Source organism: Gouania willdenowi, chromosome 16 (genome assembly GCF_900634775.1).
Source record: "Gouania willdenowi chromosome 16, fGouWil2.1, whole genome shotgun sequence".
NCBI classification, from domain to species: domain Eukaryota; kingdom Metazoa; phylum Chordata; class Actinopteri; order Blenniiformes; family Gobiesocidae; genus Gouania; species Gouania willdenowi.
Window position 1 is genome coordinate 4,580,864 of NC_041059.1, and position 144,179 is coordinate 4,725,042.

The 144,179-nt window shown below is 37.8% G+C and overlaps 2 protein-coding genes across 5 annotated transcripts; one reads left to right on the forward strand and one right to left on the reverse strand.

Moving 5' to 3' along the window:
- Nucleotides 1–8,141: 8,141 nt before the first annotated feature.
- LOC114478223 (polycomb protein SCMH1) lies at nucleotides 8,142–97,429 on the forward strand. 3 transcript variants are annotated; one of them, XM_028471117.1, is made up of 18 exons: nucleotides 8,142–8,185; nucleotides 10,937–11,147; nucleotides 75,833–75,969; nucleotides 77,688–77,738; nucleotides 77,881–77,967; nucleotides 78,810–78,880; nucleotides 79,267–79,501; nucleotides 81,515–81,603; nucleotides 81,721–81,967; nucleotides 89,082–89,323; nucleotides 90,325–90,513; nucleotides 90,816–90,942; nucleotides 91,757–91,957; nucleotides 92,039–92,215; nucleotides 93,412–93,522; nucleotides 94,057–94,176; nucleotides 95,717–95,844; nucleotides 96,691–97,429. In XM_028471117.1, the coding sequence occupies exons 4-18, from the start codon at nucleotides 77,714–77,716 to the stop codon at nucleotides 96,808–96,810; spliced, it is 2,169 nt and encodes a 722-aa protein (XP_028326918.1). In that variant the 5' UTR covers nucleotides 8,142–8,185; nucleotides 10,937–11,147; nucleotides 75,833–75,969; nucleotides 77,688–77,713; the 3' UTR covers nucleotides 96,811–97,429. The 3 variants fall into 3 exon arrangements, with proteins under 3 accessions (XP_028326918.1, XP_028326917.1, XP_028326920.1); XM_028471116.1 differs by lacking the exons at nucleotides 8,142–8,185; nucleotides 10,937–11,147 and adding an exon at nucleotides 74,983–75,353; XM_028471119.1 differs by lacking the exons at nucleotides 8,142–8,185; nucleotides 10,937–11,147 and adding an exon at nucleotides 74,983–75,353 and having other exon boundaries at nucleotides 81,724–81,967.
- Nucleotides 97,430–118,203: 20,774 nt separating this feature from the next.
- On the reverse strand, nucleotides 118,204–123,758 carry cited4b (Cbp/p300-interacting transactivator, with Glu/Asp-rich carboxy-terminal domain, 4b). 2 transcript variants are annotated; one of them, XM_028471763.1, is made up of 2 exons: nucleotides 123,552–123,758; nucleotides 118,204–119,402 (listed from the first exon to the last, which is right to left on the reverse strand). In XM_028471763.1, exon 2 carries the CDS (start codon nucleotides 119,389–119,391, stop codon nucleotides 118,609–118,611), a length of 783 nt encoding a protein of 260 aa, XP_028327564.1. In that variant the 5' UTR covers nucleotides 119,392–119,402; nucleotides 123,552–123,758; the 3' UTR covers nucleotides 118,204–118,608. The 2 variants fall into 2 exon arrangements, with proteins under 2 accessions (XP_028327564.1, XP_028327565.1); XM_028471764.1 differs by having other exon boundaries at nucleotides 118,204–119,406.
- Between the last annotated feature and the right edge of the window lie 20,421 nt (nucleotides 123,759–144,179).

The following is a 144,179-nucleotide window of genomic DNA, read 5'->3' on the forward strand; positions in this document are numbered from 1 at the left end:
AGTAAAAATACTGATTTAATAATATACTCAAAAAACTACAAGTACTGTAATTGAGTTGCTTTCATGGGTACTTGTACTTTTTGAGTATACTAGTGCAGTGCCTGTAGGAAGTGTGTATTCTGTAGAAAAGTGGGAGGGTAAGTAGCTTTTTCATGTGTAGAGGTAGGACTGATGACATCATCACTGTAGAGGTAGGACCATTGTTCCAATACTCTAATGTTCTAACTGATGACATCATCACTGACTCCGTCAACTCAGGAAGTGGGGCGTGGGGATGGGGCGCCCAAACAAATCTGACGTTGCACACCCTTGAACCAAGCAGCAGCAGCCATGTTGAAACTCTCAGGTCAGTCTGATCCTGATCCACAGAGATATTTGAGGAACACACAGACACACAGACACACAGACACACAGACAGACATAGATTACTTCCTTTTATAGAGAGATTTCTAAATCAGTAATTTTACTTGTGCTTACTGTAAGTACATTTTAAAAGAAGTAAAGTAATTCATTTCATTTCTACACTAAACCGTTACTGAGTAAATTATTATTTTTTGCTTTAAAATGATCAACGGACATTGTAAAACTACAAATAAAATGAAATAACCAGACAACAATCAAATGCGTCACATCATAGCCGACCAATCAGATTAAACATAATGAATGGAGGTTATTTTAATGTTAATACATTTAGCTATAGCTGGAGCCTGAGAATGTTTTAGTTTGAATGGAATTAATTGATGTCATTTTGTTTAAAAAAAAAAAACAATAATTGTATTTTAAACAGATGCCTTTGTGGAAAATAAATTAAGTTCCAATTGTGCAAGGTTTGGTCTCTTCCTTTTGAAGTTTATTATATGATATGTTTACTGTATGTAAGGGAAACGTAGCAAGATTTATTACCAAAAATAAATGTGGGAGATAAAGTAACTAGTAACTTTTACTGTAAGTACTATTCAATTGAGCTAATTTTTACTTGTACTTGAGTATTTTATGTGTGACTTACTTGTACTTGAGTACATTTTAAATCAAGTAACAGTACTTCTACTTGAGTAAGTAAAGTACTTTTTACACCTCTGTAGAAGACACGATGCAGAGCGTAGCAGGGAGGGAGAGGAAGACGAGGGGAGGCCACCACCAGAGATCATCTATATTTTATAGACTTCTCAATTAGTGTCAATGTTCACGGGTGGGAGGCTGGGGGGTGGCTGGGGGAGGCGTATCTATTCGGCCCGTTCATGCTCGGCCTCCACCATCGACCTTTTCCCTCCTCCTCCTCCTCTCAACACAATGGGATGTCTGTTAGGAGTTCACCTCGGGGCTTTTCACGTCCTAATGAACGAGGTGCCATTAAGGACTGCTGACAGCGCTTTGATCTGATATAATTTCCTCAATGTGGTAATGGTGTTATTTTAAATGTGGGAACAAGGGGAATAAATAAAGATCCCACGAGATCAGTAGTTTACATTAATTGTGTTATTCATGCGGCACAGATGGCTACGTGGGCTCGTCACAAAACACAACGGCAACAAAAAAAGATATCAAAGAAAATAATAAAAAAAAACCCTGGCCAAATCTGGTGTTTCTACAGTTGCTAAATATACATTTTATTGTCATTAACACACAAGGGATGTCTGTATAGTTCTGTGTAATGATTCACCTAATTATAAGCCTACAGTGTGTCAGCGATGACAACTGTTATGTAATAATATTTTAGTCTTGATCAACGTAATATTTGTTTATTTTTCATCTTAAAGTACAGACAGAATGGTTTAAAGAAAGGCAGGACATGTTTTGTGACTCCATTAAAAACCTGAATTAAGTTTATTTGCCGTCACATCTGATTTCAAAGTCCCTGTAAATCCTTTCAGGCTTTTAAGCACAAAAAATGCCAATACCAAAGCATTATCCATCATCACCAATGACATGACATTTATGGAAGATAAGGAAACCTTTGAAACATTTCCCCAAATGTACAGAAATTGTAATTACTAATGTAACTTTTGTGCGGCCCTCAAAGTAAATGCACAAAAAGACTCCAAACACACACAAAATAGGAAATAAAACATGCATAATGACAACAAAAACACACAAAAAGACTTTGAAAACACAATCTCCACCTAAAGAAGTTTTTTCTCTGTTTGTTGATCTTTATTCTAACCCAGCTGTAGGCTCCAGCTGATGGGTTAAGAGATGTCTGAGGTTCCCCTGTGGCTCATTTAACCAGGAAAGGAAAGAAGAGGAGATGGTGGTGACAACCTGTAAATAAACAAGTAACTAGAATATTTGCATTTCCTCAAGAAAATGCAAGTGACGATGCAGGTGCTGGCCCACGTCACACTGCATTAGCTTAGCATTATCTAGCATTAGCATCATCATTAGCTTTAGCATTAGCTTAAGGCTGGGATACACTGCGATTTTTTTCAATTGTTGTACTCAGCTCCAGCTCAAACTGTGCGACTCAAGTGCAGAATCTGAAAGTACGCAGCTCACGGTGCATGTTCTCACACTATACGGACCGACACCATCTGACTGCTCACACTGTACGTTCATACACGACACGTCGGAGATTTGTTTCCGGAAATGCAACGTACACAAATTAGAAGAAGAAGAAGAAGAAGAAGAAGAAGAAGAAGAAGAAGAAGAAGAAGAAGAAGAAGAAGAAGAAGAAGAAGAAGAAGAAGAAGAAGAAGAAGAAGAAGAAGAAGAATTAGCACTAACCTAGCATTAGCATTAGCCTCACAATAGTATTTAACCTAGAAATAGCTGAATATTAGCAATAAAGTTGAAAAAAGTGTGTTGAAGGTAGTAGTTGAAGGTTGAATGGGAATGAAGGTCTTAAAAGTTGGAAAAGCAGAAATATCTAATAGAAATGAATGGGAAAGAAATCATGTAATAACAAATTATGAACGCGATAGCTTAAATCTTGGGAACATTCTGAATTTTTTGTCAAAATGGGACAAATGGTGCAGGAGGAGTTAACGCAGACTAATAATAACTCACTAATAATAATTGGTCTTATAAATGAAAACTACAATGATAAAAACTACAACTGTAAAACATGAGAAAGTAAACCCAAGCATGATTTGGTCAAAACAAAGGAGTTATTACATTAATATGCACAGCTGTATCTCAATTACAACCGGAAAAATCCACCTATAGTGCACGGAACTGTAAATTCTACGACTGTCGAAGAAAATACGATTTATGTTTGAGACTTCCGTTATGAGTTATAAAAAATGCTTGTTTTCTTTTTGAATCATTACTGTCACACACCTGCTTAAACAAATTACAAATTAAATAATGAACCGCTGTTCACAGGACAAATAGATCATCTGAAGACAAAGAAAAAAACAGTATTTATGTCTGTCCGTTCTGTCGATGCAGTGAGTTGTTTTTTTACAATTACCAAGTTGTTTATACAAAGTTTCTGGTCACAAATTTTATGAATTGCAATAAAAGTGAGAAAGAGAAGCATAAAGAAAAGTGTCTCTAAAGGAAAAGATAAAAACTGCAATTGTTGAGTGGTTCTTAACCTTATGTTCAGGACCCCATTTGGGGTCGTGATACACTGGGAGGGGGTTGCCAGATGCCACTTTTTTTTTTTTTTAACAATTTGAGCCCATTTTTGCTTATTTTAACCCTTTTTCTGCAACTACACCAAATTTGCCATATTTTAACCTATTGTCATCACTTTTTTTTGCTATATTTTTGCTCCTTTTAATGCATTTTTGTTACATTACCACAATTCCTGCCATTTCTCAGTCAAATTTCATTGTATTTTCTGCACATTTCTTTCACTTTTAAGACATTTTTGACACCTATAAGCCCTTTCCACCACTTTTCCACCTAATGTTGCATATGCTACGACAAAAACCTGAATCACACTGAGGCTAAATATCAAGTAGAATATCAACATGTGCTCATTTCATCCATAAAACTATAGACACATTTAATTCCCACATTTCGTAGATTCCATTTTGTTAATCATTTTCTACTGACGAAACTTCCGATTAACTTAAAAAGAAGAGACCTATTATAAGACAATAAGAGATACTTTTGTTTTGAAAAGATGATGTTTGATTTTTATCTTGAAGCCGTTCTCAGGACGTTTTTATGTTCAGCTCGCAATGCATTATGGGGCGGTTGAGTATGTTGTGCCTACCGTGCACACTTAAAAAATGTCCCCATATAGTATACATCCGGGTATTTCTTGCATACTCAATCTTTTCATACTATCTAACGTGAACGCACTACATACTCATTTTGACGCCAGACTTAGTATGAGTAGTACGTTAGTGTGACATTTCCAACATGAGCAATGACATTGTTTTCTGTATTATCCTAGAAATCTGTTGCTACTTAGCTCCAGGCTAGCATTATTACAGCTTTTGGTATTATTAGCCTGCACATCAAATTGAGCTGTTGGAGCAATGTGTCCCATGTGTCATTCATCTTCTCTGAGGGCCGCAAGGTCTGCTGGTAATAATCTCCACCTCACATCCATTCAAACACAGACAATTTCAACTCAGATTGACCTACTGTACATGTGTTTTTTTAAGATTATGGGGGGATGCCGGAGAATCCGGGGAGAACATGGGAAACGTGCAAACCGAGGCATTTCTTGTGAAGCAAGAAGTGTAACTATCACCAACGTGCAATTGTTTCATCCTATTTACTCTTTTTTTTAGTCTGTTTTGCATGCTCTGCTGCTGGGCAAACAATAAAATATCATTATTGCCGGTTGGAGGAAAAATGATATCATGGAACATGCAAACTACACTAAGAAATATCTTATGGAATAAACGGAATACACGTTCTGAAATGGAAACATCTCTCTGATCCTCTGTTCATTTATTTTCTCTACTTTTTTCTTTGTTTGAAATTGAGTCGAAAAACTAAACAGAAAAGTGTACCGTGACACAGAAAATAGAAGCAGACGTAGTATGAGGCCCCCAAAGTGAACGCTGAAAATGATAATAAAATACACGAAACAACAACAAGGATACAATAAAATATACAAAAAAATAAATTAAAAGACATAAAAAAAATCAATAAAAGACAAGAAAAACACAGAAAATACTCCAGTAACGCACAAAGCTACTACAAAAATGAACAAAATGAAAACAAAAATACACGAAATGACTCAAAATACAGAAAATGACAACAGAAATACACAATATGACTCCAAAAGAGATATATTTTACAGGAAAAATACACTAAAGGACAACAGAAAAGCACATAATAAACAACCATACCAGAGTTTCAATAAAACACACCAAACTAATACAAAAATTTACAAAACAACAACAAAATACCCAAAATGACAGAAAATGACAACAAAGGTACACAAAAAATTTAGAAAAACCCCAAAGAAATGGCAAACCACAGTACTACAAAAAGTAAAACGACAACAGAAATACACAAAAAAGACTTTAAAAAAAAATGCAAGCACACAAACATACACAAAATGTCAGAAAAACACACAAAAAACTCTAGAAACACAAAAAAATATTACAAAAATTAACAGAACAACAACAGAAATACAGAAAATGAATAAAAAAAACATACAAAATTACAGAGAATGACAACAAAAGTACACACAAAGGCAAGAAAAACACCACAAACAATGACTCCGCAAACCCACAGTATACGACAAACAAAAAAATGACAACGGATATACACAAAAAGGCCCCAAATAATACAAAACGACAACAAAAATGACGAAAAACACACCAAAGGAATGACTCTGCAAACCACAAAACTACAAACAAACAAAACAACAACAGAAATACACAAAAAAAAACAAAAAAAAAATGCAAATGACAACACAAATAAACAATATGAATCCAAAAGAGATACATTTTACAAGGAAAAATACACAAAAGGACAACAAAAAAGCATATAATAAACAAACATACACAGAATGACAGAAAAACACACAAAAGTTACTCTTTGTTCTTTCCTGTGTTAATGCTCAGATTGATCAAAATTCTGAATGCTGACATGAAAGTACATAATATGGCCCTTCAATCAAACAAACAGTGATAAAAGTGGTTCACCTCTGCCCTATAGTGTTATTATTTGGACTCATTCAGTCTTACGTTGAGGATTTCCCACAGAAACCAGCTCCATGCCTCATGGCTTCTGTGAATTCCAGTGGAATGTTGCTTAGCGTCAGCACTTTTCCTTGGCTGTCAGTCGTCTTTATGTTCCTTTACAATGGCTGGCTCACACACCAGTGGGAAAATGTGCATGTGTGTGTGTGTGTGTGTGTGTGTGTTCTGTGCTCTCGTGTATTCTTCTGTCAGTTGTTTTTTGCCTGATCAGCATCGCTGTGGAACATGCTGGAGGAGCTTTGTCTGTCTCTAAAATAGAGATCTTATTTTTGGACGAAGTGGCCTGTGCTGTTCTTTTTTATACTTTTTTTTTTATACAGATGAAAAGTGACAAAATGTGACACCGGGGTCAGCCATGCGGTCAATAATAGCAGGCCTGTGGAAGGTCTTTCGGTCGCACTCCAGCCCTTTAAAATCTCATTATCTCCCTCGTCGGCATCTGCAGTCCATTTTCCTCCAAATGTCACGTTATAAATTGAGAAAGTGAAAATCAGCCGTATTTATTTTATAGGTGAGTTTGAGGAAAGTGACCCACAGACGATGGGAAAGAGAAAGAAACAGAAGAATGGCCAACAATCATGAAAAACTACTAAAGAAAGTTCAATTCTATCCTTTTGCTCCATCTTAGATTCTGTAGTCTGTCCTTGAGGTCTTCAGTCCTGCATGTCTTGTATAGTTACAGTATTTACTCTAACACACCTGATCAAAAAGATATTTATTGTTGTCTTTTTTTTTTTTTTTTTTTTTTTTTAACAGAACGTGATTCTGGTTTATTAAGTCTTGGTTTGAAACAGGAGTCAGACTTTTAAAACAGGCAGGACTGTGGCCATCGCTTGTTTTAAATTTTAAATTTCAATTATTATTCTCCTACTTGTACACTTCTCAAATTTCTCTAAATGTGAGTGAAAAAAAAGTCATTTATAAATTAAAATCTGAACAATATTTACTACAAATTAGTGCCCTTAACTTAAATAAATGAGTAGACATTAGTTTTATTTGACTTACTATCAGCCCTTATAAACCAGCAATGAACCAACTTGAGGAAAATATGTAACATTTTAAACATGGAAAGGTTTGTGCCTATAATAATAATTCAAAATAAACTCATTTGTTTCAGCAAATGTCCTACAGAATGTTTTATTTTAATTATTTATCTTTTCTTTTTAAAATCAAAAACCAAACTGAATTTTTTTTTTTTTTATCATGATACATTTTGCAAAATTACACTTGTTGAATATTTACGACATAAATATTTACCACATATGTGTTTTTGTTTTTATGATAAAACTTAATAATTACTTTGCTAAGAAAAAAACAAGTTTATTCTTATAACACTTGACAAATCATGACTCTTTGTGTTCCGTTAAGAACAAAATCCCAAGTGCAATTTTTTTATTTTCATTATTGTGGAGTAAAATTATGGAATCATTTTTAATAACACATTTTTAAAATTTTAATTAATAATTTTAAATAAATATTTAGCTATATATATATATATATATGTGTGTTTTGCTGTATTTATATACATTTACTGCTAAATTCTGTTAATACCTTGGGGGAAAAAAGAAACTTGAATGTTTTTGCAGATGGGCCAATCGGAAACAGCTTAGGAAACTATGGTGAGATTTTCATTTATTCTCAAATTAAAAAACCCACTAGAATGTGAAAATGCAACCCAATAATTGCCAAACTGAGGTCAACTACAAACTCAACTCATTCTAATTGACACAGGTTCAATGTTTATATCTGCACCGACCGGCCTACAAATAACTAAAGGGGGGAATAACAAACCAAATACTTTCTTAAACTCACAACTAAACTAATGCAACAAACTCTTCAGATGAAACTATATAAATAATTAAATGCTTAAATATGAGCTTAACTACAATTTCTGAAATATTTCTCAGAAAATAATAAACTATATAGAACATGCTGCAGCTTCCTCTCCCCCAGTGGCTCCATCAGGTGGTTGATTCCACTTTAGCTCCGCCCTCTATAAAGTGGCCATCTTGGGCGGTGCCCTTACCTTTAGGAGCTGCTGGAGAGCTGTGTGCATGAGCAACATGGTGAGTTTCAACCTAAACAGAGCAAACATTATCAAATCTTACTCAATTTAACTCACTGTCAAGTAATGTTTGCAAAGGAAAAATGTGTGTATTTGTCATGAAAATTAATAAACTCAATATAAAGTGTAAGTCCACCCTAAAACCACTTTTTTCCCCTGCTGAGTACATGGTTGGCTATGAAGTAATGTAGTTTATTGATCCTAGGCCCACTCTTCACATTTTTAGGTCGGTGAATTATAGAATGAACCTACCGTGAAAGTTTCCCACGGTAGACAGCGGGCATGCGCGCCTGGCGAACTGTGCATGCCCGCGCAGGTGCGCGCAGAATTAGGGTTTATCATAGTAGGAAAAATTAAGGTAGCAAAATATTGTACGTACTCGTGTAAATATTTACTATGCTGTTAGTGCGCATTGCGCCTGTAGGAGGCTTTCACGCGTAGAATTATTTTTCACTACACCGGGTTACCCGACTCAAAACACCACTCACTTTGTTCTTCTTGTTCTTCTTGTTGTTGTGTACACTAGTTAAAATCACTACTCCTCTGTTATTCATGAACGGATCGGGCTGAAATTTGGTAGCTATAATCTATGGATGTGTACGCATTGACGCTCGGAGCTCGATTTTTGATTTGGGCCCCAAATGAAGAAAAGAAAACAAAGTCGATTCCTCTTTTATTTGCAAATCAAATATAACGATGGTTGGTGGTACCAAATCATTGACACATTCCAATTTACAAATGGGGCCTATTACCCCATACGTGTTATGGGGTCCCCATTTTTCCAATTATTACTCCTCCGTTAGTTCCGATTAGATTAGAATGCAGTTTGGTATAAATACTCGCTTGGAACCCTTGTTTTGAAATGGGACCCAGGGGTCCACCCCCCATTTCCGATAGTTTCCAAATTTATGGGAACATAGTCGTGTGATATATCGTTTCAAAGGTAATTCAACGTAGATTATGATTATGCCTCACACAATTCTATTAGGGGCTCGGATAAAAGAGTGGCCCACACCTCTTTTATTATAGTTGTCTTCTTATTTATTTGTGAGTCAAATATTGCGACAGTTGGTGGTACTGAATCATTGACACATACTAATATATGAATGGGGCCCATTATTTCGTATGTGCCACCGGGGGGCCCCATTTTTCTAATGACTACTCCTCCGTTAATGCTCGTTGAATCGGGCTGTAATTTAACATGGATGTTTTATGAGCGGGTGTCAAGAGCCTCTCTGAGACCTTTTTACTTGGTGGAACCAAGTCATTTGACTGAATTCTCGGGAATGTGGTATGTGCTATTCGGCGCGGAGAAGTTCCGCGGGCCAGACCATAGTTCATCTGAACTTGTTGTCTAACTATTTACATTTAGCGTTTTTAGTTGTACAATGTCAGTGACTGCCTTCTATAGGTTGCACACTGCTATTACAATTTAATTTTTCTATTGGCTGAGATTAGATCAGTGATGTCACTAACATCACTGTTGGCCCCACCCCTCATACAAAAGATGGGAGGAGGCACTATGTTTCCTCAGTGAGCATTGAATGACCGCTCCATGTGGAACTATCCAGCACTGTGGGGGTGGGGCTGCAGTGACTGGGCGTGTCCTAACTAATCTAGTAGCCACGCCCATACTCAAGAATTTTTTTTAATTTCCCCCTAGTGGCAGGCCAACAAACCTTGGGGTGTACTTAAACGTTCAGTGGAGTAATTAGTGACGGTGAGATGAAGCCTCATGAGGCATCGTACTACTTGAGTCAATTGGTTTGAGAATAAATAAAAAATATTATTGACGGAACAAACCAGATTTCTGAGTTTAAAAAAAAAGGACAGTATGAGTTCTTACTTTGAAAAGGTAAGTTTTCAACGTACACCATTCAATATCCAGGTCCATGATTAGTTTTATTAAGCTAATATTTAAATTCAATTCACAAATTTGAAGGAATTGCACAAGATGGACACTAAATAGGACAATGAAAGAACAGTTTGAAAAGCCAAATACCATGTTTTCACAAAAAAATAATCTAAATCTCTGTCAGACTCGCTGTCAGCCATCAGAATCAGAATTCCTTTATTAATCCCAGGGGGAAATTGCTTAAAGGTTCAAAGATCGAGTTTATCCCTCTCGACCTTTGAACTTGTGTGCGAGAACTGAACGAGAGCAAGATTTCCTAGAGTGTGAAAAGGCTTAATGTGATGCATTGAATTTTAGTGTTCGTGGAGAACTTTTGTGGCTTTCAGGAATGTCTAAGAATCTAAAGAATGTATGAATAATATAGTTCCCTATATAATAAATATAGGAAAAATATTTTTCTGTGTGTACATTTTCCTAAAAGTGGTTCCAATGGGATTTGAACCCAGCTCCTTCAGGTCTCTAACAAATCGTTCAGTACTGTTCTCCTACCACGAGACCACCAGTCTTTTGACATGTTAAGATGCTGTATAATGGTTCTTCTACTGAACTAGGAATAAAACACTGAATGAGATTATGTAACTTGGACATTGATGTACAGAATGGAACATTTTTCAAAAAAATAACTGCTGAATTGTGAGACATACAGTTGGATGAAACATACAGTTTCATCCATACTGATACTCCCTCAATACTGTCCTAAATCTTCCAACTCTCTCTCCCTTTAAACTTCATCAACTATATCTAAACTAGCAAAAAACTATCCAGAGTCTGTTATCAAATTTAAATAAACTCTAACAAAACTCTGAACTAATCCCAACTTTCCTTATAATCCCACAGGTGAAACAGAGTTTGACGGGTTTATGTTGCTATCAAACCACCCGACAAACTCTGCAGTCTGAACCGTTTCCTGAAGCAGTCACACGCTTGTCATCATTTCGGCTCCTCCCACAAACAAAGCAAGCCTCGATGCACAGTTTGCGGAAACACTACCCTCCATTACTCGACACAAGCTTCGTGGCCTTGGCACATCATCACAACATCATTAATGGTGAGTTTCAACTTAAACAAAGCAATTATTATCAAACTGCTGATCAAATGAACTCATTCAGCCATTTTAGATTTTAAAGACCCACAGAATATTTTTTACTATGACAATCTGAAATCTGACACCAGATTATAAAATATTTCCTTTAAATCCTGAACACAGAAATTTGAAACAGTTTGTGAAGCCTAGCTCCACAATTAAATTATAAAGGATTGAATGGCTTTCTACGTTTTAAGGAATATATTTATGACCTATTTAATGTATTTAGAAGAAAATGGCAGAATTTGCTTTACACAGAAGCAATGAAGTGGGTCCACAAGATTAAAATAGGTCTCTGATTCTGAATCCCACTTCTGGCACCTGAGCCATGAGTTGAGAACCTCTTTCCTTATAGCAGGAGAGCCTTTTTTTCTTTTTTTTTTTTAAGCACTTACAGAAAATGAACGGGCAAATTCACATGAATCGATTGCATCAGCGTGAAATGCCTAAGAATATTAATTTTCGCTTCCATCTCACAATACAAGAAAGTATCTGGCTCAGCCCCCCTGTTGCTTTTTGTGTTCAAAGGTTTATTCTTATTCACAGCATATACATTATGGTATGTACTTTTGTGTGATTTCAATACACTAGTTCAGTGCCCATAGGTTGTGTTTGAAAGTAGGACATCATCACTGTAGAGGTAGGACTGATGACATCATAACTGTAGAGGTAGGACTGATGACATCATCACTGTAGAGGTAGGACTGATGACATAATCACTGTAGAGGTAGGACTGATGACATAACTGTAGAGGTAGGACTGATGACATCATCACTGTAGAGGTAGGACTGATGACATCATCACTGTAGAGGTAGGACTGATGACATCATCACTGTAGAGGTAGGACTGATAACATCATAACTGTAGAGGTAGGACTGATGACATCACTGTAGAAAATCATACCGTGAAATAATTTTTTTCATAAATGCTTTACAAATTACTTTATTAACGGTATCATTTTAGTCCAAACAAATCCAATGTCGCACACCCTTGAACCAAGCAGCGGCCATGTTGAAACTCTCAGGTCCCACCCCCCATGTGCCACTCCACGCACTTTTAGTATACAGTACACACATTGTATCTCCCAATGGATGCTTCTTATCCCTCACTCCCATCCACTACTATGCATTTTTTTGGTATAGCTACTGCATGATTTATCTATTTTAAATTATATTTAGTAATTATTAATCATCATAAATTATGTGTAAGTTATATACTGTATTACTTAGACCAGTGGTTCCCACATTGAGGGACGTGTGACGGGGAGACGCAAGACTGCTGAATATTGAGCATTAAAAATAGAAAATTATTTTGCACATTTTACCAATTTTGTTAACTTTTTTCAAGAAATTTACGTTGAAATGTCCTTTGATCTCCTGCAAGCTGTCAGTCTTCCTCAGAGGCGTCTGCTGATCGCTTTATTGTGTCTTTATGGGGTTCTTTCTGGACGTGGCCAAATTGACAGTTCTGTCGCACAGAAAAAACACGCCCAGAAAGGACACATCCAAAGCGATCAGCAGACGCCTCTGAGGAAGACTGACAATTCACAGTTGTAACATATCAGGGGATCAAAGTACATTTCCTGAAAAAAGTTGTCTGAATAAATGAAATCTTAACATACCATTTAAAAACAGTGCAGCCAATGATTACGTTCATACATACTCGTGTGTTTACAGACAATCTAAAAGATAAAAACAGTGTTGCTTTTTTTTCTTTTTTTTGGCGCTGCTGCCCAAATTAATGTGTATATCCAGCGTTTGTATGATTTGTGATGGCATCTGTGTCCTTTCCTCAGCGCCTTCCAATTCCTCTGCTGTCTACCCTCCGTGAGTGCTGGAGCCGTTAGGGCCTCGCCTGCTGATTTATTCATGATATGACTTTTAATATCATTTACTGGGACATGGAAGTCTGCATCTCAAATAGGCCTACAGGCACCTTTGTGTGCCTCTGTGTGTGTGTGTGTGTGTGAGTGTGTGAGTGAGAATTCACTGCATCATGCACATGTATGTGCGCGTGTGTGTGTTTGTGTGCACACGCAGGAAGTCGACTGCGGCGTTCTCGCGCAATTACGCCTGGATTTCATTTATTGTAACAAATTGTGTTTGTATAGCAGCGCGGTAAGTTTAGACTAGTGAGGAAGAGGAGGAGGAGGAAGAGGACCTGATGATGACATATAATAGGGTTGGGGTCAATTACATTTTTCATTTACATTTACGTTTTTTAATTACCCATGTTACCCATGTTCAATTACGATTACAGTGACCAGCAATTTTTTTCAGTTACAGTTAAATTACAATATTTTTTTTATCCTCAGAAAGTCAATTACAATAGCATTTTCAATTACTACAGTTTAATTACAATTAATCTCAATTACTGAGCCTGAAATAAATAACCTAGCTTTCTGTTAGCATCTCTAATGATAAATCAGCTGTAAAATACACTAAAAACAAATATCTATCATCTAATTTCTTTCCTATCTATTGATTACTTTGTTTGGCTTCCTAATCAATGAAAATGTAGGTTTTGAAATTTGTGTTGTGAGCATGTGAGCCTTTTTTGTGTCAGTATACCCCTAGATTTATATATTTTAAAATGGTAAAATGTGGGGAAGCTTGATAAGAAGCACATTTTAATATTTTTAACTACATATGTATAGCACTGCACATAGAACATGGTTCCACAGTTTTGCGTTAAATTATAATTGACAATTTTTATAGAATTTTCATGGCAATTAATTACAAAGTCAAACTGAAGGTCACGTTGCTAAACAGCATTTATTTTTTCTTTTCAATGTTGTCTTTTTTTTTTATTGCTGATATGTTTACCTTCACCACAGAGGGAATATTTTCACCAGCAGTTATTTATTTATTTGTTTGACTGTTAGCAGGATTACGTCAAGAGTACTTCATGGATTTTGACATGTGGCCCTTGGACTAATTTTGTGAACGCACAAAATCACTCCCAAAAAACTCAAAAGGCAACTAAAATAAAATTATGAAAATTTCACACAAAAAACACAATTTTTTTTTTTTACAAAACTACAAAAAAATACACAATGAGAACAGAAGTACACGACATACGCGTAGAACTATAAATAGAAGTATAACATGTTTCCCGAGTTCAGCGTTAAATAATAATAATAAACACATTTTTTTTTTGAATTTTCATGGCAATTGCAATTACAAAGTCGATTATCTGAACTCAATGATTTAATTACAATTACAATTAAAATTACACCATTATTGTAATTATCAATCACGCGATTACAATTATAATTGACCCCAACTCAGCATGTATGTGAGTGAGTTTAAAACATGAAGCTCTCGTTCATTCTTTTCCCGTAAATATCCAATTATCTCACAAACAGAAGATTTAATTTTAAAACGGAAAAATGCTGCTTGTCTGGTTTTTGATTTTTCTGTATTTCTGTTTTGGTTTTAAGTCAGTAAAACAAAACAACCACACTGTTTATTTGTTATTTTGATTTGGTTTTAAAACAGAACAACCAAAGAACGAAGGGTACACGGATTGCGTTTGTGTGCACATACAGGAATTTGACTGCGGTGTTCGAGTGCAATTATGTATGCACATGTGAGTATTTCATTTATTGTAACAAATTGTGTTTGTATGGCAGCACGGAAAGTTTAGGCCTGTGAGGGGGAGGAGGACCTGATGATAACTGCATATAATAGGGTTGTGAATGTGATTGAGTTATCATCAGACAACAGTAGGAAGACATTGTGCAACGGCCAATTGCTATAGCGATGGGGGCCGATACCAATCTGTTTAGCAGCATAGGGTGTGGAGAGGAATGTGGGAGGAGGTGTCTAGTTTCTGTGGTGGTGGTGGTGGGAGACCATTTTGGGAGCCAAAGTGTGTACTCGACTCGTCGTTGTGTGCATGTTTGTGTTTAATTTATTGCTTTGTGTGTTTGTTGGAACACGTTCGACGAAGAAAGGAGCAAATCTGAGGCAAGATGCAAACCGTCCACATTGCGTTAAACAAATGAAATGCATATTTGTGCATCGTGTGTGGAAATCTACTTATTACTCTCCGTATGTGTGTCTGCGTTTGTGTGTGTGCAGAGGTTTTTGTCTTGGCATAACCGTACCTATTAGCGACGATAATTAAATGATAGGGAATAGGTGGGTGGATGGAACAGGAGGCAGACAGAGAAAGGGGGGGTGGTGGTGGGGGTTGGAAAGCGTGATTTAATTTGGTTATGATCTAATTTGCTTTGATTAAAAATGTATGCAAATCCCTCTTAGCATAAGGGCTCAGTGAGGAGAGGCGACACCTTCTCTCTCTCTCTCTTTCTTTCTCCCCATTCCTCCACCTTCTCCACCCACTGCTTCCAGTCCTCCTCCTCCTTCTGTCTGCGACCACTAAAGTGAGATGTGTGAATTGGAGAGAGCAACATGTATATATATATGTGTGTGTCTGTGTGTGTGTGTTGTTGAAGCTGTGGCGGTGTGAGGAGCCCACTCACATTGGGTGTTATTGCACTTCATATCTTTTTACCCGAGTGATACAAGCTGGATCTAGGCAAGAGATGGCTTTGTGATACATGTGTGTGGCCCTGCTTATTTACGCGTGTGTGTGTGTGTTTGTTTCTGTGAGGTTGATCAACCTAGAGCCTCAAACTGAAGGTCACGTTGCTAAACAGCATCTATTTTTTTCTTCCATCGTCTTCCTTTTTCTTTTCCTAACTCTTGATTTATCGCTGATCGTTTTACCTTCACCAAGGAGGGAATATTTTCACCAGCATGTATTTATTTGTTGGTTTGTTTTGTACTTTTTGACACCATTTGGTTACACTTTACTTGAAATTTTACATTATGCTGTCATTGTTATGACATGACACCTGTCATTAACATGAATAAGGTGTCATGAAGGCTGTCATTGAGTGTTGTTTGTTACCCTAACCCTACCTAACCCCACTAGATCCCTCCACCTAACCCAAAAAATGCCAACATAGCTCCAAAGGTGCCATAATTTAGTGAACAACAGTTAATGACAGCCTTCATGACACCTTATTCATGCTATTGACAGTGTAATGTCAGCCTTATATATAGAACTTCAAGTAATTTTTAACCTAAGCTAGACCTTAAGCCACATGTAGGCAACTGGTGGTTTGGGGGCCACATGTGGCCCTCGGACTAATTTTGTGAGGTCCCCAAAATAAACGCACAAAATCCATTCAAGAACACCCAATAGACAACTAAGATAAATAAAAATTACTCCCAAAACACATAGGATGAAAATTCTGAAAAATAACAAAAACATTCTACAAAACGACTGAGAACAGAAGTACATGAAATTACAATAAATGACGCAAAATGGCAACAAAAAGACTGCACAAAACAACAACAAACTTACACAAACTAAGAAATAATTTGTGAACCTTGGTTCAGACAATCATGTTTCTGTGGCCCCCGCTGTGATAAAAGTTGCCCATCTTTGACTTACGCCATGGAAGATTCATTAAATTCAATTTTGGATCAGATCCAGATCAATATACTGATTTTGGATCAGTTAAAAAAAATTTATTATCTCAAATTAACCTTGGACTGAATCCAGATTATGCATTTCATCGCAGTTTTCTTCTAAAAATCTTGGTGCCCCGACATTTGGTACCTACTGCTTTCGCCTTTAATTGGCCATGTAATGTTATTGCATTACATGGCAGTGGGCAGCCATTTTGCGGCGGCTGGGGAGCAGTTCGGGGTTAAGGGACTTGCTCAACATCCCACAGTGATGGCCCAGGTGAGGCTTGAACCGGCAACCCTCCGATTACAAGCCCAGCGTCCTTAACCACTAGGCCACCTTCCTTCCAAACCTATAGCTCTGGTTAGAAGTTGGCGTTTGAAAAAAAAAAAGACAGAAGCTGTGTTTCAAGTATAGTTTTTTGCAAAATTAAAGCGATATTTTGAATGTTTCAACAAAGTATAATTACGCTTTAGCGCATTTCCATTGAAAGTTGTTTTGGAGCTTTGTAACTCCCGTAAAATCTCATCCCACGAGACTTCTCTGCAGGAAGATGGACGCTCCAAACCTCCTTATAACACTCTGTATTCCTTTGTTGTTTCACGTCTAATGCGGTGGTAAAAATTTTTAAGTATATTGCTAATAAATGTCTGTCTCCTCTTCTGTCTACAGGTAATTGCGGAAAAAGTGTTTTCATTGCGCTTTTGTGATACATTTCAATATCAAAACGCCTGAACAGACTTCCTCATGGAAGTGTAAAAACTTTTCGCGATATTTGAGTGTTTTTTTTTTTCCTAAATTCAGGTTTTTCCATAAACAGTTTTCATTGCACTATTTAGATTTTGTGCATTTCCAATTCTAATGGAAATACAGCTAGAGATATTGTACACTTTTCTTATGAGAGGTTGGGATTTTCCTCCACAATCAACCACCTACAACCTGAGAAACAAACCTCCTCCATCTCGATCAATGTGCACCTTCCTTGTTTTTTCCCGAGCTTCTCATTCTGCTTTTGAGCAGTTTTCAGGTCGTCCATGTGCTGTACCTGTTTCTATTTGCTCAGAGGCTGTCTTCTCCACCTCTTCAAACGTACTGTAATAAACCCAGGTTTGCTTCTCCTTCCTTTTAGTCTTTTGCTCATTGTCTGACTGCAGTCATTCAGGCAGCTCGCCAATCAGACGATTAGTCATATACTCAAGAAACTAAGCAATTACATTTAGCTTCAATAAGCCAGTGAGTCAGTTGGCCACCTGTCATGCTTTAATGACGAATGCGTTTGACACATACCTCAAGCTGGTTAGTTAACCCGAGTGATGAGCTGTCTGTGCTATCTGCTAACAGCTGAGCTCAGTATAGGTTAAAAAAGGTGGAGCATCCAGTGTTTCCAGATTGGGTTGTTTGCAGTTTTGTGGTTGTGTTGTTTTAAATCAAGGTTTTTCTGACTGTTATCAATGCAGCAGTGACGGAGCTGGTGCAGCTTCGGATGATGTGGGAAGGCTTTTGTTGGTTTACGGTCACTTTGTTCAGGGGTTCTACACCCCATTAGGAGTTGCAAGACACTGGGAGGGGGTCGCCAGATGCCTTCAAGGAACTAAGAATATTTTTTTAACAATTTGAGCCCATTTTTGCTTATTTACACTTTTTCTGCAACTACACCAAACTTGCCATAGTTTAACCATATTTTTGCTCCTTTTACTGCATTTTTGCTACATTTCTCCCATTTCTGCCAATTCTCCATCAAATTTCAATGCCTTTTCTGCACATTTCTTCCATTTTCAAGACATTTTCGGAATTGTTAAACCCTTTCCACCACTTTTCCACCTATTGTCACATATGTTGACCCATTATTGTCAGTTTTAACTTCTTTCCACCATATCTCATGGTTATTTTAACCCAATTTGTGATTTGTCATGCCCATTATTTGCCAGTTTAAACTAATTGTTCCAACTTTTTAAATGACATGACCCTCCCTTCCCCCAATTTCTGCAACTTTTAAGCCAATATTGACACTTTGAACCCCTTTTGCCACTTTTTCTCTCCTTTTTTGGCCACTCTAATTTTCAATTTTAACCAATTTCTGTGGTTTTTAAAATCCCATTTTATCAGTGGATATTATTCAGATGAATAAATAAATGTTATCACAGATTCATACAACAATGGACCATCATTTTGCTGACTTTATGGATGGGCCTTGAAAAGCTCTCCCATTTATTCCCCCTTATAGATGACCCTGTCTCCACATGACCTTCAGGTAAAGTGGGGGTCCCCGGTCTCTGGAATCTTTATTTTGGGGTCGCGGGCTGAAAAGGTTGAGAACCACTGACTTTGTTCAAAAATTATGTTTTATTGTTGGGTTTTTCTGTGATATTTCATTACATTCATTCTCACATTGTTGCGGATAATCAACGTAACGAGCAAAGCTGCACTTGGACAAAGCCTGAGGGTTTTACATTTAATTGCGTATGCATTACGACACTGCCACTGAAAGTCCTATTTGCATTCAAAAACACAAAGTATTTTCTTTATTGTTTGATGTTTTCTAGTTTTTTTTCAGTGTTTCTGCTAAAACAGTCAAACTTTAGCTTTAGATACGTTTCAAACAGAGCTTTATATATGAGTTGTTTTTTTTTTTTTAAACTTGTTGGCTCGTTTACTCAGTCAGTTGGTCAGTCAGTCAGTCAGTCATCATCAACACAGATATTAATGCAGTGTGTCAGTTAACTCAGACATCCAGGGCCGTGTCTACGCTCTTACATAAGCAGGGCGACAGATGCTGAATCATCAGCTGGAAAAGCTCCTTACCCAGAGGGTGCCACGAGTTAAAGAAACATATACCACACACACACACGCACACGCACACACACACGGCCGCATGTCATACACTAATTCACATGAGACCTGGTTCTCATGATTGAACTCTGGACAGATTTAAGGGTAAATCAGAGTGTTGCTGGGAGAAGAATGTAGAGTGGGAGCTACCTTTACCTTTCCCTTACCAAAAAGAAGTATACCTAAAGTGCAACATACTAAGTATACGTACTTAAGTATAGATTAAGTATATTTTGCTCAGTACACTTTTTGGTACCAAGTACACTTACCCAATATACTAGCAGTATACTTCAAAATGTAATATTTCAATACTTGTTGGGACTAAATTGGCCCAATTTTAGTTTACCAAAAGCTTTATTTCATACTGCAAGTAAACTTATACTAATACTATACTAGAATTTGTATACTACTAGAGTCTCTAACCCACTTTCATTTAAATGAGCACTTTTTGTTATAATATACACTGCGATATACTTTTAACTTTATTTCGTGTAGACTTGTTAACTAACTATGCAACCAATGAACCTGTGTTCTGTTTTTTTTTAATAAAAAGGTAAGAATTTACAAGAAAAAGTGTTGCATTTTATCACTATAAAACCATTATGGATGTGGGGAAAAAGGTATTTATTATGGCTGGTGCTTTGATACTGTTTTAAAGGTTTCTCATTTAACACAACTTTGAAGAAGAAGAAGAAGAAGCATTTGATGTGTAGTTTGCCATGAGTTTGTTAGCTGCTTGATTAACCTCTCCATCTTTTACCTCTGTGAGGTGGACTGGGACAAAAATTCAGTCCTGGCATTTTCTATCCAGACCAGTCCACTAGGTTAACAGGACACCGTGTAGAAGCCGTAAGTCAGTGATGCTCAACATGTGGCTTTCTATTTCTTAATTTTAGTTATTATTCCTCCAGAAAACCTTGAAAGGGAAAACTTTTTAACCCCTTTTTAGAGAGAGCCCTGCAGCGCATCACATCCTGCTTCGCAGAGACTGCCCAGTTCTTTGGACTAGAAGTCAGCCTGAAAAAGATGGAGGTCCTCCACCAGTCTGCACCTCGGGAAGAGTACCGCCCTTCTCACATCAACATTGGCGAGACTGTGCTGAAAACTGTCTAGCAGTTTACCTACCTGGGATGCATAATTTCCTCAGATGCCAAAATAGACAAGGAGATCGACAACAGAATGGCAAAGGCAAACGGCGCTTTCGGCCACTGTACAAAAGAGTCTGGAACAACAAGCGTCTGAATAAAAGCACAAAGATCAGTGTGTACAGAGCTGCTGTACTGACCACCCTCTTGTTCGGCTCTGAGACATGGGTTACCTACCGTCACCACCTGAGGCTCCTTGAGCGCTTCCCTCAACGCTGCCTTCGCACCATCCTCAACATCCACTGGAGTGACTTCATCACAAACGTCGAAGTCCTTGAACAGGCGGAGGTGACCAGCATTGAGGCCATGCTGTTGAAGTCCCAGTTATGCTGGTCAGGGCAGGGCACGTCTCCAGGATGGAAGATCACCGCCTGCCCAAGATTGCGCTGTCTGTGGGCACCAAAGAAACGGTACAAAGACTCTCTCAAGAAGTCACCTGGTGCCTGCCGCATAGTCCACCGCCAGTGGTCAGCCCGTCTCCTCCTTCAAGAATACCCGTAGGGACAGTCTTCCGGACAAAAGACGCAGGAGGATGGAGCGCGACGCTGCCCCAGCAGCCACCCCAACAGCTGCTGTGGCTGGTCCTGCCTTTCAAGAATCTGCCTCGTCAGCCACCAGCGAGCGTGCAACCGACGTGGACAGCCCCCTTCATAAACCTTTGTTCGCGTAACCAAGCCAAGATGACGATTTGGCCCCTGAACTAAAATTAATTTGACATCTTCGAACTTGTTTAAAAGTCACAAATTTTATTTTGAACAAAGCTGCACTTGGACCATACCTGAAGGGTTTTGCATTTAATTGCTTATGGGTCATTCCATGTCATTTCAACAAATGGTACTTTGGTCTAAAAAATCTGACATTTTTAATAATTTTTGTGTGTTTTGTTTTAGTTTCATCTGATGAGCACTTTTTGGAGATATAAGCCAATTTAGTGAGGAGGGTATGTGTCGATTTGCACTTTTAAAGGTTTCTCATGTTACGCAACTTTGATGAAGAAGAAGATGAAGCATTTGATGTGTAGTTTGCCATAAGTTTGTTAGCTGCTCGATTAATCTCTCCATCTTTTACCTCTGCCTGCACAATTTATCTGATTAGCGCTGCCTCGGAGCTTGCATCACCCAGTGCTTTTTTGTCTATAACTGCACTCAGGGAGGAGTTTTGTTTTCTTTTTCCTTTTCAATGTGTCTTTAGACACTTGGCACCTATCATCTATTTATGGGAGAAGCAATTGAAACTAACGCTCCTATCTGCCCGCCTGTCTCGCCTTTCAAAAGCACCAGTGAAATGCTGATGGAACAATGACAACCATTGCTGCCTTTTTAGTCCTTCTCATCTCCCCCCATTTTTTTCTCTTCTTCTCTACCTCTTCCAATCTCAGCTCTCAACGTCCCCCCCCCCCCCCCCCCCCCCCCCCCCCCCCCCCCCCCCCCCCCCCCCCCCCCCACCCTCAGCATGGGTGATTCATTTGTCTCCAGCACAATATATAGCACAACACGGGGCTTGCCACTGTCCATATTGCCTCGATACTTATTTGTTGAACACTTGGGGGTTTTCATAAATGTATTTCCAAACTCTCTCCTTCCAGCATTTTCCTTCTTCACCCTTCATTTCTCTGCAGCTGCAAGACTCTCATTCCCAATTTCTCCCACCTTCCTTTCCCATCCTTTCCCTTCCCCATTCTTCTCTCGCTCTCTCCTTCTCATCAGACGAAAGTAAGAATAGAACAGGGGAAGCCCTCTCACCTCTCCCTGCACGTCGGATAATTAGCATATTCATGAGAGGTACCATAAATTATACATGAGATCCAGAGGGGGAACAGGCAGTGGAATGAGACACACACATTTTTATACATACACACACACACACACACACACAAACACCGTGTGTGTGGCACACGTTCACACTTTCTCCCAAACCCAGCTCTGAATCACACGACACAGACAGAGGTACAGACAGGTAATTGGTGAGATAGAGTGTGTGCTACAGAGCGCTAGTTGGCATTGTGCACAAGACACAGCATGCACACATATTGGAAGGCACAAGTGTACGGAATGGGAAAATGCAACACACAGATACACAAATACACACACAGGCACAATAGCTGCAGATTCCCCCACACTCAAAGGTAAGAGGGTTTAGGCACTAAGTAATGCCATTTCAGAGAAAGTCAAAGCTTAATGGAAACTAAAGAGTGGAGAGTGTGAGATTAGGACTGATTTTCAGGTTTTTTGTTTTTTCCCCATGGCTGTAACCAGTAAAAGAGAGAAGAAGAAAACAGTAAATTGCCTGAGGGTCCTTGTGATCATTTCAAGATGGGGTGCCCATGAAAAAATATTGGTTCAACAGCATGAACTCAATTGTTGCTCAGATGAATGTCGTCCTTTTGCTCAAATCTGCAATTTTGCTACTGAAACATTTTTTTTTTATCATCATGGCCAGACATTAAACCGTCTAAATAAATGGACATGACGGGAAAATCTCAGCCACTTAATAAATTAATCATATTATTTGATTCAACTAACCACGCTGTGAATCAATTCGCCTGCTTGCTTTCCCATGACTTGTAAAATGTAAAGTGTCGTGGATTTTAGGACCTTCGTGGGCCAGATCCTGCAACCTTTACCTTTAGAGGGAGCATTGGACTAATATTAAGAAAAAGTGTTATCAAAGTCTATATATACTGTATATATAGGGTCATTCCATGTCATTTCTATGCACTTCGGTCTAAAAAAATTCTGAAATTTTGATTCATACTTTTTTAGATATGGTGATTTTAGTGGGGGGGTATGTGCCGTATTTTGCACGCTCTTATTTTTCTTCCATTTTCAGCTTCCAATATCTCAGGAACTACATCACATAAGAAACTGAAATTTGTTATAGTAATACAGCTCCACCTACTTCCTCAGAATATACAAAAAGATCTGCTATACATCCTAACTGGTGGACATACCAGCTGGGACTGGAACATGTTTGGGTCTTCAGTAAATAACTTAGCATATGCCTCAACTCCCTGTAATTTGATTTAAGCTATGTACATAGACTGTTCACATCACTAATGATTAGTTACATATGCATTGGTTCTTGGGTGACACGCCTTAGAAATCCGAAAAAACCCCCCACTTTTATACTATTTTTATTGGCCCATAACTGCATGTGGGAATGTAAGAAAATCAGATTTTTGTTTTCATTTATAGTATGAAGAATTCTCTTTCTTGGGATATAAAACAATTATTCTTTAGGCGATGACTTCATTTGTATTTTGGAGCCCAACTTGACTTATTTCACCACTCGCCGATATTAAAACTCCTTTACATGAGGTCATTGTAGCTTGCTTCTGTGTCTTATAATTATTTATTGTTTATTAGTTTTAGTTAAATTGATTTAGGGTATGTACAGTTTCTGTTGTAAATATTCAACTTGTTCAATATTTACGACAAAAACTCGACCTGTTTGGGAGCCGATTATCGGGACAAATTCACTCTTAACCCACCGTAAACACAGGATAATCTTATCAAACACAGGATAATCTTATCAAACACAGGATAATCTGGAGTTGGTCAAGAAGGAGAAAAATCAGGACCAAAACTGCCCGATTATTGTAATGTCTGTACTCTGCTTTAATGGAGGAATGTTTCTTGCTAATGCCGCATTAAAAACCGTTTACCACACAACTTAGAGGTTTACTGTGTGTCTGTGTCTCTTTGTTGTCCTGCCATCATTGTGTAATTAAATACACTAAACAGCCTGTTTACACACGTTTAGCTAAAACTATACACATATCAGCCCAATTCAAGTGATGGCGCCAACACTCATACTCGCACACAATTACACAATAAAGAATAAAACATAAGCATACAAAGTAGTTCACTATGAACTTCACATTTGATGTTCAGATACACATAAAAAAGACACATGCCAATCTTAAAAGGCACACTACTGTTACAGTCACTGCATGAATTGATCTTAACTTTGAAGCTGTGGCCTTGCCTCAATAGCTTTCTTTATTAAAAGCGTGATCATATCAATACTGAACTGCACAAGTCTCTTCAGCTGCACTTTTTTTGAATAGCTGAGGTAAAAGTTTGAACAACACACCTGCAGAATCCTCCATTCGTTGGCTTCATTTACATTAAGATAATCTTAATGCTTTTTTCCAGGGAGGGCAATTGAGTAAATCAGATTGGAGCTATAGATGTGCACAATGCTTCCTCTGGATGCGTTGCGTACGGCACTTAAATCAGCCTGTCAGACATGGCAACGTGATGGAATCTATTGAAAGGATGAGGCTATAGTGCAGTGCAGCCGCACCACAGCCTTGACTGAAAGGAAGTGCTGCTATATATACAGTACATATACAAATATGAAGTGTGGAACATTGCAGTCTCTAGCTTGCATACAGTATTATTCTGATTCCCACGGTTTAGCCTGTGGAAAAAACATGGAGCATCCTGACACGTGCTGACATGTTGAGGACAATTAGCAGATCTTGTGTGGTTTGGATTAAACAGAAACACGAGGAACTGAGAGTGATTGAACGTGATTGGTTTACAGCCCTCACTTTGGAGGGAATAGTCATTACCATGTTCAACTAAATCAGGGGTTTACAACCTGCGGCTCTGGAGCCTCATGTGGCTCTTTGCCTCTTTCGCACTGTTTTACCCTACTGATGATGTGTTGTTGCAATAGCAATCCTATCCTAGTCACAGCTTTTTTTATACAATGATTCATATTTTTTCTTTAATTTCTACTCTAAAGCCCATGTATCAAACTCAAGGCTCAGGGGCCAAATGTGGGCATCCAATTTGGCCTGCCTGGAGAAATAAAAATATATAAAATAAATATAAAAATATAAAATAAAATAAAAACCAAAAGATTTCCATTAAAAAAATAAAATAGAAAAGGCTAATCTGTTGCCTGCAAGCTTTCAAAAAAAACAAAACAAAAAACAAGCACATCTCCATGCTGATGAAAACGTGTTAGCTAGCTTGATTTATGAATGTTTTTTTTGGTTGTTTTTTTGCCACAATGCCGCATGTTGTGGCTGAAGTACTTTCTAAATGTGGAGCACATTGCATTTGTCCTTTAAGGGCAAAGCATTCTCCACACAGAAAGTAATTCTGCTCTTTCTCCTGAATATGAATAACTATTTTCAAACGAGTGTGTGCATGTGTGTGTGTGCATGTGGCAGTGGCTAATATCAGATTACAGATGTAAATTGCCAGAGTGGCTCTTTCTCATTATCACTAATAAGACTTTGGCCTTTCTCTCTGCAGCCCCTCGCTACGTCTTTACATACGGTTCCATGATGTGAGACGAGGTGTGTGTGTGTGTGTGTGTGTGTGTGTGTGTGTGTGTGTGTGTGTGTGTGTGTGTGTGTGTGTGTGTGTGCGTGTGCGTGTGCTGAATGTCTAAGACGGTTGTGTGTGCAAAGACACAGTAATAAAGCACACATAATAAAGCCATTGTGCATAAAAGTTTCTCATGATGAGACAAATGATTTCCATTCACTACCTGTCTCATTCTGTGCTTTCCAATTAGTTTATTTCTAAAGATGCTCCACTTGTTGAATACCTCCTTGTCACTTTGTTCCTGTGGGGCTGGTTAGCTGGTTGAGTCTATGGTTTCATTATGGGAAAGAAACTACACTAATTGTTGGTGAAACTAATTTCACAGGATTTTACCTCCAGAAGTTTAATCCGGGGTGGTTGAAAAAAAGTTGCTGATTAATCTTCATTCTCTTTGAGTTTGAATCATTTTAGAAAATGAAATTAAAGCCTCAGGAAATGTGACTCAGCGTGTAGGACGGAAAGCTAACATCACTGCTGTAGAGGACGAGCTGGTACAGAAGATTAATGAGTAAATGAAATGAATGGATCCATAAACTGTTATGCTCTAGAAATGACCCGTCCTTACCTCAGTGTTCTGGTGTCTTTGTGTCTGATGTCAGTCTGTGTTCCGTCAATAATTAAAGGGTACCTGTTAAAGGTGTGCATTGCCATGCATCTGGCAATACAATATATCCAATACTAAACAATTCAATATATTTTGCAATATCAATAATTACCTTTACGTACAAATAGGTGTGAAATACAATTTATTTCTTTTTCTTTTTTTTTTTTTAAACTTGCGAGAACAAGTAAATGGTAACTAACTGTAATTCAATATAAAAAACAAGTGGTATTTTTTTTTTTTTTATCAAACTGTCAAATTACATTTTTCAAAAAAAAGTGAAAATTGAATAGTTCTCCATGTACCGGTAAACATGAAGCAGAATACTTGAATTCCGAATTATTTAATTCTAAACAATTAATTCTGTTTTTTTAAAAAAACATGATGTAACCGTGGCCATCTTCTGAAAAGTTTCACACATTAGCGTGTTAATGATTTGCGTCAATATTTTCATATTAACACGTTAAAATCGATTAATTTGATCATCGCTCCTTCCCGAGCAGAGGAAGTAACGCGCCGTTGTCTCACAGAAGAAGACACAATTCCGTTTCCTGAGCTAATGCAGCTATAGCCTGAGCTAGCAATGGAACACTGAAAACACACGCTTCTAGATGGACAGTTTAGCTTTAAATTATTGCCAGAAGGGGATGTGGACAAGACAAAAGTGACTACGGCGTACTACAGCAAACAACTCTGGAGTAGAAGTTTGGTGCGAGAGTGGGACCGCTTTCCAAACAGGTTAATGACAAGTTAACCAATGCAATTGCTTGTTGGATAACTACAAATTGCCATCCTACAAATGTTGTTGAAGATGTGGGATTGCGTCAGATACTTCAAATTGCAATGGGGGACACCACGTATAAACTGCGTGCCAGGAAAACTAAAATCGACACGCTGTACAACTGACCCCAGAAGACAGATGGTTATTTTGTTTGCAGAGGGTTTTGTTCTGCCAAAAAATGCCAGTGTTTGCATGAATTCACTGATAGGAACCAATGATGTTCTACTGCTGCTGCTATGAAAAAGGACTGTACATTGTTCGCATTACATAATTACATTGTAAACAAAGGTTTAAATAAGCTTATTGTGCCCGTTTTACAGCTGAGGTTCTAATTTTCTGTCCATCGTTTACATAATAGAAAAGTACAATGTTGCACAAACGATGTTTTGAATCACAAGAAATGTTATTTTCTACATTTTTGCATGTTTATTAGAAGCTGACAATGCATTAAACTGTGATTAAAAGCTAGCATTTTTTGATTGAAAATGAATCGCGAATAGTCACGATTAATCGCAATTAATTTTTTTTAGATTTGCGATTAATTAGTTAATTTTTTTTAGTTGATTCCCGGCCCTAGTTTTTACTTCAATTTACTGTGGACAGTAATCAAGTTACCACCATTTTAGTTATAGTTTGTTTTTGATATTCCCAGTGTACATTTTTCACCACTTCTCAGAGTATCTAGTAGCTGGTCCGCCACTGACTTTAGAAAACATACTTTATTTTATTTGTATTCATTATAATTTGTATTATTTTTTATATTTTTAACTTACACATAAGCATTCGGCACTCTCATGGCCATTGTCGCACCTTACCATTCATTTACACCTTGTCATTTCAGTTTACCTTCCAACCTCTTTGTGTAGTCTTTTTTTTCTGATTCTGATTTAGTCCGGATTCATCCATCCACCATTATCTTGCCACAACTTTCAGTCCGTGAAAACACTAGAAATATGTTGGGAGTTTTTGGGGCAAACACAAGAAATCACAGTAAGAATTAAGTAAAAATAAGTTAATGCATCAGCCTACGGGACTCCACATCCCACGGTGCAATGTGAGAAAACTTCTCCGACATTGTCAATGAGGAATGTGGAAAAATAAGCTTTCATATGGCAATTTTAACCTTTTGCATCTTTTCATTTTTCGAGCTAACAATCTTCGATTTATTGATTTATTAACATTTGTGTTTTTGTCTCTAGTCACTTTAATATTTGTGATTTGATGTAAGTGCCATTAGATTAGTTCTTTATCCCAGTCTGTGATTATATTTTTGTTGAATATTGGGCATCATTGTGGTTTAGTATTTACCACTTCTGTTCTTTATTTGCTATTATTGATAGAGTGCTGAAAACCACCGCCAAATACCACTGAAACCCTTTTAACTTTGAGCTGTCTGAACTGTAGCACACTTAGAGCAGATGTGGATGAAAGGAAATACAGCAAAGCTCACATTATTTAGCTTTAGCTACGTATTCAGAGCAAAGGAACGTTCAGACTTTGTCAGAGAAATAATTCATATTTATTTTGCTTTTAATATGTGAGAATCAGAGGTGAAAGTATTCACGATACTGTAATGAAGTTGCTTTCATGGGTACTTTTTTGAGTATATTTCTAAATCAGTAATTTTACTTGTACTTAAGTACATTTTAAAAGAAGTTATTTGTTACCTTTCTACACCCAACCATTACTCAGTAAATTGTAATTTTTTTTGTATTAAAATGATCAACGGACATTGTGAAACTACAAAAAATTAAATAACCAGACAACAATCAAATGCATCACATCATAGCCGACCAATCAGATTAAACAACGTTTAACGTACCGCATCAAAACAGCATTGAATGCTGGTTATTTTCTCAGTTTTAAATTTCATAAATGTAGCTAAACTTCGAGCCTGAGATTTTTTTTTTTTACTTTGAATTAAATTCATTGGTGTTATTTTATTTAAAAAATAATAAATGTACGTTTTGACAAACATTTTATGTCATACAGATGCCTTTGTGGAAAATAAATTAAGTTCAAATTGTGCAAGATTTGGTCTCTTCTTTTTTAAGTTTATACATGAGATGTTTACTGTATGTAAGGGAACCGTGGCAACGATTTATTACCACAAATAAACATGGGGGGGTGAAAGTAACTAGTAACTTTTACTTTGAGTACTATTTAATTAACCTACTTTTTACTTGTACTTGAGTATTTTGTGTAGGACAGACTTGTACTTTAGTACAATTTCAATCAAGTAACAGTACTTCTACCTGAGTAAGAAATATCAGTACTTTATACACCACTGCACACACACACACAAACACACACAAATTACATTTGACTAACTAAAGAACATTTATAGTCACAACCTCACATTGAAATATTTTTAATAGCTTCATCAACGAAGGGATATATCTCCCCATTACGCGTGCATTTCACTGAAATTGTGCGCAATGAACAAACAATTCGAGGAATTAACTCAGGCACTTTTAAGGCCACCTCAGAGTTGTGATAAATCATGCGTTCGCTTGGATATATGAGCGAGCTCAGATGTGTTTCCTGCTTAATTTGAACGTATGAGCTTGTTTGGACAGACACGAGACAAATGTATGCGCGTGAAAATTTATTTTTATTTTTATTCCAGAATGTGAACGTTATTCTTTGGCTGAGGCTATGATGTTTAGAATTGTTTTTAACAATGTACTGGTAACACACGCACACACAATTGTGTCTCTCTCCTTTTCAGCGTGTGTCTCTCCTCTCCGTGGACCACACTCAACGCTCAGTAATTACATTTAAGCCATTATTCTTGGCTGACATTTCTCTACAGTTAATCATGGCCATTTTGCCATCACACACAGGTCAAAGTGTGAGTGAATGAGAGGAGGGTAAGTGTGAGTGAGAGTTGGAGAGAAGCTAATAAGATGAATTTATGTGTGAGTCATGTGCTAATGCTAACATGCCGACAGGTCACTGTACTACGGAGGAGGATTAGGGCCAATTTTGATGGAGAAAATAATTTTGGGCAAATCAAGATTAAAGTCGAAATGTCGAGATTAAAGTCAACATTTGGAGAATAAAATTGAAATGTAATGTCAAGACTAAAGCTGAAATTTTGAGAATAAAGTTTAAATTTTGAGAATAAAATTTAAATTTTGAGAATAAAGTTTAAATTTTGAGACTAAAATTGAAATTTTCAGAATAAAATTGAAATTTTGAGAATAAAATTGAAATTTTGAGAATAAAATTGAAATATAATGTTGAGAATATTCTAAATGTCGAGATTAAAGTTGAAATGTCGAGATTAAACGAAATGTTGAGAATAAAGTTGAAATGTCAAGAATAAAGTCAAAATATCGAGATTAAAATAGATATATAATGTAGATAATAGAGTCAAAATGTCGGGATTGAAGTTGAAATTTCGAGAATAAAATTGAAATATCGAGATTAAAGTTGAAATGTTGAGAATAAAGTCGCAATATAATGTTAAGATTAAAGTTGAAATGTCGAGATCAAAATTGAAATTACAAGAAAAAGTCAAAATGTCGAGATTAAAATTGAAATGTCGAGATTATGATTGAAATGTCAAGATTAAAGTTGAAATTTTGACATAAAGTCGAAGTATAATGTTGAGATTAAAGTTGAAATGTCTTGATTAAAGTTGAAATGTCTTGATTAAAGTTGAAATTTCTAGATTAAAGTTGAAATGTCTTGATTAAAGTTGAAATGTCTTGATTAAAGTTGAAATGTCGAGAATAAAGTTAAAATATAATGGTTAGATTAAAGTTGAAATGTTGAGATTAAAATAGAAATTTTGAGAATAAAATTGAAACACAATGTTGCAAATAAAGTTGAAATGTCGAGATTAAAATTGGCAAATTGGCCCTCGTCAGATTCCGTAGATTTGAATTTCTTCCCGATATTGTTTAAAGTTCATTCTCAAAATTTCTACTTTAATCTCATCTTTTTCTTTGATTTGCCCAAACACTTTTTCTCCATCAAAATTTGCCCTAATCCTCTTCCGTACTATACAGTGTTTTTGTGGCTGTTTTTCTCTTTTTTTTAAAATCTAAACTACAAGTTTTAAAGTTGTATTCTTTATTTTGACTCTGTCCTATAGGTCTGTGTGTTTAATGCATTCATAATTAACTGCAGTTATTACACATAAAGTGACGGTGCATAGCCGATAAGCCTTTTTCAGAAAAGTCACGACCACTGGCCTTAGATGCACCCTCATCACGTCCACTTGTTGTGTGTATGTGTGTACGTGTGTGTGTGTACGTGTGTGTGTGCCTGAGTGCGTTTCAAGTCAATCTGGCTGGCGTCTGCTCACTCCTCTATCCGTCTGCTGTCTTTTATTTCTGCTTTAATGACCTATAAAGGGACTGTTACTTTTTAAATAAACCATAAAGCAAGGGTCATAAAAGGGGAGTGCAATGCTGGGCACGGGCCAAGCGCTGAAAGAGCCGTACGCCTCAGTGTATATCTATGCCTGTGTATGTGTGTGTGTGTGTGTGAGTGTGTGTGTGTGTTGGCATATGTTACCAACGTGTCACAGCACATTGAGCCGAACTTTCAGCCAAGCAGATACGACAGCCTAAAAGAGCTTTGGATCAACTGAATGTTAAATGTGAGTCTGTAAAATCATAACCCTGCATAAGTGGGAACTTTTGCTTTACATAGAGATGAGTGGGTGGGTCGAGGATCAAGTCCAAGGCTGGAGCATTTTTTTTTTCTTCTAAGTCTCAGAGTTTCGATGGTGGGTGTTGGAAAGAAGCATGCCCGCGGTGGCTTCAGTAGCGTATCGTATTCAGAATAAAAGCCCTGAATTTTCCTTTATTTTCAATAACACAGAAAGATGAAGCAGTGCTTCTTCAAAATGCAGGAAGAGAAGTGTTCAGAAAGGTTATAGTATGTGTCCTAATAGGTGAACGCTAGTGTTTCCCACAGGAGGTCTAGTTTCAGGTAATGTTTGTGACTAAAAAGCTCAAGAAGTTTTAGGAAAACACTAAAGCGACTGTTGACGTAGAAAGCTCTTTGCTCTCTTAGTTTGAATAATGTGTGGGTGTAAGCCATAACTCCATGTCTTTCCTTTACTTCCTCCGTCTGAGCGCTATTCCAGAGCTTAGCACAAAAAAATAAAAAGAAGAAAGTTGAAATGTCAAGAATAAAGTAGAAATTTCAAGAATAAAATTAAAATATAATGTTAAGATTGAAGTTGAAATGTCGAGATTAAAGTTGAAATTTTGAAAATAAAATTGAAATATAATATCAAGAATAAAATTAAAATGTCAAGATTGAAGTTGAAATTTCCAGAATAAAGTCAAGATGTCAAGATTAATAGAAATTTTGAGAATAAAGTTAAAATGTGAAGGACAAAGTCAAAATGTCGAGAATTAAGTCGAAATGTCGAGAATTAAGTTGAAATTTTGAGAATTAAGTTGAAATTTTGAGAATTAAGTTGAAATTTTATCTAAGAAAACGGATTTTATTTTACAGCAACTACGGTACAAAAACTTTGACTACAATAATAAATCAGGCAAATATTTAGCAAATCAGCTTAAACACAACAAAGAAAACTATTTCATAGCGGCAATTTCTGATAATTCAGGTCAAACTTTAAACTTACCTAAGGACATTAATAAGGTTTTTCATGATTACTATCAAAACCTATACTCATCAAACTTAAACCCTGACCCTGATGATATGAAAACCTTCCTCAATAACTTAAACCTACCACAGCTCACCATAGAGCAGAAAACCACCTTAGACTCACCATTAACCTTACAAGAACTACAAAATGCTTTGGATAGCATGTCAACAGGCAAAGCACCAGGTCCAGATGGGTTCCCTGCTGAATTCCTAAAACACTTCTGGTCAATACTGGCTCCGCTCTTTTTCAGAGTAGTAACAGAGATCAAAAATAAAGGTTATGTAGGAGGTCACATGAATACAGCAAACATTAAATTACTACTTAAACCAGACAAAAACCCCATGTTACCCTCAAGTTACCGTCCCATCTCACTTATTAACACAGACATAAAAATTATTTCCAAAGCACTCACTTCCAGGTTAGAGAAAGTCGTACAGTCAATTATATACCAAGACCAGACAGGATTTATTAAAAATAGACACTCCACAGACAATGTTAGAAGGCTGTTTAATTTGATCAACATGGCACAGAACTCTAAAAAGAAAACAATAATCTTGTCACTAGACGCAGAAAAAGCATTCGATAGAGTCAACTGGTCATTCCTCCTTGCTGTCCTTGACAGATTTGGCTTTGGAGATTCATTCATACAATGGATCTCCACCCTATACTCTAAACCTAAGGCCTCAGTAACCACAAACAAAATAACATCCCAAAGCTTCACACTGCAGAGGGGAACGAGACAAGGTTGCCCACTCTCACCTTTGCTTTTTGCAATATTTATTGAACCTCTCGCATCAGCTGTTCGTCAGAACTCTGTTATTAGAGGAATCCACTCATCCATTTCAGAACACAAAATTAATCTTTATGCGGATGACATTTTACTCTATTTAGAAGAACCCCAATCTTCATTAGAAGAATTATTTAAACTAATAAACAGCTTCTCTAAACTATCAGACTATTCCATTAACTGGTCAAAATCATCAATCCTTCCTTTAACGAAAAATTCATGGAACCCAGCAACCCAAAACCCACAATACCCCTCCCCCACAAATATAATTAAATATCTAGGCTTAAATATATCACCAAACCTAAATGAATTAATTAAACTGAATCTAGACCCTCTGTTGGATAAAGTCACAGAAGACCTGCGGAGATGGAACAATCTCCCCATCTCACTCCTTGGCAGAATAGCCTCAGTTAAAATGAAAATCTTACCTAAAATAAACTATCTGTTCTCTATGATCCCACTGAAACCACCAACGCAATGGTTCAAAAGATTAGATTCTGCAATTACAAAATTCTATGCTAAGAATAAAAAACCCAAAATAAGCCTTTCAACTCTTCAAAAAAATAAAAGCGAGGGAGGGTTGGAAGCCCCTAATTTCACGCATTATTACCTAGCAAACCAAATTCTATATTTAACAGAATGGTTAAAACCAAAAGAATACCACAACACCTGGCTAGAAATAGAACAGCTAGACTGCAAACATATTAAACTCTCTGATCTCCCTTTTATCACTGTGACCCTGAAACGTCATAACTGCTTTAAAAACCCACTGATTGCCTCCACCCTGACTGCGTGGTGGAAAGCCCTGGACATAACAAATGTTCAATTAAAAACTAACATGCTGTCTCCAATCTGGCACAACCCTGACTTTAGAAACAGAAAAACACCACTCTATCTAAAAACATGGGAAGATAGCGGAATTATTCATCTCCAAGACCTCTTCGAAAATGATAAGCTCAGGACATATAACAATCTAACCCAAGCATTCAATATAAATAAAAGTAACTTTCTACAGTACTTACAAGTAACAGAGACAATAAAGAAAACTACTCCACTAGACTTAACTACTTTACAACCTCCAGAACTGGCTATATATATGAAAAAAATCTCAACAAAATCAAAAAAACTCTCAAAAATATACAGAGCGCTCTCGAACACTAACTGTAATTACTTACCAATCGCGAAGTGGGAGGCTGAACTCTCAATCACCCCGAGCACTGATTTCTGGACAGAAATTTGTTGTAATACTTTTAAGATGACAAAAAACACAAACCTTCAGCTAATTCAATACAAGGTCCTCCACAGATCCCACATTACCCAACAGAAAATGCATAAAATGGGCTTCTCAGCAACAGACATCTGCTCTCAGTGCACCCAGAATACAGCGGATTCCTATCTACATGCCTTATGGCTTTGCTCCCCAGTTCAACACTTTTGGATTCTAATCACTGAAAAACTGTCCTCCATTTTGGACTGCAGGATTCCTTTATCTCCAAATCTTTGTTTGATTGGAGACCTGACAATAATTCAACTTCCAGCAAACCAATCACAATCAATCCTTGCGGCACTAGCCATAGCAAAAAAAACAATATTACTAAATTGGAAAGACAAAAAATCCTTAAACATAAACCAATGGCAAAATCTCCTCACAGAATTTATTTCCATGGAAAAGATGTCTGCTCTCAGAAAACAAAAAAAAATAATGTGCTTTGAGGAGCGTTGGACTCCTTTTTTAATTGCATTAAATCTAAATTTTTAAAAGCCTGATGATCTAGCCTGCAAGCGACTGCCAGCACCACTAAAAAAAAAAAAAAAAAAAAAAAAAAAAAAAAAAGTTGAAATTTTGAGAATTAAGTTGAAATTTCGACAATAAAGTCAGTCAAAATGTCGAGATTAAAGTTGAAATTTTGAGAATAAAGTGGAAATTTTGAGATCAAAGTTGAAATTTTGAGAATAAAGTCAAAATGTTGAGATAAAAGTCGAAATTTAGAAAATAAATTCAAAATACAATATTGTGATAAAAGTTGAAGGTTTGCTAATTAAGTCAGCTCTACGGAAGCTGACTAGGGCCAATTCACCATATGACAACATTCTCCATCAGAACTGGCCGTATTCTGCTTCAGTAATGTATCGTATTTGGAGTAAAAGCCCTGCATTTTCCTTTATTTTCATTACCACAAGAATATGAAGCAGCGCTTCTTCAAAATGCAGGAAGAGAAAGGTTCAGCCAAGCTAAACCGACATCATTGTATGTGTCCTAATAGGTGAATGCTAGTGTTTCCCACAGGAGGTCTAGTTTCAGGTAATGTTTGTGACTAAAAAGCTGAAGAAGTTTTAGGAAACACTAAAGCGTTTCGACATAGAAAGGTCTTTACTCTCTTAGTTTGAATAATGTGTGGGTGCAAGCCGTAACTCCATGTCTTTCCTTAGTTCCTCCATCTGAGCACGATTCCAAAGCTGTGCATAAAAAATAAAAAGGGGAAAAAATAATTGCCCGTTTTAGCAGAGTGTAACGTCGAAAATGTGTGTCGCTCACGCACAGCTTCAAACAGGCTCGGCAAGGAACAGAGAGCAAATCTTAGCACGGTGCGTTTAGGACATCAAACGGGCCGCAATCAACCGCTTCGCAGAGAAGAAGAAGAGGAGGAGGAAGGTGGATGGGGGGGAGGGGGTGTGCAAAAGGAGCTCGGAGGTGGCGGCAGCACAGGAGTGCTCATTTCTTTTGACGTTCACGCTGTTCTTCTTCTTCTACCGTTTGGAGGAGTTCAAGTTTGAGTGAACGAGAGCTGGTGACTGTGGGATCAACTATTGGAGGATGAAGGCGGGCCAAAATAGAAAATCTACAAGGATGTGTCGCTTACTGAAGGAAACAGGAGGACTAACATTTCTGAGTGGTTATGTGAAGTCATTCACGCTAAAAGTTTAATGAGAAAAAAATACCTCCCATGTCATCGTCTGTTTCAAGTCTCTTCATAATTAAGACAGTAATCTTTGTGTCTCCGCAGAACGACTAAGAAGAACCATACCGTTTGTTCATGCATGCTTTCAGGGAGCTCGAGTTCTACTAGTCAGGTTCTGGGCACGAGAGGAGATGTTCACGGGCAGCAAATTTGAAAATGTGGAAAGCTCATCAAGGATATCAAATATGTGCACTTGATATATTTTAAAGTCCTGTCAAATTATGGACACTGATAGAATGTTAGCTTATATGTAAATTGCTTTAGTAGTTAAACAAGGGGTCCTCAACCTTCTCAGCCCGCGGCCCCCAAAATATAGGTGTCAAAGACCGGGGACCCCCACTGTACGTGAAGGTGGTTGAACACAGACATGATCATTTAAGAACAGGCATAGTATATAGTCATCCTAAAGATGTAAATCCTTGTTTTAATCAGAAACAAAATGGGTGGCAAAATGGACAAAAAAGGTGGTGAAATGGGATTTTTCAAAACCTCAGAAATTGGTTAAAAGTTGCAAATTAGAGTGGCCAAAAATTCAGAGGAAAAAGTGGTTAAAAAGTGTCAATATTGGCTTAAAAGGGGCAGAAAAAAGTAGGAACAATTAGTTTAAACTGGCAAATTGAAAAAATGTGGCAGAAATGGGATTAATGTAGCAAAAATGAAAATAGGTTCAAAAAAAGTTTGGTGTAGTTGCAGAAAAAGGGTAAAAATAAACAAAAATGGGCTCAAATTGTTCAATGATAATGATTCTTGGAGCAGGATTCAGATGAAGAAACAAATGCCCCTGGAAGTCACCCCTGTCATGTTGTTGGTTATCACTAGACCAGCAAATAGTGAAGAGTGGGTGGGTGGGGTCATACCCCCACCCATGGACTCTGAACTGTGGATGGAAACACTATAAAAGAAGACAGTCAGATGTCTTTGGCATCCAGAGCAGTCTGCTGTGAAGGAAGTAGAGAACCTCAATCGAGCTTGTAGTTTTACGTGTATCAGGGTTATTAATTACGTTAATACATCTAATCATGTGTTTGAGGGGATGAAAGAAAGAAATTGACTGATGTCTAGGTCATTGGAAACAAGCATTAAAAGCTCTACGCTGACAGTACTTTGAATGTTTTATTCTGTAAACTTCTTAAAAAGTGTCAAAACTACACCTCGTCTTCTTTAGCAAAACAAAAAATTAACACCACTTTAAACCAATGCCACCAACAAAGTAACACAAGGAAATGTACAGTTACCTAAACCCTGAGGTTTAGATTGGAAATACAAAAAATGCCTTGATTATGGGCAGGGCTTCTGGAGCAGTTAAGACATGCCCAGTCTATATAGAACAATCTATGGTATGCTAACTACCTGATCGTTACTCACTATACCTCTCTATTCAAAATTATCTCAATCCAACCTAAACGCCACAGATTTCAATAGTGCTGGGTTTTATAGGAGGGGCGGAGCCAACAGACGTGGTTAGTGATGTAAGAGGCCACCAAAAACATCACAAACCATCCTCAACCAATAGCAAAATTTTACTGTAATAATCAGGTTTTAACCTGTAAAGGGCAGTAACTCTTACATTCATGCAACAAAATACGCCATATTAAAATACTTTGTCCAAAATGCGAAGAGTTGGACAACAATTGATCAACAACACTACTTCATACCCAAATACATATGTTTTGGGACTTAGTTACTCTTTAATCAAACTGTAAAACATTATTCTGGCTAATCTTATTTAGTGTTATCTGGTAATTATAGGAAAATAAAGATAGAGAAAAACACTACAATTACCTTAACTGTTTCTATACCAACGCTATCAAATTCAAGTATTCGATTTTTCTAACAATACAGTACATGATTTGAAACAATATATGATGTGAAAACCTTTGTTTTCAAAGCGCCGATCACTCAATGTATTCAAGTGACTGCTTTGGCAATCCCTCAAAGCTTTGGATCCGAGTCCATATTTCATCTGAAGCATTAGTGATGTCATTTGTTGCAGACTTCCATTTGACATACTTCAAGTGATGAATTTGTTCTTTAACAGGATGCATGGACATTATTTGACATAGTCCTTTTCGATGGCCACTTTCATCAACACTCTCGACGTGAATAAATGTTGGAGCATTTGTCCTTGACGGCGTCCAGCGGTGTTGTAGTGGGACAGGAATGTTAACAGTGTGGTTGGATCTCACCGAATTGGCAAAACTCTTCTTTTTCCCATCAGTATGATGCAGTTTTGTGAACAAGAAATTGGCCGATATGTTCAAAATGTCAAGGTATGCTTTTAATATTTGAAATACTGCTTTTAAAAAAAATCACAAATTCTTTCTGTCATTTGCACTGACAAACTATGGCCGTGTTCGAAATTGCATACTAACGTACTACTCATACTGAGTCTGATGTCAAAATAAGTAGTGTTAATATTAGATAGTATGGAAAGATTGAGTACGTGAGAAATACCCGGATGTATATCGGGACATTTTTTTAGGCACACTAGTCATACTCAACGTAGAACATAAAATCATCCTGGGACCAGCTTCAAGCTAAAAGTCAAACATCCTCTTTTAAAAACAAAAGCATCTCTTCTTATGTTCCATTAGTTTAATTCTTTTGTAAAAAGGACTCTTGTTTTGAAGTTAACCAGAAGTTTGGGTCGTCCAGCAACCGAAGAGTTGGGGGTTTGAACCCCGCTCTATCCAAGTCATTGTAATTGTGTCGTTGGGCAAGGCACTTTACCCACATTGCCTAGTATGAATGGGTATTCATGCATTGCGCCCCCCCCCCCCCCCCCCCATTGCAGTTTTCCCAAATTCAGTCGAAAAAATACAATTCTTAATATATATAAATAAATGATAGTTTTCTGCTGCTTTGATTCTAACGTAATTGTCCTTCATGATGTAAATGGTGAAGCGACACTGCACCCAGCAGTTCATGTATGGTACTGCAGCAAAAATGAAACAAAAAGCGGCCGCAGGCCTGATTTTATCATTGATTTACATACGATGTACCGATGCAAATTTTTGTAGTCAACGTTATCAATTGTTACTAATCATTTCTGTATCATTGTATATGTTCTATTTTTCTTTTGCCCCCCTCGGCAAGAATCTCAAACTCCGCCTATGGTGTATAGTACTGAATATGCCATTTCGAACACAGTCTATTTGTTTCAAACTGTTGGTGCAGACACACCATGCAGGGAGAGAGGATGGTTCTCTCTGGATTCTCACTTCGGGGTAACAATCCTTCAACTGCTGTAGATTGACAGCTTGACAAGCTGCAATGAAGCAGTCTTTGATCCCTCTCCCGCTAAGCTACACTCATTCTAGTCTTCGACCCGACTTGTAACTTTTACATCACAGAGATTCTTGCCTCCAATCACTTCTTCAAACACGCCATCTTTTCTCTTGCAATGGTGCAGTATTTCCTTGCCTCACCTCTTCTCTATGTCTCCCATTGCTCTCACCATCCACCATTCTGATGCCTTTCTCTCACACAGTTAATTCACCTGTGATCTTTCAACTGCTCTCTCCCTGTTAGTCTTTTTTCTCTTTCTGCCCTTCCTTTTCTTGCTTTTTCCTCCTCCACTTCTTCTTTTGTCCTTGATTACCAAGTAGTGAGCGTCTGGCTGTGTCTCTCTGCCACTGGGTAATGGACTATTTGCATGCAAATGGCAGTGCCTGGAAAGATTAGACAGGGTGGAGTGGATGGAGGAAGAAGAAGGAGCAAAGGAGGAGTATAGGAGAAGGAAGACAACAGAGATAGACTGATAGAAAACTCAGAGAAAGGCCAGATGAGTGGATTCTTCTTTTTTACTGGAGTTGTGGATAATTGTCTTCGTTAAGATGTGATTATTGACAGCTTCCTCTACATTCGTGTGTGCGTTTGTCTCCCGGCAGATGTGTTTTTGTGCGTAAAAGTGTGCTCAAAGAGGGGGGAAAAAAAAGGGAGAAAAGTTTCAGCGTCTAAGCCTCTGAATTTGCATGTTTATGTGCGCCTAACTAGCTTAGCTCCGAAACTTGGGGAAGATAGGGCACTGCAGCATCTCTGTTTCTGAAAAATTAAAGCTGGAGACCAAAGGTTTTTTGTCTGGAGAGAGAAGCCAGAGCCGCACTGCCTCCTCCCTCCCTCCCCCCATCTCCTCCAAATAAATAAGAATTTTTGATTACAGTAATCAGGGCCATTAATAATGCAGACGCTGTGATGATGCAGAGGAGATGAAAGATGGCTTTTCTCAACCTTTCTGTGTTAGGAGCGAGGAGAGATAGCTGCAAGCTAGCCACACACTCACACATTTACACACACACACACACACACACTCACACTCACCCCACAACTATTCACAGAATTTGTGGACAATTTAGACCCAAAACATGAACTATAAAACTTTAGGGTTATTTTCATCTGACTCCAACATTTCTGACTTGCTTTACTTGCTTACAACAAGGGCTTATGTTTAGGCTGCTGCTTTGAGGGGTGTTGGATTTATTCTAGATAAGACTCCAGCAGGCAGATTTTTATTTTACAGTAAGGACTGGAGATATAAGAAGAGTTGTGAATTGGATTTGAAGCATTTGATTGCTGTCTTTAGCATGTTTTTAAATAGTCCCTCCTGCACCTGATTCTCTCCTGCATTGTGAGCATAAATCCATCCTGGAACCTGCTTCAAGCTAAAAGTCATACATCCCCTTTTCAAAACAAAAGCATCTCTTCTTGTCTTTCATTAGTCTTTTCTAAATAGGGCTCTTGTTTTGAAGTTAACCGGAAGTTTTTGTCAGTAGAGCAATGTCGGGTCTCCGAAGGTCTCCGAAATGTTGGCATGAAATGTGTACGCGAGTTTTATGGATGAAATGACCACACGTTGATAATCCACTTGGTCACTTTCTGAACTTTCAAAGGTGGAGAATTAACAGATATTTAGCCTCAGTGTGCTTCAGATTTTTGTCGTTGTAGGTTCCAAATGTATCTTCGGAAACTTGGAAGTATACTTCAGTGGGAACGCTCATTATCCGAACCATACTTAGACCCAAGACATGAGCTATAAGACTTTAGGGTTATTTTCTCAAACTCCAACAATTCTGACTTGCTTTACAACAAGGGCTTATGTTTAGGCTGTTACTTTAAGGGGTGTTGAAATGTATTCTAGATAAGACACCCCAGCAGGCAGAGTTTTTATTTTACAGAGAGGACTGGAGATATAAGAAGAGTTGTGAATTGGATTTGAAGCATTTGATTGTTCTCTTTAGCACGTTTTCGAATAGTCCCTCCTGCACCTGATTCTGTCCTACACACACAATCAGAGCATATCACATAGCTCACCTTCTTCACTTCGTCTGCGCCGCACACACACACACTCCCTCACAATGTGTGAATACCTCTCCTTCCCTGAGGGTGAGTTGGCAGCAGGCCAGCGGTGGGGAGAGAATGCATAAAGAGCTATTGTGGCTGTTGTCGTTAATCAGGGCCGTATGCTTTCTGACAGCAGCATGCGAGGAAGCAAGACTGTCTCTGCAATAGTCTCTGCATACACTCGCTCTTCCCCATTAGCCTACACCAGCCAGACAGTCAGTCTCCAGTTGCAAAATGCTGGAGCGTAATGGCACACAATATCGAAAGCAAAGTGCACACAGGCCAAGATGTGCAAGGAGAGAGAGAGAGTATAGCACCAGGGTGGCATGGACAGGATGGGACCCCCACTGTAGCTGATGGTGGTTGAACACAGACATGAAGATTAAAGAACAGTCATATGGAGACAGGGCCATCTATAAGGGAGAATAAAGGGGAGAACTTTTTGGGGTCCATTCATAAAGTCAGCAACATGATGGTCCATTGTTCTATGAATCTGTGATAACCACATTTATTTAATCATCTGAATAATATCCACTGTTATCAAGGCAGTGTAGTATTATTTGGGCCATAGTATATAGTCATCCTTGTTTTAATCAGAAGTGAAATGGGTTTAAAAGTGAGCAAAAATGGTGGAAAAGGTGGTGAAATGGGAGTTTAAAAACCACAGAAATTGGAGTAGCCAAAAACCGACAGAAAAAGTGTCAAAAAGGGTTCAAAGTGTCAATATTGTGCGTTGACAAATCATGAATGTGGTTAAATTGGCAAAAATAAACATGAAGGATAGTGAAAAGAACAATAAGTGCCGAAAATGTCTTAAAAGTGGAAAAAATGTGCATAAAAGGCATTGGAATTTGATAGAGAAGTGGCAGAGATGGGAGTGATGTAGCAAAAATACATTAAAGGAGCAAAAATATGAAAGTTTATAAAAAAGGGTTCAAAGTTTCAATATTTGAGCAATTAGTTTTAACTGGCAAATAATGTGCATGACAAATCGTGAATGTGGTTAAATTGGCAAAAAAAAAAACCATGCAGTATGGAGAAAAGAAGTTACAAGTATAATAATGGGTTAACATATGCAACACTACGTGGTAGAAGTGGCAGAAACTGGAGTAATAAAGCAAAAATGCATCAAAAGGAACAAAAATATGTCAAGAAAAAGTGTTTAATTTGTTAAAATATGGCAAGTTTGGTGTAGTAGAAGAAAAAGGGTAAAAAAAAGGAAAAATGGGCTCAAATTGTTCAAAAAATAGTAGTTTCTTGAAGGCATGTGGTGACCCCCTCCCATTGTCTCGCGACCCCAAGGTTGAGAACCCCTGCTCTACCCCATGCAGCAGTGCCTTTAGATCATAGGAGCCGTGCTGTGGTGAGTGAGAGATGATAAATGAGAGGTTAAAGATGCAGCAGGCAGCGTGTGATTGACTCTGTCCACACCTTGCCTTGTGTCTGGGGATCTATCTGAGTGTGAGTGTGCACTTAATGTGTGCACTGCACATAGACACATTTACAGCTGTAATCAAGATTATGGCTGTCCATGCTGTGTGTGTCTTCAGAGATCCAAAGAGACTTAGAAAAGCCGTCGCCTACAGGAGCAAACCTCCAACATCTGGCAACAACATTTTAAACCGTCAGAAAGGCGGGAGAAGTGATGCAAAGCCACAGTGTAGTCAACACACCGCCGTCATTGAAACGCAGAGAAAGCAGGAGGAGGGGTGGGGACCAAGACGGCAAACTACAGCGTACACCTGCTCCGAGCATGACTGTCGACCCAAAACCACAATTATTTCACTATCTGCTCATGCAGCGTGGAGGCCACCCATGGAACAGGACAACAGGGCAGGAATCTGGAGCCAATCACGACAACAACAGTTCATCAGCAGCAAGAGGCTGAACTGATTTTCAAATAAGCCTTTTCACACTCTCGGAAATCTTGTTCTCGTTCAGATCTCGCACATGAGGTCAAATGTTAAGAGGTGTAAACTCCAAATACATTAGGAAACACTAAAAAAAAAAAGAAACACTAAACACTGGTCCTTGTCACTCAGAGAATGAAATCTTTGAATAACAACACACAAATGCCTCGTATGCATTAACCCAAGTCTTGTGAGTTTTCTGAGAGGCTGGGATTCATACAATGGATGGAGTGAAATCTAGCCTGGTGATACTTCCTCTTTAGTTTTTTTTGTATGAAAGTGGGTATGGTAATGCAGCCATTTCTGCTCACTTCCTCGGTTCGATAGAAACCGATCCAATCAGAGCCGTACAGAAAGAAAGTCACGTCTCCTGCACCAAGCAGTGTCTAAACAAACATGGCGGCGCCACGGAGAAGACGCTCAGAGCTGCTGCTCTGCTCTGTTTTAAAAGACCTGGATATATCATTGAAACCACAACAAGAAGAGAACTACATGCCATGGCCGTCATGTCCACTCTTCCTTTGATTGGTTACTTTGCGTGTGTTTGTCCCGCCCCCAGAACTCAATCACCTGGTGAGCGTTTCCAGACTAATCGCCTGTATTTAACATTGAATAATACAAGGAGATTAGGATGGATTCCAGGCTAAGTAAAATCAGTAAAACTCCAGTAAGGAGGAAATGGAGGAATTGACAGAGCCATGATGGTGACGACTACGTGGCTTATAAACCTTTTCACACCCTCGGAAATCTAACTTGTCCCATCAATAGGAGAAGGAGTGTGGAAGCAAGGGAGGTCTCTACTTTGATACTCCTTCTCCTATCAGTTTTCAAAAGGGCTCGGATTGAGCCGAAAGTGGTATCAGCAGAAAGCCCTGGTCATGGTCTGACTTTAATGTCAGAATTCTCATTTTTTTTCCTCAGAATTCGGAGCGTTGCTCTTGTTGTGAAAAGGGGATGTAGGATTTTTAGCTTGAAGCAGGACCCACTCCGTTTTTTTTCTCCAAATATCAAAGAAAAGTGGATTTCAGTTGATAACAAACCCTGTAACTAACAGGATTTAAATATTGTTTCAATGCATTTTTGTGTCTTATTGTGTGTTTGTGGTGTGTGTGCTTATGTCCACGTCTAGCTTTGGCACAGATACACAGTAACGTAAGCCTGAGGCGTTTGTTATGATGATCTTCTGAGCAGTGACGAGTCTGACGTGCTGATGTAACTAATATGTGTGTGTATCACACTACTCAGTCCAGCAGTTACCCATGGACAATACTTGACCCATTTCAAATTGTAGTTACATCATCTCCAGGAGGGATTAACGCGCTGCACAGATACACAGTACAGAGTTAACACATGGATTATAGAATCCCAGTGTTGGATCTGACATTCACACTATGGGCACCCACATGTCAGCCCACATCAGCTGGAGCCCACTGCGCCCGTGTTCAATGTGATTCACACGACAGAGAGTGGAGAATCAGGCTCAGAGCGAGATCTCAGTGGGTACACAACGCTGTCATTCACGTCAGATTCAATCCAATCCATGGGTTAGTAAGTCAGGTTCATGCATGTTTGGACTCAGTGGCTTGTTCTGTTCGATCTCTACATAAGAGGATTAGGGCCACTCAGAATTCTAACTTAAATTATAGAATTCTGAGAAAAAAGTCACAATAATGAGATTAAAGTCAGAATTCTGGGAATAAAGTCAAAATTCTCACTTTAATTTCATTATTGTGACTTTTTTTTCTCAAAATTCTGACTTTAATCACATAATTCTGACTTTGAACTCAGAATTTTGACTTTTTACCTCAAAATTCTTTAAACTCAGAATTTCGACTTTAAACTCAGAATTTCGACTTTAAACTCAGAATTTTGACTTTAAACTCAGAATTCTGACTTTTTTCCTCAAAATTCTCACTTTTAACTCAGAATTTTGACTTAAATAACATAATTCCTACTTTTTTCTCAGAATTTTTTCTTCAAACTGTTTCAATTCTGACTTTAAACACAGAAGTCTGACTCAGAATTTAGACATCAAACTTCAATCTCAGAATTCTGTATTTCATCTCAGAATTCTGACTTCAATCACAGAATTCTTACTTTTTCTTAAAATTCTGCCTTTAAACTCAGAATTCAGACTTTTTTCTCAGAATTCTGACTTTAGTATCAGAATGCATCATAGGGCAGTTGAGTATGACTAGTGTGTCCACCGTGCATACTTAAAAAATGTCCCCATATAGTATACATCTGGTTATTTCTTGCATACCCAATCTTTTCATACTCATACTTATGTGAGTGCACTCATTTTGACGTCAAACTTAGTATGCGTAGTACGCTAGTATCCCGTTTAGAACGTGGCTCATCACTAACGTCGGGTGATTTTCACCCAATAAAAAAGTAGTGGTCATGAAGAGATAACACTTTTTATTGGGTATATAATAGCGGGTACTACTCTAATTTTGTCATGTATGGTAATTTTTTGATGAAAAGTACTCGTTCTAATTTGATGGAGATTCACTGCATGTGTCACCATGACTCAGCATGAATGAATCACAGCTGTGGCTGCAGATGTTAGGGTCCTCCACCTCTGTTGTAGGATGCGACACAGGTCACCTCCACCTCCGTCTCCTCTCCTCCCTTTTTTCACCTTCTTTTCCTCAGTACATCCCTGCTCTGTCACCTCCACACACACACACACACTCCCTCCTTTCTCTCTCCTCCTCTGCACCAACACGTTAGTCAGATCTGGCCATTATTCGCGTCGTTGGTCATGCATGGCTTTTTATATCTGGTTTAAAGTATAGTCAATGACACTGAAAAGAGACAGCGCATGAAGAGAAGTCGCATGGTTGGGCAGCATTTAAATGTGAGCCTCTCAAAGAAGGCTTTGTGAATGTTTTTTAATCATTGGTGGATACACAGGGCTTGTTATGATAATTATAGTCTCCACAGTCAGGGCTATCATTTGGCACCAAGGACAGGAGCTTGTGTCTCAACAAAAGCATGGACACAAATATGAAACTCTTTGAAAAACTTGTCCAAGTGGATGATTTTTATATTTTAAAAAAAAGTTTTTATGACACGTAATTTGCCTGCATTTTTTTTCTTTTTAGCTTCATATTTTGTTGTTTTTCCATTTTGATCAATCTGATCTGAAAAATGCATTACATTACCTTACAACTAACAGAAGTTTGCATGTTCTCAACCTTGGGGTCAGGACCGCATCTGTGGTCAAGGGGCATTGGGAGGGGGTCGTCAGATGCCTTCAAGAAACTAATATTTTCGGAACAATTTGAGCACATTTGTGCTATTTTTTTTAATCTATTTTCTGCAACTCTACCAAACTTGCCATATGTTAACCTTTTTTCATTGCTTTTTCTTCTCATATTTTTGTTCCTTTTAATCAATTTTTGCTACATTACTCCCGTTTTTGCCACTTCTCCATTACATTTCAATGACTTTTTTGCCCATTTTCAGCACTTATGAACCCTTTCCACCACTTTTCCACCTGATGTTGCATATGTTGACCCATTATTGTATCTTTTGACCATATGTCATGCTTATTTTTGCCAATTTAACCACATTCTCCATTTGTCATGCCCATCCATTATTTGCCATTCTAAACTAATCAATTCTTCCAATATTGACACTTTAAACCTTTTTTACCACTTTTTCTGTCCGTTTTTGGCCACTCTAGTTTGCAACACAATTTTTTGTCACTTTAACCCAACTGAAGTTAACGAGTAAATCATGGACTGTTGAAGGACTTCCACCCTGAGTAGAGCTCTTCTTCTCTGCTTCATTGTGTACTACAAAACCACAGACTTGGAACTGCCGCCCCCTGTGGTCACAGATGTTTTTCGGTTCACAACTGCCGTTAAACAAGTTTTACATCAGCATTTTAACTTTTCCTGATTATTCAGAGCAACCAAAAGCAGCATAAATTGACATTTTGACCTAAAAAGCTGCTAAATGATCTTTAAAACAGGCTGAATTTTTCACTCCAATAGAAAACAATGGGATGTTTACAGGCAAATGGGGCCTTGTGACATCATCAATCACCTGATTTCAAGATGGTGGAACACAGGCTCTAAAACTGTAAAGTAGTCTCATTTTTAACTGGTATTAAAACAAATATGGTGCAAAATAATGTGTTTTTTAAGACATAGATCTTCTAATAAGTACATTTCAAAGATTTTTGGCCACATTTGTAAAAACAGAGGAAGATACCTTTAAATTCATTGTGTTTAGGCCTCAATGTGTCACTTAGTTCATATAGGTCATATTAAGTGTATGAATGCTCGCAATGGCCTTTAAATATACTTTCCCAGAAGTCCATAGTTGAGCTTCTGGATGCATACAGTATCAGCGATTGGAAAATCCTGCAGGGAGTGAGTAGCATCTTTGTGAAATATAGGCTTTGGCCATAGCTATAGTTGCTGCTGATGGGAGTGAGCTGTGAAAACTGTAATCAGTGTCAGCTCACACTGCTAGACCTGACACCGCAGACTGCCAGGCGCAATTGCCTCCCTCTCTCTGTCACACACACACACACACACACACACACACACACACACACACACACACACACACACACACACGCACGCGCGCGCATCATGTACCCTCTTTCTCAATATGTCTCTCATTCTCTCTGTCAGTCTCACGCTCCACACTTTTTTTCTCCCTCCTATTTTATTTTTGCAATCGAAACACAAACCATGATGAATGTTGGGAACCATTACAGTGAGTGGCTGAGCATAGGCTCCACGGTATGGGGAGAGATTTGTCTAAAGAATATTCACAAATATATTCAGCTTAATTAAATTCTACTTTTTTTATGTAGTGCAAAATACAACAGTCATCTCAAAGCGCTTCACAATAAAAAATTCATAGTAAGAAATTAAGAACCCTACAAGAACCACATGAACAAGCATTTAGCAACAGTGGGAAGAAAAAACGCCTCTATTGTGTTTTTATAACAGGAAGAAATCACCGGCCGAACCAGGTTCAGAGGTGGCATATATCTACAATTTTCATAGGTATTTTTCCGATTTTTTTTTTACATGCAAAATTTGGGTGTCTGACATTTTGAAAAAACACGTGAAATGTGAAAATCTGACAAAACACGTGCGAAAATCTGAAAAACACGTGCGAAAATCTGAAAAACACGTGTGAAAATAAAAAAAAAAACATGCAAAAATCTAAAAAAAACCACTTGAAAACCAATAAAAAAACGTGAAAATCTGAAAATCATGTGTTAAACACAAAATAAATGAATACATTATGATAATAGAATTAAGATTAATATTTCAGTTTTTACGTGTTTTTCAGAAACGTCATCGACACAAATTGCACATATGAAAAATCCGAAAAAATACCTGTGAAAATTGTGGATATATTTGTGAATATTTTTGAGACCATGGGGAACTGGACAAAGATTTTCCAGTATATTGTGTATATGTTTGTCACACCACCCTATAGGAATGATTGTGTGCGTGTGTGTGTGTGTGTGTGTGTGTGTGTGTGTGTGTGTGTGTGTGTGTGTGTGTGTGTGTGTGTGTGTGTGTGTGTGTGTGTGTGTGTGTGTGTGTGTGTGTGTGTGTGTGTGTGTGTGTGTGGGGTGTGTGTGTGTGTGTGTGTGTGTGTGTGCGTGAGACGATAGATGTGATTCCCAGTGAAGTGTGTATATGTGTGTATCCTTGTGTGCATTCCTAGTCTTTTTTATGTGGGCATAGCCTCAGAACATTTCACAACCTGTCACTCACTCTGTAAGACTGAGAGGGAATGAAAGACAGTGATGGAGGGAGGATGTAGGAGAGAAGAGGACAGCGAGGGGCTCAGAGATGGTGATGTGGAGGAGAGGATAGATGGAGCTGTTTGCTCCCCTGGGGGCTGAGGTGAGGGCAGCCCGCAGGCACAGTTGGCATGCAGCTGGGCACACTGTCGCTGAGTCTCTACGGTGGGCTGTGAGCTCCCCCCCTTAGATAGTCGAGGTCAAACAGTCTCTGTGCATGTGCTGCCTGATCAAAAATAATGCCAATTACATTGCTACACATGTCTGTTTATTATGGGCTTATTGCTCAGTCCCATTTGCATCATGATAATAATAGGTGGGGTTCTCAACCTTGGGGTCGTGAGACACTGGGCAGGGGTCATCAGATCCCTTCAAGAAACTAAGAATGTTTTCTGAACAATTTTTACTTATTTTTACCCTTTTTCTGCAACTACACCAAACTTGTTATATTTCAACCTATTTTCATCACTTTTTCTTGCCATATTTTTGCACTTTTTACTCCATTTTTTGCTACATTTCTCTCATTTCTGCCATTTCGCCATGAAATTTCAATGCCTTTTTTGCACACAAACATATGATTGTATCTGATCCCAGAGCCACATAATCACTATTCATGTCGGCATTAGAATAATGATTGATGTGAGCATTAATACAGGGGGATAAAAGGGTGTTGTCTTTTTTTCGTCTTTGTGGTTTTGATGCTTGGTCAGTTTTTAGTCATTTTGTGTGTTTTTGGAGTCTTGGTTTTGTTATTTTTTCTGTTCTTGGTGTATTTTTTTGTCATTTTCTGCATTTTTGTTCCTGATTTGTGGGTTTTTGGGGTCACTTTGTTTATTTTTGTTGTTGTTTTCTGTATTTTCCTGTCATTTTGTGAAAAGTTTGTGTGTCTTTGGAGTTATTCTATAACGTGTTTTGTGTGTTTCTGGAGTCATTGTGTGTTTTTGTTCATTTTTGTGTTCTTGGTGTAATATTGTGTATTTTTCTGTCATTTTCTGTGTTTTTGTTGCCGATTTGTGCATTTTTGGGGTGACTGTGTATTTTTGTTGTTTTTTGTATTTTCCTGTCATTTTCTGCAATTTTGTGAACAGTTTGTGTGTCTTTGGATGTTGTTTTGTGTGTTTTTGGAGTAATTTTGTTTGTTTAATTGGTTGTTGAGTCTGTCTTTATTGTCATTTTATGTTTCATTAGCCATTTTGTGTATTTTTGGAATTCATTTTTTGTGTTTTTTTGGTACTTTTTTGCATTATGTTGGGCTTCATATTACTTCTTGAATTACAGCTTTTGGGGATTTGCTTTGGGGGTCGCAAATAAACAGACTGAGGGCCACCAGTTGCCCATGTCTGATCTACATCTATATATTCACCCTTACAAGTCATCTACCTCACACTTAATATATTACCATAGAACACTATGTGAATTATGTGTGTGTTGAAATGTGATTCATATATAGTTGAAGCGCTGTGTGTCAAACAGACAGAAATCTATGTGTGCCATGCTACATTCCTGCCATAGCCCAGCAATTAAAAGCCATTACCCCGCCACAAAGCCCAGGCCAGCAGTGAGCTGAGAGCGCAGAATGGCCATTAAAATGGGAACTGCATGCCAACTTCTTAATCGAAACACATGTAAGCTATTAAGAGTAGCCTTTGAATTCCTCTCTATGAGCTAAGAAGAGAAACACAGAAAGAGAGAGAGAGAAAGTGGCGGAAACAGACGTAAACTCAGAAGGAGAATTCCGTATTCTCATCTCTCTTCAAATAGCTTCAAAGTCTTGGAGAGAAGTAACGAAGCTGAGATAATAGAAAACGAGACAAAGTCGGAAAAAATGAGAAACTGCAGGCTTTGATTAGCAGGTTTGATGATAGCACTTTATTGGCTTCTTTTTTTTTTTCTTTTTTTAGCAGTGATTCCGGGTCTTCACATCTCGTAATCCTTCGTCCATGTCTTTCAAATGCTTTGGCCTGGGGGGGTTGTTCAGGGTGTTGGGGGTGTTTTGGGTCTCTCTGGAGACAGCCTGGCTGGCGACCAGGACACAGCTCTCCTTCCTGATGCTGTTTGAAAGTGGCAGAGATCACAAAAGGCCATTTCTGGCTCAGACTGCTGCCAAAAAGAGAAGTAGGACTCTGTGTCTATGCAGCTATGTACAGCAGAGGTTCTCAACTCATGGGTCGGGACACCAAACAGGGTGACAAAAAACACATTTTTATTGCATTGAAAGCATTTGCAGTGGATGTTTGAGGACGTTTAAAGAGTGCAATAATTTGACAAACTTTCAAAATAAAAGAATGCGTACAGAAGTCTTGAGTTGATGAGCCAAGTCCTGCTGTAAGAGTTCCTAGTGTTCCGAGTGCTGCTAAAGGTACTTTATTCCTGTCATCAGCTGCTAATGAGCTCCAATCAAACCCTGCAGGCGTCTAACCAGGGATTTGCAGCCCAGAATCTGGACTATGTAGACTTTTTCTAAAGGCCTACGAAAAACACCATGAAAATGTGAGAAAACAGGACAAGGAGGAACGGTTTCACGCGATGCCTTGCTGCAGTACAAACCTATCTATAATGTTCCAACAACAAAGGAGTGAGGTTCAGTTTTTGACATTGATGACAAGTGGTCATAGTTTACTGTATTTTTCTTCATTTTCACTTAAATTTGAATTCTTATAAATAAAAAAAACATTTTTACGGAAAAGGATTATGGCCACGTGAATTTTTTTTGGGAGTTCTCACTTTATTCTCTGCATTTTGAGAATCTCATAATTCTGACTTTAAAGTCATAATTCTGACTTTAAAGTCATAATTCTGACTTTAAAGTCAGAACTCCAAAAAATAATTGCATGTGGCCCTAATCCTCTTTCACACTTTTTATAGTATTGTATAAACAATAGGTTTGTTGTGACTTAAACTTTGGGAAAGTTCTACACATTGCATAGTGGGATAAGGAGTGTCATGGAAGTATGCAAAAATGGCACAGAAGTGGGAAATTGTCTCTAAGAAGAAGTGTTTTTACTTCATTCTTATTGTGATTTTGTTGATTCACTTTATGCCATTTTTATTCTGGTTTCTTTGATGATAGGGCAGTGGTGTCCTAGTGGTTAAGGAAGCAAGCTTGTAACCATAGAGTCACCAGTTCCAATTCATTGTAGGCTTCATTGTGGGACCATGAGCAAGTTCCTTATCCCTAACTGCTTCCAGGACTCTTAAAAACATGAGACTTTCCTGATTAAATAAAGGAAAAAAAAAAGACATCACTCTGATTTTTGATAAAATTCGGGTGTTTTTGTGGAAAACCACAAAATCAACATCTGCCATTGTTTTTTTCAACATCTTTCAATCCATGAAAACACCCGAAACATCACTTTGGCTGTGTTTTTGGGGGTCACATTGGCATCAGTAGTGGAAGTGGACAACTTTTGATTGAAGTGCAGGTACAGTTTAAAAAATCTTAGTTATCTTCTCAAGCAACTTTAACCACAATGAGGTAATCCATTCATCTTTATGAGGTCATAATGGCTGTGTTAGACCCCCTCCAACCTCCTGCAGTCCATCAACGGGGGTCCTTCATGAAAGTTTCCATCTGTCCTACTCCTACATGTCCAGGGCCAACCTTAGGCTCGTGTCCCTGTTAGCTGTGCAATCCTCCAAAGGAACAGGCCCAGCGTGCATCCTGATCAGATGCAAGAATCCTTTCATCTGGCTTCTGTCAATACAGTTGAAGAATGTCCTTACTTTTAGCTCTTTCTGGATGGTTCAATACTTTGTGAATGTGAAACTAGATTGAGCTCATACTTCTTTACAAAAGCTGAAGGCAAAGCTGCACACAGGCTTGCAAAGACCTATCCTTCCTTTGTAAGATAAAGCGTACTTGGAACAAACCATCTTGCTCTGGTCGGACCAGGCAATTTTCACAGAAAAACAGATGATTGTCTGTTGTGAAGTAGGGACTCTTTTGAAAGGAAGCAGTTGCAGAAAAAAAGGCTGTTTAATGTTTAAATTAGTTTTGTTTTTAGATCTGCCATGTAATGCTGAGCTTCTTTAAAGAATGTAAGGAATTACTCTCAACTACCGGGTGTTTCAACCGGTTTGCACAACTTGTTGCTTTTAATTTGCGATCCCTTGTGGGGCTGTTTTTAATTATTATTGACTAACTTTCCTGTGAATATATGCTAACAGTTGCTGTTGCCCTCCAAGGCCTTTTTATTTTGAAGATTTAGGTTGACGTTTTCCCACTGATATATGCTCTAACCTGATGTTTTTTTGGCATTTCTCTCCACACAAGTCTATGCAGTTAATGCCAGCTCTACAGATAAGTGAATAGTTATGGGATGATGGGGATAAATTGCAATGTCTGAGCAGTAGATGCAAATAAGTAGACATCATTGGATGTATTGACATCGTAAAAGGGTCATTGTAGGTAGTCACTAGCTGTGTTCGAAATGGCACAATCCGTACTATACACTACAAACTCTGAGTATATACTGTTTACTATATACTATGATGAAGTATGATTAGGATGGTGACTAAACCCACTATAAAGTATACTTTCAAGTTCCCCAAGATGCAGTTTGGAACCTACAAAGACCTGAAGCACACGTATACACATTTAATTCCAAAAAAACAAATGGAAGACAAGAAGAGATGCTTTTGTTTTGAAAAGGGGATGTTTGATTTTTAGCTTTAAACTCAGAATTCTGACACAAAACTCACATATATACATTTCATTTTAAGATTTCCGGAGACCTTCCATGGTGCTACTGATGAAGTTTCTGGTTAACTTCAAAACAAGAGCCCTATTTACAAACCTGTTAAAAAGCTAATGGAAGACAAGAAGAGATGCTTTTGTTTTGAAAGGGGATGTTTGATTTTTAGCTGAGTGACAAGCTTCTTAAGACTGGTAAAGAAATAAAATATCCGGACCATGTCATAACTGATGACAGAGATCTGTACAGACAGTGCTGTAAATTATACAGTATGCTCAAGCCAACATGTTGCTGCGAAAGTTTAGCATGTGCTCACCTTTTATTTAGATCCTACTGTACTCCTATGTACACAGCACATCTGTGGTGGCATTATAAGAACAGTAGCCTGCAGAGACTCACTGTAGCCTACAATGATGCCATGATGCTCCTCCTTTGTGTCCCAAGATGGCACAATGCAAGTCAGCTTTTTGTAATCTCTGGTGTTCCCACCTGTGGAGCCTTGTTAAGGCAATTGATGTTTAAATTCATGTCTCGTTTGGACAAATCTCCAAATGGGATCATACTGGCATTAACCAGTAATAAGAGAAGCTGTTATAGATATATATCTGTCCTCTGGAAACACTGGCATTTTAGTCTTACATGAATTTTTATGTATTGTACTTCCTTCATACTTTTTCGTGTGTCTGAAATAAAGTTTTATATATATATATATAGCTTGAAACCGGTCCCTGGACAATTTTACGCTCCCCTGGCAATGCATCATGGGGAGGTTTTGTATGACTAGTGTGCCCACTGTGTACACTTAAAAAAATGTCCCCATACAGTATAAATCCTGGTATTTCTTGCATACTCTTTTAATTAATGTTGTGCCGATACCGATACTAGTATTGGGAGGGGCCCCAATACAGCACTAAAAGGCTGGCATTGGTATCAGCAAGTACTAACTATTACCACGCTGATGCCATTTACAGCATCAAACTCTTCTTCAAACACAGCGCCTTGTATTTTTTCTCTCTCCCGACTCTCCCTGCTGCCCTGACTCCTGATCGCAGAAACACGTATGGTTACACAATCAGTGCGTGCCGAGGTAATCTATCGCTACTGGCCCGAAGCTGCAGCTCTAAACCAATTGCAGGGTCGTGTTTTCATGTTACCGAAAAACAAATAACTTTTTTTAAACACCACAGTATCTGCATGTATCGGTATCGGCATCGGCAAAAAACGGGTATCGGAATGTCAATGCACTACATACTAATTTTGAAATCAGACTTAGTATGAGCAGCCTCTGACTAATCTGAGTCGTCTCAAAGCACCAGAAAACTGCAGAACAATATACATCTTTGTCAAGTGAGGTTGTAAACGGCCCAAACCAGCAGACACATGGGAGCCTGAGGAGTGGTGAACGTTAAAGGAGTGGACCACAGAGGGTCCAGGCTTGTAGCCAACAGCCAGCCAGGCCTTTCCCGTAAATCCACTCCACACACGTCTTCAGTCACTATCTTTGTCACGCCGACTCTTTCTGTCTTTGCCTTGTCCTACATCCTTCACCTTCCTGTTGTCTTTCAACTCTCTTCCTTTTTCTTGGAGGTAAACCCTGGAGTTTTGATAGAAGAATATTCTCGAAGCACAAGTCTGTCACACAAAGATACACATAAGGATATTTGAGTGTCATCTAAACTAAAAGACATGTATTTTGCCTAACTAATAGCTACTCTGCAACATTTCTAAAGACATTTCTAAAGACTTAAATTGCAGGTAATCATTTGGAGCTGGGTCATTCAAATGATAACCCATGTGTCACACATTTTTCACAGCTCTGAAACTAAATGACAAGGAAAGCAATGGTTTTGTAAAGAAGGAAAAGTGAAGAGTTTGAAAAAGAAGTGCAGAGAACAAGCAGACTGCTGAGAGTTAACGATGCGTTTCTGTTTGATAAAGTTCAACAAAAGTCAAGAGTGCTGACAAAAGGCAGATTTAGGTTTTTTCTTTTCTTTTCTTTTTACAAAAATCCAGATCTAACTCGGTTAAAACAAAGAGCCACCATCTGACTCATGTTAAAACAGAACAGAGATGGATCGCACTGGGAAGGATCTATAGTCCATAAATCCAAATGGTCCCCAGTCCCAAAACAGGCTGGTGAGGTGATTTGTGACGCTGAATTAATAGTAGTTACTAATGTAATGTAATTAAATTTACCTGATTGTGGAATGATTCGGGGAAAATTTGCCATATTTTCCAAAAAAATTGAGAGTTCTTTCAACAATTTGAGAGTAAAAATGACTGCCATCATGTGAGCTCTGCAAATATAGTGAATTTAAATAGAATTTTTATATTTGGAGGGACTGAGATATCTATCTGGGAGATGGCCATACATTATAAATGTTAAGAAAATACATCTCTTCAGGAGGCACTAAATACTGTTTCCTCTTATCTACAAAATTAGATTATTTTAAATGTGTGTTATCACATCTCATTAACTCCATCATTATAATCTATAGTTGTTTTTTCAGTATTCTGAGCAAAATGTTGTAGTCGGACAAGGGACTTGGATTTAGAAAAAGGAGAGAGGGGGAACCACTGCTCTAAAGGGCTGGATTTGGCCCCCGGGCCATACTGCATGATCCAAATATACTATTATTTGATACACTTTTAAAGTTTCATTACATTTTGGGCCTCAAATTCACGCTTAATCCACCCTTCTGATGGAATCAGTTTAATCCAGATTTTTTTGGATCAAAGTGATCCCAATCCTACTAAAAACTTCTGAAAAACCCAAACTAAAGGTTTGATCTAACCTACTATTCAGAATCTGAGCTGATTGATGTTGAAAAACCAGGTCCAGGTGATTATTCTGGACTGTCAGAGGTAGAATAAGAGGTCAATTCTGCTCAGGACACTAGTTCATCACAGAGCTGAGGACATCATCCCAAAATGCAATTCAACAGATGAATTACAGTGGCATTCAATGTACCTCGATGTACTCCTTTTACACTTATGAGTCATAGACCTTTTCAGCTGTCAAAAGGAGTGGTGAATGGCAGAAATGAGATTGATTTTAATCAGAGACTATAATTACATTGCTGCTGCTGCTGCTGTTGTTACTGATGCTGACAGCATCCAGCCCTCCTATCAATCCGTCCTTCACTACGGCTACATCTCTTTGTCTCTTCTCTACGCCTGTCTGTCTTTCAGCTGGACCGTGTCTCATTCTGCCTTTCAGTGTGACGATACCTGTCTGTCTGTGTGAAATAGTTCTTTAATACCACATTCATTTAGAGGAATAATTATGTGTTTATCCTTGGACATACCTTTTAGTTAAAAGCAAAAGGGGTCCATCCCCACAAAGTAGCAACTCCCAACCAATGACCTTGTAGCATACCACAATGTCTGCTCGTATCTGCATCCTACTGCCTACCTCTCTTGCTTGTCTTTGTGTGTGCGCGCGCATCTTATATGACAGTCTGTTGTAATCGGTGACCTTGTGAATATTCTTCTCCACGACTGAAACTCCATATGGTTCATGGATTTGCGTCTCATTCTGTGGGTGGCAATTAAAAGCTCTATTGGTCATTAATGAAGGCCCGAAGTCTTTTAAAAATATAACAAATGCAAGGGTGAGAGGAGGCATTTAATATTAATGTCTCCTTGGTTACCACAGCCACATTAATAAACCAATAACAACAGTCTAGGTAGTTGATAAAGAGATGTCCTCACACAGAGCTCTTCAACTTTAAAACTTTTGTCTATTCTCAAACTATAGCATATTATCGTGAGGTTAATCAGTGGCGTTTTTAGCCTTATGCATAATGCTGTTTGGAGGGGATTCCGGTTTGCTAAACTACATCCATTACATCTTTCTAATCCAATAAGTTGTTCACAAACTGCTGAAAGATAGGTATACCTGTCAATCTTTTCCATAAAATCAATCGGATGACGTCACACACAGCAACATTGGGGTCCGACGGTTTTCACTTATTTATGCCTCAATACCAGCCACAGCCAATGATGGCAGCTTCTTTTATTGTTATGTATAACATTTATTTCTTAGTATCAAGGGGGTGAAGACAAGTTAATCTGATTCTCCTCTGATGAGATGGTTGACTAAGGGTGCATTCACACCGATGGATCCGAGAGCAGTTAAAAAGCTCTAGTATTTCTTTACTCGGATATTTCGCCTTGTTTTGTCGGTGCAAACATGCAAGCGAAGTCTAGACCGGCTCAAACGGCTAATTCTAGAGCGATTGTTGTTGCAGGTCTTGAAACGTTTCTAATTGAAGCCTAGAGCGATTAGGAGCGCTGTGAACACGACCGCTTTTGGAGCAGATCAAGCACAAGAAGTTTCGCGATGACGTGGAGTGCACGGTGTTTTAGGTGGTCAGAAGAGCATGTGTCGGCGCAAAACAGTAGCCTGCGATAAGCGACACACACGTCCTTGTTTTTTGTAAGAAAGTGAGTGTGGTAATGTTGCTGTTTCTGCTCACTTCCTCATTTCGAAAGAAGCCGAGCCAGTTAGAACAGTACGGAAAGAACGTCATATCTCTTGAGCCAAGCACTGTCAAAACAAACATGGTGGCCTCCACGGAGAAGATCTTCTGTTTTAAAAGACCTGGACATATCATTGAAACCACAACAAGAAGAGGCTTTAAAACCGTAAGTCTGTACCATACTACATGGTACATACTACTAAAAAAGGTCTGCATTTGTCGCGCTATTGTCGTCATGTCCACTCTTCGTTAGATTGGTTATTCTGTACATTTGTCTCGCGCCGCTCAGCCCCCCGGAATTCAAGTGCCTTATGAGCGCTTCCAGACTAATCGCCTCTATTAAACATTGAATAATACAAGGAGATTAGGATGGATTCCAGGCTAGCAAAACAGAGCTTTAAAATTATCAAAAGCACGGGAACTTGTTGCTGCTCCATTTGTTGAATGTTGTGAAAGAACAAACGGAGAAAGCAGAAGTTTCTGAGCACTGTTAAGCGCTCGCTTTGACCCATTGTCGAGAGCCTCTTCTTCAGGTTTCTGTTTCTCTGCCTAGAGAAGTCTCTACTCCAGCCCTCCAGCCGTTAGCTCATGTAACAGCAACAGATGCTGTTTGGAGTGGATCAGAAGTTGCGCTCTGAACGCAAACAGAGCCAAACCAAAATTATCACCTGTCCTCCGCCCATTCGGATTGAGTCCAGGACTAAACCGGTGTGAAAGCACCCTCAGCGTTAGTCTCCTAATGGGGCTGCGTAGCCTGAAATTCATTCTCAGACTAAAGCAACTTTAGTTACGATTTAATCAGTTTAAAGCTGCTTGACTTGATAAATAACATTTTTAACGTTCACCTAAAAACACTGCCAAAGTACATTTCTGGTAATACTTCCAGCAAGTCTTTTTTTAAATACTGTATATGTTATCCTTATGAGAGAACTCGTCAGGATACATCAAAGCAATCACACCTGAGGAAGATTGGCAGTTGACAGTCAAAACATGACAAGAGATAAACATTTCGTAAAAAAAGAAATGAAACCCTAACATATGACATTTCTGGTGTTTTCACGGATTGAAAGTTGTCGGTAAAACAGTGGCGGATGTTGTCACACAAAAAGGTATCAAAGTCTGAATAATGCCATTCCACGGGAAATACCCTAAAAAAATGTTGTCAGGAAAATTACCGTCTTCCTCTTCTAGCAAATAAACACAAGGAATCCTGGTAAAAACACCTCTTTAAAAAAGTTTGTCTTTTTATTTTCTTCTACGGGATTACAAATCCCACAATGCATCGCGCAAAACATTTCCAAAGTTCAAGTTCAAATAAGACCATTTGTCAAGCCACCTAAAAGTAAGACTTGTAAGCGGCAATTTCTATCTTTGACATTTGTGTTTGAGTAAATCCTGATCAGAATATATATGAGAACAACTTTTTAATGACATACACTTGAAGGAAACCATGGTCTGCTCACATCAGCTCTTTGGAAAACTTTACTTTTAATGACTCATGAGATTCCACAAGACACATAACCCACTAACATTATAAGAATCTTATTTTGGAAAAAAATCAATACATTCAAACTGTATTGTAAAACTATGTATACTGTTAAAAAAAAAAAAAAAAACCCTATTTCACACAGGGAATAGATTTGAAAGGAAGACTGTTGGACAAAAATAAAACTCTGCGGCAGTGTTGCAAAGTTAAAGTGTGAAAATGAAGTGACAGATCATAAAAATGATGAGGTGTGAAAGTGGAAAGGGATTGTAGATTTTACACATTTTCTTCTGCCTATTTTCAGTATCTACCAATCTGGTTACTCATTTCAAATCATTTTCTTTCTTTCCCACTGACAGTGGACCCAATCCCTCAAACATGCAATCTTGTAAGTAAAGAAAATTGAATTAGAATTTTTACAAGCAAGAATTCAAACGGGAATCGCTTAATTCTTATCAATTCCCATCCCGAGTTACACCCTTAATAACAATGTCACTTAAATGAAAAACATATTCCCTTAATTTTTTATTTTAAGTATAGTCCTTTTTTCAATCTGAGTTCCAAGGTCATGCAATGCAATGCCATACAAGTGCGTTAGATTTGTGTTTCACACAGAAACCGTAACCATTGATACTGCAGACGAGGCGACCGTGGCTCAGGTGGTAGTGGGTCGTCTTCTGATCGAGAGGTTGGGGGTTCGATCCCAGTACCTGACTATGTGTCGAAGTGTCCTTGGGCAAGACACTGAACCCTAAGTTGCTCCCAGTGGTCGACTAGCACCTTGCATGGCAGTCCTGTCCCACTGGTGTGTGAATGTGAGAGTGATTGGGTGAATGAGCTGATGTGTAAAGCACTTTGAGACTGCTTCAGTGTGGTGATAAAGCGCTATATAAAATCAAGTCCATTTACGAGACACAGATACAATGCCATGTTGGACGACCCTCTTCAACCATTTGTCGAGCCCAGCGCGAGTTCTATTCAAAGCAGACCTCCAATTAAACCTCAGTGATTCCCTGCTAATCAAGGTCAAAGTGACGGACATTCTGAGAGTTTGCAGGAGTTTTAGCGAATGAGCGCGGACGGGATAAAGCAAAAGCAATGAGAGGATGTGCTGCTGGGAGGTGTAGGAGGAGAGATGGAGCAGGTTGTAGCTCAGGCAGTAAAAGAAGGGAAAACGAGAAGAAGGAAGAAAAAAAAAGAGGAAAAGAGGGAATTTTGAGAGACAGAAGGAAAAGGCAGTATTAATATTCACAGACTCCAGCACTTCCTAAATATTTTATTACTTCCAGCTGTTTGATGTTAAGGAGACTCACCAGAGAGCCCACTACTCAACACACACACACACACACACACACACACACACACACACACACACACACACACACACACACACACACACACACACACACACACACACACACACACATCGACATGCAAGTAAATACCAACACCCATACAAACAAAAACACAGAACTACAACTTTACACAAAAAAAATCTTTGGTGCCAAACAACAACAACACACATGAACATACACACAAGCACACAAATGACATGTATATGCAAAGCAGGAAGCCAACAAACAAAAACATGCATATTTATTTACATCTCCAAACTATATTACAGCACATATCACTCTTTAGCATCCCATACTTATGTACAGTACATACTCCACAGCAGTAGAAAGTTAGTGATGCAGCTGAACATACATCACTCAGTCTTTTCATTTAGTTATTCATGCATTCGTTGGCTCCTCAGTATACGTACTCGTGTATTCATTACTAGTTGGACTGAGTTTCTTTTTATATTTGTAAGTTATGTTCCGAAGGGAAAACATTGATCTTCTAATGAGAACGTTCATTAATTCATTCTTTCTCTCCGTCCGTCACTCCGACCCAATGCCAACGTTTCTCTGTATTGGCGTGGATTTCTTTCACAGTGCATGAGAATAAGTAATTATTACAATTACAATGTAATTGATGGTAAACAATGGTAAACAGAAGCATTAGTCAAGCCATCGTCACTACTTTTTTTGCTACTTAAATGATGTTTAGTCTTCTTAAAGGTATCTTATAGCTCTAATTTCTTTTTAAATATTAAAGTGCTGTGTTAAAGGGATTTTAAACAGTTTTTTTTTATTTTACAAATGTGGCCTAAATGTACAATTTAGAAGATCCATGCATAACAAAATGCATTATTTTGCACCATATTCGTTGATGTTAACTTTTAAAAATGGGACTACTTTATAGTTCCACCATCTGTGTTCCACCATCTTGAAATCACATGATTGATGATGTCACACGGCCCCATTGCCTGTAAACATCCCATTGTTTCCTATTGGAGTGGAACATTCAGCCTGTTTTTTAGATCATTTAGCAGCTTTTTCGGTCAAAATGACAACTCGTGCTGGTTGCTCTAAATAATCGGGTAAATGTTAAAAATGTTGACGTAAACCTCTTACAGTATTTCTTAGTAATGGTCCCTTAGGAGAGCTTTTCTTCTCTGCTTCAATGGAACTGTCGCCCCCTGTTTTTATTCTCTCTGAAAAAAAAGAGGGTTACATCGGCATCCTTAACTTTTTCTGATTATTTAGACCATTAAACGGATAAGAAAAAATCATTTACTCAGTAACGGTTGGGTGTAGAAATGTAACAAATTATTTTTACTTGTTTCAAAATGTAATTAAGTACAAGTAAAAACACTGATTTAAAAATATACTCAAAGTACCCATAAAAGCAACTAAATGACAGTAACATGAGTACTTGTAATCCATTACTTTCACCTCTGATAGTGTCATATGGTAAACTTAAGTATAATGCATGCTTTGTATATGAAGTTTGATCAATTTTTAATTGTAAATCTTAAATCTTAAATGTAAAACCATGTGCAAAGTTTTACATTACAGCCTCACGTTGAACTTGGACATTAAGCTTAATTACTTGTGTTTTTTTCTTCTTAAGACCGAAATAGTTTTGTTTTTTAACTTGACTAAAGAAACATATTTAATAGGAACCAGGTTCATTTTTATGGCGGCACAGAGAAATATATTTGACCACTGACTGACCGTACGCTGGCTAATTACTAATGCAGCGCTTTCAGAAATGCCGTTGTTTCTGTTTCTGCTCCAGCCATGCAGTTGCCTTTGCACTCTCTGTAGTAGCACAATTATCTCAATAAATTGACAGGCTGCCAATTTGTGCACATTTGCCATGTCGGTCAGAACATAGGGTGGACATATACGGGCTCGCAGCATCCCACCCGCTGTCTCTGGCCTGTTCTTTCTCTGTGTTTCTCACATCCCCCTTTGCGTTCTCTTTACTTCTGATCCATCTCCTCGCCTGTGTTCCCAGGCCTGTTAATCAGCAGATTGTTAATGAAGGCCCGAGTTCAAAGGCATACACAGTGGGGGGCGGGCATGGAGCAGGCACAGAGCGGCAAACTGAAGGGAGGAGTTTTTGGACCAACTGTCTGTCTGTCAGAAACATGTTGGCCCGTCTGTCTCATTGCCTGTTTTCTCCTCTGATGCGAGTCCCTCAATGAGCTCTCCACCAGGACCACAACACATCGGGTTCCCTTTCATGTTCCATTTAATGTGAGCAAGACGGAGACGGCTAACGATGTGTGAGAGAGAGGGATTAATTACATGTTTCCATAATGGAGAATAATTAGTATTATTTAAACATTGAAAGCATCATCTAGAGCAGCGGTTCTTAACTTTTTCCTCCAAAATAAAGGTGCCAGAGACCTTGAACGTAGACATGTACATTGAAGAACAGTCATGTGGAGACAGGGTCATCTATAAGGGGGAATAAAGGGGAGAGATTTTTGGGATCCAAGTCAGTAAAATGATGGTCCATTGTCCTTGAATCTTATGTTAACCACATTTATTTTTTCATCTGAATAATATCCACTGTTATCCAGGAAATTTTGTATTATTTGCATCGTATTTAGTCATCTTAAAGATGTAAATCCTTGTTGTAATCAGAAATAAAATGGATTGAAAGTGAAAAGTTGAATATACGGACAGAAAAAGTGGTCAAAAAGGTTCAAAGTGTCAATATTGGAACATTTAGTTTAAAATGGCAATTAATGGGCATGACAAATCATGAATGTGGTTAAACTGTAAGAAAAATAGGCATGAAATATGGTGAAAAGAGGTTAAAAGTGACAATGGGTCAACATATGCAACATTAGGGTGGGAAAAGGAGTATAAAGGGTTTATAAGTGCCAAAAAATTAGCAGAAATGCATTGAAATTTGATAGAGAAGTAGCAGAAATGGGAGTAATGTAGCAAAAATGCATTAAAAGGAGCAAAATTATGGCAAGAAAAAGTGATAAAAATAGGTTCAAATATGGCAAGTTTGGTGTAGTTGCAGAAAAAGGGTCAAAATAAGCAAAAATGGGCTCAAATTGTATTTATGGCGACCCCCTACAAGTGTCTCGCTACCCAACATGGGGTCCTGACCCTATGGTTGAGAACCCTTGATCTAGAAGACAAGCTTTTTTTTTTTGCAAAGCACACACTCGAGTTCCCGCTTTCAGGCGAAAATTTATGTACCAGTCTTCACATTTCCTCCAGCTCTGTGTATACATCAACTCCCGTGGCATTTTAAATTGTTGTTTTCGCATGTATCATTTTGTGTTTTAGTCCTTTTCCTATATTAAGACACACAAGCTGAGCGTAATCTTCCTGACATTTATCTTCTGCTGCTTTTTCAGCGCGCAGACAAACGCTGCTTTGATGAGAGACAGCGGCAGAGAGGAAACGATGGAAAAGTTTGAAACGCTCACCAAACAAAACACAAAAAAAAAAAGGGGAAAATATGAAGAGAAAATTAGACATAGCGGGTCTGAAGATTGTCACACAGTCTTTGATAAAAAAGCAAAGTTAAAGAGCTCTTTTTCAGCCCGAGCCCCTGGTTTTTGAGCGGGTGACAGGAAACGGAGAGAGGGGAGAGTGAGAGCGTGAGCTTCCAAACCGCATCCCGACACCACAGCCCGACTTCACCCATTTTAACAGCACCATATTCCCCCCCCCCCACCGAAACAAATCAGATGTAACATGTGATTGCCAAATGGCTGCGAGAGCGCTGATAAATCAAGAGACAAGTTTAACTCCAGAGGGAAGTGCTGTCTGCTAGAATCATTTATGAGGGAGCAACGGCACAATCTGTAAATGTTCAAAATGTCATAACAAGTAAAAATAAGTCAGATATGTTGGCATGGCTTCATACGAGCTTCACCATAAGTACACGCAGTACAAATATGTGCTCCAATGTTCACAAACACACACACGCACACACACGTATCAACAAAAAAAAAATCATTAAATACATCTGTAGCTGTGGTCTACGACTTGGCCATTAGGGAGCCAAAAATGTGCAATAAAATATATTTTTAGAGGCCAAAAGATGAGCGTTTATGCAGAAAATTACCCACAACATTTCCAAAAACTTTAAAGAAAAGCAGTTGCTTAAAACAAACTGAATAAAAGGCCTCAGAGTGAGACTTTATTTGAAGGAATTATTAGATAATCACACTTTTAACACAGACACATAGAAGTCCACCACCTCCTGATCTCTTCACAGATTACACGTTCATTAGATCTATATTAGTCACTGTCCCCAACAGCTTTAACTGACATTAAAGACATAGTGTAGGCCTCATAGAATAATAAATCAAAGGTATTTCTTCCAAAAACCATGAGAATTAATACACAAAAAAACTCCAAATAAAACAGAACGACATCAGAAATACACAAAAGGACAAGAAACACAAAAAATCACTCTATAAACGCACAGTACTACAAACAAATTTATGAAAAGCTCATCTCAAGTGGAGTATTTCATTTAATTGGACCGAAGCTGTACCACCTACCAATAAAAGATTGGTAGGGGTCAAAGTTCATGACGTCACAAAAAACAACAAAAACTTGTTTTCTCTATAACTTGGCCACAAATTGAGATCCAGGGCTCAGACTGGTACCATTGAACAACATTTCCTTTCAATGTGTGACCTTGACCTTCACTCAAGGTCATATTTAAGGTCAAGGTCAGTCTTCTGTTTTTCCTGCATTATATAACTTGTCAACAAATCCAGATACAGGTTGTGATTTCTGCCAGTTTTCATTTGCCAAATACGTATGTACTTTATGGTGTAATCAACTGGTGGCCCGGGGACCACATGTGGCCCTCGGTCTAATTGTATGTGGCCCCCAAAATAAACGAACAAAATTATATTAAAATGCACAAAACAACAGCAAGAATACACTGAAAAAAATTACACTGAAAAAAATTACACTACAAAAAAATACAGTAAAATACAAAAAAATACAGACAAATACAGTAAAATACAAAAAAACAGAAAATACTTCAGGAACACACACACAACTACTACAGAAATTAACAAAACGACAACAAAAATACACAAACAAAACCTCAGAATAACACAAAACCACAAAAAATATACAAAATGACTAAAAAACCATACAAAATTACAGAAAATGACAAGAAAACAACACAAAAGAGAAGAAAAACACAAAAACTGACAAACACAGTACTACAAAACTGACAGCTGCTTTGAACTGCAAATGAAAAACCAAATTATGACACTGTATGGTGCTGTAAGGGTTCTTATCTTGTATAATGTCATTCATTAAATGCTAGTATCATGTTTGCTGTGAGCATCACACATTGGTTCATGTTCATCCTATTATAGAAACAGTATATGTAAAATATCAATAACCTGGGCTTTAATTTTAATCGTAGAAGTTAAATATGAACGTATCTTGTTCATAACATGAGTTAAACCCAGAGTTGGTCAGGTGATGATAACTCACGCTCTTTTTCTTTGTTGAAAAGCATCAGGAGGAGGATGCTGAACTCCATAAGACACACACACACACACACACACACACATACACTGACTTTTGCAGTGTATCTTAAGTAACAAGATCTTTGCTTGAACTCTCACTAGACCGAGATGAGGGAAGTGAAGAAAGAAAAATAAATAAAAATCAAACAGCGGGCGTCTGCCTCACACTCGGCTATTCGTGTGTGTGTGTCCTTGCATGTGTGTGTGCATGTTGTTGATGTTTTTTGTGTATCTTTTTTTTTTTTTCCAGCAGGACCCTCAGATCTAAACCACAACCCACTCTCCCTCCCCGTGCCGCTCTCTTTCTCCTTCTCTCCACCCCCTCTCTCATTAAAAACTGCAGGCCCTGGCTTCTAATTAAATCCCACTTGAAAAGTCTTAAAGTCAACCTCAGATTGATTCAATTTGCATTTCTGAATAGAGAACATTGCCTAAAAGGATTAATAAATTGGACGTGAAAAAAGAAAAAGCCTTCTTTCTGTGCTGTGCTGTCAGAGCTTGTAGGACAACATACAAAGAGAAATATCCCAATATTCCCCCCAACAAACGTCTATCCAACATATGCTCTTGCACGTCCCTCCCCGGATGATAAGTGTGTGTCAAGGCTCCGTGTGTGTGTGGGTACAGGCAACGTTCTCATATATGAGAAGGGGAAAAAGTGCAGAGTCCTCCGAGGAACAGTAGGTTAAAGAATACAATTATATATATATTTGTGTGTGCGTGTGTACGTGTGAGAGGGCCGACTTAGTTGGAGCACGAAGGAGAGCCGAAAGTGACAAGGAGTCACAGTGGGAACGACTCTTTGCACTGAGAAACAGACGCCATGGTGGAGCCATGCCATTGGCTCTCAAACACCTACAGCAACATGTTTGGGAATCCAAAAACACATTGGCAGTGAGAGCCAGATTTAATTAGTGTGATTTAAAAGAGAGAAAGAGTACATAAAGGACAAATTATAATAAAAAAAAATATGCCACTAAATAGACCACACGTGTCAAACTCAATGCCCGGGAGCCGAATCCGACCCCATTTGGGGTCGCAAGACACTGGGAGGGGGTCGTCAGATGCCTTCAAGAAACAGAATATTTTTTGAACAATTTCAGCCCTTTTTTCTACAACTACACAAAACTTGTCATATTTTAACCTATTTTCATGACTTTTTCTTTCCATATTTCTGCTCCTTTTATTGCATTTTTGCTACATTACTCCCATTTCTGCCACTTCATCAAATTTCAATGCCTTTTCTGTAAATTTTTCCCCACTTTCAAGAGATTTTCAGCACTTATATTAAACCCTTTCCACCACTTTTCAACCTAATGTTGCATTTCTACCACTTTTAAGCCAATCTTGACACTTTAAACCCTTTTTACCACTTTTTCTGTTCTTTGTAACCAATTTCTGTGGTTTATAAAATCCCATTTCACCACCTTTTCCACCATTTTTGGCAACTTTTAACCCATTTTATTTTTATTCAATGGGGGTCCCTTTTCCACCTAATGTTGCATATGCTGACCCATTATTGTCACTTTTAACCTCTTTTCACCATATTTCATGCTCATTTTTGCCAATTTAACCACATTCATCATTTGTCATGCCCGTTATTTGCCAGTTTAAACTCATTATTTTTAAGCCAATATTGACACCTTGAACCCTTTTTAGCACTTTTTCTGTCTGCTTTTGGCCACTCTAATTGGCAACTTTTAACCAATTTCTGTGGTTTTTAAAACCCCATTTCACCACTTTTAGGTATTTCAGACATTTCGATACTGAAACGTATCGCAATTGTGTTTTCATTGTGGTTTTGCAAATCTCACGGGATGTGATTTCACGGGAGTTACGAGGTCCCCCCCCAAAAAAAAAAACACGTATTTTGCAAAAAACTGTAATGGAAACATAGCTACAGACAAGATTTCAAACCTTCCCGTTTGCATTGAAAGGAAAAGCCTGTCGGGGTGAATTTTGTTGACTAAAGATTTTCATCAGTCGTTTGAAACAAACGTCTGTCACTGAGGAATTATTAGATGTTGATGCACATATAACTCCAGATCTCTTTACAGATTACACGTTCATTAGGTCTATATTAGTTAAAGCTATTCGGGACATAATAACTTACATTAAAGACATAGTGTAGGCCTCATCAATAAATCAAAGGTATTTCTTCCAAAAACCCCGAGAATTTACGAACAAGGGTTGAAATTATTGTTGTAAAGATTCGATTCGATCACGATTCATTGTTGCCGTTTCGATTAATGGATAAGAGTTAATTAATCATCTATATAATAATCATGGACATAACAAACAAGTGAGCAACATTTAATGTCAAATACTGTATATTCAACAATAAATCAAAGGTATTTCTTCCAAAAACTGTGAGAATTTGCTAACAAGGGTTGAAATTTTCACTTGCAAGTTTGTTTTTGACTTTACCAATAACATTTTTTGGCAAATGGTCATGTGACTTGAACTTTGGAAAGGTTTCGTGCATTGCATTGTGGGTAAGGGAGTCCCATAGAACAGCGGTTCCTTCCCACCCATAGTTTTTGTCGACTACATTTTTGTGTTGATAGCGTTAGTGACTTTAAAGAGACTATATGACTAATTAAAGAAAATACATGCAAACAAAAACCATATCAAAATATTTTGATATTTTTGTTGACTAATAAAAAGGAAACTGTGCGTTCACATTGGATGAAATCCAATCAGAACTAAGTTTCTGTTTTTGGAAGGTATCCAATCAAAAACTACTTTTGTTGCATGGAAGGCGGGACAAGTCGGTTAGTGATCCAATAGGACGTAAGCAGATATGTTCTTACGTATTGATCAGATCAAATCTGTCTGTGTGTATTTATCAACCACTGTAGAAAAAAACATTTCAAACTAAATTCATTAGCTTCATCAGTTGCTCTGTTTATTTCATGCACTGTTCAGTTTCCACTTCTCTGGAATGTTCTGGACTAAGTGATGTTTTTTATTTTAAAACAAAAACACATTTGTTTTAAAAAGTTTACTAAAAATCTGGTAAAGTGTGAATAAAGCTTATATTAAAGTTTGTGCTTTGTGAACAATGCAATCCTAATATTCTTTATTCATATTACACATTATATGTTAGCACTCAGTGATGACAATAATAAACACTATTTTGTTGTTTAAGCTCATTTATTGTTTTCATTGATTCAGTCATTTACCAAAATCTATATAAATTGGAAAATGTTGGTTCTTGTTCTAAATTAATTGCGTAACAATAATTGACACGAGATTAATTAATTACAAAGCCTCTATTTAATTAGATTATTATTTTTTAATCAAGTCCCACCACTAGTTTTATGTTTTAGTCAACTAAAATCCTACATTTTGACTGAATCTAAGTCGCATTTTAGTCAAAAGACTGACTAAAACTAAATGAAAATGTGCTGTCAACACTGTTACACATTATATTGTAAACTTGTATGAAACTGTCAAACTGTGTTTACATGATCAAAGAAAATGACCTGAGAAATGTCTTCTGAACAGTCATCAAAGCAATTTGCATCTGCATCACAAATGTTAGCACGTTTTAGACAAGTTTGAACGTTCAAGAGAAGAGAATTGGATTTTGACAAAACAGATTCATTGTTTTTCATTAAAGAAATTTCATTTTTTTTTTATATATATATAAAAAAGCATAGGTATTATAGGAGAAATGCATTTTGTTGGGTGACTTTGCATTAAAACATAAAGAATATAGATTGATAGTGAGCATGCTGCAGAGACACTGTCGCTGCTGCTTCTTCTTTTTTTTTTTTTTTTTTTTTGCCAATCCAAAGAGCTTGTAAAACGGCTGATGGACTTTCATGGAGTGCTGGTGGCTCAGCGGTTTCAGTCTTTAAAAAAACTAAAAAAAACCAGCACGGATCCTCTAATGAACAGACAGGAACATAAAGCAGCCATGTTGGCCTAACTCTGTTGGTTCTGCCTGAAATTACAACAGAAGAAGAAATATTTCAACATTAATCTAAACCAGGGGTTCTCAACCTTGGGGTCAGGACCCCATTTGGGGTTGCGAGACACTGGGAGTGGGTCGCCAAATGCCTTCAAAGACGAAGAATATTTTTTTTAAACAATTTGACCACATTTTTGCTTATTTTTTACCCTTTTTCTACATCTACACCAAACTAACCTTATTTTAACCTGTTTTCATCACTTTTTCCTGCCATATTTTTGCTCTTTTTAATGCATTTTTGCTACATTACTCCCATTTCTGCCACTTCTCCATCACATTTCAATGCTTTTTCTGCACATTTCTTCCACTTTCAAGACATTTTCAGCACTTATAAACCCTTTCCACCACTTTTCCACCTAATGTCACATATGTTGACCCAATTATTGTCACTTTTAACCCTATTTCATGCTTATTTTTGCCAATTTAACCACATTCATTTCTCATGCCCATTATTTGCCAGTTTAAACTAATTATTGTAATATAATACAAACTATATGTATTTGGTAAAGATGACTTCTCACCTTGCTGACAGTTTGGCCTGTCACTTCAAATACATATAGTTTGTCCGAACAAAATCAATCTTTAACTCGGGAAATGTAAGTTCATGCTTGACTTCGTGATGTTATCAGTTGTGGCCAAAGAAAAGCTCTCATACTTCCTGATGTGGTGATTATTGGAGGGATAAGGAGTAGAAATATCTGAAGTTTGGTTTAAACCAACACTGACCCCTAGTGGAAGCAGTCAGCATTGTACAATAATTTCTATAACTGCTGATTAGCAGCACATTTGACCTCTACAATGTTAATCCATCCATCTTCATACCCGCTTATTCCCGTTTATCAGGGTCACGGGGGTCTGCCGGTGCCAATCTCCGGCTCTCATAGGGCGCTGGGCGGGGGTACACCCTGGACAGGGCGCCAGTTACAATGTTAATGATGTCATATATTCATAGTTCTCTAATAGGTCTGCCTGTTGATATTGAATGAAATTGAAGTGTTTGGCTCTTGTGTGCAATTGCATGCATTCATCCTGATATTAACGTTATAGTGATAATACCAGAGGTGTAAAGAATACTGATATATCTTACTCAAGTACAGTAATGTTACTTGATTGAAAATGTACTCAAGTACAAGTAAGTCATAAATAAAATACTCAAGTACAAGTAAAAAGTAGCTCAATTAAATAGTACTCAAAGAAAAAGTTACTAGTTACTTTCACCCCCCATGTTTATTTTTGGTAATAAATCGTTGCCACGGTTCCCTTACATACATCTTATGTATAAACTTAAAAAGGAAGAAGAGACCAAATCTACAATAATTGGAGCTTAAATTATTTTCCACAAAAGTATCCGAAGAAAATAAAAGGTTTGTCAAAATGTAGGAAATAACCAGAATTCAATGCTGTTTTGGTGTGGTCCATTACGTTTAATCTGATTGGTTGGCTATGATGTGATGCATTTGATTGTTGTCTAGTCATTTTTTGTAGTTTCACAATGTCCGTTGCTAATTTTAAAACAAAAAATCACAATTTACTCAGTAGAAATGTAACAATTTACTTATTTTAAAATGCCCCATTCACCTGTAATCATCCCATTGTTTCCTATTGGAGTGAAGCATCCATTCTGATTTTTAGATTATTGAGCAGCTTTTCAGATTATTTAGCAGATTTTTCAGTCAAAATGACAACTTATGCTGCTTTTGGTTGCTCTAAATAATCAGGAAAAGTTAAAGAAGTTGATGTAAACCTCTTAGTAAAGGCTCCTTTGGAGAGCTCTTCTTCTCTGCTTCATTGTCTACTATGAAATCGCAGAATTGGAACTGTCACCCCCTACGATCACCGATTTGTTTGTTTTTATTCTCCGATGTAAAGAAGTTTACATTGGCATTTTTAACTTATTCTGGTTATTAAGACCATGTAACGCAAATTAAAAAAAATAAAACTTTACTCAGTAACGGTTGGGTGTAGAAATGTAACTAATTTTGTTACTTCCTTTAAAATGCACTTAATTAGAAGTAAAATTTCTGATTTAGAAATATATGCAAGAAAATGTACAAGTACCCATAAAAGCAACTCAATTACAGTAATGTGAGTACTTGTAATACATTACTTTCACTAATACAAGCACGGCTTCCTGTGCATTTCCATGGGGTTTGTGTGTATTGTGATACAGAGACTTTCTTTGATGCGATGAAGGCTGACAGGCATGAAACAGGTCCAGTCAGGCACGTGGGCGCTGCCAATTAGCCCCATTCCCTGTGTGAAACCAAAGATAATTGCCTGGGGGGGCAGGGGGGGCACCAGGCCGTAGCCTGCACAGCGTAGGCTGAAATGGGCATTAGTGGCGCTGCCAGGTGACCATTGTGTTTTTCCAAATCACATTTCTACACTTGCTCCTCAGTCCTAATTGGCACGGCGGCGCTAAATAGCCTCCATTTCTAATTTTCACAGCAATGCATTTTATCTGTTATATCTTTATACAGTAGCGACTGTGTGCTGTTTATCACAGCACTGCAGGGGCACTTTTTTTACCCTCTCCATGTGGACCATTACGATTTGCTTCTTCTCTAAGCTTTGATGTTATGACTTCAATCCAGATTGTTCAAACTATTTCTAACTGTGACAAATAGTGGATAATAATAACAGTTATTCCAGCAAGTTAATCATTTTGTGTTATTTTTGAATAATATGTTATGTTTTAATTTATTCAGACAACTTTCTTTCAGGAAGTTTACTTTAATCTCCTGACTTGTTTCGACTGTCAACTGCCAGGCTTCCTCAGAGGCATCTGCTGATTTCAAATATTTGTGTTTTTTAAGTCATTTTGTGTGTTTTTGGAGTAATGTTGTATCTTTGTGCATTTTTATTGTCATATTGTATGATTTTCTATCATTTTACGTGTTTTTTGAGTATTTTTTTTTTGTGTTTATTTGGTGGCCTCACAAAATTAGCCCACCAGTGGTGCATGTCTGCCCCATACAATTACTTAATAATGTCTTGGATTATCTATCAGATATTATAATACTGTGCCAATAAGAGGGTGTCAAAAATTAATTGGTTAATTAATTTATCATCCACTATAAATCACAGTACCATTTTCCCCCATAGCACATACTATAGTATGATGTATGATATTCTTGCTCATAGTATCCATTATGCTCAGCAGTTTGAGCTAATTTAACTCATATTCTTTAAACAGATCATACTTAATGGTCTTGTGGATAAAAAAAAAAACTGCTTCTCTTTAAATGAACTATTGATGGGCCACAAAAATGTGATTGTCTAATTATTAACACTTGTCATTTAGTGTTATTTTAGTCTGTGTGTATTTTTTTCAAATCATTTATTGAATTTTGTCTCATTTCATATGTTTTTTTTTTTTTTTTTGTTGATTTTTTGTAATGTGTCAAATTAACTTGTTGAAATACATTTTTGGGGGGGAAATCTGTGGAAGCTTATTGCATTCACTGAAGAAAAAAGTTTAGGTTTTTCTGAATTGATGAGGTAAAGAAAGGAAATTAAATGAAATGTTGTTCTGTTTTTAAAGAAAATTAATTTATATGTTTTTATAGGATGTATTTTTTGGTTTTTCTGAATTAAGTTTTTATAGGAAATATTTTTCGTTTTTTTTTCTAAATTTCCTATATGAACTGAAGCCCAATATCAGGACTAAACTGGCAAAATTTTAATTTTCTGCAAAAGGAATTGATCCATTGATTAGTTTTACACATTTCCTAATTTTGAGTGCTGTCGGAAGGTTGAAATGTCATATTTTTTTTCATTATTATTGTTTGTGTTTATGTTTTGAATTATTGTTTTTATATCCTACTTATTATCCTACCTATAAATGTAATAAAATAATCTGATATTAAAATTTTATTCATAAGTGTTGAAGTACCACTTTTGGCCGCTAGTGGCCAGTGTGTCGCTTGCTTGTTTTTTCCATACATAAACGTTAGCCCCCTCCTCAACGTGAAGAAGAAAAATGGCGGACCACCATTAAACCCCACACCAGAAACAAAAAACAGCGTCACATATCGAGGTAAACATCATAAAAATGTAACATTTTTGATTTCCGTTAGCTAAAGCTCCGTCTCTGCTTTTACAATGCGGTTAAATAGACAACAGCTAGCATGCTAAGCTAGCATCCTGGGTAGTGTGAGGTAGACACCTCTCTCCCTCTCTGTAGCCGAGTGTAGCATAGCATGTTTGTTTTTCCACCAAGTGATGTTTAAAACAGACTACCACCTCTAGCTGACATGTTATCATCACTGCTGTCACGTAAACAGCTGATTGACGCTGGGGAGGAGAAGGAAGGCGTGGATTCGGGTTGCCATGTGCGGGCTTTGTTATTTTTCTAACGGAGCAAAGCGGTTTTTTTTCCTGAGAATTCAAACCAAATTTTCTCAGTGTTGATGTCAAACAAACCCGAATGAGCCAAAAAAGAAAAGAAAAAAGAAGACTTGAATCAAGAGGAATGGGCTGTGTAACTAACGCCAGTCCTCCTGTCACTGTTGCCAGGTCTGTAAACAGGGAGCGGGTCGCTTTAATTCAGAGGCCAGCCCACCCCGGAGAACGGAGGCAAAAAGGCGCACAAAGTTCTATTCAAAGGCTCAGCAGCAGAGCACAGGCGCCTAAAGGAGGGATGAAGTTATAAGGTGAGTGTGTTAACATTTATGGAAACATCACAATGTGTACTACATGTACCAGCAGTCATCACGCGCGAGGAATGTAACGGTATTGGGATTTAATCTATCAATAAATTCAAGGAAGGTTTGTGTGTGTGCGTGATCAAGCAATTTTACAACAACACATGCAACAAAACAGGGCTGGGCAATATATATAGATTCAAAATATATCAAGTTTTCTATTTTGTCGATATAGAAAATTACAATATTGTTAGTATCGATATGTTTATAGCTCATTTTGTATTAAAGTGCTCGTTTTAGGAGTCGCTGCTTTGGCTTCTACTTAAAGGGGACATATGCTAAATCCACTTTTTTAGCCCTTAAATGCATTTTGTTGTATATTTAGAGTGTTTAGCAGTACAGAAAAGTTCAAATTAGTCTCTTCAGGTGCTCCGTTGATATCTTTATATTCTGTTTTGGTCATATTTTTCAATCTGTTTCGATTTTTCGATTCTCTATTACATTTTTTGAACAATAACGTCAAAGTATTTGCCGCGGAACTGCCAAATTAGGACATCGACTCCAGGCCCAACACTTTGAGCAATCCGCCATTTTCATTTCTCGCTTTTATTTTGTAGTCCAAGCTCAAGGATGCCGAAGTTACGAGAGGATAAGTCAAAATGTTCGGTTGTTGGATGTAGTAACCCACACGCTTCATTACACCGTCTCCCAGCATCAGAACCTTTTCGAAGTGCCTGGTTGAGTTTTATTTTTAACGGAAATGTACCCACATCTGTGGGTGAGGTCATTTTTGTGTGCGCGAAGCACTTCAAGGATGACTGCTTCTGCAACCTCCGCCAGTATAAAGAAGGATTTTCCGAAAGACTTTGTCTGATTGAGGGGTCAATTTTGCATTTAAAGAGACCGCACTAAAGCGAGTATTTCTCAGAAGCACATCAGAAAAGGGGCCTGTGGAGCTATAATAATGAGGAATTCAGACCCAAGCATTGCAGTTCCGCTTTATATAGAGCACAACTGTATGATTTATATGTAAAAAGGAAGGATTTAAAAGCATGATATGTCTCCTTTAAAACATATATTTTTAGGGATTTCCCAATACAATTTTTTCACTTCCGATACGATTTACTTGTAACATTAAAAAAAAAAAATAAACATTTGCATAAGAAAGACATTTATTTTTGAAAAAAATCGTATCCATTATGAACACATTTCTCATATTTTACAGTTTTTGGGGCTATTTTTCTTAGAAAATACCATACCATATACCAATTACTATATACTTCCATCATGAGAAGCTATACCTCACAAAGTGTGAATTAGAAAGAAAAAGTAAATCCCTTTATTACCTCATTATTATTGAATAATAACGAAACAATTGGTAAAAAGAAAAATCTGAATTTTTCATTTTTTGTTTATAGCTGTGTTGACCTCTTTTTAAATGTTAAAGATGATATTTAAAATAAAGATATTTAAATTCTACAATTTTTTTGGTCCTTATTTTGAAAAGGTTACAAAATTAATGAATTATCGATATCGACTGATATGAAACACTTGTATCATGATACATTTTCCAGAACATACCCAAACTTACCATAAAAGTGTATGTTTGCTGTAAAAAGTTGCTCATTGGCTTTTGTACAACAATGTTAGCGATGTGATAGTAAATTAATGACAAAGTCAGTATAATTAAGTAGTAATTTATTTTTGGGTATTTTCTTGTTTTTCAGTGTTGTTGACGTGAGTTGGTCTGAGCATGAGGAAACCAGTGCCACAAAAAGGTAACAACTTATTTTATTCTTGGTTTGGGGTCGTTATTGATTGCAACTATTGTGTGTAAAGTAATAAACATTAAGTTCTTAATGGGAATGTTGGTAAATATTTATTAATGAGAAAATGTTCCACTTTTTTTCCCCTCTTCAGCTCCTCCTGCTATAGCGTGGAACGCTCCCCAGAGGATCAAACATGCACGGAGTGGACGACCTTCACGTGTTCCTTCACAGTACCAAGGTCAGCATACATCAGGGTTTTTTTTTTAATAAAGAAGAAAAGTCATCCAGCAACTCTGCAACATATAAATCATGTCCCTACTAACTAATAAATCATGTGGCTAACAAAGAAATGCAGTAAAATGCTCACGTATAACTTGTAGTAATACCCAAAGTAGGGCCTTATATATTTTTTTTTTTTTTTTTTAGAAAATATTGATTTTCAACTCCTGTGAGGAAACAAAATAAATCATAGGAAAAAAGAAAATCATAATTAAATAAGAATGTAATTAAAAATCATGCGTAATATACAATTTAAAGGTAGTTATAGGTTGAAATGACATGGTTAGGGGATAGTTAAAAAAAAATACAATAATAATCAAAAAACTTTAATAATAAAGAAAACCATAATTAAACAAAAAAGTTTGTCTACATAAAAATGTAATTAAAATCCATGTTTAAGCTACAATTAAAAGGTACGGTAGTTATAAGTTGTACTGACATGGATTGTTCTGACCGCTCATTTTTAATTATTTATAATATGTTGGATATAGTGGATTCTGTTTTCATTGGTCGATTCTGTTAACGTGGAAATTATTATATTGTGCCTTACAAAAGTGTTATGGTTTGATCCTTGAGTTAATTGCCACTCCAGATTATATCATCATCATCATCACATCACTGTGGGATATGCCTGAAACTTTGCAAAGGGCGATTTAAACAAAAAAGAAAGAAAGAAAAAAGAATGACACATTATGATGTAAAATGTTCATTTTTTTAGAGCTTTTGTTAAAAGTGCAGATTTTTATGTGCAGAAAATGTAACTGAAGCCATGTGTAAAGTGGTTTCCTGTATCCTTCACAGGACACTTCAGCTGGGAGAAATACCTTAAAGAGACGGGTGCTGCTGCAGCACCCATTTCATGTTTCAAACAGGTGAGTGGCGTTCACGTCCCGCTGAAGTACGGCTGCACGATTAATCATTGGATTATTTATTGAGGGGGATTTTTGAAAAGTCAAAATCAGAAAGTTGATTTTTGTTGAAAAGGATTTGCAGTTGCACTTTATTCCCAATACGGAAATTTTCTTTTAACTTTTTCAATTAAAATAAAATATTTGCAATAGTTAAATCCAGTGCATGTCTTTTATTTTAAAGGGGAAAAAAACATCTAAATCAAGATTTTTGTTTTGCGTTAAAATCATGCAGCCTTACTCTGAAGTGTCATTTTTGATTTGTATATTTAAAACCATAAACTTCCCATCTTATGATTCTTACTCTGCCCCTCATCATCATCATCATCATCATCATCATCCTCACACAGAGCGTCACTCCTCCAGTGAATGAATTCAAGGTGGGCATGAAGCTGGAGGCTCAGGACCCACGTAACACCACGTCCACCTGCATCGCCACCGTGGTGGGTCTGACGGGTTCGCGGCTCCGCCTTCGTCTGGACGGGTCGGACAATAAGAACGACTTCTGGCGCCTGGTGGATTCCGCTGAGATCCAGCCAATTGGCAGCTGTGAAAAGAGTGGCGGCATGCTGCAGCCCCCTCTGGGTGAGACACACAGATGGAAGGGGTCACCTGATTGAAATGAAATAAATACATTTATTTTATTGGTTAGTTGTGACCATCAGCATCCTTCCCTAAGGAAGGGTTAGGGCTGGGCAATACGGACGAAAATTTAAATCTCGCTATTCTTTTCTCAAAATGACGACATACAATATAAATTTCGCTGTTTTTTAACTGAAGTTTTACCAGAAAGGGGGGGGGGGGGGGTGATCTATTAAGCAAGTCTGGTGACAAATTTGGAGTTGGAGAGGTTGTTTTTAAGTTAAACACTAGATGGCAGTGATTGACAGCACATGGCCACTCCAGTTAACTGGTCCATACAATTTTAGTTTACTGTTTCACTAGTGAAGGCTTCATTGCTCATGCTCACTTGTGAACATATTAATGAGTTCAAGCCTTTTTTGGCCTCACTAGTAAACTAGGTGGGCCCAACATGTTTACTAGCGAACTAGTAAAAGTAACATTTCTACTAGTTAACTAGGGCTCACAGTTTTCCCATGCATGGGCGACCGTGGATCAGTGGTAGAGTGGGTCATTTAATAACCGAAGGATTGGGGATTCAGATCCCGCTCTAGCCAAGTCGTTGTTCTTGTGTCCTTGGGCAAGCCACTTTACCTGCCTTTATTGCCTAGTATGTATGTGGTGTGTGTGAATGTTGGTGGTGGTCGGAGGGACCAACGTCCCACTATGGCAGCCTTGCTTCTGTCAGTCTGCTCCAGGGTAGCTGTGGCTACAATAGTAGCTTACCACCATTGTGTGTCGAGTGAAAGAATAATACACATCAATGTAAAGCGCTTTGAGTGTCTATGATAAAGCAATATATAAAATCCAATGCAAAATTGTAGGAGTTATTGTTTTTTTTCCTGCAACTTGCTTTGTCATGGAACTCCTCCTGAGCTATTAATGCAGCACTAATGACATTATTAATGCAGCACTGATGACAAATATGTCATCTCATAGGGACAATGTCAAGGATGTGCAGTCGACCTATTTTGAAGCCAAAATGTCAAGGTCACGTCAAGTGTGAAAAAGCAAAGATTTCCTTATCTCTACGAATATTTATCGTACAATTTTGATGCTTACATTTATGAAAAGCTCATTTCAAGTGGAGTATTTTATTTAATTGGACCAAAGATGTACGACCTACCAGTGAAAAGATTGGTAGGGGTCAAAGTTCATGACGTCTCAAAAAAAACCAAACTTTTTTACCATAACTTGGCCTCAAATTGAGATCCAGTGTTCAGACTGGTACCATTGAACAACATTCCTTTCAATGTGTGACCTTGACCTTCACTCAAGGTCATATTTGAGGTCAAGGTCAGTCTTCTGCTTTTAGTAAAAAGAACAAACTTGTCAACAAATCCAGATACAGGTAGTAATTTTTGCCAATTTTTTCAATTTTCAAATGCCAAATACATATTCGCCTTGTGAATACAGGTGTTTTCTAGTTATTATTATTATCATATGATGGCAGTTATTTTTAATCTCAAAACGTTGAATAAATTCTTAAATTTTGCTAACTTCTGTGATTTTCTTTAAATTATTTCCCAAATTAAATTAATAAAAGTTACAAAATTAAGGAATTCCAAGTAAAGATCCTGCAGGAACTGATATTTGTCACTTATTGCTCATATATTGTCTGTTTCTTACTTACTTTACATATCATTAATGCATGGAAGTGGAAACTGTGGCATATTAATCATAAAATGTTGTTTTCCTGCCTTAGATTTGTGGTCTACTTAAAATCAAACTGGTCCATATTTGGCCCCTGAACTTGATTATTTTGTATGTGAGGGTATTTTTTGTCTTATGGCGGTAATTTTTGTTCAACATTTACACTTTCTAAAGGAATCTTATTCCTACAAAGTATCATGTGTTGATGCTCGTATTGCCTGTAGTTTGATGATGTATTTATTGATTTTTCTCTAGCTGTGTTTAAAGACAATAATTACGTAATTGCTGACATGATCCATGGTGTGCTCCTCTCCTCTTCTCTAGGTTTCCGTCTCAACGCGTCATCCTGGCCAATGTTTCTTCTGAAAACACTAAATGGAGCCGAGATGGCTCCTTTTCGCATCTTTCACAAGGTACCTGCACGAGTCTCACACGCTCAACAGGAACATGACTCAATGAAGTAACAAGTCAATGAATATGCAAATTCAGTTTTCAAAGTTCAGCATCTATCTACTTTCCGTACTCCCCAGCAGGAGCCTCTCGCCCCAGAGCAGAACTCCTTCCAGGTGGGCATGAAGCTGGAGGCGGTGGACCGTAAAAACCCCCACTTTATCTGCCCGGCCACAGTAGGTGCCCTGCGTGGCGTGGAGGTGCTGGTCACCTTTGATGGCTGGCGCGGGGCATTTGATTACTACTGCCGCTATGACTCACGAGACATCTTCCCCGTCGGCTGGTGCTCTCTCACTGGGGACAACCTTCAGCCGCCCGGAACCAAAGGTCTGAACCTCTTCTGTGGGCAAAGGGGTTGAGACGGGTGGGAAAATGTCAGACTAATGAAGGTAGATTAGCTTAAATATGCAGGGTCGATCATCCAAAGATACAGGTGGATAAGAGGGAACCAGCAGGGTGGGGTAGACAGAAATTGAAAGAGTAAATTAAACTAAGTTAATTGGTGTTTTAATTGATAAAACATTTGCTCTCCAGAGTTCCCAAAAGTGTTGGAATACTTGGTAAAAATAAACATGTTTTCTACCAGGAGACCCCATTTGGGGTCGCGAGACACTGGAAGGGGGTCGACAGATGCCAGATAAGAATATTTTCTAAACAATTTGAGCCAATTTTTGCTTATTTTTACTGTTTTTCTGCAACTACACCAAACTTGCCATGTTTTAACCTATTTCCGTCACTTTTTCTTGCCATATTTTTGCTCCTTTTAATGCATTTTTGCTACATTACTCTTATTTCTGACACTTCTCCATCAAAGTTGATTGCCTTTTCTGCACATTTTGTGCACTTTCAAGACCACCACTTTCCCAATCCCATCTTATGTTTCAATTTATTGGTTTGTTTCAGTCTAACAAAAATATTAAAAACTAAATAACAATTAAAAATTATATAACAAGACTGAAACAAGCAAAAATGCTTACATACCCAACATTCAAGTTACCTTTTTTAATAATACACCTAATGTTGCATATGTTGACCCATTATTGTCGTTAAACCAAAGTCATGATTTGTCATGCCCATTATTTAACAGTTTAAAGTAATTGTTCCTACTTAAGCCAATATTGACACTTTGAACCCTTTTTACTACTTTTTCTGTCCATTTTTGTCCACTCGTATTTCCAAATTTGAACCAATTTCTATGGTTTTTAAAATCCCATTTCGCCACCTTTTCCACCATTTTTTTGGCAATTTAAACCATTTGATTTCTGTTTAAAACAAGGATTTACGTCTTTAAGGTGACTATATACTCTGGTGCAAATAATACTAAACTTCCTGGATAACAGTGGATATTATGCAGATGAATAAATAAATGTGGTTATCACAGATTCATAGAACAATGGACCATCAATGACAATGGCTTTTTCAGACTTTTTTTGCGCCACCTGTTGCCACTTCCATGTTGAGTCGTTAGCATTGTCGCTGTCAGGCTGTGTAAGCGGTACACAGCATATTATGGTCTGTTTGTATGATTGTGTTTATGCTGGCTGTGTGTGCACTTCCATCTTTACAAACTTGTGCTTCCCTTTTCTGATGCTGCACAAGTGTTTTGTTCTATATTTAAATGCAGCATTGCTTTTCCAAGACTGCTTGCTGTGGGCTGTGGCTACAGATGTAGATTCCTACAATTCCTAATATTTTAGGCTTTAAAGCTGCTGGACACAAACTTTTTTTTATCGGATCAATTCATAGTGTAGTCTTCATTGATCAATAAATTGATAATTTGCTCAAAAAAAAAAGAAAAAAGATTTAACAAAATGCACTGAAAACAATCCAGATGCAGTCAACTAGAAGCCCCAGGTCTAATTGTATGCAGCCCCCAAAGTAAACACACAAAATCATATTAAAATAAGCAACATCACAGTAATATAACATGCTCTGTTAAAAGCATATTACTGAAGCGCTTCTCTCTCTCTCTCTATGTGCGCACACCTCAGCAGCAGCAGCAACAACTCAGTGTCACTTACAGCAGCCACATGGAGGCTGCTACACGCACATGAACAACACATGCACTATAGAGTTCTAGTGTAACAATTACAAATCAAACATAATGTAAATCAAGCAGCAGTAATTACCTTTCAAGCAGAAAAGTCACCAATTAAATTTTTTGTGGCCCCCACTAGACCGTTGGGAGACTGGTTAGTTTTACCCTACAGATGATGTGGTGTTGCAATAGTAATCCTGCTAAAAGTTGTCCACCTCTGGCTTATAGCGTAACCAAGTTACAATATTTGACATTTCAAAGATGATCTAAAACCTGAGCTGCAAACTAAAGCTTTGTGAATGAAAGGAAGGGCTCATCTGTAGAAGTCACTGTTTGAGTAAAAGCAGATTTAAAGGTGGGAAATGTAGTGGCTGGACCTGTCTGTGTAGTAGATGCTGGTGTTTTTCTGAAGCTCTGGCCCTGGCCCAGCTGGCAGAGCGGAGCTGTGACGCCTGAGTTCTTCCCTCCTCAGGCCTCTCACTGGCACCCAGGGACAGCAGCAGCAGAGGATAGACAGACATACGCTGTGAAAGGTGGGTTGTTTATGTTGTCAGCAGATGGTGGGAGGAGAGAAAACGAGACGAGAAGGTTTGGGGGGAAATAAATCAGGAAGGAGGAGTCACGCGGTGCTAAAGAGAGTAGGATCGGAGAGTAGAGGGTGAATCTGAGGACAGCTCTGCAGACAGGAGGACGTTTCACTGCGCTGTGAGTAACAGGGTGAGTAGAATTCAATAAGAACTGAGAAATGCTTTCATCACAAAAGAGACGGGGGAAAAAAGCCCCGGAGGAGTTTGGTGTGCTGCTGGAACCCAAAGGTGGCAGAGGTAGCTTAGTGAACTCTATGAACTCAGGGAGGAGGGCCTCCTTTGCCCACATACAAAGCTTTAGTTGTTTACTGTGTTTTTTTCTGCCACTGCAATGGATTGTGAGCTCAGGTTTTTCAGCTTTTCACCATTTGTCTTATGGTTGTTTTTTTTTTTCTGGTGTTTTCTTTTACTTTTTTTGGAGAGTAGCCTGTGCTTGGCATTGATCGTTGTGTTTATAGTAAATAAATACACACTTGTAAACTGGGACCTATAGTTATATATAAATATATATATATATATATATATATATATATATATGTGTGTGTATATAGTATAACGAACGTGGTTGATTTATGATAGATTCCAGGCTGTTGCACTTTGTAATTTATCCAGTACATTCTTTTTGTCTTCTTTTTGAATGTTAGGTTTCATTTATTCAATTTACTTTTATCTCTTGACACGTTTCGACTGTCAACTGCCAGTCTCCTTCAGAGGTGTCTGCTGATCGCTTTGCTGCGACCTTAACTTCCACGTAATAATTCCAGCAAGTTATTATTGTCTTCTTTTTGAATATGTTATGTTGTATTTATTCAGACAACTGTTTTTCGGGAAATTTACTTTGATCTCCTGACATGTTTTGACTGTCAACTGCCGGTCTTCTTCAGAGGCGTCTGTTAATTGCTTTGATGTTTCCTTTACTTCCGCACACTAATCCTAGCAGGTTCTTTTTTAATATTATGTTAAGGTTTCATTGATTCAGACAACTGTTTTTGAGGAAATTTACTTTGATAACATGTCATGTTTCGACTGTCAACTGCTAGTCTTCTTCAGAGGCATCTGCTGATTGCGTTAATGTTTCCTTTACTCCCGTGTAATAATTCCAGCAACTTATTTTTGTCTTCTTTTTGAATATGTCATGGTTATATTTATTCAGATAACTGTTTTTCAGGAAATTGACTTTGAATTCCTGACGTTTCGACTGTCAAATGCTTCGTCAAAGGCCTCTGCTAATTGCTTTGATGTTTTTTTTACTTCCACATAATAAGTCCAGCAAGTTATTTTTGTCTTCTTTTTGAATATGTTATGGTTATGTTTATTCAGTCAACTGTTTTTTTGCATCTTCGATTACATTGACATAATGACAAAAATGCGTCGTCGCAAAATATGCTCGCCGATGCGTCGACCGACCAAAACAAAGATGGCGGCGCCGGAGAATAACTAATCCGAGTGGCTCCTCCGAGTTTCAAAAGTGCAAGGTAGTGAAGACACGCACTTGTTCGTCAAAGGTAGCTGTTTCCCGTAACCCTCGTCCTTTATCCATGGTGTGACCGGACGGCAGAGCGTCAACGGGACAAGGAGGAAACACCCGCCGTGACATCAGCAGCAGCAACACGCAACACAATAACTGATGAGAAAGCCGACGTTTGTAAATGTACATAACTCAAGCCTCTTGCTTTGTTAATGTCACAAATCATAAATTGAATCAATAAAAAAACACAATTCTTTAGGTAAAAGGATTATTTTTTGTTGCAAAAGTACTTTTTGTATGAGCATTTAGAATTTTGAGTTGAAGAAAAACGTGAGTGGCAGAGTGTATTACTTTAAGTTGTTTTTATTTTCACGTGAATGAAGAACTAAAAGATGCACTTTTTCAATGAGCTAGGCCTGTGTGTTTCCATCATAAATCTTAAATTCTGTTGGTTCAGGAACTACACTATGACAGGCTCCCACTGCCTTTTTATTTTTTATTGAATGCTACCTCTGACTCTGAATGATTTATTTTGTACTTTTATATTCTGAGTAGAACTTTATTTTGGAATTTTAAGTCGAAGAGCAATAAACATATATTGCAATGTTAAGGAATTGATGGTTGTTTTTTTTTTCCATTTTAGATATGAAATCAACATGTAGAAATTACTTTTAGTCAATTAATGGGGAAATAAACGAATCGAGTCGAATCAAAATTGAAAAATGAATCATTAGATTAATCGATGCATCGAAAGAATAATCACTAGATTAATCGTTTATCCCAGCCCTGATCTCGACACGTTTTGACTGTCAACTACCAGTCTTCTTCAGTGGCATCTGCTGATGTTTCCTTGATTTTCCCGTAATAATTCCAGAAAGTTATTTTTGTCTTTTTGAATAATATGCCATGATTTCATTTATTCAGACAACTGTGTCAACCGGAATTCAAGGAAACGTTAACGTGATCAGCAGCCGCCTCTGACGAAGACTGGCTGTTGACAGTCGAAACATGTCAAGATATCAAAGTAAATTTCCTGGAAAACAGTTGTCTGAATGAATGAAACCATGGACTCATTTTTCATTGTTGTGAGTTTGGCTTTGTGTGCACACGCTTTTGAGCCACAGTCAGTTGTAACGGCTTGTAAGAAGCAAGTGGTTTGGTGTGTCTGCTTAAAATAGGTTTGCTCTTAATGTTTTCAGCATGTGGCTCCTTTAGTGGTTGATTTGGAGTCCGTGTGCATGTGTGTTCCTGTGTAGCAGTTTTGATGATAAACTAGAAGACTGTTGCTTAGTTCCACCATCTTACTTCTTAATCTGCAGCTTTCAGGGCATTAATTTTGTTTCCAACCAGCAGGGACTCTAGTAAAAAAAAAAAAAAGATCAGCCTTGATTATTTTTCTAATTATTTTAATTGCTGCTATTTTTTTAAACAATTTTTGGAGAGCTGTAACTCGTTAAAAAATAGTTCTTCATCTTTGCTGTATGATACCAGTCATAAGGTACAGTCGTTTCTCTGGGATAGCTAAAAATAAAAAGCTTTGACATAATGCAGCACTTTTCTTTTTCTGGTATTTTGACCTTTTTCTTAGTCTTTACAACGCATGTGATTGAGATTATAGACATTGATAAGACTAGAAAAAATTCAGTGCAGTTTTATATTTGAAGTTTTTCCCCAATGAGAAAAAAAAATGTATGGTCTCAGTCCCTCGAACTTATTGTATTTGCATTTAAAAAGTTATGTGTATTAAAAAGTAACCATATAAAATGATAATTGAGGATTAGCATAATAATATGTTGATTAATCTTGGAATTTAAAACATATGACGTATTTTACTGCAAAACATTTTGATTTTGAATTGGATGCTCTCCGTTGTTGTCATGTTACACTTATAAAAATGAAATACTATAAGATGAAGTTTTGGGCTTTTAAATGTTTTCACACTCTAGTCTAAAGTATACAATGGAGAAAAAGGTCTTTAAAGTTTGTGTAAAGCAGAAATAAATTTATGTTATGAGTTTGTCACACCACAAAACGTGTCATTGACCACTGAGCCAAATTTGAAAGATGAAAAAAATCGCCAAGTATATAAAATTAGGTCTCAAAATCATCTCTGCTCTGAAATGCTGGGGGGCGTGTCTGTTAGAGGTGGTGGAACCATGTAAGCGAAGGGCGCTGCCTCCATGTATTAACCCTAAAACTATGTGAAAGAGCAGAGTGAAAGACTAAAAACTTGGGAAAAATCAGGAAATGCTTGGATCAGGACGCGTGTTATTCCCGAGTCCGAATATGTGATTTGTTTTCAGTTAGGGGCCGAATTGCGCCCGCTGGAGGCCGCTGAAGTTTAGTGTGCTTCAGCAGCAGGGTTGGGTTTATGCTAATGATGGCTCCGTTATATAACGTACCTATGATTTCTGACCCGCCCATTAAATCCTGAACACAGAAATTTGAAACAGTTTGTGAAGCTTAGCTCCACATCTACATTATAAATGGTTGAATGGCTTTTTACATGTGTTAAGGAAGACATTTATGACCTATTTATTATATTTAGAAGAAATCGGCGGAATTTGCTTTACACAGTCTTTAAAGATTGTGAAGTATTTGTCACCTCTGGAGCAGCTGAGAGGAGTAACAAAATGGTGAATTCATTTGATTTATGTAGTGCTTTCTAACCACCAAGGTAGTCCCAAACCACCTCACAATATCAGCTCATTCACCCATATAACAAAGGCTGCACATTTGCATTACTTTGCATTAGCTCAACTAGCCTGAGCTAACTAGCATATTTTGCAAAAAAAAAAAAAAAAAACACGAATAATCACAATTTTCTCAGAAAAAGAAGGTTTTTGTCCGTGTTCTTCATTTCTCTCATGCCGTCTTGTTCCTGGTTTTTTCATGGCGCGTCACACATCTAGAAAAAAATATATTTCAGAGATCACAGAGTTATGCACCGAGTGTCCGCAACTGGATCGCACGCCCCAAGTGCGTGTTTGTCCTTGTGAGATGCTGAATAAGCTTTTTCTGTGAATACCGCTGGCTCCCTTTCCTTCTCTTCACTCCGGCAGGTTAATCTTAGTGAAGCAAGGCTCTGAATAACGAGGGACTTGAATCTAGCTGAATGAGATGTTCAAAGGTAGCTCCGCCTCTTTTTGTGTACACATCTCAGCCTCTGGGTGCTCCGTACAGGCTGCACTGCTTTAAATAGAGGCCACTGTGATTGAAAGGACAATTGGACTCGCAGCTAGGGTTAGATTGATTTTGACATTTTCATTCACAAAAAATCGTTGGTAATTGAGTTGACTGTGTTTTCTTTTTATTTCCTCACCTTTTATTTTATTTATTACTAAACAGTGTTGCCCAAAAGCCTGGGGGCTCTGGCAGACGGAGGTGTAGAGAACCCAGTGATGCATCCCACCCCAGCAGTGGGCAGACCACCAGGTCAGAGAGGACGGAAACCAGGCCGCCGGAAAACCAAAGTGACTGAACCCTGGAGTCAGAGGAACTCTGTACTGGAGTCGCACAACATCCAGGAAGAAAAAGTCTCGGAAGCAATTAAAATACCTAAGAAAAGAGGACCCAAGCCTGGCAGCAAGGTAGGAAATAGTGGCCTTTAATCTCAGCAAATTGTGCTGCAAATCATAATTTTCTATGGATGTCTAAGATTTCTGCTCTGCACTCACAAAAAACTGTTCAACTGTTTATTACTTTTGTGTACTTTTAATAATTTAGCTTAGCTTCCAAAAGTTAATGCACAGAGTGACTCCATAAAATCTGTATTTGACAGAAAAATACACAGGACGACTACAAAATTGCACTAATGACAACAAGAACACACAAAATGACTCGCCAAACAATAAAAATACACAAAATGACTGAAAAACTATACTTCATGTTATTAAAATATACAAAAACAGCAATAATAATGCTAATGTTTAACTCTTGTACTTTATCCAAGAGTTATTGCACAGTGACTCCATAAAAAACAGACAGAATGGGTGCCCAAGGTTTTTTCTCTAGTGTTTGAAAAGACAATTTCTGCTCTGCACTCACAAAATAACTGTTCAACTGCTTTTTAACTTTCGTGTATTTTAAATAATTTTGCGTCGCCTCCAAAAGTTAATGCACAAAGTGACTCCATAAAAACTGAAAATACACAAAATAAAAAACACCATTGACAACAAGAACACGAACACACAAAATGACTCACCAAACAATGAAAATGCACAAAATGAATGGAAAAAATACTGTTATTAAATTAGACAAACAGTAAAAAATACACAAATAAAACACACAAATATACTAAAACAACAATATTTGTGATGATGTTTAACTTTTGTGCTCTACCCAAAAGTTAATGCACTAAGTGACTCCATAAAAACTGAAATTGACAGAAAAATAAACAAGACAAACACTAAAAATGCACAAATGACAAAAAAAATGGCAACGATAATGTTCAGATTTAGATTTTAAATGCAGGTGTGTGTAAATAATAGATGAGTGCATGATGTGTTTGGGTTGTGTTACATATCCCTGATCCCACTCCTACTCCTAGCTCGAGGACATTGTCTCTAACTTTATGGTCTCTGCTCCAAAGCTGGGCTGGGCTAAAAGAGACGGCTGGCTGGAGAACGCCATCGCCGGCCCAGGACGGGCAGCGACCGGACCAGGCCGACCCAGAGGCAGACTTCCTGCCAACTGGGCCCAGAGGATTGGTCTGCAGGTCCACACCCAGGAGGAGCCGGTCAAGATCCCAAAGAAACGAGGGCCCAAACCTGGCAGCAAGGTAGCGACGCAACACAACATGGAGAACATGCAAACTCCTCTATATTTTTCAACAAGCTTTAACCACTGCTTCACATCATAATCATGACCTCAAATGGAAACATTTATGTTGTTCAGGCTTTGTTTTAGTCTTTTATTAGTAGATAAACTAATATCATTCATCCAACAGCTGCTGTTTTTAAAGATACAGTTATAGTGCTTAAATAGTTTGGTTCATTCCATTCATTTTTTAATGTAAACATAGCATTGTGAGCACTGGCTAAATGCTATATTCAAAATGTGGTTGTGTGTGTTTATACATAGAGGAAACCTCGAGTGGTCCCTAACCAAGCCCCCACGTCTCCAACCAGGAGCACCCCAGAGCCCGACACCAGCACTGTTCCTTCGGACAACGCCACCATCCCCAAGTCTGCACTACAGGCCCCTACAGGTACACAACACCCCCTACACACAAAACACACACACTTAAGTGAAAGGCAGAAAATGACAGAAAAACACACAAAAGAACAACGAATGTACACAAAATGACTCCCAAAAGCACACAATTGGACAGACAAATACACAAAAAGACCACAGAAATACACAAAATGATGACAAATGTGCATAAAAACAACTGAAAGATACAAAATACACAAAGGTTTCTCAAAATTCTCCAAAAACAACAAAAAACAACACACAAAATGACTCAACACAAGCACAAATCAACAGCAAAAAACATGTAAAATATACAAAATGAATGGAAAAAAGCACACAAATACCACAAATCACCAACAAAAATGACCATAAACGTACACAAAATGACTCCCAAAAGCACACAATCGGACAGAAAAATACACCAAAAGACAACAAGAATGCCCAAAATGATTAAAAAAAAAATGTGCACAAAATTAACTGAATGATTCAAAATACACAAACTCCCAAAACAACAAAAAATGACTGAAAACAAGCACACATCAACAATAAAAAACATGCAAAATAAGAGAATGTACCACACAAAAATACCACAAGAACACAAAGCACCAACAGGAGTAATCAAAAAAGAAAAGAAAAATATGCACAAAATACACAAAATTGACTCCAGTAGCACACAAACCTAAAAAAAACCACACAAATCCTTTGTTGTTGTGTATTAATGCTCAGATTGCTCATTATTCTAAATGCCGAAATGATATTAATAATATTGTTTAAAAGTATTCTGGTGAATGTTCTAAGTTCCCTTTCGCGTATGTTTTTTTTTTTTGTAGTTTGTGTTTACTTGAACAAATATGGCAAGGTGGGGCCACATTTGGACCCGCGACGCGTTCAGCAGCTGCCAGACCACTTTGGACCGGGCCGTGCCTCCTCTGTGCTGCAGCAGTGCGTCCAGGCCTGTGTTGACTCCGCCCACACCCAGAGCACCGTCTTCTCCTGCCTCAAAGCTGGACAAGGTGGTGAAGTCATCTCAGGTGGGTTTGTTTTTATTTCCTCCCCTTGTCTTGTTGTCTAACGGTTTGATTAACTCGTGTCCCGTGTGTCGTCCTACCCAGCGTTCTTTGAGCAGCAGCAGCACACCCTGACCTTACCCACCGTCAGCAGCGTCACCTACGTCCTCCGCTTCCTGGAGAAGCTCTGCCACAACCTCCAGTGTGAGCCTCTGTTCGGCAGCCAGCCGGTCGCTCAGGGAGCCGCACAACGACCGTACGATGGTCACACGCTCACGAAAGGTCAGTGCGATTATTCATGTGGACGTGTTGCATCCATCCCTTTATCCCTCTTCTATAGCTCCGGGAAATTGGAGCCTACCCTGCTTTGATATATTTATATATTTAAGTTTGATGCTTTCCCTCTGTCTTTTCTAGTATTTGCTCATTTAGGTTAGTTTGTAATATTTAAAACAGCTCGTGTGTGTGTGTGAGAGTGTTTTCCAACACATTTGTGGTGTTTTAATGAACTGAAAGTTGGAGCAAAACAACTTTCTAATGGAAAGATTTTAATTCAACAGAAATTGAATATCAGGTGAAGTGATGGGATGTAACTGGGTATAAACTACGACAAAAATAACATCAAGCGAGTCACTTTGGGGTCCGTCCATAAAGTCAGCAAAATGATGGTCCATTGTTCCATGAATCGGGAATGTGGTAAAATTGGCAAAAATAAGCATAAAATATGGTGAAAAGAGAGACAAAAGTGACAATCATGGGTCAACATATGCAACATTGGGTGGGAGAAGTGGTGGAAAGGGTTTTTAAGTGTCTTGAAAGTGTTAAAAGTGGAAAAAATGTGCAGAAAAGGCATTGACATTTGATGAAGTGTCAGAAATGGGAGAAATGTAGCAAAAATGCATTAAAAATGAGAAAAAATTTGCTCTAATTGTTCTTAGACATCTCGCAACCCCCTCCCAGTGTCTCGCAACCCCAAATTGGGTCCTGACCCCAAGGTTGCAAACATTTGGTCTACGGGACTCCATATCCCACAATGCAATGCATGAAATCTTTCTGACAATGTCAATAAACCGAGTGTTTACAGCAAAGATCATAACAAACTTTTGACCTTTTACGTATTTTTTCATTTATTTATTTTGTTGAGAAAATGATCTTTGATGTATTGATCTATGAGGCCTTTTTAAAGAAATTATCTCCTGCAGCTTTAACGTGTACAGCAATGTGGCCGTTTTTTCCCACAAGTTTTAAACTCCAATCCCAAAAGCAAACCATATTTATTTAGATTTTCCATGTAGGGCTGAGTTAGTGCGAGGGCTAGCTTGATGAAGATGAGCTGTGCGTGTGTTCCTGCTGTCATGGACCATAAATAAAATAAAGGCGACAGAGTGAAAGCATCAGGAATGGAAACATCAAAGATGCTCATGGGGAAATGAAGATCAAAGTTAAACTTTTGTGCTTTTATTATTTGCTGCTTTAAGAGAGGAGATATTTTGGAGCCCCTGAACGAGGACCGAAGCGTTTCCTCCAGGACTTGAACGCCTCCTTGTCTCAAAAACTGGTGAAAATCTCCAGACACTCCAACGCTGATGGTACGCCTCTGTTTGTTATTATTTAAGATGTTTGTGTGTTGTTTTTTTATTGTTTGTCAGGAGGTTTTACATTGTTGCTTTTGCTTTCTTTTTGATTTTCTGCTGTAAGATCAGTACATCTTCAGTTTTTACTGTCAATGACCTACTATTATATCTTCTTACCCTGAGATTTACATTGGGAGGCCATTCTGCACTGGGTGCCAACACTAGTGTGCATTAGTTCTGCCTTTAAAGGTTAGCTTTAATTTGTCTATTAAAATGCTTACATCTAAGGTTTCCAGGCGTTTACCCAGGCTTCTTCTTCTTCTTTGTGTGACATTTAATATGATATATAAACCCATTTAATGCAGCGCTGCATTTACTGTTACTCATCAAAGTGTGTGTTGTGAAAGTAAAGCTTTCATCATCTTTAGAAGAAGGCGTTGGCTCAGACTAAAGGGCAGTGGATTAATCATGTGATTATCTTTCTCTTTTCCTTAGATATGAATTAAGCTGTAAGCTGTTTTTGTAAACTGGGATTGTCTGTGTGTGCAGGCGAGTCGTTTCCTGAGAAAGTTTCAGAGCTACACTTAAAGAAAAGCTCCTTCTCTGCAAACGTGACGCGAGCCGTCCTCAAGTCTCCTCCTAAACTGCTACGATGCAGCAGCTCCACAGGTACCAACCAACAGGCAAACATCTGGATACTCCTGTGTATGGAAAAATAACACAAAGAAACAAAACTGATTGTGTCGAAATGTGATCTATCATCATCACCACCTTTATTATTTAGCTCCGCATTTAAGTGAAAAAAACACTAAAGTCAATTTATCATGGAAATGTATTATCCCCGCCACAAAGTGTGAAGGGGTGTATATAGGTTTGAGCTCCGTCCGTTTGTGCGTCTGTTCGTCCGAGTTAAAGGGGACAGCTTTTCTCAGAAACTGTTTGATACGATAAGCAAATTCGGTGTGTGGCTCCAGGGTATCAATACCTTGATGGAGTTCGAAAATGAGAAGCACACAATTATTTATTCCAGAGTTATTGCCCTTTTTCCATTTTTCTTACTCTGTTAGAAGTATCTTCAAAGGGCACAGCTTTTCTCAGAAATTGTTCACAATAGGATAACCAAATTCGATGTGTGGCTTCAGAGTATCAATACCTTGATGGAGTTCGAAAATGAGAAGCACACAATTATTTATTCCAGAGTTATTGCCCTTTTTCCATTTTTCTTACTCTGTTAGAAGTATCTTCAAAGGGCACAGCTTTTCTCAGAAATTGTTCACAATAGGATAACCAAATTCGATGTGTGGCTTCAGAGTATCAATACCTTGATGGAGTTCGAAAATGAGAAGCGCACAATTATGAATTCCAGAGTTATTGCCCTTTTTTCATTTTTTTACGCTGTTTGAGGTATCGTCAAATGGGACAGCTTTTCTTAGAAATCGTTTAAAATACGATAATCAAATTCGGTGTGTGGCTCCAGGGTATCAATACCTTGATGGAGTTTGAAAATGAGAAGCGCACAATTATTTTTTCTGGAGTTATTGCCCTTTTTCTGTGTTTTTTTTTTTTACTCTGTTTGAGGTATCGTCAAAGGGGATAGCTTTAACCGTTTAAGATAGTTAGTAATTTTATATGTCATAATATTTTCTTATGTATACATCTAAGTTCTTAGATTTAGGACATTTAGGAAATGTATTATTTTACAACTATTATACATATACAGTATATGTATATAGTTTTCATCAGGACAAACTGGGGCTGTACATTTTGAACATGCATATAAAACAAGTTATGCTACAGAAGGTAGGTTTACTCTATATATAGCAAAGACAAATAAAATGAAAAGTACAGGCCATGGTGAATTATTCAAGGAAATAACAAATTTAGATTTACAAAAAACTACTGAAAGAAAATATATTGAATATATATATATATATATATATATATATATATATATATATATATATATATATAATATTAATATGTTGTACATGTATATTGCTATATAACTGATCATCTGATGTTAAAAGCCACATGTTGGAGGAATTGTTAATTCAAGACAATAGTATTGGGTGTGGACTCCAGGCAGAGTAGCAATGGTTCTAGCCAAAGCTAATGGAGATTCAAATAAAAAGAAAGAAAGTAGAGCAGTGAACCTAACGCTAAGCTCTGAGTGGAGCTCAAAAATCGTGCTTTTCTTCTTCTTCTTCAGGCAGTTTTCGGGAGAGTCCCTCGTCCAGTGGTCAGGACCCCAACCTGTGGACCGTAGAAGAAGTGGTGCAGTATATCAGAGATATTGACCCGGTGCTGGCTCCACACGCTGACCTTTTCAGGAAACATGTACGAATGCTTTGATTTTGTCTATGAATTTAATCTACTTGCGTAATGAAAAGTAAGAAAAATGTGACATGAAAGAGTCGGAGTCACACGGCCCCACTGCCTGTAAACATCACATTGTTTTCTTTTGGATCGTTAATAAAGAAAATATGGTGCAAAATAATAATAACAATAATTTGTGCATTTCAAAGAATCTAGGCCACATTTATAAGAATAGTAGAGGATAAAGATGAAATTTAGGAATCAACCCAACATAATTGAGTATAATTTCATAAAGTTTGGTCAATTGCAAACCAAGCTATTCTTTCTTTTTTTAACTTCACCAATGATGAGGGAGAGGAATTTTCAGTATATTAATCTGGATTCCCTCTAAAAATGTAATGGAATCTTCCATGGCTAATTGTTAAGATTTGATCCTTTTGAAGTTCTCCTGCAAACAAATAAGGCAGTGGATATCCGTACGGTTGCCGTATCAATATACCGACATTCTATCCGTATGTAGCGCCCCTAATTGGCCAGCTTAGGTCACGTGACTAAGACTAATCCTAACCCTAAAAATTGTTGCGATATTGGGTTATAACCTAAACCTAACCCTAAGACGCTACATACTTGTAATTCGCTAACCGTACCAATAGCACCAAGGGTTGTTCGTGCAGCAACTGTACAAATATTAGTGGAAGTAATAATGTAATAAATCAAACTTCCATTGTAAAATGGATAAATGTTGGCAGGATTGGAGGATGAAGGCTATTTGTGACTATGATCTGATTGGCTGGTGATATTCGATGTAGGCTGTGTAGTGTTACTTTCCGATTATGTTTCGTTTATTATTCCATTGTTTCCCTTCAGGAGATTGACGGTAAAGCCCTGATGCTGCTGCGGAGCGAAGTGATGATGAAGTACATGGGATTGAAGCTCGGCCCCGCCCTCAAACTCACCTTTCACATCGATAAACTCAAACGAGCTTGAGACGCCTCGTCAAACCACTCGCTGCTTTCCAAAGGATTCAGATCCAGTGCGGCTCAGTTCTTCAACGTTCAACATGTCGAGCACTTCGTGATTTATATGTAGCAGCTTCCATGAGCTCATCTAATGAGGTTGGTTTTATTTTGTGTAGCACAATCGAGCCTGTAGGCAGCGTGGGATTCCTAGGATCCTCATCTGTTCAGCATCAGTTTTACATTTCATCAGAAACTTGAATTAAATTTGTCTATGTTTCTTCATTTATTTTTTTTTTTTAAATCTGAAAGCCTTTTTGGGCTTTTTCTTTTTTTAGCTTCTATTTAATGTATACATGCCATATTTTGTACTGTATTTTTTTGAATTTTTAACGTGTGCCAGAATAGAAGCAAACACTACATTTATTGCGATGCCTTTTTACTCGTCTCTGTTGGAGGCCAAGGTTTTTGCAACTACAATATCTACAATTTCTGACAGAAAACAAATAAATATGGTCAAAGTGTCTCATTTTGTTAATCTGGATGTTGTTCACAATGCTTTGTCTTGTCTTTTTTTGTACTTTAAATCTTTTATACTATATTAAAGTTGATAACTGGAGAGTGATATCATAATAAATATATGAAATTGCTCCTGTGGTAATGTGTGGATTTTTTTTTTAGGTCTGGAGTCTCAACCTCATTAAGGTCATTGGTGTTTAGTTTAAGGTGATTTTACGTCATTCCAACAAATTTTCAGGACAATTTGCGCACTTTGATCTCTGAAATTTGTATCAATTGTTCCTTAATAATTTAATAGGCATATTGTATATTTTTAGTTTGATCGAATGAATACTTTCTGAGATAAAGCCAATTTAGTGAGTGAAATATTTATTGATTTTCTTGCGTTTTTATTTATTTATTTTTTTCCATTTTCAGCTTCCAATATATCAGGAACTACATCACATAGGAAACTGAAATGTGGTATGATATAGCTCCACCTACTCTATCAGAATATATAAAAACATCTGCTATACATCCTATCTGATGGACATGTCAGCTCCTCAAATTTGGGAAAATGTTTGTCTGGGTTTGGGTCTGGAACATGTTTGGGTCTTCAGTAAACTACTTAACATATGTCTCAGCTCCCTGTAATTAGATCAACGTAGAGCTATGAACGTAGACTGTTCACATAACAGTCACATATATGCTTTGGTTCTTAGGTGACACGCTCTGTAAATATGAGAAAATACTTTTTTTTACTATTTTCTTTGGCCCATAACTGCATTTTGGAACGTAAGAAAGAACTGTTTTAATTTATGGTAAACATTTTACTCTTTCTTGGGATATAAAACAATTTTTCTTTTTGCAACTTCATTTTTATTTTGAAACCCAATTTTAGGTTATTTCACCACCCGTGGATATTTAATATCCTTTACATGATGTTATTGTAGCTGCCTCTATGTCTTATACTTGTTTGTTTTTTTTAAGTTTTTAATTAGTAACATTCTCCTGGAGATGGTGTTGAGGTGTGTTTAAAATTGGAGGGATTGGCGGGGTGCCTTGGGTCCTCGGCTCCTTGGGGCTTTCTTGGGGGTGTGTGTGGGGCGGTGGCCTCCTCTCGGCCTGGGATTTCCAGGGCGTCTGGGGGGGGCTGCTCGGTTGTAGGGGGGGGGCGTGGAGCTCCTTGGCTCCCGTTGTTTCTGCCGACGCGGCTGCACCTTTGGGCCCGCGGTTTTCCCTGGGTTTGCATTGGTCATGGATGCACTGGCATGTCTCGTACTGGGTTCAACCTTAGACACATTGATCCCAAATACCAGTTTCAGGTTTAAGCACTCACTTCTTCCTTCTGTCCACAGCCACCATCATTATAGCTAAGCTGGGTGCTGTGTCACCTGCTTCAATTCCTCCAACATTAACTGATTACTGTACACCCCACAACACAGTATGCACAACTGTAGTCATCTCTACCCCACCCCTTCCATTTTCCTACCCTGACTTTCTCTTCCCTGTTCCCTTCCCCCCTCTGTTTTTATGTCCATCTATAATAAAGTGTTTCTTACCTTTCCTTAGGGAGGGCTGCTGATGGTCAGTATTATGCAATAAAATAAATTCATTTATTGAATTGCAATATTAAAACATGCATTGGTGTCTTTAAAAGATTGCACTTCATGTAGTGTTGACCTTTGACAGTATGTGCAGACATGGTAGAAAAAATAAATACATTGTTCCAAATTAATTGTGTGTGTGTGTGTGTGTGTGTGTGTGTGTGTGTGTGTGTGTCCACCAACAGAGGGCAGCACCAACTCATAAATGATTTTCACCCTCAGTCAGGTCTAGTTGATGTTTGTCTGTAGGACTCACTGCCACTCATGACTACTGGTGTCCTTATCTCCATCTGTTACACTCAGCATGATCATCTCAGTGTCATTTTTTGCACCATTCAAAGACTTTGTCACATAGGCTTAGAACTGAGTATAGATAGTGATGTCTTAGTGTCACAAAATGGCAGAAATGAGAGTTTTAAATCTGTTATGAGACAGTGACACAATCATACGACTAAATATAAAGACGTACAACCTTTACTGTTCAATTATACGTGTATTTTCTTGGGATTTGATGATCTATGAACCGATCTGAGTTAATTATATACAATATAAATACTGTTTGTTTTAAAAAGGTGTTATCATTGCCGCAGAACAGTTGGAAGGTTGTTAGTTTGAGCCTCAGTTTGCTCATGTTCTCATCAGGAAATATTGCATCAATTAATCTTGTCTCGAGTCATGTCTGATTGATTGCAGGAGCGGTTTGAACCCAGTTAGAGAACCACTAATTTAGAATCTCTTAATGGGACCAAATTGTAATTCATGAAGTTGGAAATTATATAAATCCCCACATTAAACATAAAATTTCAAAAACACAGAAAATGACAGCAAAATACACAAAATGTCAACAAAAGCACACAAAATGATGTCAAAGACACACGAAATGAAATTGCACAAAATGACAGAAAAATACACAAAGACAACAATAAAGCAAGAAATATAACAAAACACAAATAATTACTTGAAAAACACACAAAAAGGCAACACAATTTCACCATTTTGACAAGAAAATACACAAGATTAATTTTAAAAAATGCACATAATATCTAAAAACTTTAAAAAAAAAAAAAAAAAAAAAGCAAGAAAATTCAGACAAAAGGACTATAAAGATAAAACCCCTTTGTTATTTCCTGTATTAATGCTCAGATTAATAATTATTCTAAATGCGGACATGAATGTTGATAATGTGGCCCTCGGATCAGACAATCACATTTTTGTGGCCCCCACTCTGATAGAAGTTGTCCATCTCTGCTTTACAGTCAAAAGGGGTTCACGCAGATCCTAAAAAGTCTTAAAAAGCATAAAATTCATGATTCTATAAAAAAAGGCCTTATTTGTCATTAAAATGTCTTAAATCAATGTTTCAAAAGTCTCACATTTTAACATATATGTATGATTTCACGTTTCAAAATAAATGGTAACATTCGTTTTTAAAAAAAAAAAAAAAAAAAAAAATCAAATTATAAACAACATGGGAAAATGTAAATTTAACAAAAATTTCCTGTTCAACAAAGATTTTTCTTGAATGGCTTTTCTTAATGGTTTGTATTTTTGGTGTTTTATAGATTTCTGGCTATATTTGTAAACATCTTGTGTTTTTGGAGTGATTTTGATTATTTTTACTCTGTTTTTTGAGTATTTTACTGTTATTTTGTATATTTTTGTGTTTACTTTGGGAGTCACCAGTTGCACGTCTGCACTAGACACTTCTAAAAAAGGATGAACCCTAAACATATGTAATTGATGTGGTGTTTTTTATGTTTACTGTGAAGTTGGTCTTAAATTTGATTTCAAATGGCAGTAAAAAGTCTTGAGTTTAATTAGAGTAAAGCTGTAGGAACCCTGGTCAAAGGGAGAATAGAAATGTAAGTGACAGAAAAAAACACGCTGCAGTCGTACATACCAGTTCATTAATAAACTAAAGATGTGTGTTTGCATGTTTGCGTGAACCCACTGTGTCTTTCCTGTGAGACACATGTGTTGTTGTGTCCCACTCCTCCACCCCCCCACCCCCATGTGTCCACATGATTGTATTATTTGACATCTCCTGTGTGAACTCCATCCACCTCCACCCTCTGCTGAAAACAGGATATCACTTTGTGGAGAACACAGTGACCAAACCCACATCAACGAGTATGACTGGGATGAGCAGAGCAATGAATGCATTCCTGTGTGTGTGTGAGCATATGACACGCACAATCTGCCCTTGTGTTTGTGCGGTGCTGAGGCACATGTGACAAGCTCGGAGCTTGTGGCTGATGCCTGTGCTCGTTGATGTGTAATAGTAGGCAATGTGTTGTGTGTGAAGCCGGTGCTATTTATAGGAACAACACATGCAGTGTGTTGTGCCTGTGTAGGTTGTAAAGTCAGGTTTTTATTTTAGTCTTTTGCATCACAGTGGGGTTTTTTGTTTTCCGTGGGTTGTCAGTTGTCGCTCTCGTCTGCAGTGCATCAGGAGTCTGATTAATTCATTGGCGGATGTTCAGTCCGACGAACAGTAATAAGGGGAAATAATGTCCTTGAATGAATCTCTGTGGGGCTCTTTATGACTTCCTTGTAATTACCCAAACACAACCAGCAGCAGAAAGCTTTCAGTATGCATCAAAGGGAGTTTGGGTGATTTTTACACTATGACACATTATGTGCTTTGATACCATCTATTTTACCTGTAGGCTAAAGCTGAGATGTTGGTGACAGTGTGGAATTTGTTGACTAGAAATGTCATAGTTTCATCATCGACAACAACGTGTGACAATAACGAGACTGTGACTAAATAAATAAAAATCCACGTGAACAAAAACGATATCAAAATATACAGTTTCACTCTTTGTTTCATTGCAGCCATTTGCTAAAATCAAAAAAGTTCATTTTATTTCTCATTAATGTACACTCAGCACCCCATCTTGACAGAAAAAAAACAGAAATGTAGAATTTTTTGCAATTTTATTAAAAAAAAAAAACTGAAATATCACATGGTCATAAGTATTCAGACCCTTTGCTCAGTATTGAGTAGAAGCACCTTCTGAGCTAGTACAGCCATGAGTCTTCTTGGAAATGATGCAACAAGTTTTTCACACCTGGATTTGGGGATCCTCTGCCAGTCTTTCTTGCAGATCTTCTCCAGTTCTGTCAGGTTGGATGGTGAACGTTGGTAGACAGTCATTTTCAGGTCTTTCCAGAGATGCTCAATTGGGTTTAGGTCAGGGCTCTGGTTGGGCCAGTCAACAATGGTCACAGAATTGTTCTGAAGCCACTCCTTTGATATTTTAGCTGTGTGCTTAGGGTCATTGTCTTGTTGGAAGTTGAACCTTCAGCCCAGTCTGACCTCCTGAGCACTCTGGAAGAGGTTTTCTTCCAGGATATCTCTGTACTTGGCCGCATTCATCTTTCCTTCAATTGCAACCAGTCGTCCTGTCCCTGCAGCTGAAAAACACCCTCATAGCATGATGCTGCCACCACCATGTTTCACTGTTGGGATTGTATTGGGCAGGTGATGAGCAGTGCCTGGTTTTTTCCACACATACCGCTCAAAATTAACGCCAAAAAGTCAAAATACTGACTAAAACTACATGAACACTGGTTTGTGGATCTTCTAAAAACTGTGATTTGACTTGAATTATTAAATATTATCTTTCTATTATTTGTTCAGATTGTGTAAAGCTCTGGTTTATCATGCACAACGTAAACACTGTGGTTTATTCTACTTTGTGTACGCACGTCCCACAGTTTGTTTTTCACAGTTTGAATCCACAACTCTCCTGGGATAAGTAAAAAATAAGTGGATTCCTATAAATCCTATAACTATATTCTCCTGTGGTTTCTACTGAGAAACAATATGTGTTGAGATCTGTTAGCAGCGATGGCGCCAGGCCCAGCACACCCTCTGACAGCCTCCTGCCTCCACCGATGGTGACGGGTCATCCATAGGCAACAAGGAAAACATAGTCACACAGCAGACCCAGTGGTCTTTATCTAATCCTGAATGTACAGTATCACAGAATACTACACGAGTACGACTTATGCTACTATTTACGTTTGTGTTGCATTCTGTTTTGTTTATGTCTTATTTTGGCCGTGTTGGTGTTTCAGAGGCAGTATTTCTACCCTGCAGGACAACACTTGACAAGAGCCGCTCTGTTGTAGTAATTATCTCCCCCCCCCACAGCCTACAGCCTGTTACTCTGTATTTGGTAGCATGTGCTTGACACCGTTACCAGATTACCACACAGGGTATAAGCTGTCCTCATGTACAGAACACTGACTGTGTTCAGAGGGTTTAGTTCAATGACACAACGTTGAGCAGAAAAAAGGTGAATAGTTGCTCAGGTTGATGTATTTATTGTTTATTTGGAGCTACAGGTCTTTAAGTCTTAAACCCAGTGTTGTGCTAGTTACTGAAAAAAAGTAACTAGTCACCGTTACTAGTTACTTCATTCACAAAGTAACTCAGTTACTATTTTGATTACTTACACCAAAAAGTAATGCGTTACTGGAAAAAGTAACTTTTGAGTTACTTAGAATTAAAGAATGTATTATTTATTTTGGGTCATTTGTGTTCGTACAGCTTCATATCAGTGCTGTAATAATATAATAATCCACTGTTGATCAACTGCTGTAAAACAACCATAAATGATGTGCATATAAAGCACAAAACAGCTGCTCCAAATCAGCCTTAGCACAGTAATGTAAAGTAAGCTGTGCATATTCCAGGTGCACATTCTGCTGTTGAAAATGCTTATGAAAATAAATGTGGAAAAACAAATTCACAGCATTTTTCTCAGCTACACAATGCTAAACATATCAGGCTAATGAGCTGCCGTTAGCAGTGACTCAGCAGTAGCGACAGGCTTCTTATTTACAACAACATACCGTGCAATAGCTTTACTGATCTGTCCCTGGATAACAGTCACAGTCCGTTAAAATCCAGCCGTAGCGTTAGCTTAGCTTCACGGATGCATCTTTTGGAGACAAAAATAATGCACGTATTTCCACTCTGAGCAGTGCGTCCTGCTCTCGCATTGACTCGCCATGATTGGCGCACGTGATGTAAACAGAAACATGCTGACAATGCTTCTTCTTCTACTGTTTTACCGTGTTTGGCACGGCGTCCCGCAAAAATATGTAGCGCCACTGTAAACAGGAAGTACACTGCAGCTAGCAAAGTAACGGACAAACGCACAATATTGTCACGGTAACGGCGTTATTTCTTTAAAAAAATATTGCGTTACAGTACTAGTTACTGTCAAAAGTGATGTTGCTTACACCACATACAGTATTTATTCAGTTTGAATATTAATGGCAACGTTTTTCAGAGTTTCTTCACTTCACTTTGCCAAATCCACGTGTCAAACTCAAGACCCGGGGGCCGAATCGGCCCTTTAGATCCCTGTGTTTCTCAAATGGGGGTATGCGATGGCACTACAGGGGGCACTTGAGAGAGAAAGAGAGGAAAATTAACAAATGAAAGCATTAAAAATAAAAAGTGTGTAGAGATACGTTAAACATATCCATAGCCATAGCCTGGGACTATGGCTACGACCAATGACGTTTTCCGGACCTTTTGCGGAACTTTTCTACATAAGCGTGATGTGCCTGTGTTTTCACCTCACTCAAGGATTTTTCCTTCTGCTGCCGTGGGTTTGAATCCAACTTAAGACATTTTTTTTTTCATTTTAACATATTTAACACCTTTAAAAATACATATATGACAAAAATAAACATTTTGGGGTGTTTCCTGGGTTAGGATTAGGGCTAAAATACAACAATTAGCGAGTTAGCTAAAAATAAATATGAGCTAAAATACAACTGACAGAACTTTACGTCACATGGGACACCTATCACGTGACCTAAAGTGGCTAATGAGGGGCGCTGCCTATGCGTAGAGTGGCAGTCTATGGATACGTTTAATGTATCCATAGCCACGGCCTTAAAAATATGGGGTTTCATTATGTTTATTTTTTGTTTAAAAATGATAATCATAATAGAACAAAAACAGACAAAATAAGAGAAAAATATACTGAATCATAAAATCAACAAGCAACAAAACACACAAAATGACACCAGAAACACACACACACTAAGGGAGAAAAAAATACTAAAAAACATACAAGATCACGACAAAATAGACACACAAAAAAAAAATCAAATAACAGAGAAACGTACAAAACATTATTAGGAACAAACGAAAGACATCAAAAACACACACACTGAGATAAAATAATTTAGATAATACCAACAACACACACATATTAAAATATTTATTATACTGAATAATAAACTGAACAGAAAAACAACAACAAAATGACACAAAAAACACAAAATGATGATAGAAATGATCTTGATTAGAACATAAACTGAAAACACAAAGGTCAGTCTTGATCCCACACCAGGAGGGAAACGACCCTAACGATAAAAACTATAGAAATAAAACTATTCAGGAGCCACTAAATACTATTTCATCCACTTTTTTACAAAATAAGATTATTTATAATGTGTGTTATTACTCATTATTTCCATCACTATGATCTATAAATGTTGTTTCATAATATTCTGAGCAAAATGTGGTATTCGGACTTAAGGGGGTACTTGGACTCAGGAATAAGAGAAAGGGGTACATGAGCAAAAAAAAAGTTTGAGAACCTCTGCTTTAGAACATACAATCTGGTCCGTAGGAGAAAGTGAAAAAAGAGGAAAAAACATGAATTATTGAGTAAATTACCAATTCATTCACTTGTAAATAATATCTCAGCACTTCTAAATATAGTATTTCAGTAAAACTCAACAAAATCACAGAACAATTGGTAAAAATATCTGAATATTTTCAGACTGAAGTGCGCGTGGGTCATATATTGAAATGACCTGGAATGACTCGTATGATTTTATCACGTCAATAGAAACTCATTTGATCAGGTGATCTTACGTATTGATCATATTAAATGTGTCTGCGTGTATTTACAAACATCAATATTGTCTCATATCAGCTTGATTTCTGGTAAATAAATAAATAAATAAGGCATCAACTCTTATCCTGTATATTTTAGTCGACTAAAATCATATTGTTGATTAGTTGATTAAAACTACACTGTAACCGAAATAGTCCTGATGACAACATTTTGGCTAAAACAACTCAGTCATTTTAATTAAATAAATTCACTATGGATTAAATTCTCCAAAATAAAATAGAATTTTTAGCAACTGGAACTAGACCAAGCAATAAATGAAATGACATTTTCATCAGAACATTAAAGAAATTGTTCTGCTGTCAGTTTAACACTGGTTTCATCGTTGGCGTCTTGTTTAAGAGACGAAACAGAAGCGCTTTGACACGTTGATCCATAAAGAGCTCTGTCTCCACCACACGTTACAAGGTCACACACACACGTCTGCTTATCTGATCGATTAAGAAAATCAAATTAACCTTAGGAGAGATGAAACACGAGTAGATGCACATGCACGGTCAAGAACAGCGCGCTAACTCCCACAATCCTCTATGGCTCAGAGACAATATCGATAAATTCTGCCATCGTCATGTTTTTATCATCAAATCTCAACTGTTATGCAAAAGTAAATTGTTCTAAACGACACTGGTCCTGACCTCAGTCTGTAATCTAGTGTCAGCGTTACTGCTGAACGTGCTCAGTTTGATCAGTTGAGAAAATTACATTCAAATATTTACTTACTGTATTCATTGTGAGGATAAGATGGACACTTTTATGACAGCAGGGGACACAAAAATATGATTTAGAATAATGATCTAATCAAAACTTTTTTTTGTATGAAATTTCTTGTTTTGTGTAAGTTTATTGTTTTTTGAGTTTTTGGAGTCATTTTGAGGATTTTTTGTTGCATTTTCCGTCATTTATTGTCATTTTGTGTACTTATGATCTCATTTTGTATATTTTGTCATTTTGGTGTTGTTTTTGTGGAATTTTGTAATCATCCTATGTGTTTTGGGAGTAATTTTGATTATTTTTGTGTGTTTTTGGAGTCAGTTTGTTTAGTTTTTGTTGCCATTTTGCACCATTTGTTGTCATTTTGTTAACTTGTAATTTTTTTGTGAATTTGTAATTTTTTTTGTTATATTTGTGGAATTTTGTAATCATCTTGTGTGTTTTGGGAGCAATTTTGATCATTAGAAGTATTTTTTTTAAATTTTGGTTGTGCCATTTATTGTCATTATGTGAAGTTCTGTTCTCATTTTGCGTATCTTTGTCATTGTTTTGTCCATTTTTTTGTGGAATTTACATCCTGTGTGTTTTGGGAGTAATTTTGATTATTTCAGTTGTCTTTTGTGTGTTTTCGGAGTTATTTTGTGTAGTTTTTGTTGACATTTTGCTTCATTTATTGTCATTTTGTGTATTTTGGTCTGTTCTTCTTTGGTCGTTGCTTTGTACATTTTTTGTTATATTTGTGGAATTTTCATCCTATGTGTCTTGGGAATAATTTTGATCATTTGTTGTCTTTGGAGTGATTTTGTGTACTTTTGGTTGTGCTATTTATTGTCATTTCTTGTAGTTCTGTTCTCATTTTGCGTATATCTTTGTCGTTTTTTTGTGGAATTTCTATCCTATGTGTTTCAGGAGTCATTTTGACAATATTATTCAACTTTTGTGTGTTTTTGGAGTGACTTTGTGTAGTTTTTGTTGCTTCACTCGTCATTTTGTGTTCTTCTGTTCTCATTTTGTGTATCTTCGTCATTGTTTTTTGTGTAGAATTTTCATCCTATGTGTTTTTGGAGTCATTTTGATTACTGATAAATGTCTTTTTGGAAGGATTTTGGGACCGCACAAAATGACTCCTAGGGCCGCATGTGGCCCCCGTACCACCTGTTGCCCACATATGCCTCAGTGTGTGTCAGAGTTGGCTGGACTGGGCCAGTGTGACGCTGTGTGTAGGAAAATACATTATTTACACTCCCTTACCTGACTTCAAAGAACCAGTAAACCATTCAGCTTCAGATTTTGTGGAGGTGGAGGTGGGAGGAGCCTCTAGTCACCAGGCAACTTGTGTGTGTGTGTGTGTGTGTGTGTGTGTGTGTGTGTCACCTGTCCCAACATGCCAGAGTCTGCTGCTTACCTCTCAGATTAGTGTGAGCTATAAAGCCATGGTTCATAAAGTCGTCCACAGGACCAGAATGAAATTAAAACGACACAATGGAATGTTAGTGGTTTTTTTTGTGGAAAAGCTGATGTTTTCCCAACAAAAGCATTTCCAGTGTCGACAATATTGTTGCTTTTTAATAAAAGGAGAATTCAGTTTATGGAAGTCAGAGGAGGTTCTTTGTCAAATGGAAATATAAGTGAAAATCAGGAAAACTGTCAGTGTTTTATTTACAGTTATTCCCGTCATGGATGTCATATATATGAAAGTTTTATCAGAAATATGTGTTTGATGGAAGGGCCACATTATGTACATTCATGTCAGCATTCAGAATAATGAGCAATCTGAGCATTAACACAGGACAGAACAAAGGTTATTCTGTCATTCTGTGTATGTTTGTTTATTATGTGCATTCATTTTGTCCTGTTGTGTATTTTTGTTGCGTTTTTTTTGTCACTTTTTTTGCAGAATTTTCACCCCTGGTTCCACCAGTTGACCACTTTTGTGTGCTTTTGTTCTCATTTTGCATATTTATGTCACTGTTTTGTCTTTTTTGTGTGTTATTTTTAAGGAATTTTGTAATCATTCTACTATGTGTTTTGGGAGTGATTTTGATTATTTGAGTTGTCTTTTGTGTGTGTGTTTTTTTTTAGTGATTTTGTATAGTTTTTCCCGTCATTTGTCATTTTGTGTACTTTTGTTCTCATGTGTATTTTTGTCACTGTTTCTTGTCAAATATTTAATGGAATTCTCACCCCTGGGCCACTAGATGACCTCTCCCGCCTCTGTTGTCGTTTTGTTTGTTTGTAGTACTGTGTGTTTGGTATTTTTCTTGTCTTTTTGTGTACTTTTGTTCTCATTGTTTAATTTTGTATGTTTTGTGAGTAAATATGTGTATTTCTGTTGTCGTTTTGTACATTTTTGTAGTAGTTTTGTGTTTTCTGGAGTATTTTCTGTTTTCTTTTAAAAGTGTATTTTAATGTATTCTTGCTGTTGTTTTGTGTATTTCAAAATCATTTACTGACCGAGGGCCACACGTGGCCCCGAGGCCGCCATTTGACTACATCTGCTTTATCACTATACTGATTCTGGATCAGTTTAAAAAATAAAACAAATTCAAAGATTCATCTCTTGGTTTATAATTGACTGATCTTTGTGAAATTTGACTCCATACATGCGGATCTACTTCATGGTTAATAATAGAAATAGAATTAATTTTTTTTCTTGTCTGCACATGCTGTCAAAGGTCAACACTACAAGATGCATGCTTTGTTATTGCAATGAAATAAATTAATTTATTTTATTGGTTAATTGTGACCATCACCAGCCCTCCCTAAAAGGGGAGAAGGAAACATTTATTATAGGGAGGATATAAAAAGGGAGAGCAGTGTTACACCTAGGTGGAGGGGGAGGGGAGCAGGGAGCTCAAGGCATGAAATAGAAAGGGTGGGGAAGAATAGTATATTTTACAGTGAGAGTGAGATGTGAAGTTGTAGTAGAACATATTGTGCTTAGTATGTTGTGTATTCAAGCCAGTCTGGGGACAAATGTGAAGCTTAGGTATAATGGTGGTGGCTGTGGACAGGGGGAAGGAGTGAGTGGTAATACCTAAAGCAGGTATTTGGGATCAACGTCTGTAAAGTTAAGCCCAGTACGAGTTTTGTTATTTCTTCCAGGCCTTTAAAGTGTAAATAATCATTGTACCATGATCAGAATCACTGATTCAGATAACTGACAATATCTGGCACTGAGTAGATTTGGCGCTTGGCGGAGGTTTGCACTCTTGTAGAAATGTTGAAACTTGGCCACATTAATGTTAGAATTACTGTTCAACATTATCAAAACGCTTCTAAAGCATCTTCCTATTTTTCCCTCAGCGGCAGGTATTGACTCAGCTCATAAAACGCGGTAATCGAGGGTTGGCTCCCTGCAGGTGAAGGCATTAGCAGAGATGATGGAAACCCTTGTGCTGCTTGTGCTGGGTCCACACTGATATCCAGGAATCCCCATTGGCTTGTTTGATCAGGTTGTGTACAGGGCAGATGCTGTGTGTGTGTGTGTGTGTGTGTGTGTGTGTGCCTGTTCCCATGCGTGACAACAGTTAAATGACTTCCTGTCTGTCAGTGGTGCAGGACCAGCTCAAAATCAGACTGGGAACCAAGTACACAGGGTTTCATATCAAGTTGACTCATTAGTTCTCTTCAGGATCATTGCACTGTAACAGTTTAACGGCCATATCTCAAAGGGGGGTACCCCACCCCATGGTAGAACAAAACACAACTGGATCTGTTTTGGCCGTCAGATGACACAAAGTGACAAAATAACAGTCAAAAATATTTTGACTTTGGGAATCATTTTGCACAAGATCGTCCAAAACATTGTGAATATACACGACAGAGAAATCTTTAAGGCAGTGGTAGGCAACAGCATTTAGAATAATGAGTGATCTGAGCATTAATACAGGAAGGAACAAAGAGTTTTTATAGTAATTTTGTGTGTTATTCTGTCATTCTGTGTGTGTTTGTTGTTGTCTTGCTTGTTGTGAGGCATTTTGTGCATTTTTCCTGTAAAACATATGTTTTTTTTTTGGAGTCATATTGTGTATTTGTGGTGTCATTTGGCATTTTTTGGGGATAATTTTATGTATTTCTGTTGTCGTGTTGCTTGTTTGTGAGCACTGTGGGTTAGCGAAGTCATTTTTCATGTTTTTCTTGTCTTTTTGTGTACTTTTGTTGTCATTTTCTGTAATTTTATATAATTTTGTGTAATACTGTTGTCGTGTTGTTCATTTTTGTTGTAGTTTAGTGTGTTTTTGGAGGATTTTCCTGCAATTTTGTAATTCTTTGTGTATTCTTGTGATTGTTTTGTGTATTTTTCTGTCATTTTGTACGTTTACTTTGGGGGCCGCATGAAATTAGAGTTGGTTACGTCTGATTTAAGGTCTTAAAATCATCCCAGTCCCATTTACCGAGCTCATAAAATCATACTTTTTGAGAAAAAGAAACAATTATTGTGTGAATATCGTCCCCTAACTGATATTACACACCTAATTTCCAGACAAAATTGAAACCTGGGATGGACTGGGATGATTTTAAGACCTTAAACAATACTCTGTCGTGTATATTGACGATGTTTTTGACTGTTAATTTGTCACTTTTTGTCATCTGACAGCCAAAATAGATTTTGAAGCAACTCAAAGTGTTTTATCAAAGATGTGTTTGATAATTACATAGCCAGGGTATATCATTAAAATGCACTCAGAAACATCACTGCCACCAATGTTGGACACCACCAGAAAATATGTGCTTTTGTTTTACTTTACCTTTATGGGCTTTTTTAATTATTAAAGGCTCAGTAATTTTAATTGTGTTTAATTGTAATTGAACTTTATTAATTGTATTTGATTTCAGGGGAAAAATAGTAATTGTAATTTTAAATTTAAGTGACACCCAACCCTGGTAGATACACAGGTGCGTGTGTGCGTGTGTGTGTATATACTGTATGCATGTGTGTGTGTGTGTGAGAGTGTGCATATGTATGTATGTGTGTGTGCATATGTATGTATGTGTATGCATATGTATGTGTATGCGTGTGTGTGTGTGTGTGTGTGTGTGTGTGTGGATGCATGTGTGTGTGGGTGTGTATGCATGCGTGTGTGTGTGGGTGTTTATGAGTGTGTGTGTGTGTGTCTCCTGTGTTTAATGATGTGTTTTCACTGAGTGCTGCTGTGGGAAAACCCAAGTCAAAGAACTGAAAATCTCCCTTTGCTCAGTTTCATCTCATCAACTCATGAGATCCTTAAAATTTCAGTCTCGTTCACAGTGGGTGTGTGTTTTTTAAGGGCTGACTTTTACAGGGAAACCACTACTATCTGCCACAGGAAGTATCTGCTGTGGGTGGGCGGGCAACGAGAAAGAAACAAGAAGAAGAAGAAGAAGAAGTAACCTAAACGCCTGGTATAGCGTCCCCGCCCTGCTTAGCCCATGTCTAGACTGACCTGTGAGACACAGACGGAGTCATAACAAACGGGGCTGTTTGGTGTTGGTAGCGTTCATCTAAAGAACCACGACTCACGGCTTGGAGGAAAATGGCGTAGTGTACAATTATGAGATATGTGATGATGAGATGGTGTGTAGCAGATACACACACACACCAGAGTCTACGTCAGAGGCTGAACAGCTGAGGATGATGGCCTACATATGAGCTCCATGTCTAGCCAGAAAACCAACAGGGGTGCACAACTTTAGGGCAAAACAAGACCCGTTTGAATCACCAGCATGAGCACATTCACTTTATTACAGTTTATGGACTGGATATAGATGTCTGGAACACTCGGTTGGACTGATCATTGGTTCACGGCTCAGCTAGTCTGGGACACTCAGGACTATCCTTCTATCCTATCCTGTTTGCCCCTCTGTTCACTAACCCAACCAGTATACGCAGATGGCTGCCACCTCTGAACCTGGTTCTAACGGAGATTTCTTCCTGTTAAAAGGGAGTTGTTTCTTGTTGGGTTCTTTACTTACTATAGACTATATTTTGTTAAGCGCACTGAGATGACTTTGTTGTAATTTGCGCTATATCAATAAAGTTGAGTTGAGATGCTAACAACCAACAGTTGTTGATGCTTGGGGCAGGGGTCACCAACACGGTGCCCGTGGGCCCCAAGTCGCCCGTATGAACCCTGTGAGGTGCCCGCAGACCCGTTCTAACAGCAGCACACCAGTTAACTCCATCTATAATCTGATTTATCAGGCTTCAAACTCACTAATATACATTCAGATGACAGATGTAGTCACAGCCTTACTAGAGTTAAATCCTGATGTTGCACCTGATAAATTAACCATCTTTACATGTTTATTTTCCCTGAAACTAAAAGGCAAATGCATTCAAATATCGCAAATAGGATTTTAATTAAAGATGCAGCAGATTTGGAATTTAGAATGTGATGTTTTTACCAGAATATTTAATAAAATGAAAGAAGACAGTGGAGTTTAGTAAAATCTTACAAAGTTGTTCCATTGTAAGAACACGTTTTGGTTGGTAAAAGTAGTAAAACAGGATCATGATTATTCCCTATGAAAGGTTTCAGAAGTGGTTGTTTGAAATTGAAACAACAACATAAATTAAGAGAAATAAAATGTTACATGTTGAAACTTAAGTATTTTCTAACTTTTTACATGGATGCTAAGTCTCTTTCATTGACTATGTTTACATGCAGCCAATAACCCGTTCATAACCAGAATATTAGCAATAACCCGGTGGCGCACGCTCATGTAAACACTGTCAAAAACCGGAATGTGACCCCTGGGTTACTCCTTTTCTATCTCGGGATATCCTCAATGAAAGGAACATTAATTTGTGTCCTGCCCATGTTCTATTGGCAAGGAATCTTGGTCTTTTGAGTAAGTTATTGTGTGCGACACACAAACAAGAAGCAGAGCTAATGGCGTCAAGACGTTCTTCGTACGTCCAAGACTTTCTCCGTGCGTCGCGTTTTAGATGAAGATATTACAAATTCTATGTATGCAGGAGTAACTATTGACGTTAACCTAGATATTGACTGCATCTAAATGTAGTCAATATCTTTCCCTCTAATTAAATTGAAACTAATTATGGTAGTATTTCTGTGTTTATCAAACTGCTAGCCCTTCGGATTATTCAGTAACTTTGAAGTAGCTCACTGTTTCAAAAAGGTTGGTGACCCCTGCTTGGAGTGTCTGCGAGTTGCTGTGTATACGTTAGCCTTAAAGTGGTAGAAATCCACTATTAAAGCAGATTTCTGAGCTGCCTTGAACGCAGCATTACGTGTTTCTGCCAGCTCGCTTCTTGATTGGCTACATTATGTTCCACGTCACCAATCACTGAGGCTGTGTTCAAACTGGCACACTAACGTACTGTAAACTACAAACTCAATGAGTATATACTGTCTATTATATACGTATAAATATGATTAGGATGATGAGCGTTCCCACTGAAGTATACTTCCAAGTTTCCCAAGACGCATTTGGAACCTACAAGGACGAAAAATGCTGATTCTCCACCTTTGGAAGTTCTAAAAACATTTTAAGTGCGAAAATGACCAAAGAGAATATTAACATGTGCTCATTTCATCCATAAAACTAATTTCGGAGATTTTCGGAGACCCACCATTGTGCTACTGACACAACTTCCTGTTAACTTCAAAACAAGAGCCTTATTTATAAAAGCGTTCTAAAGCTGATGGAAAACAAAAAGAAATGCTTTTATTATGAAAAGGGGATGTTTGATTTTTAGCTTGAAGCCGATCCCAGGACAATTTTACGTTTAGTATGACTAGTGTGCCCACCGTGCATACTTAAAAAATGTCCCCATATAGTATACATCTGAGTATGTATTGCATACTCAATCTTTTCATGCTATCTAATGTGAACACACTAAACACTCATTTTGACGTCACACGTAGTATGAGTAGTATGACATTTACAACACAGCCTGAGTCATGAGTTGTCCTTAAGAGGGAGTTTTTTCTTCCCACTGTTGCTAAATACTTGTTCATGTGGATCTTGTTGGGTTCTTTCTTTCTTTCTTACTATTCAAGGAAGTCCAAACAGAACAACCCACTACGCTAATGGAACCACGTGCTAGCTAGCTGCTACGTTAAACCATCCACAAAGCAGTATTCCTCCCCCTTCCATTGTTACCCAGAGTCACAAATGATGTTATTTTGGTGAAATTCGCTAACTGTGACAACGACATTAGCAACGTGACCTCGATCCAGCGTTTGCTTTGCCTTCAGGCCCAAAACAGTTCAACAAGAGCAGCCACTGCTGAGTATCTATGTCGCCTCATTTTTAGAATGAATGCAATTACAGGAGTGACATGGTTTTACGTCCTTAAACATGCAGTAGCACCAACGACACATGCATTAATCATGTGTTTGGTTGGCGTTGAGTCAACAGTGACCCGTGTAAGTCAGTTTAAAGCAGTCTTTGGTTTACATTAGGTTTCATAGAGCAGTGGTTCTCAACCATCTATAAGGGCGAATAAAGGGGAGAGATTTTTGGGGTCTATCCATTAATTCAGCAAAATGATGGTCCATTGTTCTATGAATCTGTGATAACCACATTTACTTATTCATCTGAATAATATCCACTGTTATCCAGGAAGTTTAGTATTAATTGTGCCATAGTATGTAGTCATCTTAAAGATTTAAATCCTTGTTTTAATCAGAAATAAAATGGGTTAAAAAGTGACCAAAAATGGTGGAAAAGGTGGTGAAATGGGATTTTACTGGTTTAATTAGTTAAAAGTTGCAAGTAAGAGTGCCTGAAAATAGACAGAAAAAGTGGTAAAAAGGGTTCAAAGTGTCAGTATTGGAACAATTAGTTTAAACTGGCAAATAATGGGCATGACAAATCGTGAATGTGGTTAAATTGGCAAAAATAGGCGTGAAATATAGTGAAAAGAGGTTAAAAGTGACAATAATGGGTCAACATATGTGACATTAGGTGGAAAAAGTGGCGGGAATGGTTTATAAGTGCTGAAAATGTCTTGAAAGTGGGAAAAAATGTGCAGAAAAGGCATTGGAATTTAATTGAGAAGTGGCAGAAATGGAAGAAATATAGCAAAAATGCAATATAAGGAGCAAAAATATGGCAAGAAAAAGTGATGAAAATAGGTTAAAATATGACAAATTTGGTGTAATTGCAGAAAAATGGTAAAAAATAAGCAAAAATGGGCTCAAATTGTTAAAAATATTCTCATATATCATGACCCCAAGCTTGAGAACGCCCGTTATAGAGAAACATTTCCACTCAGGTGATCATTTCATTGGCATAATCAACCTTTAACGGATTTGTTTGTCAATTGAACACGTTTAATGTCACTGCCTTGGCTTTGACTTTAATGTCCATCTGAATAATAAATATGGAGCAGTGAATCCAATTTGGAATTCATTACCGGGGACGTCACATCAGATGAACGCTGACATATCGTATACTTCTCCTCCTCCTTTATGGCACCCAGCAGATAAATGAAATTATCACCAAACGTCAATCACGACCTTATCTGCGACGGTGACTTTTTAAGCAATGGAAAATGTTTCAATGAATACAGAACCAAGAACATACAGAGGAGAGAAGATATCACCTTCAAACGGCATAAATATTGCATCTATTTCAGCGTTTCTGTCTAAGACTTGAAAGCACGACTGGTTTCCAAGCCTCAGGTTGACCTCAGCACTTAGCGCACACTCTCCACAGCCTCGGGGAAAGAAGTTTGTAATGAATGGAAAAGCAGGCCAACCAACGCTACTATCCAGGCTGTTTTTTATTGATCCTTAAAACTCCTGTTTCACAAAGACCACCCCACCCCCCTCTCCCACCCTCAAACTCCCATTTATGTTGACCACAAAAAAAAAAAAAAAAAATGGGACAATATAAACAACCAATAAATAAGAATCTGCGTGATTAAGGCGGTTCTACGTCTCCAATAGAACACAACAGTGTGGACATGTTGGAGTTTTACAGCTTCATACAGTACAAGCAGTGGGTTTGTTTTTCCAGAACAGCACATCTAAAAAAAAAAAAAAAAGGCAGCACTTTATTACCAAAGTGAACCATTTTTTAAAAGTCTTGATGATAATACCATTAGGGCTGGGCGATATATCAAAACTCGAGATATATCGAATTTTCTTTTTTGGCTTTCTTTTTTATCGATCTATATATATATATAGATCGAAATATAGATATTGATATATCTATCGATATATAAATAAGCTATATTTAGCTTATTTTGTTTTAAAATGCTAGTTTTAGGAATCGCTGCTTTCCAGGGTTGGAGTCAATTCTAATTGTAATTGCATAATTGATAATTTATTACAATCATAGCGTAAATCTAATTTTAAAAAAAATATGTTGCTGTTATAATCATAATTAAATTGTAATTGAGTTTAGATAAATGACTTTGTAATTGTAATTGCCAAGATAAGTCTATAAAAATGGTCAATTGTAATTTAAAGCAAAACTGAGGAATCACGTTACAGTTCTATATGTACAGTTCTACACTTGTGTAGTTAACAATTATTAAAATATGTTTCATATCAAGCTTTCCCCACATTTCATCATTTAAAAGAAAACATGAAAACCTATATTTTCATTGATTAGGAATCAATAGATGGGAAAGAAATGAGATGATATTTATTTATTTTTAGTGTATTTTACAGCTGATTTAAGAGCCGTTATCATATGAGATGCTAACAGAAAGCTAACACAAGAGGAAGGTTAACTTTTATTAGGTAATTTATTTCAGGCTCAGTAATTGTGATTAATTGTAATTGAACTTTAGGAATTTAGAACATAATTGCAGGGGATAAAAAAAAGATAAAAATGCTGCTCACTGTCATCGTAACTGAAATGTAATCGAACATGGATAATTGAAGACGTAATTGTAACTTAAAAATGTAACTGACCCCAACCCTGACATCCACACTAAAGAACTCACTCACACGTGCTGTCTCTTATAGTAGTCTGGTCTGTTTGGGGAAGAATTGTTCCATTTTATTTGTCTACAAGCATGAAATTTGGCATACTTGCAGTTTTTGACCCCTTGAATTCAAATCTGGCAGGAGTCGGAGCCAATTCTCACTTGGGGGTCACCATATTGGACAATTCAAAATGACGGCCTCCAAAAAAACAGTTTTCCTGTCACTAGCCAAACCAAAAGCCACATAATTAAAATTAAAAACACATTTCTAAAGGTTTTGGACCTCAGGGATTTTAATATGATGCCTATTTGATAGTAATTTGAAAATCCAATATGGTTACCTGTGAATATTTAACATTAAACATTTACGACCAAAAATGTTGTTATTTTACACTAGACCAGACCACATCAACTGTTTGTTCATAAATATGCCTTTTGTGGCATTTTGCATCATCAAATTTAACCCCAAATTGTATTTTTAGTAAATAATTATCCAGATTTCTATTGTATATCGCCATTCTGAGAAAAAAATATTGAGATGTGAGTTTTAGTCCATATTGCCCAGCCCTAAATACCATTCACAAGAAATGGGAATGAATGGAGAATACAGACTTCTTTCAGATCAGCTGAGCTTATAGTAATACAATGCCAAACAGAATAAGGGGGGAAATGAAACAATAATAAAACAAATAAAATAAAGATTTTTCCTCTCAAGCCTAGACATGAAGGATCAATAAAATCATTTGGATCCCGAAACAGAAAAGGCAGTCGATCTTTATATCAGTTTTTGTCAAATAGTAATAAATAAATACATCTTTTTTTTTTACTGGTGAACTGCCATGGCGTCCTGACGTAGAGGCTACATAGTGTCAAAGCATTGTTCAGAGTGGCATTTAAGAATTTCAGCATTTCTTTGTTACATTCAAGTCCAGGAAATGAGAGAAAAGTGGAAGTAGGCGTCGACGCTCGCCTCCATCTGGGCTCGACCAGTGTGTAGATCCACGTTCTATCCTGTGAGCGCGTGTAGTCGCACAGAAAGGTGCTCACGGGGTGGGTCGGGGGGTAAAACGTGAGGAATGAGCCCTCTTTGTCCACCCTGGACAACAAACTCCTACTTCTGTCTCCGTTTGTGCTCCCTGGTCATGTTTTTTTTAGGGTTCCTCTCAGCAGCTGACGGTGCTCGGCTGCTGTTTGCTCACAAAGTCCGAGATGAAGTCAAACTCGTTCTGGCCCAGAAAAAGTTCCGGAAGCTCCTGGACCCGATCCAAGCCCAGTTCCATAACGAGAGCGGTCAGCACGTCCTCGTCGATCATGTCCGCGTCCATTCCGTTCAGTGCCAGCGCTGGACCCGCCATGTGCTGCATGTTGGCCAGCTGCGCCGGGTTCATGCGATACTGGGCCGCGGTCCCCATATGGTTCCCGCCCATTGGCCCCAGTGGGTGTCCGTGGTACTGCGTGTTTAGTTTCTGCAGCTGCATGCTGGCCATGAGCTGCTGGGACGTCAAGCCTCCGTTCATGTATTGTTGCTGCTGCTGCTGGGGGTGCTGGGAGTGCTGGGGGTGCTGGGAGTGCTGGGCCTGCTGCTGCTGGTGCTGCTGGTGCTGCTGGGGGTGCATGTGATGCTGTTGCTGCTGCTGCTGCTGCTGCTGTCCATTGTACATCATGCTAGCAGAGTTCATCTGGTGGTGACCCATCTGGGCCCCGTTTATCTGTCCGTTCATGGCTCCGCCCACCATGCCTTGCCGCTGCCTCATGGCCGTCTCCATGTTGTTGACCGGGGCCCCGCCGTAGTGCATCATCTGGCCGTTGGGCAGCGCCCTCATGCCCTGCTGGTTGGCGTGCTGCTGGTGACCCGCCTGCAGGCCGCCGTTCATGCCCATCCTGTAGCCGTGGAGACTGGCGCCTGCTGAGCTGTGATTCATGGGCATCATCAGATGATCGGCCATGCCTCCTATAGCTGTCTACGGAGAGGAGACACTGTTAGGACATCCATCATTACGATCTGTATCACAATCACATATTTTTCTGTAATTTTTGTGTGTTTGCTTTTAGGGGCCACACTAAATTAGCCTGAGGACTGCATGTGGCTCCCGGACCAGCAGTTGCCTATGTCTGTTTAAAAGATTTTACTGATCAACATTTTCTGTGTTTTTTCATTAGGTGACAAACCTTTAAACATTACATCACTGTGTTTCAAACCCATGTGATGAAATTACATTTGAGTTTTTTACAAATATCATTCTATATTTTTATGTCTCGTTATTGTCTCTTCAAAAAAAATGTGGATGACGAAAACTATGTTGAACATTTGTAAACAACACAAATGACACTATCTATCTATCTATTAGGGCTGGGACGATACCATTTTGTCCTGATTTGGTTTTAATCCTGATTCTTGGGTGATTTTTATACTGAAATAAATAAAATAAAACCTCCATCAGAAAGGAGGTAAACAACATGTACAAAAAAAAAACTAATGTTTACAGAACTTTTTGAAGTTATTCAACCTGCTCCAAAACAGAAGTCACAATATATTACAGTGTGAGGATTTGTTTGTGTGGAAAGCCTGATTTGTGATTTTATTAACTTCTTACATTCAGAAATGATCAGCGCACATTAGTCGTCGTCATCATCATCTGTCATCAATGTTACACTTGTTATTTACTCTGTAGTGGATCAAACTGTGGCTTTACGTTGGACACACTGTTAAAATAGTTGAACCAACGTGGACATCATTCTGACATCTGTCAGAGTTTCATTTCACAAGCTGCAGCTGACGTGCACATTGCAGCATACAGCTGATCAGCTCCGCAACACAGCACACACAAGGAGTGGACAGCAAGGATAAAATCTAATTAAATGTAACACATTGTGTCCTTTTCTAAAACTGGTAAATTATTAGAACTGCTGATGGTCTGCTGCCGGGTGTCTTATCCTGTCCTGCTCTAGCTTTATGTCGGAATGGTGATGTAATGCTAACGGTAATGTTCGTTGTGTTACGCAATGCGCTACTTGTTTGGAGCAGAGTTTAATACAGCTTTGGTCATGTCTAAATCTGTTCGCCATGGAAACAATGGACATACTTTTGATTTAAACCGTACAGGTTTAATCACGGTTGTTCTATCTATCTATCTATCTATCTATCTATCTATCTATCTATCTATCTATCTATCTAGTATATTCATATCTATCTATCTATCTATCTATCTATCTATCTATCTATCTATCTAGTATATTCATATCTATCTATCTATCTATCTATCTATCTATCTATTCATATCTATCTATCTATCTATCTATCTAGTATATTCATATCTATCTATCTATCTATCTATCTAGTATATTCATATCTATCTATCTATCTATCTATCTATCTATCTATCTATCTATCTAGTATATTCATATCTATCTATCTATCTATCTATCTATCTATCTATCTATCTATCTATCTATCTATCTAGTATATTCATATCTATCTATCTATCTATCTATCTATCTATCTATCAGAGGTGTAAAGAGTACTAATATATCCTAAGTAGATGTACTGTTACTTGATCGCAATTGTACTCAAGTACAAGTAAGTCATGCATTTGATTGACGTCTGGTTATTTCATTTTTTTGTAGTGTCACAATGTCTGTTGATCATTTTAAAACAAAAAATAATAATTCGTTCAGTAATGGTTGGGTGTGGAAGTGTAATTAATTACTTTTTAAACATAGCACCCATAAAAGCAACACAATTACAGTAAAGTGAGAACTTCAATCCATTACTTTTACATTTTCAAACGACTATGATAGATAGATAGATAGATAGATAGATAGATAGATAGATAGATAGTAGAGCTGGGCAATATATCATGATTCAAGATATATCGAGTTTTCTATTTTGACGATATAGAAAATGACAATATCCTCTATATTTTTTACTTGTTTTGATTCATACAATCACACAATACAAGTATTTCATGTTATTCATAGAGCACAGGTAAACAGTGTCCTTTACAATTTTTTCCATATTTCTGAGATAAATAATTTTTAGCTTATTTTTTATTAAAAATACTCATTTTAGGAGTCACTACTTTCTCTACTTCTGTAAAGCCCAGTTTGTCTGAACCAAAAACACAATTCTAGATTCCATTTGTTGACGCAAAATGCCACACATACACATTTATTAACAAACAGCTGCACAATATGTGCCACTTTTGGCTTTTTCTCCTGTAAGGGACAGCACGTGTGAGTGAGTTCTGTAGTGTGGCTTGTTTAGGGGAAGGTCTGAATTTGGACGCACTCATTAATCCATCTAACCGTGTTTTTCATACTGTTCAGAGAAGTAGAGAAAGCAGCGACTCGTAAAACAAGTAGTTTGATACAAAATAAGGTATATAAATATATATATATAGCGATATAGGCCAGTGGTTCTCAAAGTTTTTTAACTCAAGTACCCCCTTTCTTTTATTTAAAAAAAGGTTTTAGTGCCTGGTGACCCCAAAGACATATATATATCTATATATATATATATATATATATATATATATAGATATATATATATATCTATATATATATATATAGTCGAACTACATTCACAAAGTGAAAGTATGAAAATACAGTTGTTTAAGAGTGTGTGTATTTTTAATATAAAAAAAGAGAAAAAGTAATGCAACCCTATTTAAATTCCAGGCGACACCACATGGGGTCCCGACCCCAAGTTTGAAAAACACTGATTTAGTGACTCCTGTATAGATTTATTTCTATAAGTTTTAATGATTTCCAGTCATCTACACGTACCCCCATTTGAGAAACACTAGCTGCATTTCCATTAGCCTTGGAAATGCGCTAAATCTAAATAGAGCAATAAAAGCTGGTAATGGAAACTGGATGAACTGAACCTGAATTTAAACGACTTAAATGTCGCTAAAAAGTTTTGACGCTTTCATGAGGAGGAATTTCGACTGTTTCGATATCGAAATGTGTCGCAAAAGTGCTATGAAAACACTTTTTCTGCTAATACACGTCACAGGACGTGACGTACCTGGTCACATGACCACTTCTCTCCGAGTAAACATGACGCGACACGTGTGTACACAAGAGGAAACCCAGACATTTATTAGCATTAGCAAATTATTAATGCCACATTAGACGTAAAACAACAACGAAATACAGAGTGTCACTTGGAGGTTCTGAGCGTCCGTCTTCCTGCGGCGAAGTCTCGCGGGATGACGAGGCTCCTCCCCAAAACAACGTTCAATGGAAACACGTTCAAAGAGCAATTATACTTTGTCGACATTTAGAAACATCGCTTTTATTTTGCGAAAAAACTGTAATGGAAACCCAGCTACTGATATAGGCGAGATTGTAATTTTCTATATCACCAAAATAGAAATCTCGATATATCTTGAATCTCGATATATATCGGCCAGCCCTACTAGATAGATAGATAGATAGATCTCGTGCCTCCTCGCTGTCTACGGAGAGGAAACACTGTTAGGACCACGAGAACATCCATAATTATTAGGATATGTATCATAAGCACACATTCTCCCTGTAATGGCATCATTCCACCTTAAGGAAAAGCAGTAAAAAACAATAGAAAGCGAACACAGACAGAAACCCTTCCTGGTCTGCTTTGGTCACGTTACGCGTCTGAGCTTCTTTGTGTCAAAGAATGGACGCTCAGGTGGAAATCACAGGTTAACACGCAATGTGTTGGTTTTTTCCACCTGGTGGATTATTTATTCCCACAACGTTGCCCGATGGACAGAATAAAGAGGAGAATCGCGTGCATCGCGTTGTGCGCTGCGTCCATTATTGCGTCCGTGACAGCTGAGCTTTGCGCTCCATCGGTTACATTTTACGCACGTAAAGGTTGCAACAAAGAGCCCTGACATCATGCAACATCTTCACCCAGCAGCTGAATCACCAACCATGAAACACTGCAGTAACAGTAACAGCTGCTCTGATCACATCTCCTGTAAATATGGATCAATATCTGCCTTGGTTTGTTTGTTTGGATCGACTTTAAAAAAAAAAAAAAAAAAAAAAAGGGGGATGCAAACAATGGAGAGCAGGTAAACCAAAGAAATCCTTTAAATAAAGAAAGACATCATACCCGTGTTGGTTTTTTACTAAAGTTGCAGCACTTGGTCCGGGCTGGGGCTGGATAAACGTCCTCCGTGGCTTCCAGCGACTATTCCCGGGTCTGGGGCTTCATGCTCCGCGGACGGTGCGCACAAAGACTGCCGCATCAGATCTTGAAACGACTGCCTATTTTCTGGGTCAACTCAGGGATTATGTACATCTAAAAAGGCTCAGAGGAAGGCAGTGGAGGAGAGGTGGAGCCTCAGTCCTGCCTCTTCTTTGTTCCTATTGGCCCCTACTTAATACATGTGTGCGTTACAGGGGCGTAGAGAGCAAAAGAAAGGAAAGGCCTGTGAGGAGGGCAGGGACACACCAGTTTAATTTAAATACATAGTCTTTGAAAAGATCATTTAGACATCCTGTGTTTGTCTTTGTAACTGCTGCTGCTGAACATAGATAGATAGATAGATAGATAGATAGATAGATAGATAGATAGATAGATAGGTAGGTAGGTAGATAGATAGATAGATAGATAGATAGATAGATAGTTAGGTGGATGGATAGATCGATAGATAGATAGGTGGATGATAGATGGATAGATAGATGGATAGATAGATAGGTCGGTCGTTAGATAGATAAATAGATAGGTAGATAGATATATTGATAGATAGGTTGGTAGTTAGGTAGGTAGGTAGGTAGATAGATAGATAGATAGATAGATAGATAGATAGATAGATAGATAGATAGATAGATAGATCGTTAGATAGATAAATAGATAGGTAGATAGATATATATATATATATATAGATAGGTAGGTAGGTAGGTAGATAGATAGATAGATAGATAGGACACTCATTACATTAACTGTCCACGTTTGACCATCTGATTTCTCTCATATTAAAGCTGAAAATTGTGATTTAGTCATAGTCGTTTGACAAAAATGCATCTTAGTGTTAGTCAAAATGTATTCATCAGGACTATTTTAGTTTTTGAATTAGTTTATGCATTTATTTACAGTTTTATTGATCATGCTGATATGAGATGTTATTAATGTTTGTAAATATACAGATAGATTTGATGTGACCAATGTGTAAGATCACATGATCACATGAGTTCTGATCGGATTTTGTCCCATGTGACGAAATTATAGTTTTGCTTTTATCAGTCTTTTATCAGTCAATATTATGTATTTTTAAATAATTTTCTTTCAGATGTTTTTTTTGTTTAAAAATAGATAAATAAATAGTAATAGTGTAGTTATTGTCACTTAAAAAATGTAGTGGACAAAAATTATAACAAAAATGTATATTCAGTGGGGTGGGAGGTGCATGACGTCATGCCTAAATTATGTGATTGCACATTTTATGTTATATTAGTTTATGTTTTACTCAGGATTTTACCCGTTTTTTTGTTTTTTTAATTAAGCTCATTTGTTGAATTTTGGAATTTTTATTTTTACTTCACTCCATTCACGAATGTGCATTTGTCTACAGGATTCCACATCCCACAATGCAAAAATGTCAAACATTAAAATCATTTAGAGCAGACAAGAACACCTGCTGGCCCGGGGGCCACATGCGGCCCTCAGTCTAATTTTGTGCGGCACCTAAAAGTAAAAACGCACAAAAGAACTCCAAAAACAGAGAAAATGATGGAGAAATACACAAGATGAATACAAAAACACAAGGAAGTTATAAGATAAATATACAAAATGACCACAAAAACACACATAGAGACTCCAAAAAACAACACAAAACAAGAAACTAATGTACTGAATGATACTAAAAGTACACATAATGACACCAAAACATAATGACACCAAAACATAGACAACATTTCTTGAAAAACACATAAAAATAACAGAAAAACAGATGAAACCCATTGTCCTTCTCTATATTAATGCTCAGATTGGTCTTTATTCCAAATGCTAACATAAATTATTGATAATTGTGTCCCTCAGATCAGACAATCACTTTTTTACGGCCCCTAATCTGATGAAAAGTTGCTCGTTCCTGCTCTACAGACATGCAGGGAAGGAATTTACAAATTAACATAATTAACTTTGATTTTAAACATTCTGGTTAATTACAGGTTAACGACAGTAAACCAACCCAGACTAACTCATGCTACTGCGTGTGTTGTAGTGAAGCAATGCATGCTTTCACCTCATTTGCATGTTCACGTGACTCTGTGCACGCATGCTTTGGCTGGATGTGTGTAAACTCATGCCCCCATCGACTGTTCACATGCACACTTCTCTCTATTGCTCACTTCAGTGTAAACGACCTCTTGCGAGCGACTGCAAATGAATGGAAACACTTTTTTGGAGAACAGGCCAATCTATTGTTCAGTGAGCTTGTGTTTAAGTGGGCAGGCGTACGTTGATCATTGTCTGACATTGTCCAGTTACTCTGCGTTCATGTTAATGAGCCACTCCTAGGCGTGTTTATGTGTACTTTTAAAAAAGAAACTCACCCAGCCAGTCCATCAAAAACAACACACGGAATCCACTCAACTTTCTGTTGGATTTTAAGGGTGTGCAAAATGTGTGTGTGCGAAAACATGAAACATAATCTTAAGTATGCAACACAAAGGTCTTCGTACCTAATATTAGCAATGAATGCTACTTAAAGCCCATCCTTATGTAACTCACCAATCACACGGCAACATCGAATGTATTTGCATGACATCGCAATCAAGCATGATTGCGGTGAATGATGTATAATTATGTTATTATAATTAGACACAGAGTTCACTCCTGCTCTGTCTGTTTCACACATTTGTTTTTTAATATAATAACTGCTGGTATACATTCTTTTTCGTCATGGTTTAGTCTGAGCTAACACACCTTGCCTTTAGCCATTTAAGGAATTTATTGTCTTCATTGCAAACATGTTTTTGTGTTTGAGAGACAGAAAGAGCAAAATAGTTCATGGTTAGACATTAAGTCGAAGGTTTCAGACACAATTAAAGTCTTAATTATATGTTTTTACCTTTGTTTTTTAAGCTTTTGTTTGCTTTTGAGTTTAAAATGTTGTGACTCAACATAAAGAGGGACTAAATTATACACATTATGATACACAACTTCTATTTACGTCTTTGATTAGTTACGAAACATGATTAACCCTAGAACATTATTACGAAATTAGAACCAACATCACCCGATATAATCTTACACTTCCACAATAATTGTATAAAAAAGGGGGATATGACCAGATTTAATCTTGAGATGCATTTCTTATTTTTTCAACCCCTGGATGAAAAGTTGAATCCATTTCATAATTGTTTTTTCATCGTGTATTTATTTGCATTAAAGGGATCCTCCACTGTTTTGACAAATGTGGCCTAAAACCTTTGAAATGTACTTATTAGTAGATCTATGCCTAACAAAATGCATTATTTTGCACCATATTCATTTTACTAACTTTTAAAAATAGGACTACTTTACCGTTTTAGAGCCTGTGTTCCGCCATCTTGAAATCAGGTGATTGATGATGTCACACGGCCCCACTGCCTGTAAACGTCCCATTGTTTTCTATTGGAGTGAAACATTCAGGCTGATTTATAAATCATTTAACAGCTTTTTTAGATCATTTAGCAGTTTTTTTAGACAAAATGCCGTTTTATTATTTGTCATTCTACAAGAAAAGCAAAACATTTTTTTTGAAAAACAGAAGCTCTCATAAAAAGTACAAGACACAAGACAGTGTAGATAAATAGTGCAAAAGATTCAGGAAATTAAAATAAAAATGCTACATATAGCGTTTCATAGTATTTTCAGAGTTCAGGACAAGAATAACTGTTTTTTAGTCTGTGCATGAAACCAGGAAAAGTTAAAGATGTCGATGTAAACCTCTTTTACCGAAAGAAGATAAAAACAGTTGTGACCCCAAAAGATATGTGAGCACAGGGGGCGACAGTTCCAACTCTGGGGTTTTGTAGTAGGCGCACTGTTTAAGGGAGAGTAAAGGAGAGCTCTTCTTCTCAGCTTCATTGTCTACTACGTAACCGCAGAGTTGGAACTGTTACTCCGTGCGGTCACAGATCTTTTTTGTTTATATTCTCTTTCCGTAAACAAAAGAGGGAAAATGATCTAAAAAAAAAAGCTGCTAAATGATCTAAAAATCAGGCTGAATATTTCACTCTAATAGAAAACAATGGGATGTTTACAGGCAGTGGGGCCGTGTGACATCATCAATCATGTGATTTCAAGATGGCGGAACACAGGCTCTGAAACGGTAAAGTAGTCCCATTTTTAAAAGTTCATAAAATGAATATGTTGCAAAATAATGTGTTTTTTTAAGGCATAGATCTTCTAAAAAGTACATTTAGGCCACGTTTGTAAAAACAGTGGAGAATCTCTGTAAGGCTTTTTATTTCCTGTTGTCACATTTAATTCCAGCTGTCACTGTAACAATAACATTTACAGTCAAGTGACAGGTTTTGAGTTGATACTTGGCTTCGTCTTCAATGTCATCTGCAGACTTTTAGTCACAACTACTGAAAGTACACAAAGGAAGTGAAGCCAACGTGCACTGCACTGTTTCCAGAGAAGAGTAAATGAGAAACAGAAATGAGTGCCTTGGAAATGTTTACAGCAAATGTATGAAAAAATGCAGCCATTTCTCTAACTTGCATGAAATAAAGTAAATCCTACTAATGCAGAGCTTACAGTAGAAGCTAATTGCAAAACCAAAAGTCAAAGTTGGGCAAGTTTTATCACAGCGGGACCACAAAAATGTGACCGTCAGATCCGAAGGCCAAGATATGAAGATTATGTCAGCATTTAGAATAATGACCACTCTGAACATGAATAAAACGGAAAAAAAACCATGGGTTTGTGTTTTTTTGTTGTCATTTTGTATTTCTTTGTGTTTTTGTTGTTGTGTTACGTGTTTTGGAGTCATTTTTATTGCTATTTTGTATATTTTTCTGACATTCTGTGTGCTTTTGTTGTCATTTTGTATGCTTTTCTCACATTTTGTGTGGTTTTGGAGTCAATTTGTGTTGTAGGAGTCATTTTTTTGTGTATTTGTTATGTTTTCTATACTTTTTCAGTTATTTCTCTGTATATTTATGGTCGTCCTCTGAGTTTTAGGACTCTGTAATTAAGTAAAAGTTGCCATTAAACGCTATCTTATGTGTTTGAAATCATGCTGCAGAATTTGACAGACGAAAAAAAAAACTTTTGCAAGGAGTATGTAATATTGCTGACTTCACAGTGTTATTGTGACTTTTACACCTGTGTTACTTACAGTTTCACTTTGGCGTTTACAGAAAGATCTGTGAGCAAGCGTGATATTTGGCACCTGATGCTCACGAGAGAGCGTGAAGCGGAACGCTGGATGCAAAAAAAAAAAAAAAAAGAATGGTGAACGAGGCTGCTGACGGACTTCAAACTCAATTCATCATCACGCTGCAGCAGAAGAAAGGGCAGCTACACATATACTGTATTAAGGTTTCATTTATTCAGGCAACCTCTTTTTTTTTTACAGGAAAATAACTTTAATCTCCAGACATGTTTCGACTGTAAACTGCCAGTCTCCTTCAGAGGCATCTGCTGATTGCTTTGATGTGTGCTTGACTTCCACGTAATAATTCCAGCAAGTTCATTTTGTCTTCTTTTTGAATAATATGTTATGGTTTAATTATTTTATTCTTGTTTTTTCCCCCAGGAATTTAACTTCAAAGTAAATTTATTTCAAAGGAAATTTATTTCAAAGGACATTTATTTCAAAGGACATTTATTTCAAAGGAAATTTATTTCAAAGGAAATGTATTTCAAAGGAAATGTATTTCAAAGGAAATTTATTTCAAAGGAAATTTCCGAAAAAAAAGTTGTCTAAATAAATCAAACTTTAACGTATTAATCAAAAAGAAGACAAAAGGAACTTGCTGGAATCTCGACACTTTATTTGATGGGTGAATCCAGTGTCTGAATAACAAGCTGTTGAGTTACATTTCTTTAAAAATTCTAATTCACTTAACAGGCTGTCAGGTGATTGGCTGGAGAAGCTCTGCAGCGACTCTACTTTTATTCATTCTGTTTAAGACTTTTAGGGCAAGTATATACAATATATATACAGAGATAGGTCATTTTCCCAATATGTACGCCCACACACTGCATACATTTCCTTTCATTGGCATCATTATGTTTTTTCACACTGGTTCATTTAAAAAAAAAAAAAAAAAGATAAGATGAGACCAGAATATTTGCAATTCCTGAAGAAAATGCTTGTGAGGATGCAGGTGCTGACCCGAGCTGCACTGCATTAGCATTAACTTGGCATTAGCTAAGCCTTATCCTAGCATTAGCTTAACATTAGCAATACGGTTGAAAAAGATCGAAAAGGTGTTGAATTCATGTTGGGTGTGGGATACATATGTATGTGTATTTACGTATATATGCATATGTGTGTATCCATAAAATGAAGAGTCCGTCCTTAAGACTGCTCTACTGTAAAGTGCCTTGAGATACCATTGGTTATGATTTGGCGCTATACAAATAAAGATTGATTGATTGATTGATTGTTGCTTGGCTAATGCTAAGTTAATGATAATGCTAGGTTTTTGATTAGCTAATGCTAGGTTAATGCTATTGCTTGGCTAATGTTAAATTCATGCTAATGTTAGGTAGCGCTAATGCTAGGCTAATGTTATTGCTTGGTTAATGCTAATGCTAGGTTAGTCCTAATGCTACGATAATGCTTAGCTAATGCTAGGTTAACGCTATTGCTTGGCTAATGCTAAATTAATGTAAATGCTAGGTTAATGCTCAGTTAATGCTAGGTTAATGCTTAACTATTGCTAGGTTAATGCTATTGCTTGGCTAATGCTAATGCTAGGTTAGTGCTAATGCTAGGTTAATGTTATTGCTAGGTTAGTGCTAATGTGAAGATAATGCTATTGCTAGGCGAATGCTAATGCTAATGCTAGGTTAATTCTAATGCTAGATTAATGTTAGGCTAATGCTATTGCTAGGTCAATGCCAATGCTAGGCTAATGCTAATGCTAGGTTAATGTTATTGCTAGGTTAGTGCTAATGTGAAGATCATGCTATTGCTAGGCAAATGCTAAAGCTAGGTTAATTCTAATGCTAGATTAATGCTTGGCTAATGCTATTGCTAGGTCAATGCTAATGCTAGGCTAATGCTTAAAGCTAGCTGAAGCTATGATAATGCTAATGCTAGGTTAATACTAATGCTAAGCTAATTCAGTGTGACGCGGGCCAGCACCTGCATCCTCACTTGCGTTTTCTTCAGGGAATGCTAATATTGTAGTTGCTCTTATCGTTGATCAAACTAATGTTGGATAGACATCATAGAAATATTACTAAAGAATGAAAAACATAAATAAGTAAAAATATATTTATCATCAAGAGTCATTTGCCAAATAAAACTTGTGTTCGATAGCTGCTACAATGTTTGTTTGTTTCTTCAATCTGATGTAAACAAGTCTCCATTTGTCACCGGCTGAACAGACTGACTTTGATGTCAGCTACTGTACCTGTACAATAAGTTATAGTAATTATCTCTCAGTGAACGCCCAACCAATCACACAAGTCATCTTTAATCTCTGTCACCATCAACTAATGACCACTGATCTAAAAGCAGCTGACTCAATCCTACCTACGTGACTAATCCTCAGTGCACTGACTCTCTCTCATTGAACTGAGCTTCATCCTCTTCTTGCTCTTTATCAACGCACTACAATATTCCAGGATAATTTACTAGTCTGTAAATACCCTGTCGTGCTGTAATTGCTGGAGCTGTTTAGACAAGCATAAATGGCCGATACATTAAACATGGTTGTGGAAACCTCCCAGAATTCTGTTCTCTAGATCTGAGAGAATCATTCATAATAAGTTTCAGCTTTACAACCTCACAGCCATTGGAATGATAACTGACACAATGGGACAGCTATCGCTATCGCTAACTATATGCGTTGTTGTCTGTACATTTCCCCAGAGATGTGAAACCAAACATCAGTTTGCCACACTCACTCTCCTTCAGTTGGAGTGGGGGAGGGTTGTTATTGTTCTGGTAAATGAGAGTCTCTATAAATACTCCCAAGGCTTCCTCCACCATCTCAACCACCAATCAACAGTGGCCGTTGAGCTGAGCAGCTGAGAGGGCAATAAGCCTGAGTCAAGCCTTCGGTGGAAGCAGTGGTGAGAGAGAACCAGAAGAACTAAAAGAGAGAAAGTGGAGCCACAAGTGTGGCTGAGAGTAGCTATCAGGGGTGGGAGGGTATCGAAGAAACAATAATAATGGAACTTTCCAACTAGTTCTGCAACTGCTTTACGAGAACAAGCACACAGTAGTTTTCTCACATCAGTGGGAGCATTCATGTTTATCCCCACTTGTGTTAGTTCTCACAATATGAAACCAAGACTGAGTCAAAACCAAGACCCAAAAAATCCTTTTCATAAACCATGACAAGGTTGAACAGTTAAAAGTATTCTCTCCCTTTCTGTTATTTTAGTTTTCTTTTGAATATATTTGAGGGACAAAAACAAGATGTCTGCAACTGATTCAAAGCACTACATGCAAAAATCATTTACAAATACCACAACAAATGTACATTTTTGAGCAAAACACTTTTAAAACAAATATATATATAATTATCTAAAAAAATACAAATGCAAATAGCAAAGCACTTTGACAAATGACTGTAACACATTTAGAAATTACTGTTACACTTTTGCAAAAAGTCAAAACAAATTAACAAACATTGAAAAACTTTGTAAAAGCGTTTTGCTATTTGTACTTTTTTTTTTTTAGATCATAATGTATATTTGTTTTAAAAATTGTAAATTTGTTGTGGTATTTGTAAATGTGTTTTGCACTTCTCATAAGTCCAGAATTATTTATTATCTGTAAAAATATGTTTATTTGTCAGGAGAATGAGTTTGAAAATAAGTGTTCAGAGGTATTTCTGACTAAAAATAAGAATGGACTGATGTCTGAGTTTTTGCAGATGTCTGACAAACAAAGCACTGTATTTCCAAGGAGACGGAACAATCAGTGAGCTAACGCTAACCTAAACTTTGATGCTGCAAAACATCCACCTTGGTACTTTACTGTACTTGTGTGTACTTTATTTATTATTGATTTGTATTGTATTATGTTTTTATTGCACTATATTTTGGTTAATATTTCTTATCTTGTATGCTGCTGGTCCAGAGAAACCCATTTTGTTTCTATAGTAACATGAAAATGACAATAAAAAAAACCTTGAACCTTGAACCTAAATGTTTGAATTAAATCATGAATTAATCAGGAACAGTTCCAAGTGCTTCGTCTTATTTTCACATCATTTAAGATAAAGAAAAGCAGATCAGTGCTGCTCTAGGCTGGCCTTGACAAAAAATAGACCAAGTCTGAGTAAAAATGCTCCTGAGTCTGAGAGCTTTCTATAACAAATGTAAAGGTAAAAGGATATCAGAATTACAAAATGTACCATTTCCATAATCAAAGGTGTGCAACAAAACTTTGAAACAGAAGTCATTTTTTTATTTTGAAGAGAACATAAAAGTTGTAATGTGGTGTGGTGTGGTTGCAGCGTTTTATGGGTTTGTGTCTGCAGTGTGATCAAAGTGCTGACAAGTTATATGGACGTGTTTGTGGTTGGACTATTAAACAATAAAAGTTCCAAATGTGGCAGTAAGAATGAGTAACTGTAACCAAACCTTGGCTCTGCTTGAATTTAAAACAACTGTGACAAGCACCGACAAAAATCAGTCAAAACTGAACTTTAGACTGTAGAGTTTTCTCTCGTCGCTAGAGTCTGTCCAGGAACACTGTTTCACTCTTGACTTTGATGATGACTTTATTAGCTGACCATGTGACAGCAACCCCCAAAGACTGTGGGCTTGAATGTGTGTGTGTATCCACACCAGATATTGTTGATGGCTGGTTTTCACTGTTGTCTCAATGGTTTGGCTGGATCGAAATGGCCCTTTGCTTTTGTTCTGAATAATAACTGTTTTCTACAGAAAGTAATCTTGTTCTGTGGGTGTGTCATCGTTGACATAATCTCTTCTTCATTCTTTAGCCCTTCCTTTCTTTGTGACAGCTGACATTTCACCTTTTATGAAGTGATGCCATTTGGAAAAAAGATATAGAACTTGTTCTCTTCAGATGTGATAGCACATTGAACGGCATCGTAGAGTAGGGTGACCAGAGTTTTAAAACTCAAAACTGGGACAGTAATTTAACCAAATAAGACGACAGATTTTCAAAAGAATCTATTTACATGTGCTTTTATTTGCAAAGAAAAAAGGTCCCATGAATTACATTTCTTATTTCTTCCCTTTTGGATGAAATGTATTATTGCAACACTGAACCAAATTTAAACATTTTAAGTTAACATAAAATAGTTTAATGAAAAGACAAGTTTTTCTTTTTGGCAATTTCAAGGAGAAAGCATGAGAGTAAGCGAACGAGTAACATTTTCAATGCCATCGACAAATCAGCATTGAGTTACAAATGCGTGGAAGACTTCTGAGCTTTTTAATTGGTTTACATTGCAAGTGCTACTATGGCAACTGCTGTGATTAGCTGCGTTTCCATTACCCTTGTAAATGGGCAAAATCTAAATACAAAATAATAACTGGTAATGGAAACACCTGAATTATGAAAAACCACTCAAATATCGCTAAAAGGTTTTGACGCTTTCATGAGGAGGTATTTCAGACGTTTCGATATTGAAATGTGTCCCAAAAGCGCTATGGAAACACTTTTTCCACACATGTCACAGAACGTAACGTACCTAGTCACATGACGTGAGGTACCTGGTCACATGAACATTTCTCTCAGAGAAAACATGAGGGGAGAGCGAGACTTTTCTAAGCGTTATACTTGAAGTGTATTACTGCCACATTAGACCGTGAAACAACAAAGGAATACAAAGTGTTCTAAGGAGGTTCTGAGCGTCTGTGTTTCTGCAGAGAAGTCTCGTGGGATTTGATTTCACAAGAGTTACAAGGCTTCTGCCCAAAACAGCGTAGCTCCAAAGATGTCATAATGACAGCCTTCATGACACCTTATTCATGCTAATAACAGGTGTCATGTCATAATAATGACAGATTAATGTCAGTCTTATGTATAAAACTTCAACTAAAGTATTACCAAAACCGGGACAAATCAATGGTTTTTGGGGGAAATCGACGTAACTGAAAACCGGGTTTGCCCAGGGTAAATCGGGACGTCTGGTCAGCCTATCGTCGAGGCTTACAGCAGAAAACTAGCATCAGATAAGAAGATGTAGAGCCTCTGATGATGACTTAATACGTTATGCAAAAATGTCTCGCTGAAGCTGCCCCGTGTTTTCATGTGTTCAGTCTTGGCTCATTAACATGGCTTGTCTGTCATTTGCAGTCACAGCCATAAGTCCTTTCCCTGCATATATCCAGGCAACACTGCCTTAATGCATTTGCTTTGCCTGAGGGATCAACTGTTGATACAAACACTGATCATGTCTCTCTCACCGCACTTCCGGCCTTGCAGCTACACCAGTGACGTCCTCACTTACCTCCAGAAACAAGTAGCTGTCAGGGAAAAAAGGAGTGGGAGAACAGAGTGATGATGACCTGAAGAATGACCCATTAATCATTCATTATCTCCAAGCACTATTAATGAGGTGACGACTCTTAAATAATTAGCAATGTGAAGCATATTTCCATAGCGGTATAGCCTGAGGATGTTGGAGGGCATTGGGGACGAGTGGGGAAGGGAATGCGGGATGCAGCAGACACCCAAAAGAACAGCCCCCCCCCACACCAGCTAGGCAAACAATAACCCTCCTGATGGGGGGCTAGGGGAGCCACGGACAGAGGGCTCCAGGAGAACTGAGATAATAATGCAATATGCACAGTGAGATTATCATGAGCCACGTAGGAAATGAAAGTATTCAAACATTGTAAGGTTGGTTGTTCACATTTTTCTCATTTTTTAGAAAAGCTGACTGAGGCCTGGGGGCTTTTCCTAACTCCCAAGTCAAAGGAGAACTGAAGAACTGTGCCCGGCAAACACCCCATCCCGCCATGGGCCAATTCATCCTGCACAAAGCACACAAAAGAGCAGACCATGAGCCACATTCTTGACATCCAACCTCATCACCCTCACTACCCTCCCACCTCCTAACCATGACTGGGACCCATCCCCCATGTGTCTCACACCAGACAGGAGCTGCTGTGCTACCTAACTGTTTGCCAGAGTTGTTTGGTGGAGGAGGGGGTGTGGTGTGTTGGGGGCAGGGTGTTTTTCAGCTAATTGACTCACAGATGTCAGGAGTCGGATTGTTTCTTGGCTCAAGTACCCACTGATGCTTTTTTTTTTAACCTTCCAGAATAAAAAAAAAGCCAAATCCTTTGAGGAAGATCCAAGCAGGGAAATACAGAGTTACTAGCAGCACTCTTTCCTCAAACACACACCTTTCAGTAAACAAATGGCGCATTTCCATTGGTGGTATCAGCTGTACACGGCTCCGTACGGGACCTGATACTGTTTTTCTGGAGCATTCCCATTGAGTACCAACCTGACACGCAAAACTGCCAGACTCCACGGTTTGCAGTTTTTTACTGCCATCCTCACAAGATCGGCAACAAAAATCAATGGTGGCCAAATGCTTCCTCTCATGAGTGTGCATGAGTTGATGACTCTATGCTGTGATGATTCTCAGACCTAATCAGTAGCTGGGTTTCCATTACAGATTTTTGCAAAATAAAAGCGATATATCTAAATTTTGACAAAGTATACTTGCGCTTTGAATGTTTTTCCATTGAACGTTGCTTTGGGCAGGAGCCTCGTAACTCCCGCGAAATCTCATCTCGCGAGACTTTGCTGCAGAAAGACAGACGCTCAGAACCTCCTTAGAACACCCCGTATTCTTTTGTTTTTTTACGTCTAATGTGACACTAATAATTTTTAAGTATCATGCTTAAAAATGTCTCGATCTCCTCTTCTTTTTACATGTACCGCGTGATGTGAGAATTGGTCATGTGACCACGTTCTGTGACGTGTATTTGCAGAAAAAGTGTTTTTGGGACACCTTTCAATATCAAAACGTCTGAATTTCCTCCTCATGGAAGCGTCAAAACCTTTTTGCAATATTTGAGTGTTTTTTTTCAAAATTCAGGTGTTTCCATTACCAGTTTTCATTGCGCTATTTAGATTTTGCGCATTTCCAAGGATAATGTAAATGCAGCTAGTGCCTGCTTTGTACCTACGTCACATTTCTAGACCAGGGCTGCTTTTTTGGAACCTCAACAAAGGAGGTACTAAAAAAAGTAGCACCAGGAACCACTGAGGAGGTACTTTTTACAAGTGGAAAGGCGCAAAAAGAGAGTAGAGCCGAGCCGAGTAGAGCTGTTACCGCCAATGGAAAGTCAGGTAGAGAGGCTTAAGGCTGGGTTTTGTTCACTCGTCCAAAATAAATCTGCAGGTATAAATATGAAAGAACTGTAAGACAGCTCTGAGTGTTTAAAAAAAAAAAAAAAACACAGGAACAAACAGACATTTGTGGACGTGGAGAATCAAGAAGGCCCCAAACATAATTTCATTTTCGTCCTCACCATCTGGGGAGCCGTTATGGCTGTCAAGCTAAAGCAGGTTTCATCTACTGATACATTAGTGCAATAATACTCCAGGCAGTTCAAACAATGTAACAAGCTATAACGTGGCCTATTTTCAAGTTGTGGTTTAATGTCACACAGTTTGCTCACCGCAATATCTTCTCCTGCACGTATGCTGTGCAGATTTCAAATGTCTTTTTCTGAACTGTGTGTGTGTGTGTGTGTGTGTGTGTGTGTGTGTGTGTGTGTGTGTGTGTGTGCGTGTGCGTGTGTGTGTGTGTGTGTGTGTGTGTGTGTACACGCACTGCTGTCATTCAGTTCATGTGTTTGTGTGCTCCAAGTAGACTGCTAAACAGCTAAGCCCCAATTGAAAGTCAGTGCTGTCTTTCTCTATATTTACCAAATGATTTTTTTCCTCTCAGCAGAAATCTGTTAGGACACACACTATCCAAACTGTTGGTTTCCACATCTTGGGTTGCAGCAAAATAATGAAAAGGGAAGTAAACAGGATGCATATAGCAGACACATTTAACATACTGAGCCTTATTGATGCTATAAACAAGTAGCGCCTTTCCACTAGTAGCATACCAACTCATCTCAACTTTGCTTTGCTCTGTTTGGCTTGGCCTCATTAGCTGCTTATACCAACCAACAGTTCTTGGTGCTTGTAAAGCGTACAATAGTCATCAGCCCCGGGCTGAAATGTGTCCTGCTTGTGTAGTATACACAGTCCCAGAGTTACTGTGTATACGTGGACCATGACGTAAGAAAGAGGAGGGGTGAAACCCAGTAATGAAGTGTCAAATGCTTAAAGAAGCTTCATCTCACATTACTGTAAACAATATAAGAATAAACAAGAGCATTCAGAGAACTTTGCCAGATACTGAACACGGTTACAAGATTTTCTTATATTTGGAATTATCCATCCATCCATTTTCAGACTTGCTTGTTCCTGTTTTTCAGGGTCGCTGGGTATTTGGAATTATTTGTTCAGAATTAAACAAGCATTCTTTTTACATGGATATAAATTATTCTTCATCTTTATTAATTTCACTGTAGATGAGAGAAAGGGATTTTTCTATTTTGATTGAATGGACACTCCATGGTCAGCTTTGACCATGATGGAGGCTGGAAACTGACTGCTTTTATTGTTGTGGTTGTTGCTTTAAATGTCCTCCTGTCGCAGCTTCTAAAGTTTCTGCCTCACTTGTTTTGCCGTGTAGCGAATCCCTAGAGTCACATGTCATTTTGCGATCTGTTCGTACACCTTGACCATTGACCATCTGACGGCTAAGCTTGGTAGTGGAAGCCTCCATCCTCAAAGATTACATATTAAGTGCACCTGGCTGGCTTCATCTAAGCAGACACTGGCTCAGTAAACCCCGCCTCCCAAAAGCCTCGGGCTGTTAGAAAAGTAAAATCTCTTCAGTAGAATTTCTCAGCGGCCCGGAAAACATTACCCAGGGTGAAATTTACAGCTGGGGTTCTCGAAGGTTCTCAGTTTTAGGGTAAAATGGGATTGTTAGTAGAGGCTCAAACATACTCGAGCCTTTAGGCCTATTGGATTCCTGTTACTACAAAATACCATTACAACGTTGGCAAACTGTCATAGGAAGTCAGGTTCAAAGTCCAGTGACAGCATTTATCTGCAGCATTATCATAATATGGTAATATAAGAAAACCAAGGTGATAGTGTGCTGCTAAGTCACGGCAAATGAAGGATCAATATTGCTGTGGGACAATGATGACGGCTTATAAAAATAAAAAAAAAAGGCATTGCAGTTGTACTTGACCCTTGGACTGAAGGACCCTGCAGACTGACTCATTATATTTTTGACACGACCCAGCCAGCTTCCACCCTGTGCTGTGTAGGTTAAAATATGTTCCTGGTAGGTGATAACACTGAACCAATGGAAAACGGTTATAGTAGTTGAAGGGGCTTCATTCAGTCTCTGGGGCAGAGGTAAAAGTTCAGCAAGTTTATAACAGGAACACTGATGATTGTGTATTTGATAATAGTTGAAGGATTTCTACAGTTTTGGTTTATTGACCCTCAGGTGTGGCATTCAGGAGTCATTCTGCACTAACAATAAACACAGATCATGCATTATTGAGCTCCAACACAAGCTATGAGCCTGGTTGAACTTCCCCTTGTGCCCTTTGTGTTAATGGTATTTCACCACTACTAAAAACATCCCTGCAAGAAAACAAGTCGGTCTGTTACGCCACCGTTGCTTCTGAACATTGAGCAACGTCCCGTTCAGCTCATGTCTAGTTTGGCCAACGCATATGCTGTGTGTACGCACACCCACGAGCATGTCTGCACAGAAACAGGCCAATCCACTGCCCATTAAAGCTGCCTATAGCCTGTCCTCTTCCTGTTTTTCCACTCACCCATACTGTTGTCACTCTTGCCAGGAAGCTGTGGGAGAGATACGCATGACAAAGTCTTCCTTTATTAAATTGGCAAAGAGTATCCGTAGTGCTCTTGGAGTGGCTGTATGTGTGTGTTTGAGAGAGACAGTGGGAGAGAGGTGGAAAGAGGAAGGGAATGAGAGCTAGCACCAGTGTGATGGGGGGTGGGGATGTAAGCCAAGGGCTAGAGGCTTATCCAAGATCCACTCTGGGCTCATCCCTTGGTATTGCTGGTTAAAACTATCTAGACCAGAAGATACAAAAAACAAAACAAGATGAGGATAGAACGTCAATGAAATGAGAGTAGGATTAAAATAATGTGCAACAAATTCTAGATCTAAAGTGTAGTGTTCTAGATAAAGTGTTCCAAGCTAATTTGGAGTAAACTCCTCTAGAAGTCAGCCTATGCATGTCATAGGAGTTAACTTGGTTGTTTCTTGATCACAAACTACTTATACTAACAGTCCCGTACCCCTTCAGATATTTAACCTGAAGCCATGTACCCCCTACTCCTGCACACTTCAAAAACATAATAATGTAATGTCAGATACAATGTAGCCCTACAGTGAAATTTGTCTCTGATTTTAACCCTATCCTATTGAGGAATAATACATAATTAAAACAAAAGAACAATATTCAATAAAACATCTTATTCAGAATTATCACTCGATATATTTAGTTCATTAGCCTTCTGGCATTTTCAGTGAGAAAATATATTTATGATAAATCAACATATGTTGATTGAACATATACAGTATCAGTAATACAACCAATATTCATCACCTTGAAGCTGTGAAACACAACTCGCTACAACTTTAATGAGAATGGAGAGGTTGAGAGGATGAACAGAACTCTGAAATGTTTGGCTGAATCGGAGACAGTCTGAGTCTTTAATTGTTCTCCGTGCAAAGGCTTGTTCAGTATTCTGGTTTCATGTTTATCAAAGCTGAAAATCCACTTTCACAAAAGCACTTGGTGGCAAAGGGCATCAAAGTCTTGACAGCATGTTTGACTAGCTCAAAGCAATATTGCTCTCGTCATATTTGCCCTTGTTTCACTGTCACCACCAGTCTTACAGAGGCCACTGTGTAACTTGTGGCAATGCATGGGGGTTCCTGACTGCTGCTCTATGTATATTCTAGTTTCCATTGTTTTCATGCTGTTTATAATTTTTATTCACATACTCCCTAAAACAATTTGTGTACCCCTGGGGGTACTCGTACGCCACTATGGGAACCTAGATCTTGACAATCCTTGCGGTGCCCAAGCATGTCACCTAAAGTCCAGATTGTGAGTGGAAATGTCTGCACTTGATGATGTTTCCACATGAGTATGACGTATATGAACATGATGATGTATGTGTAGGAGGGAACTATGCTGGGATGACCCCCAATTTCCACTGGATGCGTAACAGCAAGACTTTTTTTGGTCTTCCTATTCTTTAAAAAATCTACAAACCAGGACAAACCAATGATAGAAAACATATGTAAAAGTTATGTGTTAATGGTTTTTGCTGAGGAAGCTGTAATGAAGGCGGATGAAGTTTGACTACTCCCTTCTCAAACCCAGCCGGCTGGAATACGACACACCTACTGATGATGTCACAGTTTATGCTAAAGGAACAAACCTGGCAATCTTTGAAAATATCAAACCGAACTGACTTTTCAGGTTTAAAACCTATTGTCTGCTGCCAACATTAATTGTTTGATAACTTTAATTGTTGCTGCTGTGTGAAAGTTGAACATGTGACAACTCAAATACAGCTACAAACTGCTGCAATTCAAACATAGATTTTTCTTTTCTGTGCTACATTTTTACCTCTATATAATGATACAGCTTTGCACTAGACATCTATTCGTCCAAAACTCTTGATTATGCATGTGTAAAAAAAAAGATTTAAGGTGTGTTTTAATGCTAACAATTATACAGCAGTAAAAATAATTTCTGTTTTAAGCCGATATATACAGTAACACATTCACGCTACATTGTTCCAGCTAAGTGTTTCCGTCAAAGAAACAAGCACTATTGTAGTGCAAGTAAAAGCGCTTCCCACATAAACTGCAACTTTGGTGAACCATTTCCTCTTTCGAACACATCAACTGTGTGAGGACATGTTAACTTCCTGCCTAATGAATCCACCCACTCACATGTGATAGACTAGGGATTGTTCTTCACCCATTTGGGCTTTGATAGCATATCTTTATGTAATTATAGAACATATTGTGGTAAAAACATGAATTCTTTCTCAAAAGGAGTTAAAAAATACACGTTGTATAGATGTGTGGCAGTAAAATCACGTGTAAACATACTGTTTTCATGCATAATTCTAATCTGTATCATTTAAAAACAGCTTTTTACAATTTTCTTTAAATGTCTCAGCTCTAATTCCACGTTAAGGCGATAACGACAGGGAGGACGTGGGACAAGATAAGACATTGCGCTCTAGTCTGTAGTCATGGACCACACCCTCCTCTCCCTCCACCACTCAGCCTCGTTTTTTTTTCTCGCTCTTATCTGCCGTTTGTGTCTTGACCTCCACCCTGCTGTGCCGCGTTAGTCACAGGGAGAAAACAACACGAGACTGGAACTTCTACAAGTGAACGCCATTATAAAATATCCTCCATAGTGCGCTCGTCTTAAGGAAATGGACTTCATCAAACTTTTATTTTGTTTGTGTTCAGTGACAGTGAATTATATAAGAGATACTGTATGGCTGGGTACATTTGCTCTCTTTGTATTTCTGTATTTTTGCTTCATTTTTAATGCCCTTATTAAATATTTCTATGTCCTATTCCTGTATCTATGCCACTGTGACACTGGATGTCCCCACTGTGCGACCAAAATATCTATTTTATCTAAAGATATCTGGGCAAGTTTTGCCAAAAAACATAACTACCGTTATGTTTTCTCACATTATAAATCATCTTAAAGTGAAAAATCTAAATCTGTAGTTGGTTTTCTTTGCCTGCTATCGACTGCCACCAACACGTTTTCTGGTTGAACTACAGTAACTCTCGCTGAGTAGAGGTGAAAGTGATGGTTTATGAGTACATTACTGTAATTCAGGTGCTATTCTATTTTGTAGCTATTCTTAGAACATGATCATTTTTTGTTTTTCATTAAATTCATTGGTGTCATTTTATTTAAAAAATAATTGTACAAACATTTTGACAAACCTTTTTTTTTATATATACAGATGCCTTTGTGAAAAATAAATTAAGTTCCACTTGTGCAAGATTTGGCCCCTCCCTCTTTAAGTTTCTACATGAGATGTTTACTGTATGCAAGGGGGCTGTGGAAAGATTTATTACCAAAAATAAAAGTGGGGGGTGAACGTAACTAGTAACTTTTACTTTAAGTACTATTCAATCAAGCTACTTTTTACTTGTTCTTGAGTATTTTATGCATGACTTTCTTGTACTTGTACTTGAGTACAATTTCAATCAAGTACCAGTACTTAGTAGGATATATCAGTACTCTTTACACCTCTGGCTGCGAGCAGTGCCTTGCCTAGGAACCGGGAAGGGGGATTGGCTGGGTGTTCTTTGCGGGCCGTGGGGGGTCTGGGCGCTTTCTTTTTGGTTGCTAGTTGTGTCCGTGGTCTCCGGAGGGGCTAAGGTTCTTGTCTATCCTTTCCGATACAGGTCAGAAGGTTCTCGTGCGGACGGTTCAGTGTGCTTTGCCTGTTGCTTTTCCTCTACCTGCCTCCCGCCCCCTCCTCATCTCCTACTCTATCCTGGGGAGTTGCTCAGGGCCCCCGTGTGTCTGGGGTGATGGTAGGTGTTGTGGTTCTATCCGTGAGGGTCTCTGGTGTTGTGCTGGGTGGGTTGGCCAGTCGGAGTGCCAATGCCTGTGATGTGGATCCAGGCCTTGAGGTTGGGGCAGTCCGAGTTGGGGGCGGCTCTTGCGTCCTGGGGCATTGGTTGAGTTGCTGTCCTGAGGTGCTCTACCTGGGTTACCAGGAGGGTCCATCATTGTGTAGACTTCTCAATTTTAAGGTGTCTGCCTTGTTCAACTGAAGGCATGCGTAAATATGTAGTAAGATGTCTTATAGTGGCGTCCAAATGCCCCACTGACAGCCATTTTTAAAGTCCCATTCCTTGTTTCCTGGTAAGTGCATCGTCAAAATCTGTCCATCGTAATGTTCCTGGTTTCCTTAACAATAACTTCATTACGTCCAAGGAACTTGAAAATAGTCAGGTTGAAATATTGTTTCCCTCTAGACGCCATGGGATCTGAAATGCAAAGAGTTAGCATGAATCGACGTCAATGATATGTGAAAGCTGATTGGCTGAAATCTCTAAAATGGTGGTGCCCACATACTGTATAAAGGCTAAAAGTTGACATTAACAACTCCAAAGACATTTCTGAGATGGATTAGTGACAATGACCACAGTTACATGATGGTTTTTAATGTAGAATTTAATAATTCAGAATTAAAGTGTTCCGCTTCGTGTTTACATGGAAATAGTAATTCCTAATTGAGGTTTATATGGAAACATGTTTATTTGCCTTTGATCAATTCTGCTTTAGGTCTGGGGTTGGGGAAGGGTTCTGATTAGACAGGGGGCGAAGGTGACATATTCACGTCTACTGGGAAAAAAGCACAAAACAAACCTTTTCTTTTCGGCTACAACATAGAAGACCACATCATAAGAACTATTTTCA

What these genes read in the sequence shown, in the direction of transcription:
- LOC114478223 (XM_028471117.1), top strand. Translation starts at nt 77,714, where the DNA reads ATGAGGAAACCAGTGCCACAAAAAG. An exon ending in CTTTTCGCATCTTTCACAAG is followed by an intron (nt 81,604 to 81,720) that starts GTACCTGCACGA and finishes CGTACTCCCCAG; the next exon opens with CAGGAGCCTCTCGCCCCAGA. An exon ending in TGGTCACACGCTCACGAAAG is followed by an intron (nt 92,216 to 93,411) that starts GTCAGTGCGATT and finishes TGCTGCTTTAAG; the next exon opens with AGAGGAGATATTTTGGAGCC.
- cited4b (XM_028471763.1), bottom strand. Translation starts at nt 119,391, where the DNA reads ATGGCCGATCATCTGATGATGCCCATGAATCACAGCTCAGCAGGCGCC.